General features: G+C 37.1%; 3 protein-coding genes across 16 annotated transcripts; 1 reads left to right on the forward strand and 2 right to left on the reverse strand.

The window, feature by feature from the left end:
• Window positions 1-670: 670 nt before the first annotated feature.
• RAB31 (RAB31, member RAS oncogene family) lies at window positions 671-28,824 on the reverse strand. The gene is made up of 7 exons (XM_034429458.3): window positions 28,413-28,824; window positions 20,414-20,493; window positions 17,054-17,135; window positions 12,929-13,000; window positions 10,474-10,580; window positions 5,623-5,732; window positions 671-5,002 (listed from the first exon to the last, which is right to left on the reverse strand). The coding sequence occupies exons 1-7, from the start codon at window positions 28,449-28,451 to the stop codon at window positions 4,905-4,907; spliced, it is 588 nt and encodes a 195-aa protein (XP_034285349.1). The 5' UTR covers window positions 28,452-28,824; the 3' UTR covers window positions 671-4,904.
• A 24,528-nt stretch (window positions 28,825-53,352) lies between these two features.
• Window positions 53,353-94,096, forward strand: PPP4R1 (protein phosphatase 4 regulatory subunit 1). Of its 14 annotated transcripts, none has more exons than XM_087891313.1 (20): window positions 53,353-53,887; window positions 54,397-54,441; window positions 64,826-64,961; window positions 65,674-65,780; window positions 71,702-71,844; window positions 74,357-74,503; window positions 77,018-77,125; window positions 78,181-78,246; window positions 78,867-79,025; window positions 80,194-80,321; window positions 81,095-81,597; window positions 84,288-84,463; window positions 84,609-84,707; window positions 86,120-86,305; window positions 87,173-87,334; window positions 87,626-87,726; window positions 90,929-91,049; window positions 91,139-91,273; window positions 91,819-91,960; window positions 93,878-94,096. In XM_087891313.1, the coding sequence occupies exons 1-20, from the start codon at window positions 53,881-53,883 to the stop codon at window positions 94,039-94,041; spliced, it is 2,835 nt and encodes a 944-aa protein (XP_087747439.1). In that variant the 5' UTR covers window positions 53,353-53,880; the 3' UTR covers window positions 94,042-94,096. The 14 variants fall into 14 exon arrangements, with proteins under 14 accessions (XP_087747439.1, XP_087747440.1, XP_087747446.1 ...); XM_087891314.1 differs by having other exon boundaries at window positions 81,098-81,597; XM_087891320.1 differs by having other exon boundaries at window positions 53,353-53,590.
• A 4,292-nt stretch (window positions 94,097-98,388) lies between these two features.
• On the reverse strand, window positions 98,389-126,000 carry RALBP1 (ralA binding protein 1). The gene is made up of 10 exons (XM_034429457.3): window positions 125,674-126,000; window positions 116,192-116,488; window positions 112,456-112,914; window positions 109,531-109,880; window positions 106,580-106,741; window positions 105,399-105,530; window positions 104,269-104,376; window positions 103,265-103,386; window positions 102,519-102,639; window positions 98,389-101,073 (listed from the first exon to the last, which is right to left on the reverse strand). The coding sequence occupies exons 2-10, from the start codon at window positions 116,433-116,435 to the stop codon at window positions 100,795-100,797; spliced, it is 1,977 nt and encodes a 658-aa protein (XP_034285348.1). The 5' UTR covers window positions 116,436-116,488; window positions 125,674-126,000; the 3' UTR covers window positions 98,389-100,794.
• Between the last annotated feature and the right edge of the window lie 8,550 nt (window positions 126,001-134,550).

The raw sequence follows: 134,550 nt of genomic DNA on the forward strand, positions 1-134,550 counted from the left end.
ACCCACTGCCTCCCACTCCCAAATTCTGCAGGCAGTCTACAAAGATTCTGCACTTGATAGCATCAAAGATGTCTAACAGGATTAAGAGGGATATCCTGCTCTGCCTGCATCATTCAACCCTAACAAAAATAATCAATCTGAGAGTAACCAATGACATTTGATAATAACAACCAAGCTTGGGTTTGATTGAAAGAGATCCAGGTTATCTGTTTCATTATGACTTCCTAATTGAAATCTCACTATCTTCTCCAGAATCTTCACCAAAATAAGGAAAGTTGAAAAAATGTTGTCTAACGCAGCCATATTTAGAGATGATCTCTTAGGGGAGGGGGTAAATTATTTCAAAGCTGACAGCACAATCCTCTCTCATAAAGAATATTAATTACTTTCCATTTCCATATATGCCTGCCTCTGTAGATGTTTTAAGTAGCCAGGCAGGAATGAGTTGAGCCATAAGTAGCAGAGCCCATATCATCTAGAACCCTATCTACATTTTCAGATTTTTTTGAGATCATCTAAGATGACTTCACAGTCGGTTATCTCAATTATTTTAAGATTATCCAAGTGATGTCTAACATATTATAATGAATAGGTTATGTTATCCATGAAGAATCTTGCAAGAACTGTTCTTCAGTTAACACTTAATTTTTGTTATCTATGAAAGACCATGTCACAGAAATTACAAACATTTATTAGTATTGTTTACTAGAGGTTAAATTAAAACATTGTTATAGGCTCAAATCTTGTTGGCAATTGTACAATTATTATATGGAGCAAACAATATTAATAGAGCAAACAATATTAATAGATTATAACATTCCATACATTAATGGGTCCAGCCCATTCAACATTTGATATAAACAATTCAAAGAGTACAATGCATTATATTTGTTTAGGTTTAAACAAATCTGATTTTTTAAAAGAAAAATATGTACTGGATAGAGTATATAGCTACATAAGAAGCAAAGTGCCCCGTGCACTGAAACATTATCAATTATACTATATAATGAAAGACTATAATTAAATAGTGTTGACCTGAATATGAATAAAAATAATCTCTGAATACTTAACAGAAAAAATAACTGAATTGTCTTGCTTGAGTAACATAATTCTGCCATTTCTAGAAAGATAAATTTTCATACCATCTTATACCATCTAGCACACAGGTATGCGACTTTATTTATGGGAAAGTAGGAATCAAACCTACTGGAAGTGCAACTTTATTTCATTTTACCAATTCTTCTGACTCCAAAAAGACCGTTTATGAGCCCTTTTGGAATCTGAAGAGGTAGGTTACAGGATACACACATAAGGATCTTATTTTCTCTATCTTCATTATTGTTTTGGAGGCAAGAATTGATTCTATAGAATTCTTTTACAGAAAACATTTCAGTGGAACACCGTAAAGCCAATCCCAAGCATTGACCCTAATAGTAGGGATTTACCTTACACACATTATTCCAATTCTGGTATGTGCAGTGGGTCATTTTCAAGAATTTTCTTCTGAATCTAATGGGTGGCCCTCAGAAATTGTAGATAGAAAAATGTTTGTTTGTGGCCCCATGTCTCTTTATTTTTTTATTTTTTTAAATTTAATTTATATGCTGCCCTTCTCCGGAGGCTCAGGGCGGTTTACAATGCATTAAGCAATAGCATTTTGCTTTGCTCACACAACACTCGTGATCAGCTGAAACATAATTTGCTAAATTAACCCATTTTCTTAGTTCATATTTTCAATTATAAATAAACCACATTCCCACAACATATTTTGGCCTACCATGTTATGCAAAGCCAGGTGTAATCTGAAGGTAAGGATTGTTTTGTGATGAGAATTTTTCTCCCAGTTAAGAGGGATATGAAAAATGTTCATTTCCCACTCAACTAAGAAGATTTGGATTTATTTTTATAGCAGGATTTGTTTTGCTTCACCTTAACTACAATACTAAATACGAAACTAGAAATCAAATTAATATAACCTGCCAACTTCATACATAAAATTTAAAATGGAAAGAAAACAAAGCTTCCTATCAATATTTTACAATGGCAATTTCAGAAGCTCTGCAGTTGAATGAATATATACTCCGGAAAATATCACATGGCATTGATTGGGCATACTACTACATAAATAGATGTAATATTGCCTTATTTTTTTTATCTATTCATTGAATTGCACTGCTTCTGAAGTTGTCACTGTAAAATATCGATACTAAGCTTTTTCTTTCCATTTTAACTTTTATGTATGAACTTGATTCTCAAATATTTATTTTCTTTTCTTATATGCCACCGCACTGTGTATAGAAGTAAATATTTGGCTGAAACTTTGCAAAGAATGAGCCCTAAATGATTTAATATACTATTTTTTCTAATTCTCTTCCACTAAAAATTATACTATTTATTCTTATGTCAATCTTCTTAGCAAAATTGGATATGAATTTTGGCAGAAAATTTCAACCCCAAAAACATTATTCACTAATTATTGTCAAAAAAAGATAATCACAACTTTCTTTTAAGCTATATTACGCAGTTATTCTAATTTGACTGTTTTCACTGTCACAAGAACAGAGGTTTAGCTAAAGGTCTGTATTGTATAATAGAAGAATGAGCATCTAAACTTCTTCACAGAAAATCTATTCTATTCGTTCAAAAAGAGTTTTCAAGGACTTTTTTTCTGTAGCCGCCCTGAAACATTTATGTTGAAAATTATGATTCAACATGAGCATCCTGCAGATGGTAAAAAAATTAGTGTCGCCTTTCATTTCTACATAGAAATACTTTGTGGCTTCACAACTTCTACAAAATAACATCTAAACATGCAATTCTGTAATAACAAGAAATATAAATATGCTATTTCAAGCAGGTAGTCAGACTAAATAGTAGTTGATATTCCTTCTATGATTCTACCCTGTAGATCAGTATCATATGCAGAACTAATTATGTACTATCAAGTCAGGATTGACTCTTAAAAGACCATACAGATAGACAAGATTGTGTTTCATTGCATAAGTTTGAACTTATGAACATGAAAAAATGCACCTATAGAATTTCCAAATTCTATATTTGTCACTTTTTACTATTATAAATTTTATGATGGCATCTTTATTAGTTTACTGCACATGTAGCAACTTCAACATATATACAATTTACAATAAAGGAAGCATGAAATAAAATATATCAGTACTGTAATGGAATGTGTAATAATCTTGGGGAAGATATGCTATTTAGGAAACAATCCAACAAGAAAGTCAGGAGCCCCCAGTGCTTAACAGTCAAAGAAACTTAGGAAAACCCGGCTTTAAAGGCTCAAGGAATAAACAATGGTGGCGAGAAGTTTGTACAATGATACCTCGGTGCTCAACAGCTTCAAAACTCGTTAAATTTGCTATGCAACACATTTTGACAAAAAAATGTTGTCCCAATATTCATTCTTTGTCTGGTACTTGATGAACTGCGATTGTGAAAAGGGGGGTAGCTGTGGAGAGCGGACAGGAAGTCAGCCAAACTGAGAAGGTCACTGACATAGGAAAAGGGACAAACAGGAAGTCCTTCCTGGCCAAAACAAAGAGTTGCATGATAAGTCATGTGGTTTGTTTGGCACTCATCATTTTTAGTACTTGTCATGCCTCTCCAAACCATTTAATAATGAGTATCAATATACCACTGTACTTTTAGACTTACAAGATTTTCTTATTGTAGTCTTACAATAAAGTAGAATTAGTTCATCTTGTCATCTGGAAATTGAGTCATGGCAACTGGATTTATTTCCTTGTTGGTTTGAGATGTTTTGCTGCTCATCCAAGCAGCTTTCTCAGTCTGAACAAGTCACTGGAATGTACTGATTCCTCTCACACCAACCTCAGGGTGTCCTCCCCAAATTGTGTGGTGATATGTTGATGAAGTTTCTCAGTCTGGAAACTGAGTCATGGCATCTAGTGTTTCTTATCTGGTGTATCTGGGAGGGCTGACAGTACTGAGGTCTTTCAATGAGTGATGGTTATTGTTGTTTGCATTAGCTTGGTATGGTATCAGCTTTACTCAATCTATTACAAAAAGGACTCAGATTAAAAAAAGGCTGTCTGTATTGTTTTCAACTTCCTTGCATCTGTATTGTTACTAAGTAAGAAACAGCCAGATCAACGATATAGATGCAGATAACTGCACTAAAGGTAAAGAACAAGAAAAAATACAAGTATAGAACTGATGTATTCAGACTGCCAGGTTGGTGTTAAGTTATTTCAAATTTGAATGAATTCAATAGAAAGTGTATCCTGGTCTTTTTTTGGCCTTTTATGAAATATCTGTTTTCATTTAACATGCAGTATTTAGTATATCCAAAACCTCTGCTTCTAACTTAAAAGTGTTTGCATTTCAATGATTTTGCTTTTCCAATGCAGAAGTAACAGTTTAACATTTACCTGAATTGTTGTCACTAGATTTTATCTGCACTGGATGCAGAAGTGTAAGTACCTCATTTATACCTTTAAAAATAATTCTAAAAAATCATAGAAGCCAAATCCAGTAAAATAAAATGTTCTTTGTTTGATTAAAATACTGTGTATTATAATTCTGTAAAATTATAAATAACGAGAAACATATTGAAAATACAAAAAAAAAATATTGTTAAAAAAATGTACTTATTGCTTCTTTAGAATAGTCAACGGTTTAAACAGATTATTCCAAATAATCTGAGTCATTGTTTCACTCAGTTTACTGCTTAAACGAATTGTCTACATAATTCTGCAGAACTCATTGGAAGGACATTTTTCTCCTACTAATCCCATCAATAAAGAATACTGATACTACTGTTTTTAGAGAGTGTACCATGTTGTTGGCTTTCTGAAGTCCGTGGTTCAATAAATAAATGATCTTGTTTTATTTTCAAGTGCATTAAACCAGTTCTGGTTTGTTTAACAGCATCTTCGTGTTGTCTGAGCAGTCTGCTTCCTGAGTTTGATTGTTCCACTGTTGCCATTTTCATGAGTTTCTAAAGGTGTAATCTGCCGGCCTTTAAAAGCAAAAAAACAAAATAAAATACATACAATTGTTAAAACCTTACACCTTATCTAAATGCTTAAAAATAGGGTTGTTTCCTTTTAAATCTTTAAACTAAAAAATAAACTTCCAGCTGGTAGTAGATTGAATTTGTGCTCAGGTACTTTGCTTGTTTGGGGACCTATTCCCTCATCTTTTGATTACTCTATTGCTTGTTTTTCTGCTAACTGGTCAGCAGAAAATTTCTTTTGTCTTTATTATTTTTAAATCCAGCTTCATTGTTTAAAATGATTGCTCTTCAGTGGTAAATAAATAAGAGATCGATAGGATACCCATCCAATCTCCAAAGTTTCAGGAATTAAGGATATATGCTATAATATTCTTTAAAATATTAATTCCTGAATTTATAACATAAGAAAAATAATTCATTCTGAATTAGTATAAGGTGAAATATTTTGAATAATACCTCTCTAGAAGTATATTTATATGATTCTCTGTGAAACAATTATCTCTTTCATTGTTGTCCTTTCATGAGAAATAAACTAGGGCTTTAGCAAAGCTGTGACCTAAATAAGAAAACTTTTTAAGTTGTACAAGCTTAAATATGCAAAAACAAATTCTAAGTTTACTTACTGATTGCTTGAAAGAGTTCTTCAATGTTAATTGCACTTTTGGCACTAGTCTCAACAACAATTGCACCTATAGATTCTGCATATTCTTTGGCATCTTTCATAGGTACCTCCCTAAAATAAAATTTTAGAAGTTTAAATTAAGTAGTTGTGCAACAGAATGTTTGGTTCAACTATAATATTCTTCATAATTTGAGCACAGTAAATATTCATTTCTTGTTTCTCATATGAGAAATATAATTACTTCTTGTTCTCCCCAAATCTAAATAATGGAAAGAGGCTGAATGAACAAAATTCTTTTGTTGTACATTGCAATACAACACAAAATCTGTGAGTGTTTTCTGACAGCATTAGGATCTGTCTACTTTTCTTTCTAAAGAAAATTGTGACTGTAACTCCCAGACATTCCAGCTATTGGGCTGACTGGCTGGCTTATTTATTTATTTATTATGCATTTGTTCCATAAGTGGCTCATATCCGAATAACAATAATATTCTTTAAGATGTATTTAAAAAATTCAATGAGAGTTCAGTTAATAATTTAATGAACATTTTAAAGAAAAATTCAAACCTATTTATACAGAATACAGAATAACAGAGTTGGAAGGGACCTTGGAGGTCTTCTAGTCCAACCCAGTGCCTAGGCAGGAAACCCTACACCACTTCAGACAAATGGTTATCCAACATCTTCTTAAAAACTTCCAGTGTTGGAGCATTCACAACTTCTGGAGGTAAATTGTTCCACTGATTAATTGTTCTAACTGTCAGGAAATTTCTCCTTAGTTCTAGGTTGCTTCTAACCTTGATTAGTTTCCACCCATTGCTTCTTGTCCTGCCCTCAGATGCTTTGGAGAATAGCTTGACTCACTCTTTTTTGTGGCAGCCCCTTTGTGGCAGATACAATTAATGGATCACTGAATAAAAAGGCTTTTATTTTCAATTATTTTTCTTTGCTCAGTTTTGAAATAACTCAATTCAGGTTTTAACTTTTTATAAATATTTTCCATATGCAGTGTTTTATAGATCTTCGTGTTAAAGAAATCAGATATGCTAATGCATTTTTGCAAAACAGGAATATGTAAAACATTCCTTACAGGAACTTTTCAAAGCCTGCAAATGCTGTTCTAGAATGATCCATATATAAAATCTATCTTGATATCCCCTTAAATAAAATTTAATATTTCATTTTGAGAGATTAAGAATTCCCCATGTTTCACATAAATCATAAAATTGGAAAATTTTAATATTTGATTATGTTTCACACTTTCCTTTTTCTTTTTATTGAGCTCTTTTAAGTTCAACCTACCACGTAGATAAACTATAGATCACATTTTTTCAAATTCCTTTGTATTTTCTACAAGAATACAACTGGTACTTGGTTCAGTAAACAAACTAGTGAAAAAGTCCTGTATATAATTTTTTTAAAAAATGTTTGGATTTTTATAAATTTAAAATTAATAGCTACCTTAATAAAAATAATAACTCATTTTATTTGAATCTGAAGCAAAACATTATTTGCCATACTACTGATGTCTCAAGTCTAATATCATTCCATCTAATATCATTCCATTATATTTCCGGATGCATAATTATAATTTTTTTAAAGTTTTAGCTTCATACACTCATTTTGATACTACTTTAAACATCTCCTTTATCAAAATAAACTACAGTAATCTTTCCCTTTTGTACTCTCCCACTTAAATTATTTTCTGAACTTTTATCTTTTAAATGCTTTAACTTCTTCCATTATTATGAGAACCAGGATAACGAAAGAAACTATCTACCCTACATGGACCTAACACTAAATCGAAATTGATCTAGGTTAATGTTTATTTTATTGAAGTATTGTGTAACTTATTGTGTGTAGTTTCATGAGTTGCAGAAGGCTGCTTCTGGTTTTGCATTCTCACTTTTGGTTAGAAGTCTTTCCTACTCTTCCTCTTCTTTTTACAACAGGTCTAAATATAGTCAAGCTAATCAAAACTTGAGAAATGGAACCTTTGCCCAAACATCAAAAATAAGATTATTTAAAGTCTTAGAATTCAGTATTATTGTTTTGGGCTTAAATTAACAGACATAATTTTAAAGAACTTAAAGCAATAAAAAATGTTAATGACTAATGAATACACAAAGGGCTTCACTGTGCCTGAACATCTAACGGCAGGAAATCATGTGGTTCCATCAAAGAAAAAAAAACAACCCAGAATTGTAACTATGTGATTTGTTCCCACCATTTGATTAGAGTTTGTAACCAAATAGCATGGCCTGCAACTCTTCAATTTCATAAAGCAAATGTATGAGAACATGCTATAACGTTTTTTATTCCTTTTCATTATTATTTCTAAATGTTTCTCTAAATATATTGACTAAGGTAAAATTTAAGTCAAATCCTGATCAACTATGAAGTAAAGGACTTCATATAGTTATTGTGATTAAGGTTAATAATAATAGTTATTGTGGTTAAAGTGTGGGACCAGAGCCTGGATAGCTCTGCAGACAAGGCACTGTAATTTAACACCAGCTGTCTGCAATTAAAGTAAGTTTGAATCTTGCCAGGCTCAAGGTTGACTCAGCCTTCCATCCTTTCTAAGGTAGGTAAATTGAGGACCCAGTTTGTGGGGGCAATAAGCTGACTTTGTATAAAATATACAAAAGTATGAAGGCTATTGCTTAATGCACTGTAAACCGCCCTGAGTCTCCAGAGAAGGGCAGCATATAAATCAAATTTTTTAAAAAAATGTTTAGCCCTCATTCTACTACACAGCTCAACTAGTAACACTGCTCCTTGCTCTTAGTCCAACAGAGGTTTGTTGGTATGAGTATAAAATTAGGGGAAATTCATTTTGCCATTTTGAGCAATAATTCATAAATGAAATAAAATGTATTACCAAATATGGAAATGTTTATTCCTAAAACCTAGATCTACACAATAAATCCTGATAATATACTGTAATTTACTGGTACGTTTTAACACAAAATATTTTCTGCTTTAATTTTTTGTTGGGTTTACTTAAGAGATTGTCCACCAATTATCCTAAAATTTACTCTTGCTTTTCAAAATGTATGGAAAGCTAGATGTAACTGATTGAAAGGTGGGAACCCTTTCTAGTGGTTATAATGAATTGGATTATTGATTATATTTACCTTCTTACTGTGTTTTGCATTTGAATTTTTAATAGTGGTTTTAGCACGAGTATTTGACTGTTTTATTTATACAGTATATATATGTTTTCTAATTGTTGTGACCACCCTGAGTCCCATATGTGAATGAATTAAATAATTAATAAATACCGTTACAGGACTGGTTGTTTTACAGTATATATGTTAATCAACTACTAAAATGTTGTCTTTTGCAGAAAATAATTCATTTTTAAAAAGTTGATTTCACTGTTTTTTGTATAATCTATCATCAGCCAGAGATTTAAAATGTTCCAGTGAAAGAGATGATTTGTTATTAAAAACAAAAATAGAAGTTTGTTCCAATAGAAAGTTTATACACAATAACAACAAATCTGTCTCAATGATTACATACTTACATTAAGTTGTTCCCCCAGAAGAAAGTTAACAAATACAAAAAAGAAAAAAAAACATTTGTAGTCATTTATATAATTAAGAATAGAGACCACATCCAGGCTAGAGTTTTTGTGTATTGTGACCAAGGCAAACAAACAGGCACATATACAATTTTGCATGGGAGTCTGACAGACAGAATATGCAAGACACCTCCAAGTACCATGGACAAAATTGGACACTCTGCAAGTAATACTGAAGGTATGTGCAATGTTGGTTTCCCTGCCAGGAGAAAACTCAAGCTATATGTAATGGAGGTGCAAATCTGTGTTTTTATTGGAGGAGTAGTTGAAAGAGCTTGAAGAAAAGCTCAGGTTTGTTTCTTCTCAGCAATGCCGAAGAAAACTATGAAGGCCATGAACATGGATTGGAGACAAATAACAGAAACTTAACTGTTGCCCTTTCTAGCAGTGTGAAAGGATGCAGTACATGGGCAACATAAAGCCATTGTTACAGGACTAAGTGACAATATACAGCAAGACAAAATTCTAATAATATAGAGGTGTGTTTTTCAAGTTTGACAGTGTTAAGATGAATGGACTTCAACTCTTCAGTATTTCCAAGCCAGCATGCTGGCTAGGGAATTCTAGCAGTTAAAACTCCACATGTCTTAAAGCTACCAAGTTTGAAAAACATTGGTATAAAGGAAGGCAGGGCACCATAGTAAGGTCATCCCCAAATGTTTTACTAAAGGCATCCCAGTTTTGAGGATTGAATTGTGAATAAATAAAACAATTTGGACAAAAAAGTAGACAAGGCTAGAACATGTTTAAACATGTTTAAGATGGAATAGTATACTACTACTGTGTTTCACCAAAAATAAGATCGTCTTATATTTTTTTGAACCCCGAAATAAGCGCTTGGCCTTATTTTCGAGGAGGTCTTATTATTTTGGGACATGCGGAGCATCTTACCTGATTTCCAGCTCTGTCTCCCTAACCCTAATCAGAGGAAATGGCGGGGACCGGCTGCTCAGGCGGTTAAATATTTTTGGGGAGGGCTTATTTTCCGGGGGGGCGGTATTTTAGCGCATGTGTTCAAAAGCCCAATTGGCCTTATTATTCGGGGAGGGCTTATTTTCAGAGAAACAGGGTACTGTTATTTTGAAACTGCAGACATGCTTATTTCTTAGATTAAATAAATTTCAATAAATAACATATTTGTTATTATTTGCATTGGTTTAATTTTTTTAATTTAAAAAACCATATAAAATGTATTTCTGTATTTGTCATATTGTAGAAAAAGCAATGGAAAACTGAAAAAAGTAAATATATCAGAATATATACCTAATATCAGAAAGGTCACACTTGTTTCCAGCAATAGCCATTACAATGTTTCCAGGAACATGTTCTTTTAATTCTTTTACCCATTTCTTCAGTGTATGAAATGAATCCTAAATTAAATACATAAGTCAAATACATTACTAAATTGAGGCATAATATTTGAAGACAATGTATAATGTATAAAATCCATAAAGGTACAAACAATCTAGAATACCAAGCAAAATGAGATATGTTTCTACTGGCTCAAGGTTGACTCAGCCTTCCATCCTTCCGAGGTTGGTAAAATGAGGACCCAGATTGTTGGGGGCAATATGCTGACTCTGTAAACCGCTTAGAGGGGGTTGTAAAAGCACTATGAAGCAGTATATGTCTAAGTGCTATAATGCCACAGCCAGCCAATAAAAGTTGTATAGAGATACTCCATGACTCATAACAATATATGTTCATAGAAAAATCTCTAAATCACATGCTTCCTCTCTCTATATATTCAGAAAACACATACAAGTATGTGAGAAACAAATAAAGAAAGCGCTTGTGTTTTCAATACATGCTTATTAATGAAAGACTTGTTCATCGTAAGTAATAATTAACATCTGCAAAAGGAACACCTGGAGCAATATACTATAGCTATATAATCCAGTTTTTAATTAGACAAAACTTTCACAAAAATATTCTAGGAATCAAAAATACATATTCAATTTTTCAGTATTTTGCAAAAGGTAGCAAATTATGGGATATAAATAAAAAGCAATGCTAGTGATAAATAGGAACACACACACACACACATTCTTAGTCTACTCAGCAGAATGAGAAAAATAGACCTCAAATACAATAAGGCTAACTTATCGTATTTTAAAGTAGGCAGTTCAATTTGTATTGCTGTCTATCAAAATCAGAGTTGATTTTAGTTGCAATACTAGATTATAACAGACTTTATCAAAGAATAATAATAAAGTTTCAAATACAGTGCAGAATGAATAAATAACAGAAAAATACAAAAATTTATGATTACAAATACAGTTAAGTATTTATAATAAACGTTATGACATTACATTGTGACATAACTCCAGTAAGACTTTTTCTAACAGTATACATTCAAAAATGTGGATTGTCTGGTCCTCTTAAGTTTGCAATACAATAAAGCAAAATGGCCATGGTAACCAATATAACCAATCACATCCATTAGCAAATCTTTAATACATTCAGTTTCAGAACCTGCAAATGCATCAATATCCAAACCCAGCATTTATTGTGTCATAAAACTGACAATGTGGATTGTAATATTTGCTATCTTTAACTGCAGGAAGACAGCAACTCTTCTATGAAACTTACCATTGAAATAGACAAAAAGCATGGCTTATACAGTTAAATTACTGTGCTGATTAATGACCTCAATGAAGTTAAATATGTTAATAGATGTCATGCTTTAATAGAGCACAGAGGAGAGTAGATAAGTACTGTAAAATTAATCTGTTTTTCCTAAAATGATAATACCATTTAAGCATTTCATATATTGCACCAAAGTAGCTATGTCAGTTATCATACCACTCAAGGAAAAGTCATGGAGGTTTTTTTTTCCTGTGCCTAGCAAGAGAAGAAATATATGTTTCAGTATATTTTTTAAATTTGTTTCTTTTCCAGTAATATGAAGGATAAGATTTTGTTAATTTGTTCTAGCTAAACCCTTCTCCTTGTCTATTCTTAAATGAATAGCAAAAGTGCCTTGAGAGAGATGTAGAAGTTTTATAAGAAAATTAATCGTTGGAACTATTTTCTCATTTCTACATTCACCCAGTGCAAAATGTGTGTACTGCAATTATGCTATGCTACCTCAACATGGCCATGTTGTGTGTTTGGTATGTGTTCTTTGGACAGTGAATGAAGCAGGCCAGGAGTCAGCTATGTCGCAGATTTCATACAATTCTGCCAAGCAATTTTTTTGGTAGTTACGGGCATTTGTTGATTTTCAGTAATAGAGAAACTCACAAAGATCAAAGTTCGCAAAGTGAAATTCCAAATTGAGAAGCAGGCTTCTAAACCTGCCTGAAATGAATTTGACTATTTTATGACGTGACACAGCAAAGTTCACACTGTATTTATTTGACAGATGGGAAAAAAACATCTGTTTACAGTCCTTGAAGCATTTCATAATATGTCAGCTAAAATTCAGCACAAATGTAAAAAATAGTGTCCCAAAGTATACTTAGTGTCATCTTTAAAACCCCTGAATCTCAAAAGATTGCCTACCCCTGTTTAAAAGATTAAAAGAAAATAATGTTATATTTTAATTATCTTGATTTAACAATGTCTAAAAATCTTATGAAAATATGATTTACTAACTTTTACGCTGGATTGCTCACTAAGCCTGCACAGTAGGATGCTGAGAGAAAAACACAATGACCAATTATTAAGTTGGATTTTTGAATAAATGTCAATAATGGGATAATAGTAAGCTCACCTGCTTAGTTATGTCATAAACTATAACAACTGCTGCTGATCCACGGTAGTACATAGGTGCCAGTGAATGAAACTATGAAACATAGAGCAAAGAGTTATATCTTGCATTTATGTAAATCAAAAAGGTACGGTAGTTTAAATTAATATCTCTTCTCTATCTTCCCTCCCAAATTTACTCATCTAACAGCTGTAAATGATTTACATCAAGTAACAAAATGGATTAAAATAAAATCATAGCACCCCAGAATATTTTCTCCTATGCAATGGGGTAGGTCATCCTCATTAATCCCAAATGCTTTCCTAAACTCTGATTTTCAAGACTCTTCTGAAGCTCCATAAGGAGGTTAACAGAACATCAGGGACAAAGAGTTCCACAGAAGGGGTCTACCACAGAGAAAACGCAACATGTTGATTCCTATAGGTGGCACTCAAGTGATGAGATCTTAACAAGTTTCTCTTCCAGCTTTTGCAGCATAGGCAGATCCAGCCCACAGCAGAAAGTCCTGAAAGTATTTGAACTCAGCCCATTCAGCTCTTTAAAGATGATAACACTGGTAGTCAATTCCTGAAGTAGAATCACATTTGTTGATCTAGATATGCCCACAGCTATTTGGCCTGTGATCTACCCTAGGAAAAAGAGAGAACTCTTCTTACTTTCCCTTCCTTCAAACAAATATTTTCAAGCTGAAGAGAGGATGTGTATTCAAACAAAAAGACAGAAAAGGAGTGAAAGAGATAAAGAGCTGCACCTGAATGTGCATCTCTCAAACCAGTACTTTTAAAGTTACCTGTTCCAGCCACATCCAATGGATTACAACCAATATCTCCTAGCCCTAATTTGAGACCCATCATCATTTTTAGGGAGAGTGCAATTCTTGCTAGACTTACTAGACTTAGTAGAACTTCTAATTTTCTTAACTCAAGGAAGCACAGCTTATTTTTCAAGCCATAGAGCCGTGATGGCGAACCTATGGCACGCGTGCAACAGGTGGCATGCGTAGCCATATCAGTGGGCACGCCAGCTCAGCTCTGGTGTGCATGCGTGCACCGGCCAGCTGATTTCCGGGCCTTCTGGGCCCACCAGAAGTAGGGAAACAGGCTGTTTTCTGCCTCCAGAGGGCCGGAGGGAGGGGGGAAGGCCCGTTTTTCTTTCTTACCTGACTCCAGATCCTCTCTATTTATCTGGGAAGGGTGAAAACAGCCTTTCCCACTCCCTCGGAGGCCCTCCAAAGGCCTGAAATGGCCCATTTCCCAACTCCCGGTGGGACTGGAAGTGATGTTTTTTTGCTGTCCCCAGCCTCCAGAGATTCCTAGAGAGGCTCCTAGAGACCCCTAAGGGGCTCCTAGAGACTCCTAAAGAGGCTCTGGAGGCTGGGGACAGCAAAAACGTCACTTCCTGTCCCACCGGGAGTTCGGAAATGGGCCATTTCAGGCCTTTGGAGAGCCTCCGAGGGAGTGAGAAAGGCTGTTTTCACCCTTCCCGGATAAATAGAGAGGATCTGGAGCCAGGAAAGAAAAACGGGCCTACCAGGCCATCGCGTGCCAGGAGCAGGGGGGTGGGGTGTTTACGCGTGCATGCGCAGGGCAGGGCACATAGAATTATCGGTGTGGGCACCCTCCCCCACCCCCCCTCTCCTGGCACACAATGGCAAAAATGTTAGCCATCACTGCCATAGAGCTTGCTAAATAATCAAGGATCCAAGAAAACATCAGAAAAAAACACCTGGCCATTCATATTCTCATTCTCTCTTTCTCTCTCACACACACACTCACAACACACAGAGATACATACTCTGTCAGGCATGGAAGATCAGGTCTACATGTGGAGGTCCAATTAAATTGATTTATTGCTACTCATGACTGTGCACAGAAATCTTCTCAACTAATAGTTAGCACCTGCTTGGAATTAGATAAGGGTCAATGGAATTCAAGGGAGGTTTGATTTAGTTCGGCTGTGTCTATGTAAAAATTCTAGGCTGATCCCTCTTTTAATACCACCTTCAGGTTCTGCCATTCCTACACACACACACACACACACACACACACGCACACACACAGAGCAAGCGAGAGAGAGAGAGAGAGAGAAAGCGAGAGAGAGAGGGAGAGCAGACTTTTCAGCTTATAAAAGAAGAGAGTTAATTTTCTGCAATGCAAGGAAAGCATTTGGGATTTAATCAATTGAAACAAAAAAAAATGTGAGAACTCATTAAAAACAATCTTTGTTTGACTTTCAGAAAATAGTATACTTCTTCACAATGATTATTCTACTAAGTTCTGACATTCTTTAATACAACTTAAAAAAAAATCTAAGACCTCTATAAAAATATTTTTTTTGCTTTCTTGGCATAGTATGCTATGTGGAAGAAGAAATAAAATATTTCCTTTTTCCCCCAAGATCAGGAAATCGCATATTTTCAGCAAAATATGATAATTAGATGGAGCAACAATAAGCTACTGGTAGAAATCAGTAATAACATATTGTGCTCAAGAAACTGTAATGGAAGGCTTAGCAAACAGGATGTCATTAAGTTAACTAAGAACTTTACTTGCCATTGTCAAATAAAATTATATTAGCAAGGGAAAAACGTATCTCAACCATGATACTAATTATGTACAGAGCAATGTACCAACTTGATCATACCATAACAATTTATACACACACATATAAACAAATTAGCATTGTTAAATTAGTTACATAATCCCTCTCTTAAACTAACTTTCAAAACTTTCAGACAACATGGTCAAGCCAACTAATAAGCTGAGCAGTTTTGTCCACAGGGCAAATGGGAAGGAATTAAAGGTTTGAATTAATAGCATGATGTTCTACAGTGGAATTATTGAGTTTGTCATCTGCACCTCTATAACTGTCTGGTTTGGTTCTGCAACCCAACAAGACAGACACAGACTTCAGAGGATAATTAGAACTGCAGAAAAAACAATTACTACCAACCTGCCTTCCACTGAGGACCTGTATAATGCACGAGTCAAAAAGAGGGCTGTGAAAATATTTGCAGACCCTTCGCATCCTGGACATAAACTGTTTCAACTCCTAGTCTCAAAACGATGCTATAGAGCACTGCACACCAGAACAACTAGACACAAGAACAGTTTTTTCCCGAATGCCATCACTGCTAAACAAATAATTCCCTCAACACTGTCAAACTATTTACTAAATCTAAAATTACTATTAATCTCATCGTTCCTATCACCCATCTCCTCCCACTTATGACTGTATGACTGTAACCTTGTTGCTGGTATCCTTAAGATTTATATTGACTGTTTCCTAATATGATTTGATTGCTTATTTGTTCCCTATAAATACCATTAAGTGTTGTACCTTATGATTCTTGACATATGTATCTTTTCTTTTATGTACACTGAGAGCGTATGCACCAAGACAAATTCCTTGTGTGTCCAATCACACTTGGCCAATAAAGAATTCTATTCTGTTCTGTTCTGTTCTGTTCTATGTAGCAAGAGATACAATGCAAGCTGCCCTTTCACACCATAATGAGATGGCTGGCTGATTGCAAGAGGCCAATCATTAGATCCTACTTCAGCCCACCAACAGACAGCAGAAGAGTCTGAACCAGTTTTTAAATAGATGAAAGTACATTGGATTTTAAAGATACCGGTAGAAGGAAATTCAAGTTTGTATGGCAGGTATAACTACTTCACCTCCTTTCCCTTGAGGCCAATTGTAGGAAATAAGAATATCATGTCAGTAATAGGGAGAGAGAAAGACATGGCAAGTAGCTCAGATTGGGCCATTAGATGAAGCCTAGAAGATCCTGAGAAAGTAGAAATTAGAAGATTCTAGTGGTTCTAGTGATTCTAGTGATAAAATTTTTATCTTTCCAGAAGCCTGGAACTAGAACCTGGCTGCATATTATTGTGATTCTGAAAGTGTCAATCTGTTGATAATTTAGTGTTCTGTTTGTTTAATCTCTACTATACAACTGTTTCTGTTGAAACAGAATTTAGATTACTGTGACATTTAAAACAATATAAACATACCATGCCTTCTTACCTTCAGTATCTATGTTACAGATGCTGGTTCTCTCTGCTTTATTAACAAATACAAAATATGGCATGCAACTTTCTTTAGATAAAGACTCATACTCACCCTCTCCTGACCTGCTGTGTCCCAGATTAGAAATTTATGAAGCTCATTCCCACAAGGGACTGTTTTAGTCATAAAAGAAGCTCTAAAATTTGCAAGAAGAGTTGCACATAAGCAGAGTTTACATTAAATTACTGTGCATGTATTTGCTAATTAAGAAAACAACATTTTCAGGAATCTAATCTTCACAAGGGAGAAAACAAATCATTTCTTCTTACTGTTTGAGAAATAGCAAACATTTTACAAATATTACAGGCAATCTAAAAGTTAAACATAATGATGCATAAGTTACTTTTTTCTAGAAAGAATTCACATTTGTAAAATTTGAGATTCTAGAAGGATTAACGAAGATGAATGACATAGTAGCCACTTAAACTACACTATCCTATCTTGTTAAAATGTGATGAGTTGCAAAATGAAATTGTTCTTTTAAGGCAATAGCGATAGCACTTCAACTTATATACCACTTCATAGTGCTTTTACAGCCCTCTCTAAGAAGTTTACAGAGTCAGCATATTGCTCCCAACAATCTGGGTCCTCATTTTACCGACCTCAGAAGGATGGCTTGAGCCAGTGATATTTGAACTGCCGAACAGCAGCTAGCAGTCAGCTGAAGTAGCCTGCAGTGCTGCACTCTAACCACTGCGCCACCTCAGCTCTTGCGGTCCTTGACCACAAGCAGATACATACCTATGAAATTTCAGCTGATCAGTCCTAAATATTATAATTTGATTTTAAAGAACATTCAGGTAGATGAGAGATTAAGTAAAACAGGAATCTTTATTCTAAGCTATATTTAATTCTAAATAAAAAAGAAAATAGTTTTTTTCCTGCATGCTAATGTTTGTTAATATTTCCTGCATAAATCATTACCATCATCTGGATAATTATTTCCCGCTTTCTCAATTAATTATACAAAATAATAAATGAGTTACTAAGGCCCAAATCAACAATTTACTATTCAGTAGCTGAATGTTGATTTTAAAACTGGAAGGAATTAGAAAAATATAATAATTTATGAATGTTTTATGGCTGAAAGAAAATAAAAATGTTATCTAAGAAACCTGAACATCTTTCATTCCCCCAGACATAACTGGAATGTGAGACCCTAATGGTATTTCAGAAGAAGCTTGGGGATTTTCAGAAGGATCAGTTTCAAGACCTTAATATCCATCTGGTATGGTATGACAAAGAAAAGTGATGTACCAGGAAAGGCAAGGTCAAGGAATAGACATGCAGAGATTCCAAGAATGCTATTTTGTTGTAGGGTGTATTAACAGAATCCTGAAAGCATATCCAAAACCTTCACTGTGCCTTTTAACAATAAAGTCAAGATGAGGCTGTTCTGAATCTGTTTCTCATGCTTTCTACTTTTCCAGAGCTGAACAACCCGTTTCTTTTTTATTCCTTCTTCTCAGTGCTGGAGCTAAATTCTTCTATAGCCCTCACCATAGGAAACTATTGCTGAACCTATAATTCTGGATAATTTTCATTCAACCTCCCTTTTTGGGGGGGGGGGGAATTGCTGAGAAAGTGGTCCGGCTGAAGCTTTAAATAATGATTATCTATTTCAGTCAGGGCACAGGCAGTATGATCATTGATATGATAAGAGCTAGGATGGGGGTGAATGACCATTCTAGTTCTCTTTAATTTTCAAGTACCATTGAACATGATATATTTCTGGACCAGCTACTTTCCCTTGGGTGCTTCCAATCAGTAATTGGGGCAGAGGTCAAACCCAACGCTTCTAGTTGTGGATACCTAAGATTCAATGTTCTTATCACTCCTGTTAAACATTGAAGTGGTAACTAAAGCATCATTAGGCAGACATCATTAGTAGGTTGATGATACTCAAATTAATATTTCAACTCCTGGTTGACCAGGTGATGCTGTTGAGTCTTGTCACAAAATCTGGAGGCTGCTAAGGTCTGGATGGGAAGGAACTGGCTTAACTCAACCCTGACAAATACAAGTAACTATAGCTTCATGATTTTTCCAGTACCAGATATTTCTATCTTTAGTTTTGAGTAAAGTTGTACTTTCCCTACAAAAGTGGTTTGTGATTTGGGAGTCCTTCTGAACTTACATATCCTGCTCAAAAGAATAGATAGTGCCTGTGGCTAGGTAGTTGTTTGTACATATTGTCCTAATGAGCTGAGTGCCCATTTCCTTTCGCTGGTAATTTCTTATCACAGTCATTAATGCCTTAGTCACTTGTGCATGGACTATTAAAATATGTCATGTATGGGAGTGCCCTTGAAGCCCACTTAGAAGCTACAGTTGGTCCAGAATTCAATGACATAAACCGTCATAGCCCTGCCTCAAAACACTGATGTAACATCTCTGCTATGTGAGCAGCACTGATTACCAATGAATTTCTGGATGCAATCCAAGGTGCTGATTATCTGTACAGTTCTTCATGGCACAGGGCCTCTCTTTCATTGTTTTTGCTCCTGCAATACTAAAAACAAGTTCTTTGAACTCAACATTTACTCTAAGCTCTGGTACATGCATTTGATGTAGTGTATATTTGTTCCTTTCCCATTATTTGTTTCAGGGACAGTGGTTGCTTTTGACAGTTGCCTAGATTCACTGTTGAGCCGGCCAGCCTTAGAAATGTGAAGTATAAATAAATAAATTTTAAATGAAAAGCACTTTTCAAAAACTATGGGTTTAAATCAGAGTAGTCAATGATTTATAGAAAAAAATCTACTATACATCCAAACCTTCTGGACAGCCATAAGAAGTCAGCTTCTGGCATAAAGAGCCAGTTCGATGTAGCGGTTAAGACACCAGGTTAGAAACTAGGAAACTATAAATTCTAATCCTGCTTTAGGCATGAAAGGCATCTGGGTAACTTTCAGCCCAACTCACATTACAGGGTTGTTGTTGTGGAGGAAATAGGATAAGGAAGGAATATTAGGTATAGTCACCACTTTGAGGTATTTATAAAAAATAAAGGCAGGATAAAAATATCTAAGAAATAAGTGTAATTGTAATAGGCAACATCAACCCTTCTGCCCACTTTTCAGAATTTTAAGACTGGGAATGGGAATAGAATATTCCTCTCATCTCTACCCTTAAAATATATATAATCTCCTACCCCAAAATAGGCCTAAATGGTTTGGGTAGTGGGAGTTGTGGAAGTTGTGGGAGCTCAACAAAAAATTGCAGAAAAAATCAAGTAGTTTGCAGTTGGCATTAATTGCAGAAGGTGGTAACATGTCCACTCAATATTCCATGTTAAAATAGGGATGGAACCCGTAATACAAATACAGCTATCTTGAATAATGAACTTTCCCTATTTTAAATTACGAAGGAATTCATCAGTGTTTATTTAACTTAACTGTACACGGTACTTACCCAATAGTAACGCTAATATTGTGGTCAAAATGATCCTGAACAAATCGACAAACTATACTTGATTTGCCAACTCCAGTATCCTAAAATTTAAGAAAGGAAGAATCAGCCCAATATTGTCCTGAACGCCCATCTGTTTTAAATGAAGAAACCCTTAGGTTTAGGGCAGGGGTCCCCAACCTCCAGTCTGTGGACCAGTACCGGGCCACAACATGCCAGAAACTGGGCCACACAAACAAGCAAACCCCTATCCATGAGAGGCAGACAGCACACGAAACCATGCCCACTCTGGTTCATGGAAAAATCTCTCTCCATTGAACCAGTCCCTGGTGCCCAAAAAGTTGGGGGCTACTGGTTTAGGGTATATTTACTTAAGAGGCTGTACTGTACTTCGTAAGAAAATGGCTGAAGGATATCAGAATATAGAAATGCTGCACCATTAGCTTCTCCAATAATAGAGGAACTCCCAAAACAGTAGTTGAAATTTTCATTAGGCCCGAAATAGGTGTGATGGGAAAAGTTAGAGAAGCACAACTTTCAATCTCAGAAAATAATACACCAGACTAGCATTTGACAGAGATCAGAGAAGGTATAAGAAACAAACTAACAAAAAAGAAACACTTCATCTGAAAGTCCTTGCCTGAATATAGGAAGCCAACAGATTCTGTTCTATCACAATATTCCCCTATTAGCATTATTGTTCTTCCCATTAATTCTGAATACCTACCTTCTCTGCAAACTAGCTTCAAACCTGTGTTAGAATACTGACTTTTGCAGAGATGATTACTGTATATTTCAAGGCTTAAGTAGTTGTATATTTAAATATATTTAAGAGAGCCAATTTGATGTAGTGTTTAAGGCACATTAGAAACTAAAAAAACATAAGTTCTAGTCTTGCCTTAGGCAGAAAAACCAATTGGTTACCTTGAGCCAGTCAATCTCTCTCAGCTCTAGGAAGAAAGTAATGGCAAACCACTTACAAAAATATTTCCAAGAAAACTGCAGGGGCTAGTCCAGGCTGTTGCCAGGAATCAAGATTGTTTCAAAAGTACACATGTACACACAGACAACTAATTTAACAGGTTCTAAACAATAATTCTGGCAAAATATTACTAAATTCACTATATTCTATTGCTATCTTATAAGCTGTTGAAATGATCTGTACATAATTTATTTTAAGATCTTTGGGATCCATACCAATGCATCCTGCATAGTCCATTCATGTATTTCGTTAATTGGAAGTACTGTAGATGTACTTGTCTGACTCTAGGCAAATCTTTAAAAAGTTTGGCAGATAGGCTGGATAAAATTCAAAAGGTCTGTGTGGAATAGGCAAAAGTCTATTTTATTCCTTCGCTAATAATCTATTCAATTCCTTAAAATTAAAGCCAATGATGTTACCTTGAACCATGGCTTTATGCTCATTTCTAAAGTAAAATACTCACTCTGTGGCATATGGATCAATCTATGTTTTTGCATGTTCCTTTCTTGTTGCTATTATTCACTTTTCAAACATAGGGTAGACAACATTTTATTTAGATGGGACAAAATGATGTAACAAAATCAAAATTCAAAAATGTTCATTAAAGTTTTGCAAGTTCACCTTTTCTCTTTCTGTAATCAACAATTTGTTTCATTAGATAAAATTAGTCTTGCTTCAGAATTTGGTAACAAGTAAAATGGCTAATACAATGGTGAAATCCAAATTTTTTTACTACCGGTTCTGTGAGCGTGGCTTGGTGGGAATGGCAGGGGAAGGATATTGCAAAATCTCCATTCCCACCCCACTCTCGGGCCAGCCAGAGGTGATATTTGCCAGTTCTCTGAACTGCTCAAAATTTCCACTACCGGTTCTCCAGAACCTGTCAGAACCTGCTGGATTTCACCCCTGGGCTAATATATTTATCCTAAAAGAAATTACTTATACATAGGTATCAAGGATATAAAATATTTATTTTATATTTATTGTTTATATTATATTATTTTATATTTATAAAATATTTATTTCCAGTTAAACATATTACGAATATTTTATGTGTAATTCAAACTGAAATGTAGTAAATACCACTTACATATTCTGTGCATAATTGTCAATATGGAACCTCTCTGCACCCAAGTAGTCACTTATCTTGCTACGAGAGAAAGCTTTAAACAAGAGAACTGCCTTTCTCCTACAGTGTCTGCCTGTTCTGCTTGTGTTGGGTCCCCTCAGTTAAACAATGCCATCAAGCAGAACCCAGGAAGAAAGCAGTCTTGATTCCTTCAGCTGCTCAAATATGTGACATGCGTGGACATATGTATGTAAAGTGCTAAGGAAACATGTTATGTATGTAAAATGGTAAAGAAGAACCAATAAATAAATGAGGAATTACATTTCTTCTTATTGCCATTCCAAAAAAGCATATGATTGGATATAGCAATTCTGCATTTTTTTCTATGCCTTTAACCACATTTCCAAGTTCCAAGTGCTCCTTACAGAAAATGTCTGAACACAGTTGTCAATAACTGCAACTTGCAAACTAACTATATTTTTGTTGCATTCAAGGACAATTCTAGAATAGCTATTGGAAATAAAACTTAAATGAGTGCTATTCATGATCTTTCTCTAAAAATGTAGAAAATCCTTACTGAAGGTTATCTTCGGGATAAAGGGAAGAGGACAAATGGTTTAAAATTACAGTTTTGCAGAGGTGGGGAACTATGGCCCCTTTATGACTTGTAAACTTCAACTCCCAGAATTCCAATTTTGGGAGTTGAAGTCCACAAGTCATAAAAGGGTCATAGTTCCCCACCTCTGCTTTATAGGATAGATTTTCAGGATATTTTAAATTGAAATATTTTCTTATTGCATCCTATGCATTAATTTCCTAATGATTTCAATTAGTATATTCATCTACAAAATCTACAGAATTTACAAAAGTATTTCGATTATATTATTTGATGCAAGGAAAAGTATATTTAAACTATTTTATGCAGTTTGAACAGTACATTCAAAGAAACAAAAGCTCTGTGTAGAGAAAAATATTTTTATTATAATATTTGAAACAATCTTGAGCAATAGGCAATAAAGCAGTAAAATATCATAAAACTGCCAAACTGAAAATTTTCTGCACAAAATGTTCTAGTCATCTCTGCCATTATCTGAGCAAAAACTCTTCAATAAATATTCTGCAAATCAGTCTATTTCCACTTGAACTTCTGATGTCTGATCAACTTATTAAATGGTTTGACGTTCAAGAGTTTTCCATGTTTTTCTTTGGAACCATGAACATCAAAAACAAGCCAGTAAACTTTTTTTTACTAAGGTACTCCTATTGTTGTTCAAACAATAAGCAACTGATGGATGGATTTCCATTGATGTCCTTCTGATTTCTTGGATGTATAGGAAGTCCTCGGTTAACCCTTCAAAGTTTTGTCAGACTTAAAAAAACTACTTATGACCTATTCTTGAAGTCATGAGTGCTGCATACCCCTGTGGATCATCTGATTGCATTTTGGGCACTAGGCAACTGGCTTACATTTATGATCAGTTGCATCCATTGGTTATGCTGGATTCATTTAACCACCATGGGATTTGTTTAGTGATTGTGTTGTGCTTTATGATCCTGTCAAAAATGGTCAACTTATGACCAAAAGAGGTGGGGGGAGAGTGAATGTTTTTACTATTTATATATTGTTTTTTTAAATTTTTTGTAAGCCACCCAGTCACTGAAAGTGAATGAGTGGCCATATAAATTCTCATAAATAAATAATCACAGTTGCAGTAAAAATAGTTTGGCCAGTAAAAACATTTATTTATATAGCATTAGCTATAAAATTATATACTTTATTGCTTTATTACTAGGAGCCCTCAACAACTCAGTTCTAACAGCTGTTCCTAAAAACTTGGTCTGGTTTAGAAAGATGTTAACACTTCTATTAAAAGTGACTACCTTCATGAAATGTAACATCAGTATACCATGATTAAAGTGTGCTTTCCTAGACTAAATTTTATTTAAATTTTAAAAAATGTGTACCCAGTAATTACTACTCCAAGCAAAAGTTTGTTTTCTGAAGAATTGTATAAGCTTAAGTATCCTGTCTTTTCTCAGTGTTAAAAAATACTTGTACATCTAACTTTACTATTACGGTGTAAAGTTTTTTCTAAGATATTAGCCTTTCAAAATACTAAAGTCATAATCCTATGCAGATTAATATGTAATATGTTCAGTAAAATTTAGGAAGATATTAATTTAATGAATTTCATTTCGTTTAAGAAAGATCAAAGCAGGCTATGTTCCTAAATAAAAGTACAGAACAAACTATCCTTGTTTTTTTTTTATGAAACACCATTTTTACAGGAAAAAAATTTGGATTTACATTCAGAAAATAATGTTCAGCACTCCATTCAGGGTGGATTTGATTTAAATCAAGTTGATTTAAATCATAATTTTTAAAGAGCAACTGTCATCTGTCCCGCAGCAACTCCTTCTCTGACCTGCTGTTGACTCACCGACAGTCCCAATATTGCAGAATATACAGCTTCATGCTACGTAACTAAGCTCTATTTCATGCTGAATAAACTAAATTATTAATATATCTTAAATAATAAACTATCTTTAGATAGATTTTTACTCCAAAAGCATTTTATTAAAATAAAATTGAGAAAAATAAAAAAAATCCGATTTAAATAAAAAAATCCAATTTTTTTAAAAAATCGATTTTTATCCACCCTGACTTCATTAGTATTTTTTTTTAAGATAATATTTTACACATACACACACCTTAGTATTTAAATAGAATTTATGGGGAATTATGGGGAACTCTTTTCCTCTAAATACTGTTAGGTATCTGGTTTAAATAACCAATACAAAAAAAGTTATGTGGAATGAAAATTCATCACAAGTTAATGAAGCTGGGTACAGATTTTCCATTAGTCTGGAGAAATGAGGCAGATCACCATCCCAAGCAAATGCATATTTGAATGTTTGTTGATTAAAGAGGGAAAAGTGCTGCTACTTTTCTCTACAACTATTGTCACACATTCTGTTGTATCAGTTGTGTAGAAATGCCATTATACCCAAAATCTAGTAAAAGGAGAAAAGCTATAAACAGTCAGATTAACATCAATACCTAGGAAGTTTCCAGATTATAAAGCATATTACCTATAAGCATCTTGAGGACAATAAAGTGATTACAAGAACTCAACACTGATTTATCTATTGTAGAACAATTTTTGAAGGCAAACCTTGTCTCATGTTCTTTGATCAAGCAACTTCCTTAACAGATTGTGGAAATTCTTTACTTATAATATACCTTGATTCCAGAAAAAAAATCTGACAAAGTATAGAAAGATACTGAGATAAGCAATTATTGAGTTCAATCCATTAAAAATTTAATGCTACATACTTGGCTTAAAAACTGAACTGAAAAAATACTCATCAATAGTTTCTTATCAGATTGGAAGAAGGCATTGATTGGAGTGCTAAAAAGTCAAATCCTAAACTCTCGTTTCTTTAACTTTTAAATAAATTACTTGAATGAAGAGGTGGGGGATGTGTTTATTAAATTTGCACTTGACACAAAGTATGTAAGATAGTAAATAATGTAATTAACAAATAAAATGAAAACATTGTTGATAGAAAATAGGCAGAACATAACAATGAAATTTAACAGAAACAAATGTTACAGGAATCAAAATGTTGGGTATAGATCAGGAAAATTACTTTGAAAGACATCTTAGAAATTGATTATAAATTAAGCATGAAGGACTAAAAACTAGCATCAAGGACTGAAAACTAGTTCCATGAAGAGAGATTGAAAGTCTTGGGCTTATATAGCCGTGAGATGTTAAGTCACAGATAGGTAACAAACCCAAGAAGCAAGACCCAAGCAGGTATAAAAAAATATAAACTTGGAAACAATAAAAGTCCCAAGTAGCAGGTCAATTAAAACACTTCCTTTTAAAGCCCCCATATCTTGTCTGCCTGTCTCATACCAAAGTGATTTCTTTATCTGCTTCTCACAGCCTGGCATACAGTAATACTTATTCATCTAAAGGAATTTTGCATAGACAGTAGCCAATATCTATTTTCTATCATTGCAGATAGTGCATTCTTGACATTAAATGCAGAGCAATAGTGACTCCAATTATTCAGAGAACTAGCAAGGTTCTTCTTCCCTGAATGTAGACAAATAAAGAGACAAGAAAGGCATGTTTTCATTTTGATTCCTACCCAGAAATGGGAATAGGACTCCCTAGTCAAAATTCCAATTCCAAGTATATGAATCTATGCCTACAAAAAATGAGTGGTAATCCTGATACGTACATGTAGCAGATGCCTCAATACAGTATATAAATATAAATGCCTCCACATCAATAGGCTAGTGAGTGCTTTAGCAGGCTACCCATCTCATCTAGTCCCCACTCTGTCTTCAACAGTAATTTTATAGTGATCTGCTGGGGTGCCTGTCATGAAAGGCTGGGCCACTTGACCTTGTTTGTTTTACAGATTCAATAGTGGAAGTATGAAATGTAATATATTTATTTGTATTTGAAAAAAACAAGACCATCAAAGAGAAAACAACTGGTATTTATTTTCCTGGATTATGTGGGAAGGGAGAAGAAATAGGAGAATCCACAAAGCAGAAGTTAACTTCAGTCTGAACAGAACATCTGGCTGTATGATAAGGGTACTCTAGAGAAGCATTTATACAGCAGTTGCTGCAACATTTTAAAACTGAATGCAATCTTAAGAAAATGGTTTAAGGAGTTGCAAACAGTATAACATTTTTGCAAACTTAAGGGCACCTTTTTTGCTGTAAATATGAAGTGCAGTTTATTCATAATAAATAGCTGTTTTTTCTTAATAATGGGAGCTAAATCTAGGCAGTGTAAACTAAACTATTAAATCACCATGACTGTACAAAATAGAGGAGGAAAAGAAAGGAAGAATTCCCTGATACTGGTCTATGTGAGTTTGCAAATTACCAGCTGGGAGGAATTCACCATAACACTGCAGAGATTTATTCTAAAAAGAGGATATGGTTAGCCACAGAATGAAACAGTTTTTGCTGAATTGCATCTCATGGTGAACTGCTTTTTGCACTGATGCAACTTCTGTCCACTTACAGCCAAAATCAGTTAAAGTGTGTAGCAATCTCTTCTGAACTCAAAATGTTATCTGCTAAATGCAAACCAGAAAAACACAGTATTTAGGACAAAACACAACATACTTAACTTGTAGAAGAGAGTGAAGGAAAGGAGAACGAGATTTCTATATTTTAATAGTTAAAAATAATACTTTTCAAGGGACATTTCCCAACAAGATAACATGCTAACCATTCGTACAAAAATTACATCTATCTGTGAATCTGATCATAATGCAGGTGTGTGAGTGTAGTTATCCTACTCTTAATAATTGGTTTAAAGAGTTAAAAGAAAAAATTATTCCATATGATCAGCTTGCCACATGAATTTCAGCTTCTGCAAGTTTTTATTTAATTTGCTATAAAGCAGCATTCAACATTGCCTGCCCACCGCATCGTTAAGGATTCAACGGGGTTCCATCATCTCTACCGGAATCAAAACATGTCTCCCAGGAGAATAGTTGTAAACGTTTTCCATCAGGTAAAAGGAGAACAGACAAAGTAGAATGTAACTGGAACAAATCTCGGACAAGGAGGAGGAGGAAAGTATGCCTGCTTAATCCTTATTTAGTCTAACTGCCTGAGCTGCCAAAATTCCCAGCAAGCAAATCGAAAAAGTAAAGTGAGCGTAAAGCCAGTCCGTATCCGAACTAGAATGTGCCAAAAGGAAGACAAAGAAAGCTGTTCTATAAATCGCAGGCTTGACAAGCTGCTTTGCAGCGCCCGTCCTTCCTCCGCTCGGCTTGCGCTCTGTCGGTCGTTTGTGCGGGACGGTGTTTGCTTAAAATCTTCACTTGCTACCCAGAATTCAGCGTCTCCTTCCCAGATCCCCCTCCCCCCACTCGTATTTCTCTTTCTTTCGGTTGCTACTCACTCCAAGCAGACAGACTTTCAGCTCTCGTATCGCCATCATCTGTTTGGAGCGAGGCGGCTTCGCACCCTTGAGAGGAGCGAATCCTCCGGTCTCTCTCGCTTGTTACCTAGTTCCAAAAACGGGCAAAAGCAGCAGCAGTTCCAGCTACTACTCAGCAGCCCCAGCCCTGTGTCGCTAGCGGTCACATGAGCACAACCCCGGCTTCGGCTCCTCCTCGCTTTCTTTTGCCGCTTTCCTCACCCAAATCCAAGGCTTACAAAATAGCTGCGCTTCAGCGTATTTCGGAAGACGCAGTTGCCATTCTTGGATCGGCGCGCTGGACTTGCGGCTGGCCCTTGAGCGTTTCCAGGTTGCGAAATGAACAGAAGCAACGCTGCGTTCCCGCCCATTTTCTCTCAGCGCGCGTCCCGCTGGCGGAGGGCTCAAATTTCCAAGTACAACAACAGCAGCAGACAACGCTTTGAAGGGGATGGGGAGGAAGAAAATGTCACGGATATGATAAGTGGACTGATTTCAAAGCTGCTGGATAAAATTAAAAGCAAAACAAGATACAGTACTTTTTTTTACACGGCGTCTTTGGATTGATATTGCTACTAGCCATTTACCTGGAAGCAGATTTCAAAGCTACAGTACACCCCTGTAAATAAAAACAAAAACACATTAAATCAGATTAAACCATCTAAGCAGCAATGTGTTTGACAGAATTTCCATTAAGGTTATAGCCAATAATGCAAGCATGTGCTAAGGAAAGCAAATTTAGAATTCTAAGGTTATCAAACAAAAGCTGGATTTCGTGACCTGTATAAATCAAGTCCATTTATTTTGCTCTAATACAATCTGAATGTTTTGCAAGCCTAATCCAGCAGGTTCAGAGAGATATCAAAGGGCGATATAATTAATTCTCTAGGATTACCAAATTATGGACTACTAAATCTCTTCTTGTACCTTCAAATAAATACCAACAGTATTTTCACACTTATTCACATTTTCACTCAGAACAGGCAGAGAAACTACAGCATCTGACCAAGCTTCCAAAATTACTCATTTTATTAGTTTTAAAATGCATCTTCTCCAAGAATTCAAGATGTCATGCATAGCACTCCCATCTCCAACATTTCCTATCATTCCAATAATCTTTTGGTACATTGATTTGAGAGACAGTAAATATCCCAAGAGAATGAGGTGGCTAGATGGAGTCACTGAAACAGTCGGCGTGAGTTTAAATGGACTCCAGAGGATGGTAGAGGACAGGAAGGCCTGGGGGAACATTGCCTATGGGGTTGCGATGGGTCAGACACTACTTCTCAACTAACAACAAAATATCCCAAAGTGACATTGTTAAACTGGGTAAATTAATTTAAACCTCTCCAGCAAAGTCCCAAAGGTGTTTTTCCAAAAGGCAACTGGACTTTCTTGGTTTTTTCTTTGAAAATGTTTCACTTCTCATCCAAGAAGTTTCTGGATGAGAAATGAAACATTTTTAAAGAAAAAACCAAGAAAGTCTAGTTGCCTTTTGGAAAAGCATCTTTGGGGCAACCATGACCTGAATTATTGAGAATCTCCATAGACATCTCTCCAGCAGAGGCTTTCTTCCAAGAATTGTCCAGTAAATGAGGTTTATGATTGTGATAGGCTACTAACATCCAGAGTGAACTGATAAACCATCTAGCAGGAAAATTCCTAGCAATTCCATAGAAGTACCTGTGTTTCTCTCAAACAATTCCTAGAAAAACAAAGAATTTGCTGTAAAACTTCTTGCCCATAATCTGGAATCCAGGCTTTTGAAAATTTTGTGAAATTCCTGAAACAGCAGGGTATCTATGAAAAAAATGTTTTTAAATTAGCAAAGCTGAATCTCTAGATATAAAATGAATTGCAAAAACAAACAAGGGAAAGTTCTGTGAAAAATATTGGCCCTCTTTTAGGTTTTCTGAATTTGTACATATTTTTGCTACTAAATCAGAACTTCAATATGAGTTCTACTGATATATAAAAAGAGTCAAGTTACAAATACTGTAGAATTGATGTTACATGCTTGAATAAAGTTTTGGATTTTTGGACATGTTAAAAGTTCATTAGAACAAAAATGGCTTGAGATAATGTTTTTGGACCCCTTGGAGAAGTAAAGGAAATGAAGGCACAGTTTTTCCCATTCCTTTGCTTTTATTTTTTTATAAGATAAAAATGGCAAAAAAGAGTTCAGTGCTTTTCAGTATTTTATCAACATTTTCCTTCAGTAGCTTGCTCATAAGTTTTAAAAATAAAAAAAAATTGAGGAATGGGTAGCCTAATTTCTAATATACCTAATCCTTTCAAAAGAATGTATTTATACTGGAAATAGATAGATGCTACATTTTAAAAAACCCTTTTCAATTGGGTTTTCTTCCAACTGCCAGGAATCATAATCAGAGGTCAAATTTATAAGGAAAGGCTATTTGACTTGTCTTGATCCAACAAAATACATTGCTGTACCAAACGGATTACGCCAAATAATTTTATACATCTGCCCTTCACAAGACACGTTTCTAAAGCCAAGTTTCCTCAAAATGTTGGATTTCAAGGTAGCTCATAATATGATAACATGGACTGCAGAATTTATTTTTTAAAAAAAGCTATCCAACAAGTGCCATCTAAAGTTTTGTAAATTCCAGGAGAAGACAAAAAAACCCCTTCCTGTAAAAATGGGTTCTTGACAATTGAGAGATCATAATTCACAATTTATTCTGGAGTTTTCATCTAATATTTTAACAGTTACTGAAATAATTGCATTTGTGCATTGCAGACTCACTCCTTTAACAATTAAGGCATCTATAAGATATAATTTGGATAATACAGTATATTGACTAAAGAAAATTGGTAAAAAAAAAACTATTATTTTGAGCAAGAGAAAAAAGTTTCAGTAAATCTACTAACTATATACTATGTTAAAGGAATTATAATGTTTCATATCACTATATCACACAGAATAAGGAACAAAGGTTAAGATAATCTTTGTGTACAAAAAGGATAAACATAGAATTAGTAATGAACAGTCTCTGAACCATTCTATTCCGGGAATTTTCATAACAGTCTGTATTTAAAGACCTGAGGTCAAGGAAACATTCCTAAGGGATTTCTCATTTTTTAGTATGTTTAAAACTTACGAAAAAAAACTAAGTCCTGTTATCCTAATTATAGGCCCTGCTGATTTTAATTTGGAAAACATCTTGAGTTTTAATTCTCTAAAAAATTAAAACATTTACTTTTAAGCTCAAAAAATAGCAACATTATTAAAACAAGTCAGAGCGTAATAAGAGTGATAGAGCAAACTACTGACTGCAAAATATCTGTGTTCAGTTCTTGATCTCCCTAGTATCCAGGAGTAAGGTTCTGAGAAATATACAACAGAAAAGATCAAAACTATACAGACTTTTTGTATGTGAATTGGAAAATGTAGGATTGAGGCATAGCAATAATTGTCCATTTAAGGCTGAGAAAGCACTGGGGATTTCCCCCCTCTCTGTAACACTTGATGCTTGCTTGTTAACTTGTGAGATTATAAGATTGTTTGACATTTCCTAGATAAACTAAGAATCAGGCCTTGTCATGTGATATTGATGGGACCCAGTTTTGGCAGTGATGGGATTTGTGATCCAAAATTGAACATAGAAAAAGGATTTGCTACTATCTTTTTCCAGTGGTACACTGGGCTAGAGGTAGAAAATATGTAGCTCCTTCTGGGATGTACAGTATTTTTGTGTTATTGGCTGGACTTACATTTATATTCTTGTTCTTTTTTTTTCTTCCGCTTATTTTTCTTCCTTTTTTATTTTTTATCTTTATTTTATTGTTGTTATATTGTGAGCAGTTTCGACTCAGATGGTAGCTAAATTGAATAAATTTAATTAAATATTAAATTAAAACTGAACTGACTGCATGCATATAGAATGATAAAATTATACTAAGAAGCATTTGGTAAATAAACTGTTTTGTGGTGACCAAAGAGAAATGCTGATACTACATGACTATGTCATGCCAGTATGTCTATGGGAAAAAGGAAAATATTAGAAGTCTGAAGTCAGAGAGCAAGATTGATGACTGGGAATGCTGGGAATTCTGGAACTATCTTTGGTTTAACAAGATCACATGTTGAATGCAGTGGGAGGATCTGAAAAACAAAGTTACTGTGGAAGATAACTACTATACTTTTCGGACTATAAGATGCACTCCCCCCCCAAAGTGGGTGAAAATTGTGGTGTGTCTTATACACCAAATGTTGCTGAAGCCCCGCCCACCCGGTGGCCCCACCCTTCAGCCATTTTCAGCCTCCACGCGTTGCATTTTCAGCTTTTGCACACCCTATTTTACACCTGTTCCAGGCTGCAGAGATCACTACAGCTCATCGCCGCCAATTGCCGCCTCTGCGTGTCACATTTTCGGCCTCCACACATCGTGTTTTCGGCCAGTTCCATGTGGCAGGGATCGACAGCGGCGATCCACGGCGCCTGGAACTGGCTGAAAATGCTATGCACGGAGGCCAAAAACGGGGTGTGTGGAGGCCAAAAACGTGATGAGTGGAGGCCAAAAATGCAATGTGCGGAGGCGGTGATTGGCAGCAATGTGCTGTGGCAATCCCCGTAGCCTGGAATGGGTATAAAATGGAGCATGCAAAGGCCAAAAACACAATGCGCTGAGGCCAAAACTGTGATGCGCGGAGGCGGCGATCAGCTCTGCCGATCCCTGCAGCCTGGAAGAGCTGATTGGTGGTATTCTGGGAGGCTGATCCCACTGGCAAACAGCTGTTCATGCTAAATCAGGCTGTGATAACGTGCTGAACCTAACCAGGGTGTTTGCTGTTTGCAGCAAGGATGCTAGCCAGATTAATACTGATGGATGCTGGTAGGGAGAGGCAGAATTTTTTTTCTTATTTTCCTCCTCCAAATGGGCATTGGTCTTACCTGTCATGCCCTTTCTTTCATGGGGGGGAACGGCAGTCAGACATGGGATAACTCTGTCTATTAGCCAATCAGGACCGAGTCTGCAAACTATTAGGCCCCGCCCCTCTTGCTGATCTTCAGTTTGTCGGCAAGGACCATAATGCAGACGGATGTGTCTCCATCTGGAAAAAGAAAGAGTTAGTGGAACCCACCCACCCTGACAATGTTCATATCGGCCCCCATTCAGGGAGGGGCTGACTGCCATTCCCCCCCCCATGAGAGAAAGAGAGTGACAGGTAAGACCAACGCCCATTCTCCTCCTTAGTGGAAATGGCAGTCAGACATGGGACATACCAAAGCTTGTTGTCCTGTTCGGGAGGGAAATACACTGGTGATGCCGATCCTATGAGGAGTGGATTCCCTGAAGCACTCATCTGCCGAAAGCAGCATCTGCCGACACGAAGGAATCCAAACGATAAGGCCGAATGAATGGTGTTGGGGTAGACCATGTTGCAGCTTTGCAGATCTCCTCCAATGAGGCCTGAGTTGCCCATGATGCTGACATGGCCGCACTCTGGGTGGAGTGAACTGTGATACGCTGCCGAACCAGTAAGGACTGGGACTCGTGGGCTGTAGAGGTCGAAGCTCTGATCCAGCAGCCCAAGGCCAGAGCCGTGACTTTGGAGCCCATGGAGCTAGGCTGGAAGTAAACGAATAAAGCTTCCTGTTCTGCGGAAGGAGGAGGTGCGTGAAATGTAAATTTTTAAAGCCCTTTGAACATCCAAGGTACGCCATATCCTCTCTAAGTGATGTACTGGAGATGGGCAAAAATTGGGCAAGACCAGTTCTTGGGTTCAATGAAAAATGGAATTAACTTTAGGAACGAAGGTGGGGTCTAGGTGGAGCATGACCTGTCCAAGTGAAAAACGCACAGATCTTGGTGAATCGAAAGGGCGGCCAGTTCTAAAATGCGGTGGGCAGAGGTGATTGCAACAAGAAATGCCACTTTGAAGGAAAGAAACCTGAGAGCCACGTCACGTAAAGGTTCAAAGGAAGCCTTGGTCAAGGCGGATAACACCTTGTTGAGGTCCCACGTGAGAAATCAGTGTATGACCGGAGGACGGAGATTGGAGGCCCCCTTGAGGAACTTATGTACAAACGGATCTCTGGCGACAGATGTCAACGAATCGCATGCCAAAATGGAGGAAATGGCTGCAATCTGCCATCATAGCGTGGAGGCAGAAATACCAGAATCGAAACCCCTCTGCAAAAAATCAATAATATGAGCAGTAGAAGCCAATGTGGGAGCCAGGTTCCTCTTCTTGCACCAGTTAGAGAAGGTGTGCCATGTGGCCTCGTAAATATGGTTAGTCGAGGTGCGCCGAGCGGCTTGTATGGTGCGGATGACTCTATATATTGGCCTTCGCTAGGAGATGCCGCTCAGTCTCCAGACGGTTAACTGTAACCACTGGGGTTCTGGATGAACTAGAGTCCCTTGAAGTAGGGAAATCCTGTCGCTAGGAATGCGCCAGGGGCGTGCTACTGATAGGGTGACCAAATCCGCAAAACAAGGCCGTTGAGGCCAATGCGGAGCCAGCAGGATCAACTCCGCTCTCTCCTCCAGAAGCTTCCTGATTACTCTGGCAATGAGTGGAAGGGGAGGGAAGGTGTACAAAAGGAGGCCTTGAGGCCAAGGGGCAAGTAGAGCATCCACCGCCTCTGCTCTGGGAGTTGGAAATCTGGAAAAAAAGCATGGTACCTGGTGATTGGTCTGAGAGGCAAAGAGGTCCATAGCTGGAAGGCTGAACCGGGAAGTCAGCTCCTTGAATAGAAGAGGATGAAGACTCCATTCTGCCTGGTCCACCAGATGCCAGCTGAGAGAGTCGGCTTGAATGTTCGACTTCCCTGAAATGTGGGATGCTTTCAAGGAGGCTAGATGCCATTCTGCCCAAAGACCCAGACGAAGAGCTTTCTGCATGAGGGCCTTTGAGCGAGTGCCACACAGCCTGTTCACATGAGCCTTGGCGGACATGTTGTCTGTCAGCACTAAGACATGCTAACCTCTGATCAGGTGGTGGAACTGTTGAAGGGCCAGATGAATGGCCTGCAGCTCTAACTAGTTAATGTTGAATGGTCTCTCTTGCTGTATCCATTGGCCCTGGGCCATATGGGGCCCCAGGTGGGCTCCCCACCCTGATAGACTGGCATCTGTAGTGAGAACTAAGTGGCGGGTTTCCCGAAACCGACTGCCCTTGGAGATTGCAGTTGAAGTCCACCAAAGTAGTGAGTCGACGACCATGGGGGGAAGAGGAACTCTTGTTAGAGATGTGCTCCTGCGCGCCCTTTGGAAGGGAAGAATGAACCACTGCAACTGTCTGCTATGAAGACGGGACCATGGAACAATGCCAAATGTAGATGCCATTTTACCCAAAAGGCGGGAAAGAGTGAATAGAGATGCCGAACGATCCCTGCAGCAGAGGAGGGCCAGCTCATGAAGGCTGGTTTGCTGGTCCAGTGAAAGGGAAACCTCAGATTTGATGGTATCTACTATAGCCCCCAAATGCTTAATGCTTAATGTAGAGGGGGTTAAGAGGCACTTGGACCAATTTATGAGGACCAATTTGGAGAGGATGAGGATATCATCCAAATAAAAGAGAATTTGAATGGGAATGGCATGGATGTGGGCAACGAGGGCAGCTGTGAGCTTAGTGAACACCCGCGGGGCCGAGGACAGCCCGAAGGGTAATGCCCTGTACTGATAATGGTGTCCAGCATAATAAAAGCGGAGAAATTTACGATGGGCAGGAAGGATGGGAATGTGAAGATAGGCTTCTGTCAGGTCAACTGACGAAAGGAAGACCCCCACCCTAATGTAGTCTAAAATTGTTTGAAGGGAGTGCATTTTGAACCGGCGGTAAATAATATACCGGTTCAGAGCCTTAAGATCTAGAATGGCTCTCCAGCCCCCCAAGGATTTAGGAACCAAAAATAGGTGAGAGTAGAAACTCTGTCTGTGCTGGCAACGTGGCACCAACTGAATGGCCTTGATTTCTAATAAATGATTGATCACCACGGCCATGTGACAGTGTTTGGATTGATTATGAGACAAGGGGCAAGGATCAAAAACCTTCGGGGTGGTGGTGGAGCGAAACTCCAGAGAGAGACCTGGTCTAATCGTGTTCTGCACCCAAGAATCAGACATAGTGGAGTCCCATCGACTGGAAAAAAAGGAGAGACATCCTCCAACATGGGAATCCTGGGGAATCCTATCTGGGCCTACGGAAGGGGCGACCCCTGCCGCCCCGGAAGGATTTCTTGGGAAAAAATTGAGAACCTTGCTGACGTGGCTGTCCTGGTGCTGAGCACCTCTGGCTGGGAAGGTTCGTTGCAGGCGTTGTTGGTAGAAACTGGTGTCTAAGGAACGAAAGGACTGGGAACGAAAATAACTGCTGACGAAAGTCGGTCCTCTGGGAGACGGAAGGTAAAACTTTTCATCGATCTCTGATCTCAACAAGAATAGGGTCAAGAGAAGAACCAAAGAGTTTCTCCCCTGAATAAGGAGATGAAGCCAAGCGCCATTTGTTTCTGGCGTCGGCTTGCCAGTGCCTAAGCCAGAGTAGCCTCCTAGATGTGACTGAAGAACCAGTGGATTTTGCAGCGAATCTGATGGCATTAAGAGTGGCATCCGCCGAGAATTCAACAGCTGCCAATATCTTATTGATATCCTGGTGTGCCCTTGAATCGGAAGGAGGGATTCTCTCCTGAAGCTGTTTCAACCACAAAATAGAAAATGAAAGAAATTGAGTATAGACTGGGGGAGGTTGAACTTGGGTGGGATAGTCAGCTGGGAAATGGATAAAGCTGAATTTTACATAAGATTTCAAAATGTGCATAAGAGAAAGGAGAAGACCTGGCAGATGTGATGATTAGATTGCTGGCTGAAGCTCTAGAAATCCCCAAAGAGAAGGTGTTAGAGGGGGTTGATGAGATTTATCGAGTTTACACCAAGTATGCTATACGCAATAAACTGCCAAGAGAGGTACACATAAGATTTACTAAAAAATCGATCAGAACGCAAATCTTACAAGTAGAAAGGGATAAAACCTTGAAATATAAAGAAAAAGAAGTTGTCTTGAGACAGATACCAAGGAAAATCAGAGAGTTGAGAAGAGAATATCAATTCTTGACCAAAATCTTGATTCAAAAAGAAATTAACTTTAGGTGGTTGACTCCAGAAGGGCTGGTGGTTACATGGCAATTTCAAAGATATAGGTTGAATACAATTGACAAAGCAAGAGCATTTTATGAGCAATTTTTTCAAGGAAAAGACACGGAAATCCAAGTTGAACCCCAATCGGCAGTCCCATTAAAACTTACTGAGGAAGAATTGATATGCCTTGAATCGACTGAAGGAGCAGTTGGCGGACACACTGAACCAAGAGAACAACGTGAGATAAGATCGACTAGAGCAATAAAACCTATATATAAAGTATGAAGATGGAAGAGAGGAAATTAAACGGACTCAATTCGGCCACCAAAAAAAAAACAGTATTTCACAAATTAGAGAAATTAAAAGCTGATATAATATGTCGACAAGAAGTACATATTAAAAAACAGCATGAATACCTATTGACACAACCAAAATTGGGGAAAAATTTTTCATCACTAGCCCAAAACAAAAAAGAGGAGTTGTAATATATATTAAAAAAACAATTTTAGCAGAATGTAAATACTCAGATTTGGACGGAAGAATTTTGATGGTGGAAATACTCAATAATAACAGAAAAATTCTTTTAATAGCAATTTATGCTCCAAATGAAAACCAAAGTGACTTTTATAGAAGACTACACAATAAAGTAACCGAAATGGATGACAACATATGTATGATGGGAGATTTTAATGGAATTGTGGAGGAAAATTGGGACTACAAAACGAATAAAGCAACAAAGCACAGCAGGAAAATATTGCCAAAGTCCTTTTTCAAGATGATGGAGGAAATGAATATGAAAGATATATGGAGAGAAAGAAATAAAGGAAAGAAACTATACATTTTATTCAGACAGACATTTATCGTGGTCTAGGTTAGACATGATATGGTCAACAATGGAATTGTTGTTGAATATAGAACATGTGGAAATAGAAACTAATTTATGGGCAGATCATAACCCGATGATGATAACTTGGAAAGGACAAAAAAGAAGAGCTAGATGGACTTTAAATAATACAATATTAAAAGAGCAAGAGTTTGTGCAGAAGATGGATAAAGAACTGGCTTTCTTCTTTAAGGAAAACAAGAAAGATGAGACATCTATACAAATCCACTGGGATACAATGAAGGCATTTGCTAGAGGATTAATTATAGATTATACAAGAAAAAAGAATGTAAAAAAAAAAGATTAACACTGAAAACACTGACTGACGATTATAAGAGACTTGAGAAGGAACTTCAGAATGATCCATATAAGAAGATTGTCAAAATTAAAATGAATACAGTAAAACATAAAATGGATCTATTGGTGAAGAAAGAATGGCTCAGAAGATAAGAAGTGCTAAACAAAATTACTTTGAAAATGCGAATAAACCAGGCAGATGGCTAGCATATAAATTGAAAAAGGAAAGAGAATCGAGGAACATAACACACCTTATTGATGAACAAGGGGAAAGCAGATTTGGACATAAAGAGATGGGAAAGATTATACATGAATTTTACAGAAAACTTTATAAAAAAGAGACAATAGAGGAGGAGGAGGTGTCCAAGTACTTACAAGATGCAAACTTACCTCAGATTAGTAAAGATATTGAGGAGATGTTGGAAAGAAACATACCGATGATGGAGTTAATAGAAGCAATTAAGAAACAAAAAAATGGCAAAGCACCAGGGCCTGATGGCCTACCAGCTGAATATTATAAAACATTACAAGAACCTTTGACTATCCCATTACGGGAGGTGATGAATGAAGTGATGATAAAGAAGGAAATACCCAAATCTTGGACAGAGGCATATATTACTTTGATTCATAAAGAAGATTCAGACCCACAACAAATCAAAAACTATAGACCTATATCTTTGTTAAATTCGGACTACAACATTTTTGCTTCAATATTGGCGGAGAGACTTAAGAGATACTTAAATAATTTCATACATTCGGATCAAAATGGAATTCTTCCAAAAAGACAAATTAGGGACAACATAAGAATAATCTTGGACACTTTAGAGTATTATGAAGCACACCCTGAAAAGCAGATGGCTTTGGTTTTTTTAGATGCGCAAAAAGCCTTTGACAACGTTAACTGGAAGTTTATGACCCTTCAAATGGAAAGAATGGGCTTTGGGAGGAAATTTGTACAGGCCATTGAAACTATCTACTCTAAACAAATGGCAAAAGTAATGATAAATGGAGAATTGACAGATGTGATTGAAATAGAAAAAGGCACGAGACAAGGATGTCCTTTACCCCCATTATTGTTCATATTGACATTAGAAGTTTTAAATAGACATGTCAGAGGAGAAAAAGAGATAAAGGGCATGAAGATTCGGAAGGAAGAATACAAGCTCCAAGCTTTTGCAGATGATTTGGTTTTTATTATTCTGGACTCACAGCTGTCTTTAGAAGAGCACTTGACAGCTGTGGCCGGGAGGGCATTTTATCAGGTTCGCCTAATTCGCCAGTTGCGTCCCTTTCTGGATCGGGACTCGTTAAATACGGTCACTCATGCCCTCGTCACTTCCCGTTAACAACAATAAGTAAATTAAATTAATTTAATGTACTTAATTTAGAATAGAATAGAAATTATTGGAGATTTTGGAAAAGTAGCTGGTTTGAAAATTAATAAGGATAAAATGAAAGTAATGACTAAAAATATGTTGAAAAAACAGAAAGAAGAGTTGATGGAGATTTCAAAAATGCAGATTACAAAATGAAATATTTGGGGATACATTTAACACCAAGATATAGTGCTTTGAAAGAAAACAATTATAACAATCTTAAACAACAGATAGGGCAAGATTTGTTAAAATGGGGCAATTTACAATTGTCTTTGATTGGTAGGATTTCAACCATTAAGATGAACGTCTTGCCTAGAATTTTGTATTTATTTCAGACAATTCCAATTAAGCTAGATAAAGAATTTTTTATTGACTTAGATAAAATGATAACGAGATATATATGGCAAAGGAAAAAGGCAAGAATAAAGTTAAAGCTATTACAAGATGCTAAATCAAGGGGTGGCTTCGGTCTGCCCAATTTTGAATGATACTATCAAGCTGCAAGTTTAATGTGGGTGAAAGAATGGATAACTCTGAGGAATACTAGACTATTAAATTTGGAGGGACATGATTTGTTGATGGGTTGGCATGCTTTCTTATGGTACAAAGAAACAAAAATACAAGGGTATTTCAGAAGACATCAAATACCTGAAGCTTTATGGCTGAATTGGGAGAAGGTTAAGAAACTTTATTACTTGAAAATACCTGCTTGGATATCTACAGTAGAGGCTTTTTCTTATCCCGTAATATTTAGAAAGGAACAAACTATTAGGTATAGTGAGCTATTGGATGAAAAGAGTGAACTCAACTTAAAACAGGAACTAGAGGAACAGGGATTTAAGATGGATTGGTTTTCATATATGCAAATATTTTCTAGGTATCAAGAAGATTGTAAGCAAGAAGGGTTTTACAGTGCTTTGACTAATTTGAATAAGATTTTAATGGGAGCAGACGATCATATTATTAAAAAGCTGTATGGGTTTTTGTTAGAGTTAAAACTGGAAGAAGAACAAGTTAAAGAATCGATGGTAGCATGGGGGAAAAATTTTGGTTATGGGATTGATTTAGAAAAATGGCAAAAATTGTGGTCTCATAACTATGAAATGACAGTGTCTACAGCATGTAAGGAAAATTTGTATAAAATGTTTTACAGGTGGCATTTGTCCCCATCGAGAATCACCAGAATGTTCCACAACAAATCGGAGAGGTGTTGGAAATGTCATCAGACCCCAGGATCCTATTACCACATGTGGTGGACATGCCTAGAAGCAAGGATATATTGGACTAAGATACACATGTGGTTGGAAAAAATGACCAAGAGACACACAGAGTTTAAACCAGAGACATTTTTATTAGGGATTTTACCAGAAATATATAACAAAGAACTGCAGTATTTAATTGTGAATCTTCTAACAGAATTGTATTTGCTAAAAATTGGAAAGTAGAAATGATACCTACAGATGAAGCAATTATTAGGAAAATGTTGGACTATGCTGAAATGAGTAAACTGACATTAGAAATAAGAGAGCAGGAAGAAAAACAATATTATTTGATATGGGATTTATTTTATCATTGGCTAGATAATAAAAAATGGTGATATATAAGTAAATGCTGAAATACTTTAAATGATGATACAACTGATATATTTTACATAAGAATAAGTTTTGGATATGTAGTGATATTGTTAAGCGAGGAGAAGGCACTAGGGATGCAAACCGACCGATGTACTGTCTGTATTTGATTGAATGAATGATGTTTGTATGTTCTTTTTTTTTTGTTTTAAAATAAAAAATGATTTGGCAAAAAAAAAAGAAAGAAAGAAAGAAAAGGGTCAAGAGAAGAACCAAAGAGTTTCTCCCCTGAATAAGGAAATGAAGCCAAGCACCATTTGTTTCTGGTGTCGGCTTGCCAGCGCCTAAGCCAGAGTAGCCTCCTAGATGTGACTGAAGAACCAATGGATTTTGCAGCGAATCTGGCGGCATTAAGAGTGGCATCCGCCGAGAATTCAACAGCTGCCAATATCTTATTGATATCCTGGTGCGCCCTTGAATCGGAAGGAGGGATTCTCTCCTGAAGCTGTTTCAACCACAAAATAGATGCCCTGTTAAAGAACGAGGCTGCTGAAATAGCTCTTACCATCCAAGCAGCAGCCTGATGTCCTTTGATTAGGGTTCTTTCTGCTCTCTTATCCTCTGGACGTAATGATTCCTCCGGAGGTCCTGCCAGGTGGGTAGTTGAAGAAAGAGCAACGACAGGACCATCCACTGAAGGAACCTATAGCAAGTCAGAAAATTCTACAGCCAAGTTATAAAGACGTTTGTCCTGGGCATTGGGGAGGGGACCCGAACCAGTAGACATCCACTGATGCCGCACCATGTCTGAAAACAATTTTGGAGCAGGCAAGGTTTCTGTACAAACAGTCTGTTCTGAGAAAAGAGAAGAGGATGGATCAACCTCAGCCGAGGCTGGTTCCTGCACTGCAGAAGAGGGCATCATCTTAGTCGAAAATAGAGCTTTAAATAACAAAGATCGAAAAAGTTGAAGTCTAAAAAGACCTATAAAAGAGGGTTGGTCTGGCTCAAGGCCTTCATTATCAGACCATTCCTGATCCAAGGGCATGTCTTCTGCAGCCAAGGAAATCTGACTGCCTGAATCAAGAGACTCTGGTCACACTGGTTGTCCCTCAGATTCGTCCAATTGATGGACGCAACTGACCTGATTCACCTACTCAGAAACATCTGAGGTAGATCTCTGTTGGAGGCTTTGTGTTATACCCTGGCGAATAGCCTCAGATATTAAGGAGGCTAAAGTAGGTGTGATTAGAGGGGGCTGTGGGTCAAATGAATTGCCAGATGAAGCCAAGGGGACTGCAGAAGGCCTAGGAATATCCTGACCTTCCTCTGAAATGGAAGAGGCTTGTGGAAGACCTTGAGCTGGCAAGGTGGCAAATAAAATGGCCGTTTCTGCTGAAGATGAGGAGGTTCGCTGTTCCAACCGATCAGGTGATAAGGAGGCCCTTGGAAGGGGCTGGGGAATCGCTGGGCGATCCAAGGCTAGAGAGGTGGAATCCTGAGCAGGAAGTATCTCTGATGTGGGAAGAGAGCTAGCCTGCTTCAAAACCTCCTCTTGTGCCTTTTGAATGGCACGTTCTAAAGCCCTGTGGCGCCGCTGTTCATTCTTCTTGGCTTGGGAGGACTTAACTTGAGGATGAGGAGCCTCCACCCTGGCCCGAGGTCCCCGGGTCACTATCATGGCGCTTTCTCCTCCCCTGGCTGCCGCCATGCAGCCCGATTTCGAAGCAGTGGTGTCCACCATTTTGAATCTGCTTCGCGCCCCAAATTTCTCCAATGCGGTTGGATCCCCAATCGCTACTTACTGCGCTGTCTAGAAAGACCCCTGGACAAACAGTAGAGGTATGGCAGGCAGTTTGTGTGAGGGGAATCCATCAAGAATTCACTTGTCACCTCCCGCAATTTGTGTGAGGGGAATCCACCAAGAATTCACTTGTCACCTCCCGCCTGGACTACTGTAATGCTCTCTACATGGGGCTCCCCTTGAGGAGCACCCGGAGGCTCCAACTGGTACAGAATGCGGCCACGCAGGGGATTATGGGAGCAATGGGGCGCTCCCATGTGACACCCCTCCTGCGCGAGCTGCTTTGGCTCCCCATGGTCTTGCGGGTGCGCTTCAAGGTGTTGGTTACCATCTTTAAAGCGCTCCATGGCTTAGGGCCTGGGTACTTACGGGACCGCCTTCTGCCACTGATAGCCTCCCACTGGCCAGTACGCTCCCCACAGAGAGGGACTCCTCAGGGTGTTGTCAGCCAGACAATGTCGGCTGGTGACCCCCCCAGGGGGAGGGCCTTCTCTGTGGCAGCACCTGTCCTCTGGAACGACCTACCCCCGGAGATACGTAGGATCCCAGATCTCCGTGCTTTTCCCCGTGCCCTTAAAACTTTTCTATTTCATCAAGCCGGGCTGGCTTAACCCCCGCCCCTTAGATATTTTTAATTGTTAATTGATTTTAGTTGGAGTGTTTTAAATTTATTGGGCTAAAATTTGTTTAATTCTTTTTTTAAAAAAATAAATAAATTTTGTATGTGATGTTTTTATTCTTGGCTGTTCACTGCCCTGAGTCCAATGGGAGACGGGCAGTATAAAAATCTAATAAAATAAAATAAATTAATAAGAAGGTCTGGATCGCTAGCCATCGGGCTGAAACTGTGATCAACTCTGGCACGGTACTCACGCTCTACGCGCCTCCTGCTGCTGAGCAATAGCTGTAAATGCAGCGTTAAACACCCGCTGATGAAAAACAATCTACCAATGTCCAGGAAGAAGTTGGGCCAGTGCGGGTCAGCGCCACGGAGCGGACTCGTGAGCGCTGCCGGTTGGACTGCCAGCCAGCAGTCCAAAGCCGCCACGTGGCCTTCAGAGGGATCAGACAGTTGTCCTTCACGCTGGAATAAGCTCTATCGATTTTGTTTGGGAGCAGAAAAAGCTGAGAAATCTCAAATGAGGCCTAAGACAAGCTCAGAAACGAGGAGACATGACTGTCCAAGCAGACAGAGTCGACAAACTGGAGATCAGCAAGAGGAGCGGGGCCTAATAGTTTGCAGACTCGGTCCTGATTGGCTAACGTCATCCCATGTCTGACTGCCGTTCCCACCAAGGAGGAGAAACTAATGTGTCTTATATTCTGGAGCGTCTTATACTCTGAAAAATACAGTATTAATTTTATACAGAAATAATGTTTCCTATATGGTACAGATACAAACCAAATACAGCTAGTCCTTGAGATACAACTTTAATGGAGCCTGCCCATTAGGGTCATAAGTCAAGACTGTTATAAAATGGATGAATCATTTTATGACATTTTTACTGTGCTTGTTAAGTAAATCAACTGGGTCATTACGTGAACAAACATTGGGTTTGCTATTTGCTTTGGTTCATTAAATGACCTTCATAATCGTTAAGTGAACTGAGACATTGGCATGGAGCCTCTGGAGAGAACCACTGCTGCCTGCCCATCAGCTGTTCTAGCAAGGCAAGGTAGGTCTCCACCTTCAAACCACAGCACCTCCAGGCAGGTGCTTGGACTTAAATTGGGTTGGCGGCTGAATTTCCCAGCGTGGAGCCTCCGGAGGGAACTGCTGCCACAGTTCAGTAGAATACAATGAATTGTTCTGCAAGCAATCTTAAACCATATGCAAAGGAACACACTACAGTAGAATACTAAGGAATTTTGCTGAATCTGCTTTCTGTAGACACTGGCTAGTATTTCTGCAAGCAATTCCAAGACAAACACAAACACAGTAAATGAAAAAAATGTTATTTTTAGAAAGTACTTACAAACAAGCATGGTACTACAATAAAAAAGAAAATTTTAAAGTATTAACAAAAGTAGCTACAGTATTCCAGGCCTCAAGGCAACAAAAGAAGCAACAAGAGATTCACTTTTCTAGTCCTCCACATGGCAACAGTGAGGTGGAAAGAAAGCACACTGGGTGCAAAGATCCCGATCTGGATTGGTCATGTGACCAGGGGAAAACACACACATGACCATATGGACCTTAGAAATCACCTGCTGTAACTGTGGGAGATTTCCAGTTCTCAAAGAGAGGTCACAGGACTAAAAATGCCTGCTGCTTCAGAATGGACTGAATTTAGGTCACATGACTTCTGAGGCTTCCTGTTGGTCACAATTTTGAACCCCTGTCATAAGTACACTTTTGAGGTGTATTCATAACTTCAAACAATCATTAACTGGCCTATATATCTCAAGAACTACGTGAACAGACTTCAAAGAAGTAATCTCTGGACTAATATAAAATAAACACAAAGACTTATTTTATAAATAAAGTAGCTTAAGTTTTATAGTCAGATAAATATTCTTATATAACAAATATTTAAAAAATCAGTCATATTCCTGACGATATTTGGCAATAATTAAGCAAACAAATATCAGATCTATAAAACACTGAAATAAAACACAAATTAATTCAATCCTATAAGATTTAGCAGAAATGTGTTGTGCCAGATGTCAACAATTAAGAAAACACAGCCATTCTGCTTCATAGATCCTTGCAACATATTTTCCAAAACACGTATGTTAGAGTACAAGATGAAAAGGCTATCACAACGTAGCCCTTTCTAGAGCAATCTTAGTGTACCTATTTCTTTGCTTAAAAACAACCAAAAGGAAAAATATGTGAAGAAATAAGAAGGATATTATCAAAATAGCAGGATTTTTGGGGACTTGGAGAATGAAATGTTTATGAGCAGAAGAAGTAGCAGTCTCTGAAGAGATATGGGTGGCAGGAAGACAAATTATGAAATGCATGCAACAATGTTATCATGCACATTTACATGTTTGTGTCAGAAATTGAAATACAAATGTATAACAGTGACATTTGTATAAAGCTGATACCCCGTCATCATTGCAGTTGTTGCAGATGGTGCTGTGAAGAAATATATTACCGGGATGTGAAAGACCCACATATGAATCTATAAGGATAACACAAGCTGTTGGAATTAGTATACACAGAATATATTAAGGAAATCTCAATAAATATATGAGTATCTCAAATCAATGTTTCTTATCAATAAGAAACTTTTGTCAGGAAGTTATTACTAGCCAGAACTACTGGGCATAGGTACACATTGGCAAATCAAAATTTGTCTCTGCATAAGACATTAATGATCACTAGAAAAAAGAAATAGAAATATAGAAATAGAATTATTGGCCACGTGTGATTGGAGACACACAAGGAATTTGCCTACGGTGCATAAACTCTCAGTGTACTGTACATACAAGCAACAAGTGATAATCATAATCATAAAATACAATTATCATAAATCATAGATACAACAGTCAATGGTTGTCATAGGTTACTAAAGCAATCAACATAAATCATGAGATACAATAACAAGTTATAGTCATAAGAATCTAAGGAAATACGTATGTATCTATTCCATACATAAAAAATATGGAATAGGTGCATGAGAAAAAGCACATAGACCTTTGAGGGAAAAAAAATTTGCTCAGTTGCTTCTTCTGACAGCCAAGAAACAATTCATTGTCATACTGGGATTGTGACACCTCCCTTAACAAGGGAGGTAAAGCAGCCAATCATTTGCCTTTGTTCTAGTATTATAGTTTTTGTTGCTCAAGGAAACAAAGCTAAGAGAGACAGGTTTGTCACTTATACTCATTTTATTTATTTCTACAAAATATTATATGGTGCTTAGACTCAAGGCTGTCCTTAATTAACCAACATTCATAATTTACAACTCCCCCACAAATTAATTAATCACACTTCCTAACTACATGGTTAGGAAGCTAACCATACTAAGTATATGGTAGCTTTTAGACTGCTAACATCGAAGATTCAGTGGAATAGATTTATCTCGAGTACCTTCTTGAAGGCTATGAGATTTAGGATATTTCACACCTCAAGAAATGTTCCAGAGTATGAAGGCAGTTATTAGAGAAGAAAGGTCATTGGATCATTATGCCTTTCACTCATATGGAGTGGGAATTCTCAGTAGATGGTCTCTGCATAAACGACAATTTTCTTTGCTCACAACCATTTTCTACCCCATTTCCTTGTTTTTCACATCAAGTATACTGTATAACAAATGGCTAATATTGCTTTGTACATAAACATTCTAAAAAGCAAGTCATCTGAATTTTTATACTGGTTACATTTCAGTGTGGACCTAAGCATGCTTAACAGTGTTGGACAGGGATCAAAATATTCTAAATTAATTCAGTAATTCATTTTTAAAATGTTTTCATGAACATAAACTGCAGATCTAATCACATCTACCCTACCTACCAGAGCACAGAGGCAAGGAATGCTGCAAATCCCTTCTCCCAAGAAGGTATATTATCTATTGGGACCAAGACAAAAGACCTTCTCGTTCCTCTGGTTCCTTCCCTTTGAAACATTATCCCCACAGAAAGTAAGATTGGCAACCTGTTTGACACTCTTTTCACAAGGCCCTGAAGACCTGATTTTGCCAACAGACCTGGGGAACCCAGAATGGGATGTGGCCCATCAAGTGGCTTATTTGACTGACTGATTATTGTCTTCAGGGAGGTGAGGGGTTATTACTTTTTATTGGGCTTTTTTTTTTTTTTGAGATTTTTATCTTTGTAAACTGCCCAGAGTCACAGAGAATGAATTAGGCAGCCATATAAATTTTCATTCATTCATTCAGTCATTCATTCATTCAGTCAGTCAGTTATTCCTAAATATATCCTTGAATTTGAAGCAGGAATTTGTAATGGAAATTTCTCTTTTTCCGTATTTTCCATTTGTAGCTAATTTTTTAAATAAAATTATATTAATTATAAAATTAGTATCCTGGGTGATCACTAAAATTTTTGGACCGCTAAATAGTATTTTATATTGAAATCTGTGGGTTATAATCTGTTACATGAACATAGAGAATTTATTTGTTATGGTGTTCAGCATATGAATTTTTTTTGTGTGTCATTTAGAAAATATGAACTACAATATTTGGCAATGCAAAGTGCAACATTCACCCTGTTGTGAATGTCTACACTGCCTGTGATTAAATGTACCTTCATATGAAAAGCTCTCTACTTCCTTAGAATTCATTATGTTATTGAAATTTTCTCCTATACAACTTAAAATTGTTTTTCTATATGGTAATTTAAACATTATTTCATATCCTGCATTTAGTAGAACAAACAATAGTTTATGGCATTTTTATGAGTAACAACTGTCAGGTACTTGATATGTACTGTCGTATCTAACACTTGATACTTTATGAGGGTCAAACATACCTAAATCCTTCAATTTCTCCTTCTAATTTTTATTTGTGTGTGGCACCATCTTTGTTAATCTTTTTCTGAACCTCATCTATACTTTTAAGTGTTAAGTCATTCTCATTTTAATCCACGTTTCTGAGAGATAGGATTCTTCATGAGCCAAAGAATCCAGACACATAGCTGTTTTTGTTTGTCACAGCAGTAAATCACCATAATTTTCCTCATCTTCTGACAGGGAGTACTTTCTTCTCCGCTTCTCCATTCCTTACAGTTCCAATTTTTTTCCTATCCAGTAAGATTTGTTGTATGTCTTCCTATTAAGTCTCATGGCCAATTTCTTCCAACAAAACCTGAAAGCAGAGTATATAAATCCATATATCACTAAAACTCTTACCATGACCTTTAACTGGGCAAAATAGTGAAGTAACTTTTGAACCAAGGTACTTCAAATGGGCTAGCCTACAGAAAGCTTCCAAAACCTGGGGATCATGATTACCAAGGAAATGAAAGTTGTGGCTGCTTCAGTGCTACTGGCTGCTACTGTGCTACCAGGTTGTTGCAATCACATTATCTTCATTTTCAACATTCTGAAAGTTTTCCAGTCAGTCTCACAATCCTTTACTCATTCCCCCATTTAGCAGCAGTCACTTTCCTGCATATTAGAAAGGGATGGGATGGGATGGGAAGGGAAGGGAAGGGGAGAGTTCCAAGATTCCAACAAGGAAACCCACTGGTGAAACCAAAAGTTGGAAGATGCTCCTGCTACACTGCTTTTTTGCCTGCCTTTGGAACTATCTCTAAAACAATGACCCAGTGGGGCACAGGGTGTCTAATACTTTCTAGATCTCTTGCCATGCACATATGTTCACACAACTTTCTTTCAAGCTTGTAAGTTCCCATTCTATGTTCTCTTCATAATCTTAAATATCAAAGTGTGGTCCTTCATTATTCTACTGCTTAATGAATCTTCTTGCAGTTCCTGCGTATTGTTTCCTCACTGTTAACAGAACCTTTGCTTCCACTTTTCTATTGGTAGCTTTCCATTGGACCCTTCCTTTCATTCTATGTCCACTTATTTTATAGAAATCAGTGACAAAGTGTTTGCTTCGCCCATTTACTTGTTCTCCACCCAGACTTTTCTTATCTTTTCTTATCTGAATATTGAGCCAGTTTGCAGCTGGTAGTCCTACTGCATTAAGCAAATGTGATTTTTAAAAAATACCATGGCTATTTAACAAGCCATAGTACAATAACCAGTTCACCCATAATTTTAATAAGCCCTCCAATGGTTTAGAGATTTGTGAAGAAGCTCTTGTTTTTTTTTCAGGGTGGTAGGGTATGAGGTTACAGATTTTAACTATTTAAATGGTAAAATGTTATTATTTATATTGTACTTTTTGTATTTATGTATTTATTTAAATACCGGTAAATGTATATGGCTGCCATACAACTCTTGGCGACTGTGAAAATAAAAAAAAATACAGTAAGAATATATTTCACAACCAACTGAAACACAAAGTGGCTAATGAACACAACATATGCCAGCAGTGTGGGCTTGTTTCCCCTGACTATCTCCATGCATGGAAAAACAACTTGGTCTTTAAGTCTTTCCAAAAGATGAGTGAAGTTGGGGTCAACCTAGTCTCAAGCAGTATGGCATTCCAACACACAAGGACAGCTTTGAAAAGACGCTTTAAATTGTTTTATCTATATTTGTATGCAATATTCTTGACATGGGAAGAATGTAAATAGGCAGGCAGGTTTTAATTAAATAAGGGCAGATGTACATAATTAATGTATTAATTATGATTTTTAATATGAGAGTGCTTTTGGACTTTCATGATATAGTTTTTGAAGTTTTATTATTTGCTCCATTTTACAATACTGCAATCTGGATAGTTGTTAATGATACCTATACTAAACTCAACCTCCCCACCCTTCTTCTCCGGGATAGGTACTGCAGATTATGTGCTACATAGAACAACTTTCAAATGGCCTATGGTAAGATGTAATGTAATGATACCATACCTGTATCTGACTATATCAGTTGAATCTGGAATTTCCTTCTTTTGTAAGAGGAACTGTAACCACAGTAGTTTTACAAGTAGGTTGAGGTAGCAAATGTAGAAGTCATTAATGCAGTGGTCATTAAATGAATCAATGTTTGCAATGAGACATTTTTGCTAAAAGCTGGAAATAAAGGCAGTTTTTGGCAAAAATATCATAAAATGTGATGTCATGATTGTAGGACGCTGCAAATGGTTGTAAATGTGGGCCAATTGCCAAGACCCTGAAATGAGGTCACATGACCACAGAGGGGGCCCAGCCTTTGGAATGTCAGAACTGAGAGGTAAGTACCTTTGGGGGGGTGTCCATTGTAACTTTAACTAGTTACTAAGTATTTTTTCCATATTATAGATTGTAATCCAATATTATTGTCTCTATATGATAGATTAGAAGCAGGTGAGACTATTAGCTGATTTTTAATATAAGCCTTACTTTATGTATTAGCTTCAAAATTTCATTTAAGTTTTACCCTTGATTTATCCTTGCAATTGGAGGACAAACGTTATCTCACTACTGATTTTCATTATACTATGCCCTTATAACATTGCCTTCATTCCATTTCCATGCTACAACTGAAGCAAATTTTAACTATTCCTATGTTAAAATAGTGCTCCTCCTTTTCTCCCAATGCACTTGTTGCCAATGGGAAAATGGCATATCTAGTACTTTTCATTGATTATGTAATATTGTGAGATGTAGGGTCTGCCCAACTCCTACTGACCAATTTAAATTTCTGAAGGCACATCCTCTTTGTTATGATCTCTAAGAATTATCCTCCATAGCCATCTTTGCATGGGCAAGGGGGTAAGCAGGTAGGCGGCTTCCGCGAAGGCATCTACCTAAGTGATGTCTGCCAGGCACTTTCTGATACATTAATAAGGCAATGCAGTTTTCTTATAAATATTGGTTTCATCTTTTTAAAAAGAACTGCACCTGTTTTTTAAATAAGGATTTCATGTTTATCATGTTGAAAAAGAACTATATCTATTTTTAAAAAGTAGTGCTTTTAAGAAAGGGCTAGTCCTATGCTGCAAAGTTTGATATAAACTAGAAGAGACAGGTTCTAACTGTTGTCTGTGGCTGGTTCTGCCATCACAGAGTAAATTATATCTTTTCTGCTGTATACATTTGGCTGTATTTTTTTAAACTTTGGACTAATTCCTGATACTGCTCTTTGCCAACAGTGGCCTGCCTTTGCAGCATTACCAGGTGAAACTTGTTCATTATCAATCGCTCTCTCCTGTTTACCCACCCACCCTCCCCCCATTCCATGCCTACAACTTTTTTGCCAGTTATTTGGACAGATTTAGCTCTTTCATAAGAATGCCAGACTTATAACCTGACACAGCATAGGCACTGAGGACATTGGGGTCTGCAACCTATTAATTAGACAACCTGATAGGTAGCTAAGCATGCTACACTAAGCACTTCCCTATACTAGTTCATATCACATTAGACAATGTGATTGGTGGCTGTTTTCCTGTTGGCAGATGATGCATGGTGGAGGACTCCACCAATCCTTTTCTTTAAAGTGTTGTGCATTAAAACAGTAAGTATAGCAATAGTTATCAGCTCATTATTGTGATAGAATGGAGCTAGCAACCGAAGCAGCAAATTTTATGCCAGCAGGCTTTTCTGCAGAAAAGAAAGAAAAATAGCACATTAATGTGGCCATATGACATTTTAATGCTATAATCCTATGAGATTTCAATCAGGGAACTCCTATCTGACAATATTTCTGACCACTAGGCTATTTTTCCATCAAATTATTGTATCTTCAATCTCAGTGTACTTGTATATGAGCCTAAGGATTCTTATTATTGTGTCTTTCCTTCACATAGTAGTTTGCATTCCAAACCATAGTTTCAGATTAATTTTTTGTACAATTTCTTATACTGCCAAGAGATAAGATAAAGCATGAATTTGCTGCATTGTGACACCAATTCTGAAAGGTAGTTCTTCATAGAATGACATCATAATGGTTTAATCTATTGCTGTGCCAGACATCAATAGCTCCATTTGCCATCTTATAAACCAAAGGGGTCACCTACAGTTAAAATAGTGAGTTCAATTTTATCATTCCAGTTTATAGTTAGTTAAATGTAATGCAGAATATCCTACATAGGAAAATTGTGCTACATAATAAAAAGCTTCTAAGGTAACCTAGATAGGGGTTAAAAGCATCCATCAAGAAAAAGATGAAGTCAGTGACAACGCGAACAATGCCAAGAGAACATTCGCTCACAAGGGGTGGGAAACGAGTGTCTGATCCAAGAAAAAGAAGTGTGTAAAGGACACCTAACTAACAATCTTCAATTATGAAACGGTGCCACTGCCCACCAGGGCCAGAGAAACCAACATCTCAAATTTCATGTCTTTCAACCAATTTGAAGGGAGAGCGGGGGGGTGGGGGGTGGAGGGAGGGCAAAGTCGGGTCCGAGTCAAGTGAAGCCATTCTCAGGACAAGAGCTGGACCCTGGGAGGGGCACGCCAATTTGTCATGTGGCTTTTTTTTCGAGCGGGCTAAAGCCATTCATTCCGCATTACCGATTCCGGCTGGGCCTGTCCGGCCGGGATAAACCGCTCTTACAGGGCTGCGCCCGGCTCAGGCGGCTCTCGAGGCTGCGGTGAGTCAGTCGGAGGAGAGGTGAAAAGCAGAGCTGCTCAGCTTGTCTGAGGCAGGCTCGCCCGCCTGCTTGCCTGCCTTCCCTCCCTGGCGGAGGCGGGGGCAACCGTTTGTGTCCGACTCAGACCCCTCCCTCTCTGGCTCGCTCGGTGTGAGACTCTCCCGGGGACGCCCGGAAACGCGCCTGGGCCCAAAGGCCTCAAGCCATCCGTCTTTTCCCTCAGCCCTCGCTTCTTGGTGCCCTTGCGGTTAAATGTAGCCCCTGGAACAGGCGGGGAGGTTTGCAGGAACATGGCGGGTAGGTAGCACCTCCCTTCCACCCCAATTCCCCCCACCCCATCGTCCCGTTGCGAGAGCCCCCTCCTCGGAACAAATAAGTCCCAAAAGGAAAGGCAGCGGCGCCTTAGAGAGAGAGAGAGACACCCCCAGGCAACTCCCCGATTTGGGTGGGGTATCTGGGGCCTCTCTGCCCGAGTTGCACGGGGTGTGCGCCTGTGCAACTATGGTGAAAAAGTGTGGGGTGTGTTTTTTCCCCCTCTTCTTTTGAAAAAAAGATGTGCGGCTCGCTCGCGTTTCTCAGTCACAGTGAGGTAGGAAGGGCTTGTGGGATTTGTTGGCAGAGGGAGGCGTCCCCCTTCCGTCTCTCTTCCCTCGGAGTGTGAATGTGAGGAGGGGGCGAGGTGTGGGGTCGGGTGCCAAAAGGAGCCCGTAATGAGGCTGGGGTGGGTTGGTGGGGGAGGGCGCCGCGCGGAGTCCCTCGGCGAGAATTCACGTTGTCTTTTGTTTTGTCTTAATCCGCCTGCCCAGATCTGTCGCTGCTCCAGGAGGACGTTCAGGAGGAGATAGACGGATGTGAGTATCCCCAGCCGCCGCCGCCGCCGCCTTCCCCCTTTGCACATGGAAGGCCCTCCCAGCCCTGCTGCTAACTGGGGAGAGCCGGGGGCGGGCCCCACTTCCTTCTCACCCGGAAACTCTGGGTGCCCCCCGAGTCTTGAGAGAAATGGGGAGAGGGAACCCGTCTCTTTTCAAGCGCGGTTGGTGCCTTGGATGAAATACGGGAGGGGCAGAGGAGTATTTTGTTGACCTCTTTTAATTTTGTTTCCGTGAATGGAGGGTTTGAAATCGTGAGGGCGGCCCAAGTTGCATTGTGGGAGGAAGTAGCCAAGCTCAGCTGTCCCTCATTTGAGGGCATTTAGACGTACTGCATGGCTTGCAAAATTATCTGTGGGTGCCTTTACTTCCTTGGCAGGCCCTGAGCTGAAAATGGGGAATGCTATGAATTTGATGGGTTGGTTGGGTTTAATAGCATGGTTGCTAGTCTTTTGATGAATGTGATGTAGGTCATGTGGTGCTTCTGAGCTTCCACTTTACTACTCCTGCCTTTGAAGGGAGTTGTTCATTTCTTGCCACTGAAATTGGTTTAAGGTGGAAATACAGGAATTGATTTTCTTTCTGGTTATAATGTTTATATGTTTAATTCATCCCTCAACTGAGGGATGTATTCGTTTTTGGGCTAGTTGATGCAGTGAAGAACAGTTTACTTTCTATAAAAAATTTTTAAAAATACGGTAGTGTCTTTGACCTTGAGTAATATTGAGGTAAATAGTTTTCTGGATAGAATAACTGCTTCTACAGTGCAAACAGAAATAATTCTTTATGTACTCCAAATCTACTCTGGAGAGATATGGAAAACTTAGTAAAAGATCTGGGGTGGTGCAAAGCAGGCGCTGTATAGAAAAGGGGGCTGTCCAGCAGTTCAAATAAATATTTATTTGCATTGGGTTATATTTTGCTTCAGTTTTAGAAAAAATGCAAGTTAATTTCTATTTTAAATAAATGGTGATGGGTTTGCAGTTGGGTGGGTGTAGAAGGGATTTCCTTCTGAGACTTGCTGCCAATTGGAAGGACTAATTAATTCAAGAAATGTATTTACTTAAAAACAGGTGTAAGTGTTTGAAATAGGTTGCATTTGTACTGTCTGTAATTTGGCATATTCTGTTAATTCCTGGAAAAGTGTATCTTTTAAAAAGAAGCAAATATGCTAACAGTCCATGAAACTTTGTAGCCTTTCCCAACCTATTTATTTTCATGATATGTTTGGCAGGAGTTCACATAATTCTGAGCCAGTACTCAGGATGATGGGGAATTTTGGGAGTTACAGTACAATTCATCTGAAGGTTATTATTTATTATCGATCAGGTTTGGAATATCTGTGAATTATGCCTCAGAGACTTGAATTTTTTAAAGTCAATTTGTGGATTCAGCATTTCGATATCGTAATATAGAAACTTTTAAAAAGGCTGCCATGCAGGAGGTCTTGTCCATTTGAACAGTATCAGATTCATTTTGACTGGCTAATGAAATATGAAATCGCAGAAGACAAAACAACAAGATAGCTCTATAGTATTGGTTGTTCAGCCAGTACTCATTATATTGCCCTCAACTAGCCTTTATTTGTTTTCTGGACAAGTCTAGATATTTATTTCAAAAAGTAGAAATTGTAGAAACTTAACATTTTCCACTCCTGTAAGATTAGTTATAAGGAATGCAAAGAATTCTTGGATGTGAAATATAAAATATAGTGATTAGCTGTGCAGAACATCAATTTATTTTTTTAAAGAATTTTTTATTTGTTTTAATGATTGACAGGTACAGGGCTTGGCAAGCATAGATTGAGTATATTGGCCTCCGTAGGCACTAATGAAAATCCTTGATATAATGGAAAAGTGAACTAACAATGAAAAAATCAGAAGTGATTGTATTTGAATTATATATATCACCAATAAAGATGTAAAACAGTTTGATACTGTTTATTATAACATCTTTTTTTGAGTGACTCAAATGCCATCTGCCTGGAGACATACATTGTGTGTAATTATTTCCTGGCCATTAACTTTTAGATTGAATTACTGTGTATCAGAGTTTATCTTGCAAAGTTTCTAATTTGTAAGGGCAATTTTAGGGGAAAGTAAAATTGTTTTCTAATTGTAAACAATGTTCCAGCATTCATCTTGTACAGCTGAATTCACATTAATATTCACAGGGTTGTTTTCTCTCTTCCTTTGCTAACGCATGAAAGTGGCATTTGTCGTATGAGCTTTCATGCCTTTACTTTCTTGATTATTAGAGTTACAGTGGGAAAATTTTATCAAAGAGGAGTATCTTTTAATGAGTGCTTGACGTGTTTGAAATCTATATTAGCTTCATTTCCTGTAAAAGTCATCTTTGTGCCAAAGTTCTTCAACTGAGAACACATTATTTCTTGTTCTTACATGTTTTATTTTGAACGTTGTACCCTGTGTGTTCCTTGAGTAGTGCAGCTGTCTTGGCCCTCTATACAGAGGCTATAGAAATGTTCATCAAAATATTTTATCTGTACTTAGAGATTTATGGATAAAGGTAGAATCTTTACCTGGCCATAAGTGAGGCACTGATAATGCCAGTAAATTGAATTGCATGTTATAAATTGATCTCCTAGTAGAGTCTGGTTGGTGGGTATTTTAGCCTAGAATTCAAATTGCAATATGCAATTTTTTGTGTTCCTAGGTGTGGCATTTCATGCCTTAGGAAAGAAGGAGGCTAAGTTCTTTACTTTTTCATTTGAGAGTTTGTACTCTAAAATTATTTTACGCAAAAACAGTGGCCCAATTTCTAATCTCTAAATAGTGTCTAATTAGACTTGGGGTTGTATTCCAGTTAATCATTTTTGAAAACACTATCTTTCCACCTATCAGGATTAACAAGGGTATTTTGGTTTTTGTTAACCTTTTCTTAGTTTCGTTCGCTCTGCCAGTAATTTTCAAACAAATTAGAAAACAGCAATTCTAAGGAAACTGCTGCCATATGGCCTTTTACCAGAGTTTGTATTATACATGGTCTATGAGAGGGCTAAAGAGATTCTTAGGTAACATTTTGGATGCAGAGTATTTAATTTAGGCAAAATATACAAAAAATTTAAATCCTGAAAGCTGATCTCTGTTGGGGACCAGTATGCTACTTTACCATTTTAACTATGTCAAAATATTAGAAAGCATTTTACAAGGCATTCTTTTTAATGAATACATTTGCCCTTGTAGTTCTGGAACCATTGGAATATTAAAATGATAGGTCAGTGTTGGCGAACCTTTTTGGCACTGAGTGCCGAAACGGGAGCGTGCACAGGGGAGCACCAGAAACTGGAAGAGCAGTTCCCTGTTTTGCATGCGCGGGAATGCCAGAAACCGGAAGAGCAGTTCCCCAGCATGCATATGCACACCGGGAAGCTGAGCTTCCATTTTCCGGCGTGCATATGCACCCCGGTCACCTGGTCTTCTAGTTTCTGACACACATGTGCGTGTGAAGACCAGCTGGCACGCTAGAAACCAGAAGCTCAGCTTCCCGGCATACATATGCATGCCAGGGAGTTGCTTTTCTGGTTTCCAGCGCTCCCGCGTGTGCAAAGACCAGCAGCGGAACCCAGAAGAGTAACTGGTGGTGGCTGGTGTTCCACTTCCGGCACACGTGCTATAGGTTCGCCTTCACAGTGATAGATCATGTTTTCCATTATTACACTTTTTACAGAGACAAAGTACATTAGTCTTATTAACTTTTGTGGTCATTAGATAATTTTAAGTTTATTTGTCAGATAAACAGCTAAATAGGATTTACAACATACCTAATTTTGTATAGTAGTTATAAAGACAAGAAGGAGACCCACTATTATTTGTAAATAAATTACACATATTATGTACTATTGTGTAGTTTGCATACTGACAATTATATTCTTCTTGAACCATTGTTGTTGAGTTGTATGTATACAATGTATACAATTAATTCATTATTTAGGAACACAATGAAAAAAAATGCTAAATTCCTATAGCTGAACTTGAATACTTGAATTTCAAGGTTAATATAATTGCCATTTTGAATGTAATAGTATATTGTTCTGTGATACAAATATTGCACTCAATTACCAATACTCAAATGCTAAAAACATAGCTAGCCTTTGAAAGAATTAAATACTTTTTATATAAATAAACTTTTCTAACTAATTTGTTTATTATAATCCTTGGTTAGCATTTTCCCATTATTCCTACAATCTTGTGGACTATTAAATTGATTCTTCTTTAATATATATAGAATGAATTAATTGCACAAGGTTTTTTCATTCTTATTTATGCAAATACCAATGCTACATTTTGAATGACTTCCCATTTTAAAAGTTCAGTCTAGTTCAGGAATATATCTCCAGCAATCCTAACCTATATTTTTTGAGAAAGAACTATGTCACAATGGAACATATGCAAAGATGAATATAGATAAGACCTTCAGAGACACTGCAGCAAGATAATAAAATCTTAGCATTTTATGTATGGGTTTTCCCAAAACTGAAATTAGAAACCTTGTAATGTAGTAAAAAAAAAACTGGCTTATTTCATGTTTTCATTATAAAAATATTGAGTACTATTTAACATAGTGCTGTGAAAATGGGAGAAATTTCCAGTACTTTAAATGAATTTGCATCATGTTCATCATATCTGTTTAATAATCTATAATAAATTAATATGTTATACTGTCTCATATAAATATCTCAAAAGCTGTTTCTGTATTCAAAGCATTAAACTGAACTGAGCTAAATTGAACTGAGAGATTTGAACAGAAAGTGGTTTAAACATATTTAAATAAAAAATATTAAATATAATACTGAAATAATACTGAAAAATAATTAGCTAAGTAAAATATGCTTGAATTGCTGTATTCATGTTTACAGTTAACTGAAAAATCCCTTGAAAAAATTACTTAGCAACTTTTTTAAAGTTTCAATCATATTAGTATCATCTTTCAAAACAATTATCTTTGTATGAAATGATCATTTTTCTTAAATGAAATATTTTATTAATTTATGTGTTCTCTTTTGCTTCAAAGTAGACTTAAATATTTTATGAATCTTTATAAATATAGACGTGGATGACTGTTAGCAATTTATGATAATGCAAAAAAGAGGCCTAATCTTGCATCAGGGTCCCCATTGTGATGTATCTACCATTAAGTCAGTAACAAAAAACTGATTTACATCTATACTATAGAGCTGAAGTACAAATAAGAAAGCATGTGGAGACAACTGGAATACCTATCTCTGTGAAAAGAGTTAATATTGGGAATTTCATCTTCCCATTGTTCATTCAAAAAAAATGCAATAATGGAAATGCTTTTTTTTACTTGTTACAAGCATTCCTCTTGCAAGAAGACTGTATTAGGAGAAACCTTGTTAGATTGGTAGTGTAATCAAAATGGCTGAAGTGGATTCCACTGATGGCATATACACGAAAGAATCAGAATCAACCACCTTTTTGGAAATAGAGGGTATTTTGTAAGACTTCTCTGTAACTGGATTTTCAAAAATGTTTAAAATATCTGTAAAGTGATTAAATGCTTTAGTTTTAGTTTTACTGTACAGCATTTCATGGCTCGGTATTTTTATAGAAAGTTATGTACAGAAACAAATACAAATTTACACTTGATAAAAGGTGTAGAACAATGTGAATTATGCAGAAGCTGATGCCAAATTTTCTCATATATTCTCTGTAAATAAATCTTAAAACAGTCTATAGATCTCAAAGAATCAGGTAAAACGTGGCGTCATGTTTATGGCCTCATGTTTAAATAAAATGATGCACCATTGATTGACATAAGTTAATTTCCATTAATGTGAGTCTTAACTTAAGGCATGTTAGTTTACACACAGCATTTATATCTGAAAAGACCTTTTTTTAAACATTAGCTCAAAATGACTGAAGTGAAAATATTGATTTAAATGAAATGAGGACTTACAAAATTGAAAATATAAATTTAAACAAACTCAAAAGTTTTTATTTAGGTTTTGTTTTATTAATATTATTGGAAATACTTTAAAATTACAGAAGCTAGCAGACCTGATAAATCTGATATGATCTGGAAAAAGCTAAGCAGAATGGGACCCACTTAGTGCATCAGCATAAGAATACCAAAATCCACATCTTTGTAGACTAGCTTGGGAAGAAGGCAATTGCAAATGGTTTCCTAAAGAAATAGCCCAGAAGGGACAATGGCAACCATTTCAGTATTGTTGCCAAAAAAAAGCATAGTTTCACCAGGAATCAATTTAACTTGAAGACCTAACTTAAAAAAAATAATACCTGTTTTGAAATATTGTGACTTAATAATGTACACTAAGTGTATATTCATTAGTTTTTAAGAAACAAAAAAAATCTAAGCTGGAAAATTTCAAAAAGGAAAACATTTCTAGTATTGCAAATTTTCTCTCATTAATGGGATGATTCTGTGAAGCATTAGACATTAGCTTAAAAAGCAAAAAAGAGATTGTGAAGCGCTGCAAAGAATTTCCAAAGCTCTCAACATCTGTCCCAGAGAGCAACTGGAAGCCCCACTGTGCAAATATGCTTGCTTAGCATTTTAAAATAATACACGGCAAAATAAATAATCCTAATACTCTATCCTATCATTAGATTTTGCGAGAAACCTGCTTAGTGAAACCATTGGCATAATGTGTAACTAATGTAAAACAAATTCAGTTTTTGGAAAAAGATTGAAAGTAAACAGTATCCTTACTTTTTAACAATTGTGTGGATGCACTTGGAATGCTCTGTGCAATGCTGTTCCTCTCTTTTGCCAAATTATATTGTACAGTAGGGACCATTGTGAAAGAATTCCATAAAGTGATCCAATACTGGAAGTGCTTCTCTATGAACTTAGGTTGCAATGGCAAACTTCCGTTGGAATGATATCAGAATTGTTTAAAACTCATTGCTATGATGTATTCTTTGCCAGAGTTGCTGGGTCACCTAATGCAGCAAAACATAAACACACACACACACAAATTGTCCATTGGCAAGAAGAACTGGTAGTATGCAATAGCACGCTGCTAATTAACTTGTAGTTCAGAATTCTGGCTCATCATTGCAAGTGAAGGTTGCAGTGTTTGGACTTTTTAGGTTAGAACACTGAAGTGAGCATATATGATAGTTACACAGTTATAGACAATTTTTTCTCTTACTGTAATTCTAGAAACTAGAATTCTAGAAAGGTTACTGAATGGTAGGGTGTTCATAATTGTCAAGAAGAAATAATGTTCACAAAGGATATATTTAACCTGTGGAATTGCTTTCCTAAAGATGTGATGTCAGCCATTTGTTTATGCTTCAAAAGTGATTGGAAATACTTATAGAGAAATACTCTGCTCAAAAAAATAAAGGGAACACAAGCAGAAGACATCCGAGATCTGAATGAATGAAATAGCCTTATTAAATACTTTGTTCGTTACATACAGTAGTTTTGTGTTCCCTTTAGTTGTTTGAGCAGTGTATAAACTACTGTATGTAAAGAACAAAGTATTTAATAAGGCTATTTCATTCATTCAGATCTCGGATGTCTTCTGCTTGTGTTCCCTTTATTTTTTTGAGCAGTATATATGAATTGATAAATTGATGTGGTAGAAATGAGAACCTCAGCTGTTTACTCCATTTGCATAAACTAGTTTTAGATATATTTCTTTTTCCTTTCATATCATGATTTTGCTTACTATTTCTTTCTTTTTATTGCTTTCAGAGAGGAGACTACAAAGGCACATCTATAGTATATGGAGATAAGGCTATCAGTGCATGTATACAATATTAGAGATAGCAGGCCTTTCATTACCCGATTCCAGAGAATAGGAAGAGTGCTGATATACCTACAGACTCCTCTCATATCTGTTAACCACTGTGGGAAACATAATGCAGGACCTAAGAAGTCTTTGATTGATATAGTAGGACACTTCTTTCTAGTTGTCTGCATAGCTGCATAACTATTGAATGGGACGGTTTACAAATGTAAACTTGTAATTATTTGTAATTAATTATTTTCCCTTCTTAGCCTATAGGATACATATTTAAATAGCATAGATATCTAATGTGCTTGATTCAGTTTGTCTTCAATAGATTTTGTGAATAGTACTGCTGATTTCTGCAAGAGGTGAATTGAATTCTTTAGTATGAGTGACTTAGACTAAACGTTGCCTTAAACTAAGGACAGTCTGGTTTTATACATTTTTCTAGCTTAACTATCTGATACTGTCATTTTCTTTACCACTTAAGATGGTGAGGACTTTGATTTACTCTACCTCTGTAACTTAGTTCTCTTCCTTCCCTCCCATTGCATTTTTCTGTTTGGTATATCCTTGAATATCTTACTGCTGCTTGAAACTCAAATAATGTTTTCTCAAGACAGAAATAACTATTTACTTTTCCTCCTGTGGTGAAGATGTTGCTAATCATCCTGTTCTAATCTCTCATTATTTTTGCTTGTCACATTCAATCAATTTGCAAGTTAAACCTTTACACAGTAGTGTACAAATGCCTTTGATCTCTCAGCTAAAATTCTGATTCATGCTCTGATAATCTAATACTCTTACTGTTTCTGCCAGATTCCCTTATAACTCTACAATGTCTGCTCACTTACTCAAAATTTGCCTTCCCCCCTAAATAATTCAGATTCTGCGGTGCTCTGCAACTGTGTTCCTCATGCATTTCACCCTGCTTTATTTTTCTTTAATTTCTGCATTGCACTATACTCACTTCATAAACTACTGTGTCTTCAAACTACTGTGTTAAACATCAAGACCAGTCACTTGAATCCTATTCAACTGGCTGTTAAGTCTCCTAGTACAGTTTTGCACTGAATATCTTATTAGTTTTTCTAATTTTCTGACAAGGCTGCCAACTTTATTCTTGATCCTTATTCTTGGTCAAACATTTCATGCTTGGTTCCAAATATACTTATACTGTGCCTCCTTTTAAGCATGTTTTATTTAATAAATCTGACTAGGTTTATTTGGTTTTGACTTTGTAGAGTATGTGAAACCTATTGCAGTATGTAGATGCAATACACTACAGAGTTGATGTTTCATTTTTATATAATTAGAATACTATAAATGTAATATGACATTTAACCTCAACCATTTTCCAGATGGATAATAACATTTAAATAAGCCTCACATTATAATTTAAATAAGCCACTTGGGGTCTTCTTTTAACATTAAAAGTTTAATCCAGCTGATATTGGCAATTTGGATTTTTTAAAAAATAAGATTTTTTTATTGTTCAGTTAAATGAATTCTGAGAAATATTGATGCAAAGATCTTTAAAAACTACTTTGTTTTATTAACTGCTTATAATTCATGTGATTTTATTACTTTTATTATTTTGTTCCTCGAGATATCCAATCCTTGAAAAAAACATAATGCTTAAAATAAATCTAAGAACTGGATCAAGTTAATTATTACAACTGATTTCGCATGGAAATTTGGTGTTGTATATTTTATAAGCAATACATTTTGACAGCAGATTTACTGATAGACTTTCTCATAAAGTATGGAAAATGTGAGCTCTGAATGTTTTGGAATTTTTAGCCATGTTTGAAAGGAAGTTTAAAAATACAGGTATATTGTCTTTGTTTTACCCATTTTTTATAGAATACTGAGTATGACTGGTATGTCTACAGCACTGAATCAGTTATGTAAAGCATGGAGCATCACAGTAGTTGATCCTTTCATAGATTTCCTCAGATTTTTTTCATGTATAAAGGAAGTCATGCTTTTTAAAAAAATTGTTTGCATATAAGCAGTGCTTTGGCTTAAATATGAAGCCGAGATTCTACCCTTTGGAATCTTCAGTCATTCTAGTGGGTGAATACACATATTATGATTATAGATTTTTTATTCAGTATGACATGAATTGTAAACAAAAACTGTCATTTGACTTTAGTCCTTTGTAAGTAGCTTTAATTTACCATTTCCATACAAAAAGATTATATGATTTCTATAAATTTTAAAGTTTAGAAATTTGAGATATTGGAGATCTTTTTTTAGAATGAAGTGCAATATTTACATGGAAGGAAAATTAATCTGAATGTCATAATTCCTTGTCCAAAAGAAAAAAAATTCTCTGCCAGTGCCTCCATTGTTCTTAGTATGTTTAAAACAGACCTTTCTATTTAAGAAGACATTTATTTGATGAAATAATTTAAAATATTTTCCCCATCAAACGCAGTTAAGTGTAAATTTCAAAAAGTCATTGCATCATTGCCCAAAAGCCTCTTTTGAAAGAGAAACCATTGTGAAAGATTCAGTTTTGAGAAATATTATTGCATAAGGCTTTAAGTATCCATCTGTTTTAAATCATAGAAATGTGATGATAAGAAATATTTCTGATGTCTCTGATAGTTGGTGTGGATGACTACATCTCAGAATCTGATGCGATTATTGTGTCTTCAGCCCTGGACTTTGTCTCACAAGATGAAATGTTGACGCCTTTGGGAAGATTGGACAAGTACGCTGCAAGCGAGAATATTTTTAATAGGTATGGTATATAGCCTAAGGAACAGAGTAAATATTTTATTGTGCCAGTGTGTGTGTGTGTGTGTGTGTGTGAGTGTGTGAGTGATGTGTGTGTATGAGAGAGAAAGAGAGAGAGAATTTAATTTTTATATCATTTTGAAATTAAATGTATACCCAAATCTACCTTTTTTCTATTTTGTGGATTACATGCCCTTTTTCAGGGATTTTATGATATTTTATATAAAATTATAATAGTAAGAATCTTTTACTATGATTACAGAAAAACTAAACAATAGTAGCTCAAATACTTTTAAAAATATGGTTAAACAAGGGGAACTGCAATGTTCATAGCTATTTACAAAGATAAGTCTAGGATACTGAAATATATGTATGAATAAAAATGATCTTAATTATTCAATGTATTCTCAGTTGCAGTTCTATACACTTGTACGGAATGTTTGTAGCAGTACAATAGTGCTGCATTAGGGAACAAAATTACTTACTGCTTAAATTCAGATTTGTAGTGAAGGTCTAAACAGAATAGGAAATATGTACTAATTTAAATTCTACAAAGAAGGCCAGGATAAAAGTGAGATTGCAGATCACCCAGAGATATTAAGTAGTTGGCAATCTATAAATGTTTGTTTTTTTTTTTAAAAAACGGGATAGATAAAGTTCTTGCAATGTAATAATATGCAGTAAAATTACAATATACTTCTTTTTTCATGTTATAGGCAAATGGTGGCTCGAAGTTTATTGGATACTTTGAAAGAAGTGAGTGATGATGAGAAAGATTGTATTGCTGTATTGGAAAGAGTCAGCAGGCTAGCAGATGATTCAGGTATGTAATATGAACAATTTTTATAGGCCAGTATGATATGAGAAAGGACTTGGTAATTCAGAAAGTAATAAAACTTTAAGAAATGATGGAATTGTCTAATTAATCAGGAAGCCTTTCAGGGAATGGAAGTCTTTCTAAGAGCCTTTCTGGTTAAATGTAGGATAGAAATGCTCAAATAAAATCAAATTCAGAATGTTGTTAGCTGTCATGAAAAAAAAACAATTGGACATTAAATTAGAAGGAATCCATACGGGGTGTTCATCTATTTGGGAACAAAGAGTTCAGATCCTGAATTGGTTGATTTTCTACAGAAATAATAGCTAACGTCTTCTAGTAAAAAAGAGCTTTTGAAGAAGAAATATTGTATGCGAGAGACAGTTTTATGAAAATATGTTAGTGATTCCTTTTTTATTATGACAAAGGTATTGTCTATATATCAGATCCATCCTTTGGCTTGCATGTGTGGGAGTGCTATTGTTTCTAGACATTGTGTTATAGTCTCTGCTCTGAGTCCTGAGAGAATGAGAGATCCTATGAGTGTTCCTCAGATTTGTTGGTATATTTATCCGTCAAACTACAAGTAGGTAGTGAGGCAGATGGGTCCATAATTCTGGATATTTCAATCTTAATGTATTTAGAGAAGACATGTTCAATCTTAGGTATTTGGAGTGCACATATATAACAATGAACAAAGGAATAAAACCCACAAGGGAAGAAAAAAGGAACATACTATCCTTCCTCGATATCCTCATTAGCAGAGGAAACAACAAATTAGAAACCCAAGTCTGTTGACAAAGATCCCACATTAACCAAGTGCTCCATTACAAAAGTAACAACCCAACCTCCCACAACAGGAGCTGTGTAAGAGCATTATTCAGATGAGTACAAATGCACTGTAGCAACCCAGAACACCAGAAAAAGGAAACAGACTGCCTGTACAATATCTTCCAACAAAATAGATGGCCAGGCAAGTTTATCAAAAAATGCCTGACTGCTTAACTCACTACAGCAAAACTAACACAAGTTATGAAAAGGCTAACAGTAGATATGGTACCCCCAAAACATATCAGAAACAACCAATAGACTATTACAACCACGCAACATCACCATAGCACACAAACAAAAGTCCTCCAAAACATCTTTAGGAAACCAAAATATGGCCAAAGGGAAAATAAAACAGAAGTTATCTATAACATACAATGTAAAAAATGTACAGATTTGCAGAGCACGCCCATGAACACCAACTAGAAGTAAAAAGACACAATGAAAACTTGATTTCACAACACATGGACCTACTTGACCATAATTTCAACTGGGAAGGAAAGTGTGAACATCCTAGACCAGTGGTGGCGAACCTATGGCACGTGTGCTAGAGGTGGCAGTCAGAGCCCTCTCTGAGCATGCAAACCGTCGCCCAAGCTCAGCTCCACTGCACATGCGCACGTGCCTTCAGATCTCGGCCACGTATGCGCATGGGCGGGGTGCATGCGGGGACATGCCTGCATGTGCGGGGCACATGCAGGGTGTGCATGCATGCACAATGGGTGGGGCGCATGCGGGGTCATGTGCAGTGGGTGGGGCGCATGCATGGGGTGCTCGTGCATGTGTGGGTGCATGTGCGGGGCCTGCACGCACATTGCCTTTTGGGGGTTCGCACATGTGTATGCATTCGCACACACATGCGCACACTTTGGGCACTCAGTCCGAAAAAGGTTAGCCATCACTGTCCTAGACCAAGTTAAACCAAACACGAAGGAATTCAGTGAAAACTTGGCATTCATGCAAATCAATCATCAGTAGACACATAAGGACAAACTATATTTTAGCACCATTCAAAGAGATAATAAAAATTCTAACAAAAAGACCAGAATGCATCCTTTTCAGCAGCCAACTAATCAAGCAGAAAATTAACACCAGGCCAATAAAGCAGAAAATTTATCAAGGAACTACCAAGTAGAAAACCACCTCCACCAACAGTGGCAAGGCAAGCTCTTGTATATAAACAGGAATAAAGCCTATATTCATCAGCAATTGTGCTATTACCTAGTCAGATATTGAAATGTCTGCAAGTAAACAACCAAGGATTCTACAGAATTAATAATATAATAATACAGTGGCATTGGTTATGATTTTTCGTTGAAATAATTGCATGCTCGCTATAATACCCCTAACCAGGATATCAGTTATTCACTTTTAATGGATGATTTCTATTCATTATCATGATAATAGATACTGTAACTGTCATTAAAGAGAAATTGACCTGGTATTGCCAAGAGGAAATGAATATCTCTGTAGAAAGACTGTAAGATTATGGCTTTTTGATCTCTTGCAAAGAGCCCTCTGCTTCCCTTCTAAAATATATAACGAATATCAAGTCCATTGTATCCTCTTCCTGTAAAACATTTTACAGTATTTGATTGCCTTTATCAATTACAATATGGATTTCAAGATTAATTCTAATGCAGAACTTAACTGGGCATTTTGGGGATGTGTAAGGAGCAAAGATAACTTTATTACCATATTTTTGGAGTATAAGGCACACCTTTTTCCCCCCTAAAAGAGGGTGAAAATTGGGTGCATTTTATACACTGAATGTAGCCCCGCCCAGCCTCTGAAACAGAGGTTTCCGAAGCTTAAAAAAGCCACTTAAAGGGAGGTTTCAGAGGCTGAAAAAAACAAGGCGCAGAGCTCACAACCAATAAACCTGTTGCTAAAGTTCACCTCTGAGAACAGCTGATTGGGGGTATTCCGGGAGGCCATCCATCCGCCAATCAGCTTTTTCTTATTTTCCTCCGCCAAAACTAAGATGCGTCTTATACTCCGGTGCATCTTATACTCCGAAAAATACGGTAATTTTCCTAGGCCTTTTGGCAGTGTTTGATGTAGTATCAAGTGTGTATCCTATATTAAGGTAGGTCACCATGTATAACAATGGAAGGGTGATTCCAGAAGAAATATGATAGGAATCATGATAGGAAAGTTATACTTGACACTGAGGCACTTGTACTTTAGCAACCAGTAAGATTTTTTGTGGAATGGGCATTGATATTAAGTTGAGTAACTTAATATTTTTATTCAGAGTGAGTTTACTGTTATGATACAGATCTATTTCTTTTTTTTATGAGTGGAATGAGGCAGTGGACATGCTGAATTAATGTTGGAAATTTGTAAAGAATTAGATGAAGGTTAATAAATTAAAATTAAATCTAGATAAGTCAAATATGCTTTTGTTGGAGGTTGTTTTGGCGGTAAGATTCAACTTGTCCTCACTGTACTTTGCAGATTTTGCAGTTTGGGGTGGTTTGTTGTGGATGATAAAGAAGTCTCTATGCCATGGAATTCTTTCCCCCAGATGCATTAATTTCAACTTTGCTGAACAGAGATAGCCTGTGCATTGTTTTCCAGGTTGGATTAATTGTGGTGCATTGAGTGTAGCTAGCTTTAAATACAGAATTTTTTGGTGTATAAGACACACTTTCCCCCCCAAGAAAGGTGGGTGGAAATGTCTGTGCGTCTTATACAGCAAATGTTGCCGAAATGTTACCGCCCTGAGTCTTCAGAGAGGGGCGGCATATAATTGAATTAATTAAATTAAATTAATTAAACCCTGCCCATCTGCTGCCCCCCACCCTTCGGCCTCTGCCTCCCAGTAATTTACCTTCTTGCAGCAAACAGCCTGGTCAGCTTCAGCACAGCCTGATTTGGCATAAGCTGATTGGTGGTTGGATCGGCCTCCCGGAATACCACTTATCAGGCTATGGGGATTGCCGCCGCCCATCGCTGCCTGGAAATGCCTGAAAATGTTGGTGTTGAAGGCTGTATTAAAAATGTTTACTCTTGATGGATATACACTGCTCAAAAAAATAAAGAGAACACAAAAATAAGACATCCTAGATCTGAATGAATGAAATATTCGTAGTAAATACTTTGTTCATTACATAGTTGAATGTGCTGACAACAAAATCACACAAAAATTATCAATGGAAATCTAATTTATCAACCCATGGAGGTCTGGATGTGAAGTTACACTCAAAGTGGAAAAAAACACTACAGGCCGATCCACCTTTGATGTAGTGTCCTTAAAACAAGTCAAAATGAGGCATAGTAGTGTGTGTGGCCTCCACGTGCCTGTATGACCTCCCTACAACGCCTGGGCATGCTCCTGATGAGGTGGCGGATGGTCTCCTGAGGGATCTCCTCCCACACCTGGACTAAAGCATCCCCCAACTCCTGGACAGTCTGTGGTGCAAAGTGGCGTTGGTGGATGGAGCTAGACATGATGTCCCAGATGTGCTCAATTGGATTCAAGTCTGGGGAACGGGCGGGCCAGTCCATAGCATCAATGCCTTCGTCTTGCAGGAACTGCTGACACACTCCAGCCATAATGAGGTCTAGCAGTGTTGTGCATTAGGAGGAACCCAGGGCCAACTGCACCAGCATATGGTTTCACAAGGGGTCTGAGGATCTCATCTCAGTACCTAATGGCAGTCAGGCTACCTCTGGTGAGCACATGGAGGGCTGTGCAGCCCCCAAAGAAATGCCACCCCACCCCATTACTGACCCACTGCCAAAACGGTCATGCTGGAGGATGTTGCAGGCAGCAGAACGTTCTCCACGGCGTCTCCAGACCCTGTCACGTCTGTCACATGTGCTCAGTGTGAACCTGCTTTCATCTGTGAAGAGCACAGGGTGCCAGTGGCAAAGTTGCCAATCTTGGTGTTCTCTGGCAAATGCCAAACGTCCTGCACAGTGTTGGGCTGTAAGCACAACCCCCACCTGTGGACGTCGGGCCCTCATACCACCCTCATGGAGTCTGTTTCTGACTGTTTGAGCAGCCACATGCACATTTGTGGCCCGCTGGAGGTCATTTTGCAGGGCTTTGGCAGTGCTCCTCCTGTCCCTCCTTGCACAAAGGCGGAGGTAGCGGTCCTGATGCTGGGTTGTTGCCCTCCTATGGCCTCCTCCATGTCTCCTGATGTACTGGCCTGTCTCCTGGTAGCGCCTCCATGCTCTGGACACTACGCTGACAGACACAGCAACCCTTCTTGCCACAGCTCGCATTGATGTGCCATCCTGGATGAGCTGCACTATCTGAGCCACTTGTGTGGGTTGTAGACTCCGTTTCATGCTACCACTATAGTGACAGCACCATCAGCATTCAAAAGTGACCAAACCATCAGCCAGAAAGCATAGGAACTGAGAAATGGTCTGTGGTCACCACCTGCAGAACCACCCCTTTATTGGGGATGTCTTGCTAACTGCCTATGCTTTCCACCTGTTGTCTATTCCATTTGCACAACAGCATGTGAAATTGATTGTCAATCAGTGTTGCTACCTAAGTGGACAGTTTGATTTCACAGAAGTGTGATTGACTTGGAGTTACATTGTGTTGTTTAAGTGTTCCCTTTATTTTTTTGAGCATTGTATATTCAATACTTTTTTTTGACATGATATTTAGTGTTTGTTTAATTTCAATATATTTTGGAATATTACTAGACTTATGAAATATTTCTGAATATTTTCCTTATAAAGGTTTGAATAATAATCTTAGTTTCATCCCGAATACTTCAAAACTGCCTCCTCTATATAGAGAGCTTTCTGCCCCAGGCTTCCTATCTTTTAATTTAGGTCTACCAAAGGATCAGTAGAGATCTTGTGTAGCTTGTAGATATGGGAATAATTGGCTATATTTGGTTTATCAAAACCCTTTATCAGTGGCTTGAGTTTTAAAGAAGGAAAAATATGTTATTTTTAAAATAAGGCAATAATACTTTTTTAGGACATTCATTAATTGTCAAGTATAAATCAAAATATAACCCCTTTACTAGCAATGTACTGTAAGTAATAGTAATTCACATTCAAATGAACATAAACATGGAACTTACAAATGATTATTTCCTTCTTTGTGCTTTTATCGATAGAGCCAACAGTAAGAGCTGAGTTAATGGAACAGGTGCCTCATATTGCTATGTTTTGTCAAGAAAACAGGCCGTCAATCCCTTATGCCTTTTCAAAATATTTATTGCCCATTGTGGTGAGGTATCTAGCAGACCAGAATAATCAGGTAACATTTCTTTAAACTTGTTGAACTCATGTAAATACTTTACCCGTTTGGAATTAAATAATTTGTATGATGTCTTTTGCATCATCCCTAGTTTCATATTTTTTTGTAGTTTTTTAAAGTGTAAACATGGTACGTCCTTACCCTACCTTATCTTGTCTTACCTTATCTGAAAAGCTTATACTTTGAAATCTAGGTAAGGGATTGCTTAAAGACAAATCAGGTGAAAAATGACTTAGCTACTGAGTTAATTAAATTTCTCATTGATGTATTATCTACAACTCAACAGTCCATTATTTTCCACCGCTATTTCATTGTTTCAACCAGAATTTGCAGATCTTTGTATGCTGTATACATTTTTACAGATACCTTTTTTCTTTCAAAAAAGTAAGACCTAGGAGTTTTAGAATTACAATTCCTACCCTGTTTTTATTATCGGGATGAATACGACATCCCCTGATAATAAGGACAATTGGGCTTTTGAGCATATGGCAATAAGGCCAAGCGCTTATTTCAGGGTTCAAAAAAATATAAGACAGGGTCTTATTTTCGGGGAAACACGGTACTACCCAAGCTACTTTTATTAAGGATGAATTTTCAAAACTCAGTGACAAAGTACCAGTATTGCCAGGGTATTTAAAAGCAAAATAAGTGTATTAATCAATTGTTATATGTCATAACAATTTGGGAAGCAGTTCTTCCCAAAGTGTTAAATTTTGCAGCTGTGCCCTTCTGATGATATCACATGATCCTTTCTGTATCTGAGGCTGCAGAAAGAAAGTGAGGACTCGGGCAAAGAAAACTTTTGGCTACTACCTTGGACATTACACATTATAAAATATGTTTATATTTACATTTTATATTTGGGCGTATGTGGACAATGTAAGGTTTGTGTAGAATATGTACATGCTACTGAATTTCTGCCACCAGATCTTTAAAAAAAAATTGGGATGCTGAACCTGCCCCTAAATTATTCAGAGAATGAAGGAATATGGTCCAGAATTTTATTTTAGAAAGAAAGAGAAAAACATGAGTAACACAGGAAAAGAGCAAAGTTTTTCTTCTAAAAGAATAGGAAATCTGAGAGGTGAAAGACTGGGGAGCACAGGGGAATATATTTATGTGAGTAGCATAGAGGAAATATGATTTTTTATTCAAAATGTTTTTGTGTAGGAGAAAATAAGGAGACAAAAACTCATAACCTACACATTGCTGGCATAGCAACTCTGCTGTTCCATGCAACCCTTAATAATTTCTGTAGCCTGTTCTGGAAGATTAATGTTGGCTTTATCTTTACATAGGAGCTAACACAGCTTTATAAAATTAATTTCTAATTAAGAAAGATTTCGTTATTTGTGAGCCAGTGTTTTATCTTGTTATTTTGAGTGCTTTTGTAGTTTTCCTTTTTTTCTGTTCTGAAGATCAGAAGGATTCTGGTAGCAGTTTTTCAGACTAGCAAATGTTGCTAAAAAGCAACATTTCATGAACTACGACTCATTTCATCAGGTGAATGAAATGTCTAACAAATGTAGTATTTAGAAGAATAGGGAAAGGGGAAAGAGGAGAAATTAAGGGTGGTTATGCAGTGCAAGTTATATGTGAGAGATTACACGTATTTTATCAATTATATGTTTGAGGTGTGAAAAACCCCTTGCCTTTGTTGAGATCTTCTGGAATGGCCTGAAAATGTTTGATGTACAGAGTAGAGTTCAGCAATTTCTCCCCTTTCTGCATTGGTAAAATATTTTGTTCCAAAACAACAACTTTGAAACATTGTAGTGCAATGTTCTGGGAGATTAAAATGCTCTGATGTTACTGTGCTGAGTTTTGAATCCAGAGTTGTGTCCAGTTATTGTGCAGTTTGGCCAATCGAAAGTTTGTGAATAAATCTACATATTTGAAGAATGGAAATTAATATTTCCAGATAAGAATTCAGAACCATTTGGATTCCATAGCAGAGTGAAACTGCTAAAAAACTGTGTGAAAAGGTTATTTGACTATTCATTTCCTTTAATGCTTTGTAGTGCATAACAAATATTTCATCATTGCAGTAATACAATTAAGGCCAATTATTAGAATCTTTATCACACAGATGATTCATTGCTCAGAAATATATTGCAGAATCCATAAATATAATACAGATAGTCTTTGACTTACAGCCATTTGTTTAGTGACTGAAGTTATGACGACACCAAAAAAAAAAAAAAAAGACTGATGACCATCTTTCACACTTAACAACCATTGCAGCATCCACATGGTCATATGAAAATAATTCAGACACTTGTAAACTGGCATGTATGTATGACAGTTGCAGTGTCCCAGCATCATGTGATCAGCTTTTGCAAACTTTTGATAAGCAAAGTGAGTGGGGAAGCCAGATTCACTCAACAATTATGGCAAGAAAGGTCGTAAAATGGGACAAAACTCACTTATCTGTCTTGCTTAGCAATGTAAATTTTGCAGAGATTGAGACAAATTGAATTGTCCTTTTCCTGCTTTTTATGTTTTTACATAGGTGAGAAAAACAAGTCAAGCAGCATTACTTGTTCTGTTGGAACAAGAACTTATTGAACGATATGATGTGGAGACCAAAGTATGTCCCGTTTTAGTAGAACTGACTGCTCCAGATAGCAATGATGATGTGAAGACAGAGGCAGTGGCAGTAAGTAAGAAAATGATGTTCCAGGAATTGGTGTTTGACTGATTATCTGAATATACAGTATATCACAGCAACAGAGGTGTTTTCATTGATAGAATAAATATTATGTGACAGCTTTTTAACCCTTTTACACAATACAGCCATACATCACTTTTGATTCAGGGACAAAAAGCTGGCTTGGACCAAAACTGCTCTATAGTCTCAGAAAAAGACACAGGCTTTCAATATTTGTTATTTAGATTTATACAGTACTTTATCAAAATTTAAAAGACTATCAGTTGATCTAGTATTTCAATAATACAGTTAAATATCTATGGTAAAAAAAAATAGAAAAGCAATCCAATTTAGATTATCATATAGGGATCAGTCAGCCTCATCCTGGGGTGGGCTTTAAAAATTTTAGCAAGGGGTTCTCTGCCTGATTGCTGGATGGAAATGGCCATGGTGCATGTAGTCAGCCTCCTGCACCATGGCGTGGGGGGTCATTTTTGCCCTCCCTGGGCTCCGGAGGCTTTTGTTGAGCCTCCGGGAGGGCAAAAATGGCTTCCCCAGGCTCCGGAGGCCTCTGGAGGCCAGAAACAGGCCCATTTTTGGCCTTCCTGAACTTCCGGTAGGCCCGTTTTTCACCCTCACCGAGCCTCCACGCGCACCCTGCACTTAACCTGCATCCAAAATGGGCCGCATGGGGACTCCTGGGGTGGGCGGGGCGGGACGGGCAGGGCCAGCCAGGAATGGAATTTGGGGGTTCTCCAAACTGCACAGAATCTTAGCTAGAGGTTCTCCCAAACCACTGTGAACCCCCAGCAGCCTACCCCTGGTCTCATGGTGTCAGCTCATTTTCCCAAAGACAGTGGAGAAGTAGGGGCAGATCAAATGTTGAGAGAAACACTTCCATAGGAAAAGCACATCTCTGAGCCTCTCCTCTCCTTCACAAAAGTAAGGAGGTCAGAAGTATTTTTCCTGGGATATCTAAATTGGGTATGTTGAAATTAGGAGGGAAAATGTTCATGCAAGTACACCATGTCAAGCCATGTAGATCTTAAAGATGAAAAACAGTTCTTTGTATTGCACTCAGAAATAAATAGGAACCCAATGCAAAACCTAAAGCCACAGGTTTAATATGTTTATGTTGCAGGTATTATCTAGTAATTGGGACACTGCATTCTGGACAAGTAAAAGCTTCCAAGTAGTTTTCAAAGGCAGCCCAGTATAAAGCAGATTGCTTCCAGGCGATCTTCCCTAGCAGTTTCATGTAAATGTTAAAAAAAAGCATCCCATGCCCAGATCTGAATTGTGCCAGAAAAGAGTTGGGATAATGCATTCCTCTATATTTGTACACCAACCAAAATCTCAGTCATCTGTAATCAATAATCTCCTCTAGAAAGAGAGGGGATGCTAGAGTTAAAACGATAGTTATCAAATACTTACAAATTCATGGAGGTCTCTTAAGAAATGGGCAAATTCTTTCAAGCCTTTTTCAAGATTGCTGATTATAGTCCACTTGAAGCAAGGCATTGACCTTCTCCCAGATGTCATGCTCCCTCCAAGCTTCCAAAGGAGTCAGGAGGGACAAGGAACACACACACAGTTGGCTGAGGAGGACTTGTCCATTTCGTCAGGTTTCACAGACCAGAAAGAGTTCCAGATAACATGTCAAAATATTGCCCCAGTCACCATAACAAACTACCCATAAAGTGTCCAGATTTTGGTGAATCTGGATGATTTACCAACAAGGTTCTGTACCAATTTGTCATAGCAGCCTGACATAAAATTTGTCCCGATACGGTAACTTGCCACTTTAAACAGGATAACATGAGAGGAAAAATCATAATATTATAATCATAACATTATTTCCGTCATCCCTATTTTATAAGCTCAGCTCTTAGATCATACCCATATTCAGTCAAATTCACTTTTCATTTTTCTCATTTTTCTTTCTTGATGTTTCTAGCCACACAGCCTTTATATTTTAACTGACCTTTATTTGGATTAAAAAAAAAAACCCAGCATAGTGTAATTTTTAATTGAGGGGACTTTGTTTACATGGGTATAACTTCCTGTGTGTTTTCCCAAGCCATGTGATTTGTGTATTTATAATAGTGCTGGGCAGTTCCCATCATACCCATTATTGGCTCTGATGACATCGGATGAGGAGATTGGAATTTATTATGACACATTGCTCACACATCCTTGAACCAAAAATCAGACATCTAGTATCAAATCTATATTTCTCTGAACTGTTTATATGTACTGCTGCTTGTGGACATGCAGTAAAGGGCTGTATTAAACTGACCAAAAGTTCTTCATTTAGTCAATGTCACAGTTCATTCGTATGTGTCTTCTATTAACTTTATATTGAAAAATAATTTTATTTCAATTTTTGTTGCTAATAATTCAATGTCTATGAATGCAGACAAATACACATATACACATGTATATGTATAGGATGCAGAGGCATAGGTTTATAAATTTAAAGAAGTTAAATAGATGCATAACTAAAATTTTCTTTATGTTTAGATAATGTGCAAAATGGCCTCCATGGTTGGAAAGGACATCACAGAGAGACTCATTCTTCCTAGATTTTGTGAAATGTGCTGTGATTGTAGAATGTTTCATGTACGGAAGGTATGCTTTCTTCCTTTATAAATCTATGCTGCTTTTTATTAAAAAAGCACTTCAGTATTAACTAATGTCTAAGAGCTAGACATTATGGCTCTCTATTTGTAGTCTGCTATAAGATAAAATGTTACAGTTGAAATTCTGAAAGCTGGTGGTCACAGTTTATACAAGATACTAGCAAAACTAGACTCAAGATTCCTCAGAGAAGAAAAACTACCTGCATGGAAAAAATGCTAAAATGATTCTTATACATTTTAGGGGCCCAACATGATTTAAAGAACTATCACCCAAAAAGCTTTCTTTCAGTCATCTACAAGATTTTCACCCAGATAATAGCAAAAAGAATATTGAGAATTTGAGGAGTTGGTCTACATATAAAAAGAGCAAGCTAGGAAAGATCATCATAGAGCATGGATGTCAAACTTGTGGCATCATGATGCTATCATGTGACAAATCGTGACATTTTTCCCCGTCGCAGAGCTGGGGTGGGTGTGGCCTGCACGTAACACATCCAGCCCACAGGCCGCCAGTTTGACACCTCTGCCATAGAGAATAGTATTCTGTGGATATTTATTTCCAGAATTTTGGTTTCAGAGAGCTGAGAAAAATTAGAAAGGTCATAAAAATAGCCTAATTTAGATAAATTTCTTATGCATAAATGCTTGATTTACTTGATGGTATGCTTGATGGTACTTGAAGGCAAAATATCTATTATTCAGATTAAACTGTGAGGAATATTAGCCCGAATATGGTAGTTAGCAGAACGTGGAAGAAGATTTACTTTTAGATCATCCCATTGAGCACCTATGAATGGTAAATTGGAGTTCCTGAAGCACCAGAGAGAGAGAGATGAGAACTGCAGTGAATAATTTTTCATCAAATAAAATACTTGCTGTTAATTAAAAAGTACTAAGTAGTAAAAGTGGTAAAAGTACTAAGTATGACTTCAAAAACAATTGAACTATCGTCCTGCTTTTGTGAATTATCTTCGAATCCCTAAACGATTACTTTATTTGGTTCATTCATCGCCAATTCTAATTAAAATACTTATTTTTGTCCAGGTGTGTGCAGCCAATTTCGGAGATATTTGTAGTGTAGTTGGACAGCAAGCCACTGAAGAAATGCTGGTGAGTTTCATACATCAATGTTCTATCTTTATTTAATTTTTAATTGCAAAATTGTGCTGAATTTCAACATAGGCATTTAAGTAATTTTATTGGAGCTTGAATAAAAATGGATAGGATAGAGTTAATTTTTGATAATCATTTCTTCAGGAGTACAGTTTGTTGTCAATAGATACTGCGTTATTGCATTTCATACTTGGAAAAAGACTGTTATGGTTTTTTTTTCATTTCTATAAGGTTCAAGCACATTTTTTGCATATTTCAAATAGCACTAAATGTGATTTTATTGAATTATTTGATTACTTTTGTCTTTGAATGCATTCCTATAATCCTTGGTTTCACTGATTTGCTACTGTAAAAAAATATTTCCTTCTGAAATTATTCTACTTGTGAAAAGGTGGAATTATTCTATTTTATGTTTCCAAAGCTAATATTGGCCATTGTTAAAGAATGTAAAGTAAAATAGTTCCAGAAATAGTAAATAAAGCCTCATTCCATACTTTTATAATCTTACCCAGATCCTACATTAGAAAGTTTCTCTTAAATGTTTTGAAGTCCATAAGGAGTGGAAGAAGATCCAAATTAAATCATTTGTATTGATAATCATATTTTATATTTTCCAGTTACCCAGATTTTTCCAGCTTTGTTCAGATAATGTGTGGGGTGTGCGGAAGGCTTGTGCTGAATGCTTTATGGCTGTTTCATGTGCCACATCACAGGAAGTCCGTCGAACAAAATTGTCAACACTTTTTATTAATCTTATCAGTGACCCTTCACGATGGGCAAGTTCAATTATTAAATTTACCTTCTATCTCTTTAAATTCTCAATTTCTTTGTTCACTTATTCTGAGAACAAATCATATGATTGAAAGTACAGTTAACATGAGGGTGGGCCATGTATAAAGAAAAGTGTTCAATCCTCTATCCTCTACTCTTTGGAACCAATGGTTTGCACTGTAGACAGTGGATATGTTTAAAATGTAGATTAGGAGGAGGGTTTGGAGAATATCTCATTGTTTATTTCCACTGTGCTATTTGAGAAGTGTTCTCAGAATTAAAGGCCTTTGGAATAGTATGAAAAAAATGTTGGAGTTTTGTAAAAAAAATGAAAAAAAAAATCACAATGTTTTCCTGCTGGAAACTTCACTGAATCCTGGTGCAAATTCAAAGAAACATCTATCCTCAGATCTCCCATCTGAATGCAACCCATTGATTATATCTGTTCAGTAGATCATTATGATTGTGAAGGCTGGGAATATATTTAATACGGGGTGAGATTTTTCAATTCTGTCGCTACTACAGATAGTCCTCAGTTTATGTCCATTTGTTCAGTGACCGTTCATATTTATGGCAGTACTGAAAAAATGGGATGCATGACTAGTCATTGAAATTCCACCATTGGAACTGCACTACCACCATGTAATATCACCATGATCACATGATTGCCATTGGCAATCTTTTGCAAGTTTTCCTCCCAGCTTCCCACAAGCAGAGTCAATGGAGAAGCTGGCAGGGAAAGTTGCAAATCATTTCAGTAAATTGCTTCTGTTGGTTTTTCTCCCGCCCACAACATCTCTGCTTAATTCTGTATATATGATATCTGAGATTACTACTGATACTATCCATGCTTTCATTTTACAGTAAAAACCTTTAAACTCTAAAATAACTGGATTTCTAGATAGTTTACTTTTACTGCTTTTTAGTACTAATCACCATAGAGATTAAAAACTGTTTTTATCCTTCATGAAATAAAATTTGTTCCATAAGTAACCTTATCAAAATAAATGTAATAAAGACTTTTTCAGATAGTTCAAGTAGCACATTGCCATATCTGATTTCTGAACATTCCCAGATGCAAAAATTCCCTGCTACATAATTTTGCGACCGTATCACCTTCCTAATCATGCCCAATAAAATAGCTATAGTTTTCTCTGGAATACGTTCTTCCAGGTTCGCCAAGCTGCCTTTCAATCCCTGGGGCCTTTTATATCAACATTTGCAAATCCATCCAGCAGTGGTCAATTTTTTAGAGAAGAAGAATGTAAGAAGACTGAAAGTCAGAATTTTATAGAACACAGGTATGGATAATAAAATTCAATGAAAATAATGTTGAAATAAAATGTTCACACATTTTCATATTTGCTTATCTTTCTTTAGAAGTGAATCTCTCACATTCTGAGAGATGATGACAACACATGTTCCATTTTTTTCCTAATATTTTGAAAGATGATTCTTTCTTTGTGCCAAATTTCTGTTTATTGTAGAAAATCTTTAATGGTTTTTGAGGCTTCCATCTGTGAATGAGTCAGTGAGCTTATGTGTTGTTATACAGATCAGAGTGAGTAATTTTTGAAGGAAATATGCCAGAAGTTGAGATCAGTTTCCTGTGTACTACAGTTTGTCTGCTGTTCTTTGTACTTTGGTCTGGTTTTTACCCCTTTTTGTTTGTTTGTTTTTATTATTCCTGTTCAGGCATCCTACCAATCCTCATTTCCTTTCCCCCTTTCTTATCACAAGTTGCTGTTCGACCAACTCTATTCTAGCTAAATTTGTGTGTGTGTGTGTGTGTGTATTAGCAATAGCACTTAGACTTTTATACTGATTAACAGTGCTTAACAGCCCTCTCTAAGTGGTTTAGAGTCAGCATATTGCCCCCAACAATTCGGGTCCTCATTTTACCCATCTCGGAAGGATGGATGGCTGAATCAACCTCGAGCCTGGTGAGATTTGAATTGCCAAATTGCAGGCAGCCAGCAGTCAGCAGAAGTAGCCTGAAGTACTGCACTCTAACCACTGCGCCACCGTGGCTCTTATACTAGATGAGCTAATATTAACATCTATTTTCATCCAGCAGTGAAAACAATAAGGATTCAGAAGATGTATCCACACATGATGTACAAAGCCAGACAGAGTTGTCTTTAGACACTGAGGAATGCGATTTTGAAGCCACCCCTGAAAATGACAAAGCAGAAAGTAACTTGGTTCATTTCCAGGATGAGGCATTGCTACATAGTACTTTGTCTTTAGAACCATGCAAAGAACCTTCAGATGAGAATGAACCCAGTTTTGATCATTGTACGTTAGCAGTGCTACCAGAGCCTACATTGCATTCACAGGAAAACTCACTTGTTGAGCAAGAACTGTATAACTCATTCCATTTCTGGAGGACTCCACTTCCTAAAATAGATATTGATTTAGAGCTTCAGGAAAATGCAGAAAAGGATGATTTAGCAAATCAAAAAGGACAACAGGAGGTTATGGCATGTGCATCTTCAAACATCATGGCTACAAGAAAGGAGCTGGAGGAAATGATAGAAAATTTGGAGCCTCATATGGATGATCCAGATGTTAAAGGTAGTTATATCTTGTATTGTATACACTGAGCTTTGAATTAGATTTTTTATAATGTTTATTAAAGTTTACAAATAGAAAGATAAAAAACTAAAACTAAGAATATAACAATAAAATATAAATGCAAAGAAAAAGTAATAAAGGAAAAAATAAAGGAAATAAAGGAAAATAGATATACAAGAAATAACTGATTTTCCTGCTCCTGTTACTTTTTAAAAAAAACTCATAAATAAAAATATTTAAATGATTAATATTAGGATTATAATAGGAAACATTTGAAATATATTATTTAATGCATAAATTTTACCTTTGGTAACTATTTCATAAAAGTTTAAAATAATGCTTTAGTTGTGTCAAGATCTACCAACTTTCTCTGTGGAGCAGTACCAAGGAAGCAGAGAAAAAGGAAATAAACAGTTTGGGAAAGCAGGAAATTGCTAATTTGAGAAAAGCCCAGGAAGGATGTTGAATTGCAATATTTTAGTAATATGAGAAAAAAAAGACAAAACTCTAAATAGTAATAAAATTAATGAAATGAAGTAATAAAAGAGCTGGTTAGAAAGACTTAGTGCAATAGGAAAAATAGATTCAATAAGGGTCCAAAAGTTTCCATTATTAATTAGTTTTACTAATTATTGTCCAAATTGCTTTTCTTTTACCTTGGTCCAATACTTAAATTGCTTATGCTGAAGCTAGCATGATTTTGCCAATATCACCCACATTTTATATGGCAGGAATACAAAGAAAGGGTAGCTACAGAAGATGTCAGCACAAAATAGGTCACATAAGGGTACAACTGAGACCCATCCAAAGGCAATTGTTAGATAAATACTGTCATTCAGGAAGCAACGGTTTAGTCACACCTGAAAACTGAAGATGGGATTAGTGCAAGATGAACTGGAGAAAAACTTGATAATGCTGATCAGAAGCAGAAATCAGTCTAATTTTCCTCCCACACCCTCCATTGATGGCGAGCTCCGGTAGGACTCGACACTAATAAAGTTAAGAGTTACAAAGTTAGTCCAGACGTCAAACATGAGAATAAAGTTACAAATCTAGAAATAATAAAAACAAATTCTCCCATTTGATATGAATATGCCTTTAAAGTATGGTGCTAGAATAGTAGAATCCTTTTATTTTTAAGGTAGCATGGAAATTGTTCCTTCAGTGTAGTTTATATTAAAAAGCTAGTTTTTTCCAGACTATTGAGCAAATAACCGTTATAATGTGCAATGACTGAGACATCAGCAAAGTGGAAGTAATACTTATATTTTCTCTCACAAAAAGGCAACTTTTAGCAAACATTCTCTGCTTTCTATTTCTCTTATTCTGCGGAGTATAATACTTCTGACTACCTGAAGGTTCCTTTTATAAAATTGATAAAGTAATATTTGGAAAAATCATTAAACATTCAATGTTCTCTTTAACTGTTCGTATTGTTTATTTGTGGGAAATAATATATATTTATCTGTTCAGACTGCATAACTTATTCCATTGCTGAACAAAGTCCAACAATTAAAAATTAATTTAATTTTTTGTTCATATAATTTTTATTAAAGAAATGTTTAAAAGAATAAAAAGTATAAAAATTTTGAAAGAAAAAGAAAGGAAAGTAATAAGAGAAAAAAATACAAAGAAAAATAGGGGAGGGAAGGAAAGAAGGAATGAAGGAAAAGGAAAAAGCATAGTTATAAAAATCAGCTTCTGGTCTTTTTGATAATGGTTACAGCTACATTTATATTTTACCACGTCTGTCTAAGGTTTCCTTCTTTCCTTAGTCTAGCCTTTAAACAGCAATTAATTCCTAATACCTGAGAAATTCTAGCTGTATATTGAACAGCTAGAATTTTTTCTTTTCAAAAGAAATCAGAAGCTAGCCTGAGATCATCAGTTAGCTGACCTTTTTCTCAGTGCGTAAATAGCCAGAATTAACCATTTATTTATTTATTTATTAAATTTATATGCCGCCCCTTTCCGGAGATTCAGGGCGGCTGTGCTGCTTTCCCTGTGCTGCTTTCATCTGGAGTGAAAATAACAACTACTAGTACAATTAAATTAGGCTCTGAGAACCTCTAGTGCCTGTAGTTTGATCTTTTGGTTTGCACCATTAAACAGCTACTATATTAAGAAGGCTCTCCAATAATTTTCATATTCTTGAAGTAGAATTTACACACATATATATAATAACATGCTTTATCTTTGAGTCAGATATGTGGTAAGACGATTGCTGTATAATAATTTTGAAGTTAGACTTTTAACCATAAAAAACTTTAGAAAGCCAGAAAAAAAGGCTTTATAAAATTTTAAAAATAATACTGGACTCCCTTTCAGTCTTTTTCTTTGTTTTGTATTTTCAAAAAAAGGTGAGGATCCTACTCATTGGTTCTTAACAATTTTCAAACTTGGTTCTTGACTAAATACACTGATTGGAACTTAGGTTGCATTTATGAATTTTTTGGTGTATGGATTAACTTGGTTTCACAGAGGTCAGAGAAAACTGGAAAGAATGCCTAATTTAGCTACAAAGATATGAATGAATCTGCCCAAAGTTACCAATGGAGATCTCTATTTGCCCTTGCCCCTGTATCTTCAGAATGTATGTGGGAAGTGATGCTGAATTACTAATCTGTGTGTATTATTGCTGTGTAGAGAACCTTTCTTGATATATCACAGTATTTCTCCTTTCTGCACAGCCCAAGTGGAAGTACTCTCTGCTGCTCTCCGAGCTTCCAGTCTAGATCCTCAAGAGGAGCCTGCAGCAAGCATGGGCAAGTTCTCAAACTGTCAAAACGAAGCGTGCATCAAAGACCAACTAAACTGTTCATTCATCCAGGCCGGCACAGTGCCTTTAATCAATGATGCTGTTGAGGTAAAGAAAAGAAAACATAATGGATGAATTTCTAAATCAGTATAGCACATTCTATATAGTGATCCTGTGCTGTGTAAATATGCCTAGGATGTTGCTGTACACAGTCTTTCTAAAAAAAATGTTCTTTTTTCCCCCACACTTTCAGGACATTGTAGAATCCACTCTTCGTTATATTCACAGTGACTCAGACATGAACACTAATAGTTGTTTCAGCCCTGAAGAAGAAAAAAAATCTAAAATTCAGGTATATTTTAAATGTTTCTCTCAGGTTAATAGAGAAGCTATACCTTCATAAAAACTAAATACATATCATTCATCTCTAGTCTATAACTAGATAACCCTTAACCTGTTGGGTCATTATTTTAGAGATATTTTCTTATCTAAAGAGAAAAATGAATGTCTAAGGGCAAAAAAGTACTAGGAATAGGAACAACTTCTGATTCTCTAGTGACTTAACTGCAGCTGACCACCCTCCAGCAGCCAGTGGTGGAATCAGTCAACGTAGCCTCCAGAGGGGTAGGGTACAACCGATCTACTGAACCTCCAGGCGGTGGCGTAGCAGTGCGGCAATATTGAAGCAATCATAAATTCACCAAATTTCAATCCCATGGGAGTCCTGGGTTATGGATGCATTCTGTAAATTAACCATTGGAGGACTCTTGAATCAAAAACTGTTGCTCTATGATACTATTTTGGCTTATTAAAGATTACATACAGAAGAGTTTTAGTGGTATATAGATATTTATAGGTATTTATCAGCTCTAATTTTTATTCTCCTGTTAGTGAGCCTTAACACAGTATTGGAATTTGAATGTTCCAGCTCTGTGTGAGCCCTTAGAGAACAAAAAAATGAATATGCAAGGTCAAGCTGTTTTCTTTTTCTCCTCCTTGTTTTATTTACACTTGGAGAAAACAAAGGTATGATTGCTCTAATCCTGTTCTTACAATCATCAGTTTTTATTTTCCAATTTTAATCTTTACTGTTCCCTCCTAACTCAAACTGAGATAGACTGGTTTCCCTCTTGGCTTTTTGACAACCTCATGATTTAGAAGGAAGTTACATACTCTTAATTTTGGCAGCTGTAGTATAACACTTCCATGAATCTGTTTTTCTTTAAATATATTTAAACAGAATGGGAGCAGCATGCATATAGCCTTTTTTTCATCTTTTTGCCTCAAATCCCGTATTTTTGTTCATTTCTAAGATGCTGCTTTTTAATCTTGGGACAACAGTATGAAGTAGACATTAATAAATTTGGATAAGAGTTTCAATTTATACATATTTTTTAATCTGTATTTTGTATAATTAGACATATGGCATTCTCATTGAATATAATCCTAAATATTCACAGTTTTAGCATAAAATCAGAAATCAAGTGTTTAAAATTGACTGTGCAACTTCAAATAGAAGGTTGGAGAGAAATCATTAAAGGTATGAGAATTTTCCCTCAGCTCTTTAATCCAAACAGATCATCTTGGACAGGATACTTTAGTCCTGTTGGATTTGCTTACTCATAATTTCATTTGGGTATGCAGCCATAAATGGTCTGACATGTGTTGTACCGTTCAAGATACAGCCAGGCATTCTCCTTTTCCGGTTTTGCAGAGGGATTTACCTCTTTCAGATGACTTCTAAATTCTGTTTTTCTGTTTTAGGACGTTGTACCTCAAGCCTTGCTAGACCAGTATTTATCCATGACTGATCCCTCTCGAGCTCAGACTGTTGATACCGAGATTGCCAAACACTGTGCCTATAGCATTCCAGGGGTGGCACTTACCCTAGGTAGACAGAACTGGCACTGCCTGAAAGATACCTATGAGACTCTAGCTTCTGATATGCAGGTAATGGAAAATCAACATTGTACTTGGATGGTATAGAAATTCATTATGCTATTTTAAGATTAATTTGCCTCATTGAAGTAATAAAAAACAAATGTTGCATTATTTATTGTGCTTCTTGGATTTTTTCATGAGAAAAGTGTTTTAGGAAAAGTGAGAAAGTTAATTTGTAGATTATAGCTCTAGATAGTCAAATAACTAATGGAATTTTATTTCACTCTACAATATACTTATATTACAATTTGTTTGCTTGTTGAGATGTAACTTCTATAAAATATCATTTTTCCTGCTTAATTGTTGTTTAAGAAATAAATATGGTTATGTAATAAAGAGGGGAAAGCAGGAATTAGAAAAATAGTTTACTTCCTGCTCAGTAATTGTTACAAAACTGCTCTAATATTTCTAAATAAATAATGTAACATTATTAGCAAAAGAGGAATTGTTTTACTGCAAATTTGCAGGCAAAAGAGAGAGAGAGAGAGAGAGAGAGAGAGAGAGAGAGAGAGAGAGAGAGAGAGAGAGAGAGATTTTACAACCAGTCCTATATTTTGCTTTGAAGTATAGGGAGGCTAAAATACATATCAGGCATCTAATCTGGTAAAAAAGAAGGTTTCTGGTATAAAAATGCTTTGTTTAATGTTCCTGGGTTGGCAGGAATGCAAAATAATTTTTAAACAAATCAGGAGAAAGACAAATGAGCATAACTTGTTTTCTCCTGAAAATGTTTCTCCTATTTGCCACTGTTGTTTTTTCTAACTTTCTTCTGATAAAATTCAAACATATCTTTCCTTGTTTTGCTTTAATATTGTACTTGCAATGAAATAAACTGGAGTCATTTTGTATAATTGATAATTGCTTGGGTCCTTTCAGTGGAAAGTTCGAAGAACGTTAGCTTTCTCCATACATGAACTTGCAGTCATTCTTGGAGATCAGCTCACTGCAGGTGATCTGGTTCCAGTCTTTAATGGCTTCTTAAAAGATCTCGATGAAGTTAGGATTGGTGTGCTTAAGCATCTACATGATTTTTTGAAGGTACATTCTTCTTTTTTATATATATATATATACATATTCAAAAATAAATTAGTATTTTTCCTTCTTTCCTATATTGTTCTGTGTTTTAACTTGTAAATTTTATTTATGAAATTATTATATTTGTAATTTAATTTCTGATGTAATTTTATATTGCATAGTGCTGTCTTATAACAATTTCAAAAGTGCCTTTTAAGACAACTTCACTTTTTATACAGTGATTTTACTCTGATTCTCTTAGCAATTATTATTTTCTATGTGATTCTTAAAGTGTTTCATAATTATTTATTCCAGCTTCTTCATCCTGATAAAAGGCGGGAGTATCTTTACCAACTTCAGGAATTCTTGGTTACAGACAATAGCAGGAACTGGCGTTTTCGAGCAGAGCTTGCTGAGTAAGTTTTTGTGATAATTAGATATGTCAGCAACATGTGTAAGGGCATGTTGCTGGCCTCTTAACATGTGAACCAAGATCAGTCTTGTTTTTCTCTTAATAATCTGTATTCTAAGCCAAAATGCAAACCAAGGAACTCATGTTGGAAATGGCTTGTGTTTGATTGGATGTTTCTTCTTAACTCATCCAATGTGCTGCTTAGACACCCTCCTGCTTTCGTTGCAGACCATCCAGGAAGGTTTTGTGTACTCTTAGCAATAACATCTTGGCAATAAACATCATCAAGATCCTTGCAAGGACCTAGGCAAGAAGGAAATGAATTGAAAAGTCTTACTGCATAATTTCCATTGCTTGGAAATAGATCTTAGTTTGTTGCAGTTATTGATATTGATATTGATAACAATATCAATATCAATATCAAATTGAGGAAATAATAGATACAACTCAAGGTAAACCGTTTCAAACTCGATTGCAGAAAATATGACTTCAGTAACAGAGTGGTCAATGCCTGGAATGCACTACCTGACTCTGTAGTTTCTTCCCCAAACACCCAAAACTTTAATCTTAAACTGTCTACGGTTGACCTCACCCCATTCCTAAGAGGTCTTAAGGGGCGTGCATAAGTGCACCAGCGTGCCTACCGTCCCTGTCCTAATCCTTTTTATTTACTCTTTTCATGTATTCAAATTATGTTTACACTTTTACCTGTTATCTTATATATGCTTGACAAATAAACTTATGATTATGATTATATTATCCCTACCCTGTTATGTTTTGTATTTTTAAGCAAAGTATTTAAGAAAATTTACAATAAGAACAAAATTGTTCAGCTTCTTAAACTGATTATTAAAATAGTCATAACTATAATGTTTCAAAATGAACATAGTTAAAATTTTGAGAAAATAGAAAACCGGCTCCTTAAATTTTCTCTTACCAGATGATAAATTAATAGCTATGACCCATCCATGGTTACTCATAAGTAGGTCCTTATGGGTTCAGAAGAATTTATTCTCAATAGAGTTTTAATTCAGAGAGGTTTATTACTAAACTAATATACTTGGCATTATAGTCCACAAGTATTTTAGTTCTAAGAGCAGAAACATCTTTCTGCTGTCTCAAAAAAAAAACATTCCTTGCTAAGTCTGGAAGAAGCTACAAAGTTAGTGGGTGACCTGTAGATGTTAAAGAATGCTCCAGAATCAGCAGTGTCAACAAAGCAGATGGTTCCTGCTATTTTATGGTTTCCTTCAGAAAGGTTATATTAGATCAGGACTTAGTTCTATGCTGGGAGAGACCACAGTTCTTTGTGATACATCATCATTTTCAGTGAGTGCCAGAAATGATGGCAAAAAATGCTAGCATGGAAAATATGAAGAACAGCCATTTAATGTTAACATGTCCTATAAATGATAGGTCCTCTGTGAGTTGATCAGCAATAAATCCAACAATTGTTGAGTCAGTAAATACATTTGATATTTTCAGACCATGTCATGAGTGCTAAACAAAATGACTGGAAATGCCATTCACAAACTGGCTTCTAAAACTGGTCATAAAACCAACCATGGCTAGTCATAAAACACCAATTTACCACCAAGCAAGCAAGGTTGTTGCAATACTTTCTATTCTACCCAGGATACTTCTTTATGTATTCCTGTGACTTCATCTTTTGGTGGAGAAGGGAACATTTGCAAACAAAACATTTGGCTATAACTATTTTTTATTTTCTCAGCATGCCTGTAAGACTGATGGAGAATCCAAAGGCATCTTGAAAAATGAAAATTTTTCTGAAAGCTAGTGTCCTGCTTGGTAGCAAGCCAGCTTTTTTTATTTTTGTTGAAACGTCTCTTATTGCATTGGCAGGCTGCCAGCCATTGGCCTTGTTTAAGTTAATGAATTCCCTTTTAGGGAAACCTGCACAAATAAATCACCCATCTGGCCAGTTTGACACTATTGCTCACAACTTTGTCAACAGAATTGCTCAGATTAACCTCAGTCTGAACTCTTTATGGGAGGTGCTTGAAGCAATGACTGGCATAACATCCTGCAATGGTCTGGTCTGTAGACTCTGTTCAAATGACCAGTATACTGTTGAACATGTTCTCCATCATGTATAGACTGGCTCTGTGCCCATCTAGATGTTTTATTTATTTGTTTGTTTGTTTATTCATTCATTCATTCATTCATTCATTCATTCATTCATTCATTCATTCATTTATTAGTTCAATTTATATGCCGCCCTTCTCCGAAGACTCAGGGCTGCTTACAATGCACTTATAGCAATAGCCTTCATTCTTTTGTATATACCTGCTTATTAGGGCTTTTGGCCCCCCATAAGCTGTGTTTCTACAAAGTCAGTTTATTGCCCCCACAATCCGGGTCCTCAATTTACCTACCTCGGAAGGATGGAAGGCTGAGTCAACCTTGAGCCTGGTGAGATTTGAACTCGCACTAATTGCAGGCAGCTGGCAGCTAAGTGCTACATAACAGCACTTAGTCCGCTGCACCACCAAGGCTCTTGGGGGGCAGGTAGGAATGTGACGGTTTGCACTCATGGTAAACCTGCTTTGCCTACCACTAAATTTCCAAATGTAATTGAAAGTGCCTCTCAGACTCTATATGGCTTGATACAAGACAATTTAAGCATTGCAACTAGAACCAACTCATTCTGTGTTTTCAAGTAGAGGAAACCATTAGGGAATTTGCATTTCCATAAAATAAATGATGGAAACCAAGCAACAATATTTTTCTGTGATGGCTCTGATATTATGAAACAGCATATTAGTATAGGTCATAATAGTAATAGTAACGGCGGGAATAGGAGTAGGTGTAGTAGATTCTTACAGAAACTCCGCATATATCTTTAGGCATATTGCTGCCCCCATGCACTGTATTTGGCAAATCATACCATCATTCTCTGGTTTTATCTCTCTAGAGATCAATTCAACTCCAGAGATTAACAATCAGCACTCTAAAATTATTGCCCCAATAATTAGTTTTGAGAGAAAGCCCCTGTAACAGTCTTATTTCAGTAGGGGTTTGAATAATAGTGATCTTCAAAGGTTTGTTATATTTTAAGACAGTTGCAAATAAATAATAAATTAGCATATGGTCAGCTCATTAACTTTCATTAATTGTAATAAAATAATTATTGTGATTTTTGAAAATAATTATGACCTCTTGTTTTATTTTTTCTATTCCTGTAGGCAGCTGATTTTGCTTCTTGATCTGTATAGTCCCAGAGACATATATGATTATCTGCGACCTATTGCCCTCAACCTTTGTGCAGACAAGGTTTCTTCTGTTCGATGGATTTCCTACAAGCTGGTATAAGTTAAAAAGCAGTCCTTGAACACAACAGTTTAATGCACCAACTATTTTAGCGATTGATTTACGTAATGGACCATGTTTTCTAGGTTAGTGAAATGGTAAAGAAGCTGTACAATGCTCCAACACCAACATTTGTGATTGATCTTATGAATGAACTGATTGAAAGATTCTGCAGATGTCCAAAGTGGTCTGGTCGACAAGCATTTGTCTTTATTTGCCAGGTAAGAATTATTCTTCTACCTCTTCATAATCACTATTGTCTGAGGCTCCTCCATTTTCAGTACTGAATTATTTTGCATTTTAAAATGCAACGCATGAAAAATGGCAAATGTTGATCATTTTCTCAATCTAATTTAATTAGTTATTAATCCAATTAATTCTTTAGTAATTAATTTAATTACATCAATTTAATTACCAAAGTTTAGCATAATTTATTTAGCAGATTATATGATCACAGGCATTTGTGGCCTATTTCAAATACGTAGTTGAACAAGCCAGGATTTAGTGTGATTTAGTGTAATTGTTACATATTTCATTATCCAAAAGAAGAATTTAACTGACTGACTGATTGGATTTATGACAAGATGAGAAAGAAGAGGCTGAATAGGAGAAGAACATCAAAGCCAGAAAGAAAAGAAAAAAAAAAGCCCAAATCTGACATAGATTCTTGTTCCATGCTACTTTAAGCTTTTATTGCTCACCTCACTGTCTACCATTGAACATTGGTTTAATGAAGCAGGTGTTTTTAGATATCATTCTTTTTCAGACTATTATAGAAGACGACTGCCTGCCAATGGATCACTTTGCTGAGTATCTACTACCCCATTTGCTACACTTGGCCTCAGACAGAGTTCCAAACGTTAGAGTCCTGCTTGCAAAGACCTTAAGACAAACACTTCTAGAAAAAGGTTGGTGGTACTAAACTTATCAAATTGCCTTGCTGTCTTTCCTGTTATCTTGAAAGTAATTTCCTATGTGCTTATTATCTAGAAGGGAATGACAAGGACCACTGAGTAATCCTTTGTTTTAAACTGGATTGTAATTTTTGAACTAAATTAGAATGTGGAGAGTATTTTAGCCAAAATTTAGGGGGTTTTAAAGTTTTCTAAGAGTCAGGTTTGAACAAGGGAGAAACGGAGATATTATTATAGGTAGGTAGAAAGTACTCAGGAAGTACAGAATTTGCCTCTCCTAATTCTAACCAGTTTTCTCTCCAGGTAATATTTAATTAAATCAGTTCAAGATCAAGGCTGTCTGAAGTCTCAGATGTAAAAACTCTTCCTATAATGCAGGGGTGGGATCCAAGAGAATTCCAATAATTCTTGGAGAGGCTTAAAACATTGTTTTTTAAAAAAAAGTCTCCCCACAACACAAACCAAATGGGTGAAAAGGTTTATCTCTGTTCTTTATGATGTTACAGGTAGTCCTCAATTTTTGACCATAATGGATCTAGGAATTACAGTCGTAAGTCATGCTAGTCATTTAGTGAGTCATCAGATGGCCATGCCCAATTTTACTACCTTTTTTGCAGTGGTCATTAAGTGAATGCAGCAGTCATTAGGCGAATGCAGCAATCATTAAGTAAATGCGGATCCTATAGTTAAACCACTCAGGCAACAACAAGATGAGCTAATTCTACTGTGTTGTAAGGTTACATTCACAGAATTTCGCAAGTCTAAATGTACAGCTCTCCTGCTGTTCTTTTTAACTGCCTGATCAGTTAGGGTGGGTCCTTCCTAAGTTTCTTCCTCTCACTATTAAACCACTGGAGATTCCTCCCTTTTTTCTGTTTCCTGGGCAACATATCTTCCCCTCTTCCCTCAAGGCCATTCTCACACACCATTATACATACCCACTTTAGCTTTCAAAACAAAACAAAATAAAAAGAGCAGCTCCTAATATCAAAATAGTTGCCCATTCCTGCTTTAGTGACTAAATAGATTGTGATTCCCTTATAGTTGAAGATATTTGGCATGTACTCATGAACAAATCTGCAATCCTGAACATATGTATGGGGAGTAAGTCCACTGGACAGGATTGGAATATATTTGATAAGATTACATTTTACATTCTATTCCTTCCAAACTATATATATTATAGTGAAAGAAAGATCTCTTGCTTTCAAAAATGTTCTCCTTTTTATACAGCATGAGAAATAAGAGGCACCTGATAAATGATTTTTGAAAAGATTAGTAACTGGGAGGAAAAATAAAAGACAGACTGAATATAGAAAACAATGGAGAAAAATATTTATGGGATTAAGAATGTGAATAGAAAATGAGTTGGAAAGAAAATACTGCACAATAAAGAGATTTTATTGGCAAAAGCTGATAGCTTAGAAAAGACTTAGGAAGGTAATATAATAAGGAAGAGACAGAAGCGTAATTTGGGAGAAAGGACCTGTAAACATGGAAGGACATTGGGAAATGGAGGAGAGAAAAAAAAAAGGTAAAAAATTCATCCTGAATTTTGCAGGGTAAAAAGGACACATCAAGTAGAATCAATGATTTTTAATTAAAAATGCAAAGTAGGCTAGGTTTACAGTAAGGAAGTGGTCCAGAAGCCAGAATGAGATTACTGATTGAAGAAGTAGATCCACCATTGTTTATTATCTGGATTGAGGCAAAGGAAGATAGGAACACTAAATGAGGGAAAAAGAAAACAATCTCTTGGCTCCTGTGGACTTTAAATTATATTTCATTTCTGCCACACCCTGGTTTTGATGACCAATATTTGCTATTTCCTGCATGCGGATTGGAGCATGATTAATAATAATTCATTCCCTTCCCATTTCCTTTGTTCCCCCCCCCCCCCCCCCAATACAGAATATTTTCTGATGTGTGTTAATTCCCATCAAGAGGCTGTAGAACAGACAATCGTGGCCCTCCAGATGGATAATGACAATGATGTCAAGTATTTTGCAAGCATCCACCCGGCCAGTACCAAAATTTCTGATGATGCTATGAGCACAGCCTCTTCAACTTACTAAAAGTAGTTCCTGAATGTTGGTATAATTTTAATAAAAGAGAACAAACATTACAAAATTGTAGGCAATCGTCAAGTGCTCCTAACATGGATTACTGAAACCTCTTTTCCACAGAGGAGAGAATATCTTGCCAGACTTAACTTCAGTTGGATGTTATCTAAATCTGAGATCAAGAATTTTGGAGTCAAGGAAAACCCGTTATGTGTTGAATCTTGACTCTAGAAAAACTTTGCTCAGAGGATTGTATTTGTCACCAGAGCCTTAAATCTTCTGTCTTCCTGAATATGTGAAACTTGAATTGTCTGAGCATTTTCAGTGTAGAAAGGGAGTGATTTCCAGAGACTGTCATTTGTTTTCTGTCAAAGAGTTACCTTAGCAAACTCTTTCTTTCTTAGGAACCAATAGCTGGCCGATTTATACCGAGAAGCAAAGAAGCTGTCTCCAGTATTAGCTATTAAAGTTTTTAATCTTTGAAAAGACTTAAATTTGTGTGCAGCTGGGCACATCCTTAAGTGCGAATAGTTTTGATGTGTAAATGAGGGAAAAGTAGAAGTTTGGTGTTTTGTTTTTCTCACCTTAAGGATTCAGTGCCAACATTAAACCACAATCTGATTTTAACCCTTAAAACACAGCATATTGCTGTGTCTGTAAGCAGAAATCTATGCTGAGTACCTGTGTCCTGATATTTGATTTTTTTTCATGCTGGTCATGACCTGAAGGAAATCTAATAGCACATGTACTTCAAGTCAGGTATTTTAAACTTGATCATGATCGGTTCTGAGGTGCAACTTTTTCTTCATATACTGTACATATCTTGGACCACTCGTGGGAGTGCTGCAGTCTTTAATCATGCTATTTCAAACTGTTGTGATAACATGTTCTTTCCTTCTCAGAATAAAAAATTTATTAATAAGAATGAACTTTCCTTTTCTTAATGCCATGTAATCCCTTGAAACTAAGAACTGTTTTTTATAAAAACTTGTCCCTGTTCGGTTATTCAAATGTGCATAAAAATGCAGGTTTAAATTAGCATGATTATGTCAGTGTGTTTTGATTCCCATGTTTTCCTAAAAAATAGTTGAATATCCTGATTCTACTGGAGAAAACATCTGTACAACTAGTATTTATATATTTTCATAGCCTCAAATTGAAACGAAGATATTTTAGGGAGGAAAAAATATGACTTAGCCTGTTTTTTGAACCTTGATTATATGCAAGTATCTGTTTTTAGGATTGCAGTAGATTTATAAATGCCAAAGTGCTTAAGAACCCTGGTGGTGCAATGGTTAGAATGCAGTATTACAAGCTAACTCTGTCCACAGTCTGGAGTTCAATCTGATGGGGGTCATAGTTGACTCAGCCTTCCATCCTTCCAAGGTCGGCAAAATGAGGATCCAGATTGTTGGGGGCAATATGCTGACATTGTAAACTGCCCAGAGTGTGCTGTAAAGCAATATGAGATGGTATATGAGTCTAAGTCCATGATGGCTAACCTATGGCACGCATGCCAAAGGTGGCACGCAGAGCCAGCTGGTCTTTGGGTTTCCGGGGCTCCGGCGCATGCATCCGCGCGCACCCACATAGCCCAGTTTGGGCACTCAGTGCCAAAAAGGTTCACCATCACTGGTCTAAGTGCTATTGCTACTGCTGTGTGAATACCTCAGCATAGTAAGACACTGGGATGGGAATTCATAAAAATACCTTCCTGTGAATTCTTTAAATTTTGTTAATAGTAGGCATTTGTTCTCATTTCTGGGAAAATATTTGAATTTATCAACATATTATATGTTAGATATAAACATTAGGGTTTTGCATGCCTGTTTTTAGTTAATGATATAATAGACTTTTCACTCAATGTACTAGATACAGTAGGGTAGGTCTTCACACCAATTCTTCAAGAAAGCTGAGCAAGGACTAGGGGAAAATGGCTTTTGGGAACTTGTCACTTGTTGTTCTTGATAAAATCACTTCTCCAAAATGCTTTGAAGGGGCATTCACTGGGGAAGCCACATTCTCTGTGGATGCTCAGGTGAGGGTTTTTTTTGTGGGGGGGGGGGAAGGGAAGTTTCTACTTCGCCTACTGTGGTCTCTAGCTTAATTCTGTTGATGGGAGAGGCAGTAACATAGGGCGGAAATATAAATAGTTGGTATTATGCTATCTGAAAAGTTGATGTTTGGCTTTCCGCACATGCGCTGCTATACAACTGAAGAGAACACACTCAAATTGCAAACTGGCCATTCAGGTATACTGCGGTTTAGTTTAATTACGGCTTGGCAAAGCAGTTGGGGTATTCCTAAGGTGCTAGTGTGAATGAAATCTCTGTTTGATACCTTGAAGAAGCCATGCTTCCAAGGGACAGGACAGCTGGCCTCAGCTGTCTATAGGGGGATGCATAGGCCATGCTTCCTCTGGGACCGCCAGTGAAGTAAAGAGCATGTGCAGAGACAGCTATTAAAACTGCTGATCAAGATTGGCAAGGAGCCTGCCTCTTATTTCAGAGAGGGCTTTATGAAAAAGCTGTGTTGGAATACGTTGTACAGCCCTTTTCCTAACATGATATTTGTTGTTTTCTCAAGCGAAATCAAAATGGACAGAAAAAAATTTCTGCTTAGGCATTATCAATCCATATTTCATCAGCTTATTAACAGAGGGCTTTCCCCCCTAAATGTGAGCCAGCCTACATCAAAATGCCAGTTAAACTGTTGAGTTCCTAGAGAACAGGTCTAACTTCCCTTTATTGCTCCAGCTGTGACCCCAAACGTTCCCACTTTCACTACAAGTCCTGGAGCAAAGCTCTCACACGTACCTTCAGAACCCTCTGGCTGCAAGTAGTCCAGTAAGCCAGGGTAGCCAAACAGCAACCAGGGTCAGCAATCTAATAAGCCAGGTTAATCAAACGGCAACCAGGGCCAGCAGCCCAATAAACCAGGTTAGTTAAACAGTAACCAGAACAAGAAGATCAGCGAAGCAGGCAAACTGGCAAGCCCCACTAGACAGAGAACAGCAATTTCCAGGCTTTGGCAAGTGCACACGAGGCTCCACAGATTCAACGCTTGTTCCCGACAAATGCCCCTTCCACTGGCACCTCCTTACATCTCAGTCCCCAGGTGTGCCTTGTGAAAGGGGGCAGGACACTCAATCTGCGTTGATCTCGCTGTCTCTTTCCTCCTTGCTCTTGGATCAGGAGGGGGTAGCCCTTGCTTTTTTGAGCTCTCCCTGTTTGCAGGCCTAATTCAGAAAAGCCTTGCCTGGACTGACTGCCCTTCCCGTTTTCTCCAAGGCCAACGGCCTCTCCATCTGTCAGTTCTTGTTCCAGCTTATCTCACCCCTTCCCCGCAGATTCAGACTCCGAAGGGGGCATGACAAACTCCATTTTTTTCACTATATTGTGAGAATATAGTCCATTTATATCCTTTATTGCATTTATCATAACATTTGACTCATAAGAACCTAGTCTTCAGGAATCCTTGTTTACTTTCAAAAGTGCCCTGAAAGTGCAAACGAATACTTTCTACTAAATCATTTCATCCACATCCTTAAAACATTTTAGCAAAATAATTCCTCTGCAGAAATCACGAATCTTCTGAAACAGGTTTCCTTTTATGTAATTTACAATTTTGACTGGCATTTTTTAATCAATGCATCCAAACCAAGCATTTTAACCTATCTTATAGTTTTGAAATTGCTATTTCTCCCTGCTATGACTCCTTTTTTTTGAAGAGTTAGAAGAACACGAGTTTCATACAGTTCCATAGGATCTGACCTTATGACCATATGTATTTTTTTAACCCCCCCAAAAAAATATGTAAACAAAAGTTGTTTGCAAGTTTCACAGCTGCTTCTCAAATTAGAACAGAAGGACCATCAGCAAGAGTGGGTATGTGGAAATTGTAAGCAAGCTTATTCTGCTTTCAGACAACATAAACCAGTGTAGGGTCACAGAAGCAAGCAGCAAGGCACTTGATTTTGCAGCATAGATAGGTAAACTTTGTATCTACTAATCTACAGAAAATTCATAAATGAAAGAAGTGGGGATGAATACAAATTTAGGTCTCATTGCCGAGCTGCTTTCTCTTCATTAGGGTAGATAAAAATATTTGGAATTCAGAACAGTTTGAGCATTCAATGAATTAAGTTCAAATCATGAACTTTCCAGAAATGCTTCACACTCAAAACTTTCAATTTGCCAATAATCTGCATCCTAAAAGGATTTCTTTTCAACTGCCTTCCCTCATTAGTTAACCATTTTCTGCTATAGAGTGATTCTGATTCTTGATTAGATTGAAGAATCATACAGTACAATCCAGAAATGTGAGACAGAAGGAACCACAATTAGTAATCTGCTGTCCTTTTGGTTTTTCTGTAGAATTGCATTTATTTATTACAAACATTTTTCATAGGTTCAGTTGGTTATTACCACATCAGGGCTTTGAATGTGGATCAGAGAATTTATTTGTGAATCTTAACATTTTTAATTCAATAAAACCATTAGCACGTGGCTGTTAAATTTATTTTCTTGATTAACATATTCTTGACAAACAAAAATTAGCAAATATCAAAATATTTGATGAACATTGATTATAAAAGTTTGACAATTTAATAGAAATTAGTATGAATTCAAAAGAAAAAGGTTTAAATACTGTCAGAAATATAAAATGTATGTAACAGGCCAAAAAAAAAAAAAAAATCTACCTACAACTGTCATTTAACCAACCTCCATAAATTTTCTTTAAGGTTTAAAAAAAGTCGTTCTTTAGAATGTGCATCTCAATATCATTTGTACAAACATTAAATCATGGCCAATGATTCACAACAGTGCAATAGGCAAAACAAAAACAAAAAACCCACCCATCACATAAAAAATAAATATAGACAGAAACTAAATAAGCTACAAGCACCCTATAAAGTTCAATTAACATCAACCACTTCAAATTGAATTGGGATTTTAAATGATATGGCTCTGAAAAGCCACAATTTATTGTAAGAATTCACTGCTGGCAATGGTAACTAATTAAGCATAAGGCAGATGAACATTTCCATCACAAATTTATGGGTATATATTACCAGCTTTTTTATTTATTGGAATCGCCCTCTTAAGCACACAAAGGATCACAAATACACTCCCCCTATTGCCTTTTAGAAAATGCCAGGAAGGGCTTGGAGATGGTCCTTCCCTCCATTGCATTGTGCTTGAGAGGACCACCAAAGTACTTACAACACACTTTCAAACGTGTACCAAAAACTGGTACAAGTTCTAGAACAATTATGAAGCCCTTACTGAATGTAATACTTCTTTCAAACTCACTAAAATGGCCAAGATTCTTTCTTATCATTCACCCCAGTTCCAAGATCCTGATGGAGAGGCTTGCACACTTGTGTTACACAAAGTGCTCTCAATCCACCAAAGAAAGAGTGCAACAAAAATCACCTTCAACTCCTTTTCTTAAATCATGGGACCTTGATAATCAACAACATTCACTAATTTCTTTAAATTATCAAAAGAAAGAAAGGTCAGCATTATGAGGTTTGCTATAAAACCTGCAAAATGCTTCCATCCTCTGATTAATTGGCAACCCTAGGAATCTGTTCTACATATAACTGTATTGACAGGGTTCAAAATTCATAGTGAATTTATGGATATGTGCTTATCAATCTTTTCATTTTAATTTCACATGAACTTTCATAAAGCTTTAAAAAGTCAGATGAAAACATGTTACTAAAGTTTTGAAGATTCCACCGTTTCGGGCACATCTATTTTGTAAAGCTCCTTTGTTACTGAAAGGCACAAGTAAGAGTGAATAAAAACAATTATGAGGAACGAGAGCAAAAAAATTACGAAGCAAATAAATGAATGGGATATGGATTGGATCTCCCCATTCTTAACCAACAGCCACTTTTCATACAATTCCTTTACCCCCACACAGAAAAGCATGGACCATTGTGGAACATACTTGCAAACATCTATTTTGCTGTGTCGTGTGTGGCTTCTCTATAAACACTTAACAAACAACTGCACTGACTAGTGACGTATCAGCCTTGTAAATAGTCATAAAAGCCATTTCGATGCTAAGAGGAAGTTCCTTTCAAGACCAGAATGGAAATGCTTCTTACCAAACTTCCTTTTAAATTAGACTACCTGCAAATGGCATAGAGAGGGGTTGTGCAGTGTTCTCCCTTCCTCTGCTAACCTGTTGGTTTCGGTGCTTGTCAGAGAGAAACATGGTCATCTGCATGTGTGGCCAGAAAGATAACCAAATGGAGAGATTTGGGGGAGGGGGATACGCAACCTTCTCTACCTGAAATTTCTGGTGGTCAAGAATTACCAGACATATTGCTATATGCCCAGCAGAGTACGTACTTTTTCCTACATCCGTGCAATGAAATATCTCGTATGAAGTAGCCCTTGGACAGATAATGCATGAGAGAATTTGAAAGTCTGCTTCAGAGTGAGTATGTAATTATTCTAAAATGCACCATCATCCCCTCAATTCCCAAAGATCAGCCAAAGCTAATGTCTGAAAGGCTGAGTAACTAGAGAGCTGCCCCCTCCTGCCATCTCTCTCTCTCTCTCTTTCTCTGCTTTATCTTTCCAAGTAACCTGAGCCTGATAGGCAGAAGCCACACATAGGACGGGGACAAAATACCCCCAGAATGTAAAAGAGAAAATATTTACAGAATGTACAGGCCATAGATTTACAGTAAGTTGCACAGTCCTGGCTTTGCACAGGGAAGAATCCAAATGCTCAGAAATCCAATTAAATTGGAGTTTCTTTTCTGTCCTTGCTTGGAGATGGCTTTACTGACTCCTGGATTGCCTTTGGCTGCTCTTTCATAGCTTTTGTCTCTGGGACACTGTCTCTTGGCAGGGGCAGCTGCTGCTGCATCGGGCCCCCTCGTTTCTCAAGCTCTTCCTCTTCCTGCACCTGCTGCTCCGTTTTGGCTCTCTGCATCTGCAAGAGGCGAAGCTGTACTCGCAGTTCAATGATGGCCTCGCGCTCCTCGTGAATCGCTTGGTTCAGATGGTTATTCTTAACCTTGATCCAGCAAAAGGGGAAAAAGGGTCACTTGAGCTTTATACACAGCCAGCTACTGATGGAACTAATGAATCATTAATAAGGTATTCCTCACTGCAGCTCTCTCTTGGAAGGGAGACAAGCGGGGTCTCATCAGGCAGAACAAAACAAGAAAGGAGGCACTTGGAAAATCCAGCCCTAGCAGAAATGAGCAATTTACAATGGCAGATTCAAAGGCAACATAAAATACGTGCCTCCTTCCCCCAGCCTTCCTCATAGGTCTTGGGAACTGTTAAATTATTTATTCATATATATTCATTTTTGAAATGTGCTTAAAAAGAAATTTTTATTTGTACTTTTATTGGGGGATTTATCACTCAACATAGGTGAAGACAGATGTGATTAATAGGATATGAAGTGGTTTCCCAGTACACCTCACGCCTTAGCCATTAAGTCACAAGCTTTCACTGTCACATCCATGTCAACCCAAGAGGGGTTAACTCTGAAGAGATGTAAAGGCACATTGCAAACTACAGACGTCTAGTTAAATAGTTCTCCCTTAGCTTTCTTTCCTGCTATAAATAAGGAGGCAATAATGTTGATCAGTTTTTCAGGCTGTGGTAAAGATTGTTGAAAAAAATGAAGCATTCTACAAAGTAGTGTCATTGCTTTTGCGTATTATATATTTCTATGTATTGCTTTTGCTGCCAATTTGAAGAAGTTAAATTGCAGAGTTTATTTCTAGGCAGCCGTTCAGGTTTTCTGTGACACAGAAAATTCTAAGAATCAAAGAAAATAATTATTTTGGTTACATGTTTTAACTAAACAGGAAACCTCTGTCTGAACAATATTATGTATTTCACCTAAATGGAAGCGTTTATTAAAAAGCAGAGAAGCAACATGAAATGCCTTTATTGGAAAGACAGGAAAACTTTTTCAATGAGAAGGTTAACCAGGAAACCCACAGAAATCTGATGAAACTTCCTGCATGGGTAACATGGATCAGTGTTGGCACACTTCCACAATGTCCTTTTTTAAAAAAAAAAAACCTTCCATGAAAGAAAAGGACAGCATGGAAAACAGGCTGGTACAAATTTAAAAAGATTACCATATTCATTCAATGATTTTTGTTTTATTACATTTCATTGCTCCAATATTATTGATTTTAAAATGAGAATTTCAAAACCAGAAGTATTGCAGAAGCCAATCTTAGTCTTAATAAATGTGGAAATTTGCCACAAAACTCATCTAAACCAACCCAGTGACAAAGTGGAAAGCTGCTCTTGCAGCATCTGGTAGATTACTTCTAACAAAAGAGGATCTGCTACTTTCTAAGCTATGCTATTCCATAAATTAAATAACTTTTAATATTACAAAAATTTCTTTTTTGTCATATGTTGCATCATATTTTCCCATGCCTGAATAAAGAACTTGGTGAATATCTACTGCACAGAAAGCCATCTCACCTCTAGTTCTTCATTCTGCCGTTGCAAATCTTCTAAGATTATCTGTAACTCTTCTTCATCTTCACTCTCACTCTCACTCTCAGAAGAATATTCTTCAGTTTCACTGCGACCCTGCTGGCGACTAGATGTGCAAGTGTAAATTTTGTAACATCTATCACTTTTGGCTTGGTTTGCTATACATTCTTCAAGCACATTCATGCACACACAATGAATATACTCCAAAACACAATTCAATGAATTTAAATGCTCATGAAGAATAATTACAACGTAGCATAAAAGTTTATCCATTGTAACTGTTCTGGTGAAACAATGTTTAAAATATTATTTAAATTCAGTAAGTTTAGCACCATAGAATTTTGGCTGGAAAGGACTATGGAGATCACCTAGTCTGAGCCCTGGTTTCTTTCAGGATCCATAATATGCCACTGTAATAACTTTCACCAACTGGAAATCCTGCAGATATTATTGGTGCTTCTATGACACAAAAGGACCTTGGCCTCAGACTTGCAATCCCAATATATGTGAAAGGTGCCAAGATGGAAAAGTTTATGCTGCAACGTTCCCTAAAAAATAACTTTCCAGGTTCAGTTTTAGTCCGTTTCAAGAAAGGAAAATCCACCACTTCCTTAGGCAGTCACTATCAGCCAGAGCCTACTCTGTAAGGAACTTTCTTCTAATGTTTAACTGGAATTAGCTGACTTGCAATTTCCACCCAACAGTTAATCCTCAAGCAGAAGCTGAGTTACCTTTGAATTTCTGCTATTTCTGCTCGGAGACGATCTATTTCCTCTTTTTCAGATGCAATTTGTCGACGTAAAAACTGTTCCATTGTTAGCAGTTCTTCCTGTTCTGTCAAAATCTCATTCTCCTATCAAATGTAATCAAATTATATGAGCAATTTTACTGAAATGATAAACCAATCTTGATTCAAGACATTATTATTTTTTCTTGGCTATGGTCATAAAACCTAGCTTCTTATGTAGCTAAGTAGAAAATGTGCAAAAAAGAAGACTGGGTTGCTCTGGGGAGGGATGAAGGAAAATACAATACCCACTGTACATATAATGCCCTCATATGCTTCTCAATATATCTTTCTAGACTGAGACATTTATTGCAGATTGTACAAAAATAACTCCTTTTTTCTACTTGTTACACCCTGCATGAAACCATAATAGTGCTGGTGCTCTAAATATCTCTTGGCAGCTCTCAGTCTATGAAAAGTTGAAGCACATAAAAATCTTAAATTAGGAAGTTTCACGTATTATATCTGGAAAAAAATGGGAAGGAATTGTGGCTGGTTGCCACAGCATTTCAGGGATTGGGTTTGGAAAGCAGGAAGAATAGGAGGTTAAGGAAAACAGAAACATAGAAGGGCTTGCTGCAGGGTGGTGAAGAACTAGCAGAGATGGTAACATGCTATTTAATAAGGAGTTCAATCAGTGCAACCAATTTGTTATTTCAAAAGATCTTGAAATTCTGAATTGACAATTGTCCAGATTTACATACAAGAATCAGCTTTTTCAGTTATGAGTCAGTGGTGAAACACATATGTTGCTGCTATTTTCAGCTCTGATTTATTCTTGATAGCTATCTATCATTCACTCAGAGACACGCAGACACAGAGACACACACACACACACACACAATGTCTGTAAGAAGATTTTATCTCTCAATCAATTCTCCCCAATTTACTTTCACAGTATGTAGGTTAAATATTAAGAATAAAAATACTTTAAATAACAGATACTACCTGAGCCAGCAAAATATTTATAACTTCTTCGTTTTCATTCATTTCTTCTTTGGAAACATCCTCCTTTGAAAGACTAGCAATTTCTCGCGCAATTTTTGTTTCACATTCCTGTATTGAAAAAAAAATCTTGACTAATAACTCAATTCAAAGGATCATATATTAACATGCAAGAATATTTAAACTGCAGCTTCTGCAGTGTTTTTACCTACAATATTGGGAAACTACGTACGTTATCTCAAGCTTCCTAAAGCAGCATTTGCAGATCAAATTAATCATTCATTTTTATAAGGCAGATGGTGGTCGAATGAGAATGGGTGTTTTGACTTTCCAAAAATTGATAGACCATAAATTTTTCTTGGTGTATCAGCAGCAGATTTAGCAATTATAAAACATTCCTACACGCTGGAACGTAATTTAAGTAAGCAGTTAGGCAATGCCTGATAAAATACAAGGTAAATGTAGTATAAGGTAGTTATAGTCATAGATCAAAACAATGAAACTCTGAAAATGAAATTACATCCAGAAACCTAAAGCTTACTTATAGGAAAAACAGTCAATGGTGCAGTAGATCTATTCTAAACAGAAACTAAACTGAAAAAAAAATTAGTATCAACAGATGATGTGAACATTACAGGAGAATCACTTAAATCCTGGCATAGAAGACCTTCCTTTTTCAGCAAGCCGGGCTGGCTTAATGCTTTTTAAATGTTTTTAATGTTTTGTTACTGTTTTTTAACTTTGGGGCCAAATTTATATATATCTTTTTAAATTGTTTTTAATATTTGTATCTATGTTTTTTACTTTGGCTGTACACCGCCCTGAGTCCTTCGGGAGAAGGGCGGTCTATAAATTTGATAATAAATAAATAAATAAATAAATAAAGTGCCTTTTCAATTTTTTATCCAATGGCATCAAAGCACCGTGAAACCAAGAATCTAAGAAAAGAATAAGTGGGTTTAGAACTATCAAAAGCCCCATAATTCTGCACTGCACTCAAGAAAAAAAAAATGAAAGGGAAACTTAATGGTTCTATTTATCTTGCCAAGGTCTGATATTTTAACTATACTGATGTAAACTAGACAGTCAACATTCCATCCACACGATTTTATAAGAGAAAAGCACAAACTTACTTGTCTTTTAGCTTCTCTTAGCTTCCTTTTCAGAGCTGTCAAAATCCTCTGCACTTCCCATAATCTTTCTTCTTTGGATAAATCTTTAATCCCTACCTGAAGATCTCGGTGCAAACAATTCAAAAGAAACTCCTAATTTTAAAAAACAAGCACATTGTTAAATATGCAGATAGTCCTTATTTAGCTACCATTATTGTGACAGCAACCTGGTTGCTAACACACATGACTATGATTGTGCTTAGAATTTTACATCAGCTTTCCTTTTCCCCCACTCCCTTTGGAATGTTCACTATGGCGCTGGTGATTGCAAGAAGGGAATTAAAGCTTTATTTACATTAATTGGACAGAAAGTATTATAAGTAGGCAATAAAATCAAAAGGAGTGTACTAGCTCCTAGCACACTCAAGGGCTGTTAAATAGCCAGTTCTAGCACATTCTTTCCAATGGTATTCTAATTGTGTGCCTGCTTACTCTCTTATAATCCTTTTCTGTCCATCATTCCGCTATGCAAGGAGAGGGGGGAAAAAGCAATAAATAAATAAATAAATATGGGTCAGGCACAGGATGTGTACTAACCAATTGTAATGGTAACGTGATTGTGAAAGTTGTAAAAATACATGCCTGGATCATGAAGTTATTTTTTAGCACTATTGAAACTATGAACAGCCACTGTACAAGGCAGTTGGTAAGTGAGTTCTAACTATTTTTCCAGAAATGGAATATGTCAATTTAAGTTAGCAAGTCAAATTTCCTGAAGATCAATTTCTGTCTATTACTGGAGGTACTGAATTAGTTCATATATATCATATTTCAATTAGACCCAAATCTGAAAATTATGCCATTTGTTGCAAATTTGACCTCAATCTACAAAAGAATACAACTTTGGCTGAAAAAATCAAGGTACTATACGAACAAGAGAGAATTCAATCTTAAATGAGGACAGTATGTAAGAGAAAATTATATATTCAAGCCTTAATTTAAAATGTCCAGGCTACCTAAATTATAAGTGTAAGCTCTTCTCTTACATCTAAAAGCTGGAAGTTTTTTTCTTCTTCACCATCATACAATAAATGTAGCACTTTGCTTAATTAAAAAGGAGTATAAATCAGTGATAAAAAGATTGGAAATAATTCCTTCAATCAAATTTTTCAGAAAGTTCTAATCATTCAAAGATGACCAACCTGTCTTCGGATCTCTTCTTTAATGCTTTCCTGTGTTTCTGGCAATGCTGGCATGGTTGCCACGTTAGACCAACGAAGAGGCTTTGTTACTGGCTTGAGGACCACATTTCCAAAGAATTCTTGTACGTGAGTGAAAAACACGTAAAGGACACGGTTGCTGATCTGAGAAGACACAGTACCACTTTAGAAGTATTGTCATTCATTGTGTAGACACTTGCAAAATAATAAAACATTCCTTCCTAAACACATCTAAAGCATTATGTTTTCAAGTTGTCAAGGTTGGGAGACATTGGTTAGATTATTAAAGCAACTGGATTTTTTGCAAGGCTTTTAGAGCTGCTTAGAAAGCTGTCCTAAACCAGAGCCCTATGGCGACAGTCCCAGTAGAAATGGCTGTGTATGCATGCATCTATGCCCCAAAACAACAGGAGACAACTGCTGAAGCTGTGTGAGCCTTACAAAAAACTTGACCTATCAGTGTAAACAACATGCAATAGTTTCTTCTAAATACACCTGTCCTTAGCACATATTGCCCCATTTTGTAATGGAAAATGACGTGAAATGTCCATGCAAAGTTTATGATATGACCAAAGATGGGACTGAATGATTGTCTTCTGCACAGCAGCCCTTATTAATTTGAAGCCGCAATCTATTCAACATTCCTGCTTTGTTGGATATGTGGTCCTGAATATGAGTTGAGAAAAACTGTGCTATAGTCTTCTTAGAGTGCCATGCAAACACCATACCAATCTCAAAAAACAGAATAACAGAGTTGGAAGGGACTTTGGAGGTCGTCTTATCCAACCACCTGCTCAACCAGGAGACCCTATACTTCTTCTAGCCTTCCAAACAGGATTTCTGTTTCTACTTTTGCTTCTTTGTAGCTTACCATGCCACCCAAATTCAGAAAAACACCACTTAACATTAACTATGATTAATCTGACTGAACCAGGTTCAAATGATTGTTTGTAAATCTGGATTCAAACTAAATCTGGTTAAGACCAATCACATGTTTCAAGTTAGCAAACTGATCTTAGTCACTGCAAAATCTTCTGTTTACATTTTAATCCAATGTAACCTTCTTTAAAAAGTCTAGAAGTATTATATTATGTATTTATAAATTAACATGGCAGTTGCTTTAAATACTTTAAAGTATTTTAGCCCTTTCCCCACCATAAAATATTCCAATGATCCTCAGCTATGTTCTATTACTACTCAGGAATCTTAAAATGTAACAAAATTGCTATAAGGATGCTAAAAACTTCTACTGTGTGGTATTTAACTATTAACCACTTTTTAATGTTGCTATATTTAATATCTGGAAAAATTCCAAATTCCAAAAGGGCCTGAATTCAATTTCATAATACTGAAACTCTAGTTAAATAACCAAAGTGAAAAGTATATGAACACATTGCATTCATTTAAGGTGACTCTATTAAAAACAAAGATGGAGTAGGGTGTAAGTGCCGAGTAAAGTTATTAACAATTTAACTAATCCTTACACGTAGACCTCACCAGTAATGAGTCATATCAAAGAAATACAATACCTAGAGTCTATCCTGATCTAATTATAAGTTAAATTATTGGGCATAATGGAACATATTTGAACAAAATCAGTGAACTATCACTTTCAAATTACTTCATTTTTTTTGTCATAATTTTTAAAATATTGACAGTAATTGCATAAAACAGCTATTTCACTTAGAACAGGGGCATCAAACTCAAGGCCAGGGGCTGGATCCGGCCCATGCGATGCTTAGATCTGGCCCGTGGGGCCACCCTGGAAATAGCAAAGGCCTGGCCCGCGGTGCCTCTGTCAGTGAAAATGGAGCTCGGGAGGGCCACATGCCACCCTCAAGCTCCATTTTCACTGGTAGAGAGTTGCAGGAGGCCATCGCAACCGGAAATGGAGATCGGGAGTCCGTTTTCACTGGTAGCGCGCTCAGGCCACCAAAGGCACCCCTGACATATGTGACATCAAGCTGGCCACTCCCACCCCGGCCCCCCAAGGTCAAATACAACCCTGATGCAGCTCTCAATGAAATTGAGTTTGACACCCCGACTTAGAAGATACTGTAGAGCTTTTATTGATTGCTCTGGTAGTAATATTTACTACTTTTTAGTAGTAAAAAGTAGTAAAACTACAAGTAGGCTTTTATTCCTGCAACTGCCACTCAGAGACAAGAACCAAGGGCTTGTGACTATTTTAATATTTTAATGTTTAAGTTTTATAACTTTAATATAGTTTTTGTATGTTGTTTTAACTTGTGATTGGGAATGGTTATAAGATGGGTAGCTATATAAATGTTTTAGCTAAATAATAAATTTAACATAAGAATAGGAACTGTTTAGCTGCAATCCTACAGTAAAACATCAACACATATACCTGCATTATATTGTAGATATTCCTTCTGTTGATTCAGAGTTCCTCTTTAATTCAAATATTTTGAATTATCTGAATCTCTGGCATGTTCGATTTCAGGGATATGTTTGAACATTGTGACCATAATTGTTACCAATTGTTATATAAAATAAGATTTTAAAAAGAGAAAGTAGTTACCTAACTAATACTTCCAACCAAACTTGCTGCAAGATACTAATCACAGTGATCCTGATATCAAAGTTGTCTTAAAATATTAAAAAATATGCTGTATCTATAAAATAAAGGCCATATTAAATTCTAAGAACTCGAGAACTGAAAGCACAAAACTAAATCCAGGTTTGTTAAGCAGCAGTCCTCTAGAGATTTGAAGTCCCTGCAAGAGTATCTCTTGCCTAGCTCACTTGGTAAGTTCCATTTGAAGCATGCACTCTAAGTATATTTCTGTTTTGGACAGTAGCACACCTTTTCTCTACAGGGGAAAGATACATAACCACATGCATTATAATAAGGTGACTTCCAGAAATATATTTGAAACGAGTTTTAAATAACAGCTGGCTAGCACACATACCTGGACAGTTGGACTGAGCACTATAGAAATATTTTGGATATTCATTTTTGTTTCTAGCTCCTTTGCAATGACATGGTCCATATGCACTATCAGCCAGGAAATCAAGAGAAAGTTACATTCTGGTAGCTCTTTCAGGAGGCGCTGGCATTCCTGCCGTTTCTCAGACTCCAGGCTCTTCCCACAAGCATCTTCAAAACGAGGCATCAGCTCTTTGGTAAGCAGGTTTTCAGGAAGTTCACGCAGGTATTGTTTCAACAAGCTAGCTACTGTGTTGGGCTCATAGTCCTCTAGGTTAGGGGATTCTTCTTGGTCATATGCTGCTTTTAACTCATCCACCTTTGATTTAATTCCTTAAAAATATTTAGAATGATTTTTAAATCCTTTGAGAATAAAAAAGAATTATAGTTCAATATTTTTCTGTCATCTTAATGAACAGTATCACTTGTTACATTTCACTTTTCATCTGAGAAGTCCAAAGAATTCACATGGTGTATCCTCTAATGTTCTCACAGTAACAATCTATGAGACAGGCTAATGCATGGATGTCAAACTTGTGGTGTCACATTGCCATCACATGACGTTTTTCCCATTTGCAGAGCTGGGGTAGGCGTGGCCTGCACGTGACGCATCCGGCCAGTTTGACACCCCTGAGCTAAGAGAATGACTGATCCACAATCTCTTCCTAAGAAAAATGGTTAGATGGGAATTTGAACCTATCTATTTCAGCAGCAATTCTATTCATAAAAGATAGCACAAAATTGGTGATGCCCTTTGAATGGCCAAAAAACCCTAAATCCTACCAAAATTCAGAGAAACACTCTGTAATATAACTTTGCTTACAGGATTCTATCTTTAGCTGCTATTTAAAGCTCTTCTAGTTCTCTTGAACAATACTCAATATTGGTTTTCCATCCTATCTTCCTTCTGGAAAGTAACAAATTCCTGGGCCCAAATCATGTATAACAATGATACACAAGAACTGTGAGTGAGGGCAAATTAAAACAATTGCCATGGAAGAAAGATCTGGCCATCTCTCATTAACAAAAAAAGGCAGGAGGAAAATAGAGAGAGACAGGATGATAATTGGTTGGAATTTCAGAATTCTCTCCATTCCTTTAAATTAGAAACCATGCCTAAAAATATTCTTTGCATGTATCAGTTGTCAAAAAAGACAGTCTCTTCCTCTATGACCCGTCTAATAATACTGGAGGCTAGCAGAGAGGAAAGGAACAGATCCTTCTAATCCTTTTTAAAGGTTCTAGACCAGGAGTGTCAAACTTGCGGCCCGCGGGTGCAGGCCCCGCCCCCACCGTTTAGCGAAGGGGAAAAAAGTCCAGATATGTCACGTGACGCCGCTGTGACAGTGCGAGTTTGACACCTCTGTTCTAGGCTTTTAGCAGTCTATTAACTTTTATGATCTTAACTGAAAGATTATTATAATAAAACAAATTGGCTTCCTTATGTCATTTGAATTTCTGCTCATGTACTTCTGGCTTCTTATATGAATTTTTCTTCAAGCCTAGATACAGAACAACACTTAGTTATTACTGAGAGAAGCATGCTTTCTGCTATGCTCAGGCAGCATATAAACTACTATCCTAAAAGACCAACCATTATCCCAGCCAGTGCTATCATTTTTCTAAGCACTAGATATACATTGTCCCACTCAGTGATAGTGACATTCATATTCTGTGTATATAAGATACTATGCTTGCAAAGTATTTATTTTCACTGAAGTTTTGTCTTTATTCTCTGCTTCTGCATTACATGAATGTTGCTTGCATCATTCATCTCACAAGTGGCATTGGCAATTTAAAAAAAACCTATACAACTAAATAACTCACTCAAACCACTGTTAATTTTAAGTGAGTCAAAGTTATACAAGTACTGTGAATGCTAATTATCTTGGCCTTACTACCAGGATGTTTTCTTCAAATCTTAGCTAAAAATGTTTAACTGCTGTTTGGCACTTTCTCTGGTTTGAGGACACCTACTAATGAAAAGGAATTCCATCAATACCGAAACATAGGAAGAAGACACAAATTAATGAACTGTTCTCTGCCTGCTTAAGTTCTTGACAAATCGTTACTTATTAGCACCATACCTTCATGCCCTGTATAAATCAAAATATTTGTTTATTTAGTCAATTTATATGGCTGCACATCTCAATAAATAAATGACTTTGGGCAGCTAACAGTCTTAAAAGAAAAAAAAAACACATCTATAACAAGTAAATATTACACAGCAACACAGCAAAATCATAACAACTATGAGCATAACCAGGAAATTGGCTCCTTCACATACTTGGGGTCCCAGGAAAACAGCCTCAAGATCCTAGCAGACATAGGATACAAAACTTATTTAAAAATATAAGAAACCTCCTATATATATTTACTCTATTGGCCTTTATTGTGCTTTGCATGGAACTTTTTGCATGGAAGACACACACACTATAAATGAGCTACAGTTCCTCTTCATGAACTGTACATTGCTATACTAACTCTGAAGTAATTAAACCAACACCATCCTATTGACATTCAGAACAAAATGACCAATGTAGTTGCAAAGTGCCCAGTGCCAATTTAAAAATCCAAACTGCGCTTATCAAAAGTTTGGAAATCAAAAGCAACCCTGGCAATGAATTTTTTAACATCATCTGTAGAACAGTAGGTTAACCAAACTTAACTTTCAAAACACTTCTATTAAATAAGCCACTTATACTTTTTAAAATATATAAATATGTTTGTGAATGCGCTCAATCACAATTAAGTCAGAACTAATAATAAATTTGAAGAAAGTGAAAAAACACTTTTTCATTTAGGGAAGCCCCCTAATGACAGAAATATTATGGAATTTAAAAAACCATGAAGCAGCAACATCTCATCGGGCTCATCAAGAAATCTACCTTCAGGTGAGCCACTGTACCTGACACTCTGTAGATGCCTTCGCATTTCATGCCATATTTTTCTACATAATCTATACATTCCCGGAACACTGCTGGTAGACGGATGCCATCATACAACATGGTCCTTTCTGCTGCATCACTCAAAGGGACTCCAAACACAGGCCGGTGCCTAGGAACATCCACTGGTGGCATTTCTACCTCTTGAACTGTTTTTTTCTTTTTCTTCTTCTCTTTCCATTGTTTGACAACATCTGCTGCTGTCAAGTCTTTTGATTTCTTCTCTTTATGCTTCTCTTCCTTGTGCTTATCATCTTTATGCTTTTCATCTTTGGGTTTTTCTTTTATCTTAAAGTCTTTTTCCTTCTTTTTGGAGAAACTTGGCTTCTTAAAAACATGAATCCCTTTAGAGCGTTTTAGCTTAGAAGGACTTTCAGCTTCATCTCCTGAACTATCTTCCTGAAAAGCTGCATAACCTTCCGCTGTTGGGGGTGGGGGGGGAGAGGAAGAGCAGAAATAAAACCAGATGTTTAAGCTTTGTGGAAGAAAAAAAGCTAGTGCCCAACTCTAATGTGCTATTATTCAAAACACACACTTTGTTCTGCAGAACTAAACAAGTCAAATATTAGGAGTTTTGCACATTTTCCTTTCTGAGCAAAATCAGTCCATTTCTTGATTATTTATTGACGAGTACCCAGAGTTTTGTCACTATGTGCAATCTGAATTTATTATAAATAGCAATGCAATTGTTTGATAATTCTGAAAATATCCCACTTGAATCTAATGGTATTAGGTTAGAACTGTAACTTCATCACAGAATAAAATCTTGTATCAAAATGAATCCAAAACTGATGTACAGAGTAATGGCCAGTATAAATGACATATAATCTCCTCAGTTTAACATCTTAAAAAGATAATGCCAAAGATAATGCTGTTATTTTCAGTTCTTAGTTGATTTAAAAAATCAAGGAATGGGGAAAATAGTTTTTAAAAAATCTCTGCACCCCTGCACTACTATAATTGCCATGATCCTAAATCGTACTTTACAAGCACATTTAAAAACAGTCGTTGAAAATTGCGAAGAATATAATTCCAATTTAACTCTTTCAATCACTTATTTTTTTTCTTTCTTTTTCAAATATTAAACCAGGTATTCTAAAATATATATTAAAGTGCTTAGGCCCATTCTCTAAAAAGAAAGAAAACTTACTACCGTGTTTCCCCGAAAATAAGACATGTCCGGATAATAAGCCCAATCGGGCTGTTCAGCGCATGCGATAATATAAGCCACCCCCACAAAATAAGCCCCCCACCAACTACTTACACGCATGCGCAGCTGGTCCCGCCATTTCCTCTGGTTGCTTGCTGCGCAACCAAAATGAGTTGAGGAGGTGAGGCTGGAGGGAGGGAAGGGGATGATATGCCCTCCCCTCCCTGTTCTTTGCGCCAGCCTAACACGTCCCACCCCACCAGAATGGCAACAGCAGCCTGGCTGCTTCCCTTCCCCGCCCTCTCTTTATCAAGAGGGTTGGCAGGTGGAATCCAGTGTGTATCCAGGGAAACACACTGTAAAAGAAAACCTTATGGCAAGTTTGAGAAGTTTGATTGAACTTGCGAGGAGGTTTTCTTTTACAGCGTGTTTCCCTGGACACAACGGTGAGGAACGCGACTGAGCTGGAAAGATAAGACGCGCATCCCATTTCTCACCTGCCCTACCTGCCACCCCCAAATTGCATCCCTAAAGGGGGCAGGTGGCTAAGCGAGGGGCAGGAGCCCTGTCATGCCCAGCGAGGGGGGGGAGAAGAGACGGCAAAGGGAGCCATGTCTCGCTCCACATGTCTCACTTCTCCCCCGCCCCACCTGGCCCCTCTCGATAATGTGATGGCGGGGAAGGGAAGCAGCTGTTGCCATTGGGGTGGGCTGGCATGTGTTGGGCGCGAAGAACAGGGAGGGGAGGCGACGGCAGCGATGGGACATTCAGTCCCACGCTCGCTGCCTACTGCATCCCCAAAATAATAAGACCCCCCGATAATAAGGCCAAGCCCTTATGGGGGGCGGTGTCAAAAGAAAATAAGACCCTGTCTTTTTTCGGGGAAACATGGTATTCAGTTGGCAAAGCGATCCCAAGCATCCTGTCTCTTTATAAACTACTCTTGCTCAAGTGGATTATACAAACTGCACATGTGATTCCAATTCCACAGCCATAAAACAAATTTAGCTCTTACCAAACTGAATTACCAAAATCTTTACAGCCTTTGAAATATATGCATAGGAGTCTAATAACCTATACCTCCTCTATAACTAACCCTGCCTAGCCTCTAGGTAGGAATAGGAAAATCAGTTTTAAACAAATAAACACATACACCTGCAATTAATTGCAACACAAATGCTACGATATAAAAGAATGCTTCCCAAACTTTTTCCTTTGTTACCCCAAACCACTTATCAGAAAGCCCTTTTACGCAATGTAGGTAAAACATTTTACATCAATTTAAATGTCTCTGTTATGATTGGGTTTCTGTGGTTACCTAAAGAAACACCATTTTAACCCAATTTTCAGTATTTTACACAGGGTTGGGAAGCACTGATACAAGGAAAAGGCTGAATGGGATTAAAGTTTTCAGGCTGCAAAATTTGATAATAATTAGTATACTAGTGAAATTTACAATACAATTGATGTGCAGTGGAACCTCAATTTACTGTACTAACCATGGAGAATGGGATCCATTATTCCCGACTGACATTAAATCAGATAGCAATGTCAATGTAGTGGTTTATGTTATCTGAATGATTATATCATTGCACAAATGACTTAGATCATCAGGATAAGTTGGTCTCTTGTACGTGAAATGTGTTGTACCAAAGTACTACATTATTGTTTTGCTATACTCCTAAACCTTGAATAAAAACTATGTTTTTAGAGAACTAGAGTGCAAGATGCAACTAGATGAAAATAAAAATTATAATTTTTAAACACATACAGTACATATTTTCAAACTGTTGTGCCAGAATCCTATCAATGTTCTACAATTTATTAGTAACTACAATAGATTCTAGTTACAAAGTGTGAGCCCAAAAGTGGCAATAACAATAACAAAGTACAACCTTAGGATGCAATACTGATTAAATTTCTGTAGAAGTAAGCTTTATTAGTTAAAAAAAAAGCTATATACAATTGTTCTCTACAATCTCAAGTTCTATATATTTCTTAAATGACATAATCAGAAAACAGATTAAAATTCATTTAAGGATTAAAAAATCTTTTTCAGTGTTTCAATATTCGAAGTTGTTTTCGTAGTTCAGAAAATGCTAACAATGGACTGCTAATTAATAAAAATGATATTTCGCTATAGCCATTTTAAATTATCAGAACATTTGGTTCTTTGACATATATATATAAAACTAGCCATTAGCATACAAAGGAATGAAAGGTATTACTTTGAGAGGACCTTGTATTACTATTCCCACGTGGAAATACTTTTCACTTAAAAGCTATGAAAACTTTTCCATTTTACAGACGTTTAGAGACTGACAACTGAAAAGCCAGGGCTTGGCCTGGTTACAAAAGTTCCTCAAAATATATGTTATGAATTTCTTCATGCTTAAAGAACAGCTGGTTATTTTAAAACATGGATATCATTAACATTCAAAGTGAAGTAATAAATAAAGGATAAAGAACAGTTGACAAAGAAACTGGGTCATGAAAAAAAGACAATCAATGCACGCTGATAGCATACAGTTTTTCTTAAAGTGACCTACTTCTTTTCTCCTTTTTCTTAAATTTCCCTTTCTTCTTCCCATGTTCTTTCTCATCATCAGACACAATATCAGGAGGCTCGTGGAGGCTGTCATGAGGTGGGGAAGGCTCGTTCGTGCGATATAAACCAGGGAATTTGGTTGGGCTGATTTCTTCAGAGCTTGGGGTCCTGGCCAGACTTCCACCATGCTCTACCCTGCGGTGTTCGCTGGGACTGCTGGTGGGGGGCAGGAAGCACTCTGTCATTCTTACTCTCTGGCACCACAGCAGAATAGTATCCTGTTACCTGTCCATTACTCCTGCAACAAAAACACAAGCTGAAACCCTCCAAATATTCTCAGGGACAAAAAGATGTTTTCAAGACACATTTATAATGTGGGTTATAAGATGCCCATCCCTTTGTCAAAAATGAACAGGAATTCCACTACTTTTTCCCCTATTATTTTTTATTAAATATATCAGGAAGACTTATCTGGGAAAACAACTTATAGCCATCACCTCATAACTTTAATTACCTCCTGGCAAATTCTCAAGATTAATTAATCCATGGAAATTCTGAGTTTACGTAATACAGTAAACCTAATCAACAGCTTTAATCAAAAGAAAAGTATAAAGGCATTCCTGATGAAACTGGCAGGATAAATATGTTGAGCTTGTTTGTACTGTACTTACCATTATCCAAATATACCCTTTCACTTCCCAAGCATTTTATTTTTTTCAAGACAATCCCCTTGTATTAATTTTGAAATTAAAGACTTCTTAACACAAAGCTATTCTTTAGGCTAATAATAAGATACAGCATTAGGGATGGAATAATTTAGTTTAGTTTACTTTATTGTCACTGCACCACATACAACGAAATTAAATGCCAACTTCAGTGTACATCATACATAAGAATAAGAAAATTATAAAAATAAAACAAAAACATATATCCATCACATTCTATACAATTGAATTGAAAACCCCTGACATGGCATTAATATTACACTATACAGTAGAATTCAATATAGTTACTGCCCTGGGATAGAAGCTGTTTTTCAGCCTGTTTGTCCTTGTTTTTATTGTCCTGTACCGTCTGCCAGTTGGTAATAGTTCAAAAAAAGGGTGCCCAGGATGAGATGGATCTTTAAGAATGTTTTAAACTTTCTTCAGGCAGCAGAAGCTATAAAGCTCTTCCAAAGAGGGGAGAGGGCAACCAATGATCCTCTGAGCAATGATGTTAACCCCTTGGAGCGCTGTCCTATCTGCCACTGTGCAATTAGCAAACCATACACAGGTGCAGAAGTTAAAATACTCTCTATAGTGCAGCAGTAGAAAGTCACCAGCAATTTTTCATTCAGTTGTTGTTTCCTGAGAAGTCTCAGGCAGTATAATCTCTGCTGGGCCCTTTTGACCAGTGCTGCAATGTGAGCCCCCCAGGTCAGGTCCACTTTTATGATAACACCCAAAAGCTTAAAACTGGCTGCTGGCTCCACTTGGTCTCCATTGATAACCAAGGGCTGGATGTCTGATCTATTCCTTCTGTAGTATAATTCTGTAGAACTGTAGTTTTCTTGGCAGTTCTTCCTTCCTTATATTGCTTTGATGCACTAGAAACTTTTCCCAATCCTTTGTAACAGTTTGTCAGAAGGAATGGGCAGCTGCAAGAGACAACATGAAGACCTGCCTACCTTATCCCTATTCTGATTTAAGCTACTGGTAAAATCCCAGGAACAAATGCTAATATGAAGAGTAACATTTCAACACTCTGTGTCTCCTTTCTCTACTGAGATTCTTTGGAAAGATAAGGAGCAGAGGTGCTTCCAAAGTGTTTTTTCATTCCTTAGCTGGAATCTGAATTGGATGAATATTTGTGTACAGAAATTTAAATAAATACAATAAAGAAATGAAATTCAACATCCCCAAACAGAACTGATGCCAGATATTTAAAAACATCACAAATACATTGCAGTATTCACCAAATATATTAGGCAGCAACTGCTTCTAAAAGCAGATCTATAACATCTACCTGAGAAAACATATTCTCAATGTACATGTCATTTATTTTTACCCCTTTATTATTTTTATGAATGTCAAGGTGGCAATCATACCTAATGTTTCTTCTTCCTCCTATTTTCCTCATAACAAACTTGTGAGGTAGGTTGGGCTGAGTGTGTGTGACTGGCCCAAGGTCACCCAGCTGGCTTTCATGCCTAAGGTGGGACTAGTACTTACAGTCTCCTGGTTTCTACCTGATGCCTTAACCACTAGACCAGGGCTGTCAAACTCCCGCCTGCAGGCCGGATGTATCATGTGCTGGCCACGCCCATGCCCGGTTTAGTGAAGGGGAAAAAAGTCCCAATACATAATGTGACGCCGCTGTGACGTTTGACGCCCCTGCACTAGACAAAACTGGCTCTACTATGTGTGTCAATACTTCACTGGTACTTTAAAAAATATTTTGAATGTAGATTATTTGCCTTTAGCAAATCTGCAAAGTAGAATGTCAACTCGCAAAGCTTTCCTGACCTGCTCCCAAGTTGACATAGGCAGGGGGATGGGAAATCACGCCTCGCAGCTGCACCGAGGAATTCACACCTCAGTCAAAACAAAACACATCCTAGCTGGCCGAAGTCAAGGCCATCTCCACGGAGACCCGCAACAGCCGGAGAGAGTGATTTCTATGCAGGGTGGATAAAAATCAATGATTTTTTTAAAAAAATAAAAAAAAATCAGATTTTTTTTATTTAAATCAGATTTTTTTGATTTAAATCGAATTTAATTTAATAAAAAACTTTTGGGGTAAAAATCTATCGTAAGATAGTTTTCTATTTAAGATACATAAATAATTTAGTTTATTCAGCATGAAATGGACCTTAGTTATGTAGCATGAGGCTGTATATTCTGCAACACTGGGACTATCGGTGAGTCAACAGTGGGTCAAAGGAGTAGCAGAGATGACAGTTGCTCTTTAAAAATTATGATTTAATTCAAGTTGATTTAAATCAAGCCTTTTTACTAGTGATTTAAATCATGATTTAAATTGTGATTTAAATCAACTCAATTTAAATCAAATCCACCCTGCTTCTATGACCCGTGAAATTGCTTCATTGGGAATGTGACTGGTTACACATCTTGGGGGGAGGGGGCAACAGGGTTAGAGGCAAGACGCAAACTGGGTGAAGTCAGAGCTGGCTTCACTTAGGTCGTGCCGACATGGCACTCCTAATAAACTGGATTTTCTTGCAAAATGGCTTGAGGCTCCTGATTTTATTAGGGCATTGGTTGGAACCCTGACATCAAATGCTTATATCAGATAAATGGCTCCTACACAATGGCATGACAGCAAATTAATAATGGTGCACAACAGGCTGCCAAAATCTTGACCAGTTTTATCTTCCTGGTTTCCCCATTTTGAAGGTGGGATTTAAACATATAAAATAAAAATTGGAAATTCAGAATAACTACTGCAACTGGCAGAAGACACAACATCATCTGTCTATTTAGAAACATCTTTCAAAATGTCTGCTAAAGTTTTAAAAAATAATCTCAGTAGATATTCAAGATATTTTTTCACCATCTTTTCCAAGGGAGTTGCAAGACTTTCCTAGGTTCCAATGCATCCTTTCCCTTCATGTTAATTTTAAGGTGGGATGGAAATTCATGAAGCAATACTGTATACTACACAATTATAATGTAGACCTTGAATTTTCCATTCATTTACTTCAATTGCAGACTATAGGGTTTATTTTAAGGCAAACCATGACTTAGATAGGAAACTTTTGTTTTGATTACAATTAATTTACATCCATAACAAGCCAGTCTGAAAATAAAGTACATTTTTCAACTGAAAGAATAAAATGTCTCAAGTGTACACTATGTGCTGGTAGAACAAGTTTTCATTTCAAAAACCAGTATCGTGGGATAAAGATGATCAGGCAATTCATTGTTCCCACATGAATCACAATCACACTACAATTACTATTAGTGAAAGGATTTGTAATGATGCAAGTTTCACAGGCAAAGCAAATACTAAACCGCATATGATGCAAGAGGTTTCTCTGTACTCCCCTTACTGTCAGGGCTAGTGATAGCTTGTTAGAGAAATTCTAACAAGTGTGTGAAATAAATGTATTAATCTTTCTCTCCATTGGCGATACTATTCTAAAGATCTGTGTGGCTATTTTAAAATGAAATAAAGGTAAACAGGAGCACAAATAAAAATTCTCCTATATTTTATGCAGTCTAAAAGGTGTCTGCATTTCCAATCTGGTCAAGTTGAATAGGTTGCTAGTCCCTCTATGACTTCTAAGACAGATACACTGCCATAACATGTCTTTCTCATTACTAAACCTCAGCTGGACAATCCAAGAATCTAAGACTAAAACAGAGATTTTCAACACCTTTCCTACTTTCTCTTTAAGATCTGGATAATAATATGTTCCCCCAGTATTGTAACATATGGAGAAGAGTCTCAGGCTGGGGTGAAAAATACTAAGATCAACTCCAGCTGAATAAAAGTCAGAGGTCAATGAATATCACATGCAGCAGTCACCTTCAATTTCATGACCCAAATATCACCACGACATAAGAGTTTATTTTTGCAGCGTTGCTTTTTGTGGAGCTTTTTCCTCTGATAAAACACTCAAAACTTACCATGGTATATTTATTTAAAAGACTTATATTACTGCCCATCTTATGAAAAAACTCTAGATGGCTCATAACAACAATAATAAACGAAAGGCCAAATAAAGATCTGGAATCTAAAACAACATTTTCAGATCCATCTAATATAAACCCCAGAGTCCAACATTTATCTTATTCCAACACTCGGAAGGAAAGCCAGCTCTTTATGGCTTTCCAGAAAGCTAAACTAATTCTATTCCTGTTGTTCAGGGGAGGGAGTGTTATAGAAATGGCACTCTTCCTAGGTCCCACTGGATGGCAACACTTAAAAGAGTTGAATCTGTAGCATGCTCACCTTCTAGTCTGGTGGGGAACCAGCAGATGCCCCTCAGAGAGAGGCAGTCCAGTGGTGGGTTGGTATCGGTTCTCCCCGGATCGGGTGAACTGTTACTGGTGGTGGTGGGAGGCTCCGCCCACTCACCCAGACGCTTCTGCACATGCGCGTCGCACAAGTGTGCCCACAAGCAAACCGGTAGCGATGGGATTTGCAACCCACTACTGAGGCAGTCCCACAGATAACCTGGCCCTGTACCATGCAGGGCTTTAAAAGTGACACCAGGACCTTAAACTGCACCTGGAAGGAAACTGGGGATAGTGCAGTTTGTGCAACAGCTGTGTGACATGGGCAAACAAGGAGTACTCACCAACCTGCATACTGCCACATTTTGAACCAGATGTAACTTCTGGGTGGTGTCTAAGGACACCACACTGCAGCAGTCCAACTAAGAAGTGACAGAGGCATAAGTGACACAGGCAATGCTAGGAATGGGCTTAAATCCATGAGGACTTCCAAACTGTGCATCAGCTGTCTGGGTAAGTGGTACCTTTTGAGAAGCAGAGATAACACAACACCAACATTGGGAAGGTTAAAACGCTAAGCGTTTAGCGTTTTAGTCCATCTTTAGGACTGAGTTAGAGTTTCTCCTGGCACTGGCTCTGCAATGATATAGCATCAGCAGACTGGATAGGGATGGAGAAGTATAATTGGGTATCATCAGCCTATTGATGACAATACTGCATCCCATGTCATCAAATGCTGCTCACCAAGCAGTTTCATGTACAGTAGATTTTTAAAAAGAATGGTGAAAGACCAAAGCCCTAAGGAATCCCAGACAAAGGCGCCTAGGAGCCTTCTTCCCCCCATACCAAACTGAACTGGCCACAAAGGAAGGAGCTGAACCATTGCAAAGCAACGCCTTCCAACCCCTGAAGCTGGTCCAGAATGATACCACTGTCACTGGTTGGAATTGACAAAAATCTGTTGATTTTTGGAAAAGGACACATATTAATGCCTACTGCAAGATGGCTACTAATTTGGATAGGTTTAAAAGAGTAATAAATAAACCTATAGGATAAAGGTCTATGAAGTGCTATTCTTAAGACATCTAGGTAGATGAACAATTCAATACAAGGCATTTATCTATGACAGAGGATATCAAAGGACCCATCCAGCCACAGTTCAATATTTCTAAGGCCTCAATCCTATATAAAGGGTGGCACATAGATATCAACCACAATAAAATCTAAAAGTGGACTGTGCAAATATCTGGAGAGGGAAGCATGTATTACTTTATTTGGTAGACAAGATGTATATTATGACTGCCAAGTTCCTGTTCCTGCCCTTTTCCTGTCCAACTGGCTAAAATGAAGTTCCATGTAACAGTTTCAAGAAGAAAGGAAATAATCAGGGCAATTTTGGCCAATACTCAGCAAATGAATTCTAAACAAACAAAAATGTTTGCAATTTTTCTTTGCATTTTATTTTTAAAATCATGCTCCAATATCTCTTCCAACAGCAGTTATCGCTCTAACTGCAACACACAACACAAAAATAGGATGAGAATTTAAACATACAACTTTCACATCTGCTTTAGCATGAAAATAGTTTTAATGATAACCAAAAATATATGTAAAACTGAACATAGATGAATTTCTCCTCAAAAGGGTGTAATAAGATAAAATTAGACTGTTCTTTATCACAGTTAATACCATGAAAAATTTTATAAGGAAAGGGAATAGTCTGTGTGTGTGCGTGCGTGTGTGTGTGTGTGCGCGCACACAAAAAATAATCTGCTTGATTCTGTTGTGAGATCCCCCCTCCTCCTGCAAATCATAATTGCTCAGGTTCCACAGAGTGAGCATATAATAAGTAGCAGCAGCTTTTCTAAAGTTTAACCTGGTTAATACATTACCAAGGTTTCCAGGTTGCTCTAGCTTTATGGTTGGATTTCTTTCTTAAAGCTATAATGATATCTGAATTTCAGTCAAGAAAGAACATTTCTATACTAATACTGTTTAAATCAAGTTTCTTCATTTGCATATCAGTATGCATTGTACAAACATTCTAAGTTAAAATAACAATATAGCTAAAATAGTAGCAATAGTAGTATGAGTTCCAGTGTTGTGGAATTCTAGTACTGTGGAGTTTTACATGTATTATGCTGCTAATATTTAGCATAGGCAATCTAGAATACCCCAAAAAATTGCAAGATTACGCAATTTAATGAAAACCCAAATACCATGATAATACAGGAAACAATACAATTATTAGATTAAAAACTATAAACAATACGGCTACAGCAGGGCACTTCCCAACTATATTAATTCAATTTGTATCTTATTATTCCAAATGGATTTAAACTTAACAGATGAAATCTAAAGAGCACAATCAAAATGTCATAAACAAAATGGTAATATTTACAATTACAGCATCAAATGAAGATAATTTTTTTAAAAGGAATTATTTATCTATCAAAAAACCATGGACCAAGATATGTTTTTCTAGCCTATCTGTGAAGAGAGAGATCTGGGAGGAGGACGGCAGTGTCTTTAATAATCATTGAAAAGATTCTAGTTACATCAGAACAGAAAGTGGGCCTCTAAAACAAATAACAAGCTTCAGATAGGATTACAGAAGAGATTACTAATATTAAAATACCCTTGTTCTAGACTACTTAGAGTTTTAAACTAAGCTAAACAGACACATGAGTTTAGCAACTGAACATATGGCAAGCTATTTTTTTTTCAATTTATGTTGTTGACAATTTTCAAGAGTGTTTTGCAGTAATCTAACCTGGATAGAGTTAGAAAGCAAATAATTGAAACCAAGCTCATCTTCTTTACAATAGCCAGCACTTGATGAATCAGCCTAAATTATTACAAACAAACAAACAAACAAAAACAATATCGAGGCCACACCTGCCTACCTAACTAGGGAAAGCACAAGATTATCAGTTGAATATTAGCAATTGATCATAATAAAGGATACAGAATAGTAAAGATATTTTGTTTGCTCAAATAAATGGCAAATGAGACAAGACAGATATTCTATCATTCAGTCACACCTATTCTTTATCTGCTGCTATGATAACTATACAATGGGAAGATGGCCCAATATATCAGAGTATATCAAAGGAACCAAAGATAACAGATGATATGCATACTTATATACCATAAATGAGGGAAAGGCTGCGAAGTAGTAAAAGGTTTAAGTAAAATGCAGGTAGGACAGAGAAAGGAATAAGAAAGGAATAGAGAACAAAGTATTTCCATCATAACATGAAATTTCAGTCTAAGTAGCACATATTACCAGCATTGCTTTACCTGCTAATGTCTTCCCTATTAATTTCTCTCACACTAGCCAGAGGACCTCTTCTGCATAACAAGCACAAATAATAGCTTTGGCAGAATCATTTACATTATTTATTTCAATCTCACACTCCATGACAGATTAAAAAAAAAGAGTAGGACAAATTGCATTGTGGAGGGATACGTTTTGGAACTAGTGATTGTAGGCCACAAACAAATACATACATATGTGTGAACCTTGATATCCACACATTCAAATACAGTTTGCATTGCACATTTCCACCAATTCTTGATAACAGCAACTGCTGTCACAATGAGTGCAAATGCATACTCATAAATCAGTTTAAGAATATTCCTTTTGTTTAGAACACATAATTATCTTAAATGTGGCATATGGAAGATCTTAACAGTGGCATGCATAATTACAAAACATGTACTTTTAAATATAAATGAAGTTGTTACTGGGATTCTCCCAACAGTCCCTCTTCAGACATACTCTGCTTGCATTGCCTGTTTTTCCCCCCCCACAGAAATTAACCAGAAGCAGTAAACAGACTAAGCAAGTAGTTGTTTTAGATTACACTCCAACAAGCCTTACTGTTGCTCAGGGCTGAGGAGTACATGTCAACCACCTGATGACCATGAATTAATTACCAGGCACCAGACTTTCCCTGCCTATTATTTTTCACTTTAATTAGGATGGCAAGTCTCAAAATGTAGACCTAGCAAAGGATTCTGGAAGTTACAGTCCCCAGGTATCTGGAGGCAACCTGGCCCTTCTAACCAGAGCCACAAAAAGTCTCGTCCACAAATTCATCGTCCAAGTCTGGTGCCTTTGAGCAATGGGGGCAGAGAAATCCGAGGGAGCAGTGATAAATGGCAGGCAGACTGCAGAGCGTTCATTCCAAGTTTGACTCCCAAATAGAAATGCATCCTGAAAGCATTGAATGTGGCACATAAAAAGCCCAGGGCAGTTGCGTTGCATCTGTGGAGTCACCCCACCAGTCAAACATCTGAGCAAGCGGGGTGCGCGGGAAATGACAGCGCAAGTTCCCAACCAGAACTCAGGGCGCTGTACTGAGCCGAGTACGCATGCGCATTCCAGAGCACGCGTCAGCTACTGCCCATCCCCATCGTGGTCACCGAGGGGCGGCCTCCCCTAGTCGGGAATGGAACTTCGGTTGAAGAGAACCCGGAATATGGGAAGGCCATGCATCCTCTTCACACTGACCTGAGGAATGGGGAGAAGTATCCTGCCGCTCGCACGACGGCTGTGCTAACTTCACCTCGTACCCGGCATCATTCAGACCCCGCTCTGCACTCCAACCCGCCGTTGTCTTGCTTGCAAGGTCGGGTGTATAGGAAACAGAAAGAGGCGCATGCGCGGTCACCCTTTTCCCCGTCTTTCTCGTTCTGTTTCTTCCAGCCTTTCGGCTACCTTGGTTAGAGGCCGGAATTAAGCGCGCAAGCGCATGACGTACAAGGCGGGGCCATCATAGTGACTGAGCGACCGAACTTCTCTGGAGGATCAAAGAAGGCAGGCGGAAGAGTTGCGCCTGCGCGCTCACTCTCCCTGCTACGGTTTATGGAATCGGCCAGAACCTGACTCACACCCTCCTCCTTATGGTGCATTTCGGGAAATGTAGTCTCTTCTAAGTCCAAGCAAAAGGGACGAGGGAATTTTGAATTGGGATTACTTGTGTGCTTGAACTACATTTGGAAATTGAGGCTGGTTTGAGGATGGCGAGAATGCATTCAGGATACAGGCCCACATCTTCAACGCATTTATCTAGCTGTGTTGTGTTTCCTAATTGGGCCTTATTCCTGATTGAAGGTGCATTTAGACAGGTATTTTTCAATCTCGCTAACTTTAAAATATGTAACTTCAATTCCCAGAATTCCCCACCCAACATGCTGGGTTGAGAATTCTGGGAGTTGAAGTCCACACATCTTAAAGTGACCAAGATTGAAAAATTCTGAGTTAAGCTATCCGGATGGCCAAATCCTTCTTGCGACCAGTGCTTAAACTGTACCCATATCCTACCTGTAGTAACATTTCACTCCAAAAAGAACAAGGTGACCGGGGCTTTTATTCAGAAGTAACATACTAGATTACTGGCAACACGATAGGCTTGGCCGAATACAGCAAAATTAAGAAACTCTCAGACCGTTGGTGGCAGTGCTGTTCAAGAGGATAGAAAGAGAAGGCTCTTCAGCAGGGGTGAAATCCAGTAGGTTCTGACAGGTTCTGGAGAACCGGTAGTGGAAATTTTGAGTAGTTCGGAGAACCGGCAAATACCACCTCTGACTGGCTCCAGAGTGAGGTGGGAATGGAGATTTTGCAATATCCTTCCCCATGGGGATTTTGCAGTATCCTTCCTGTGGAGTGGGGTGGGAATGGAGATTTTGCAATATCCTTCCCTCAGGAGTAGGGTGGGAATGGAGATTTTGCAGTATCCTTCCCCTGCCACACCCACTAAGCCACGCCTGCCACACCACACCACGCCCACCAAGCCACGCCCATAGAATCAGTAGTAAAAAAATTTGGATTTCACCACTGGTCATTAGCCATCTCTGTCTCTTCATTTCTTGAATGAAAACCAGTTAATCTGCAAGAAAACCCTACATTCATCTGCCTAAGGCCATCAAAAACATATTTATTATTTATTTATTTATTTATTTATTATTTAAATTTCTATACCGCCCTTCTCCAGAATAGGACTCAGGGCGGTGAACAGCCAGAATAAAAAACAACATAAGTCTGTTTCTTTTTATTAATTTCTATCCACTATTTATAAGGGTTGGAATGGTCAGCCTGTAGTTCTCCAAATATGGGTAGTCTGTGACTTAAAACCATTCATTTCGTGACTGAGGTTAGCATGGCACTGAAAAAAGTGACTAGGACCAGTTCTCACACATAACAACTATCGTAGAATCATCAGTCATGTGATCAAAATTTGTGAGCTTGGCAATCAGCATGTATTTACATCATCCCAGGGTCACATGACCACAAACTTTTCAGCCAGCTTCTGACAAAGTCAGTGGGGAAAGCCAGATCAAAAAGGTTGTAAAATCAGGCATAAGCCACTTAACAACTGCCTTGCTTTGCAACACAAATTCTCATCCCAATTGTGGTTGTAAATTAAGGACTTACATTGCAGAATACAGTCCCAGTCAGCATGGCCGAGGAGATGCTAATAGCTGCAGCTTAGCTGTTTGGGAAAAACTATGGGTTTTCTTTGCTTTATGGAGTCAATCATCCAATGTTATCTATAAAATAGATTAGAGATCATCAGCCTACAATAGTGGTCCCCAACCTTTTGGGCACCAAGGACCATGGAGAGAGATTTTTCGGTGGACCAGATGGGGCTTGGTTTCGTGTGCTGCCTGCATGCTGTGGATGGGGCTTTGCTTGTTTGCGCGGCCTGGTTTCTGGCATGGGGACCCCTGGCCTAGAATATCCACTAAATGTCATAGCCCCAGGGAATATTAACCCAGATGTCTGTAATCGTAGACCAGTATTTAATAATTAAACCCAAATGGCTTTTTTCTTCTTTGTTCCTCAGTCCTACCAAACTACTTTATTCCTTAGCTCATGCTTCACATATTGCTTTACCTTCCTTCCCTCATATTGTAGGAACCACAATCTTTTTTATGTTCAGTTGGTTCCTGTATTTTTGCAATTTAGGAAAAGACGTTACCATTTAAGTAATGTCAGTTGGGCTGAACTCAGTTATTTTTTTATTTGATGTTTTTTACACAATTTACATAGTAATGATTCATTTTTAACATAGTTTGCTACAAGTTGTTTCCATGATGCTTATCTCTTCTATAAACAACTAAAATCCACTATTCCTTGTAAAACAACAATTCATTATTTTGGCTCGATTCTATCAGATACTTTTTCAAGTATCAAGTAGATGTATTACTTTTCCAAGCAATTTGTCTTTTACAGTGAGGACACTGGAATGTAATTCAGACTAAAGTCGTGTGGCTAGGTGATAGTAAACAAAAGTAAGATAAATTAAGATTGATGATATGCAAATACCAATTGGCCACATACTAGACCAGATCAGCTAGATGTATCTTAATATCCCATAGTCACATGGTAACCATGAGGAGGCAAAGAAGCACCAGCCAAACTATGAAGACAGGTCTTAAAAAGTCAGCTATGTGGGAAGAACAAGATCTATACCATCAATACAGCTTGCATTTATTTGAGGTCTGTTTTTTCTTTGCTCTTGACCACTTTTTGGTTAAAAAAAAAATCCAATTTTCTTGGAAAAAGATCAACAGCTGCTTAGTTCATTCCCCTCTTCCCCCACTCCCAAGCATGAGAATACAATTCAGTTAGAAATGTAATTCACATGCCTGGCATTCAAGCATAATCCTTGAACTTTTGAGTACTTTATTTATATGGCAGATTGCCAAATGCTTTGTCTAATCATTTCAGTTACAATTTTATTCAATCCTTACAGAATGAGTTCTTTGTTGTAATTACACTGGTGATAAAACAAGTTTATTCTGGGAATTTGTATGTTCTACTCAGTTTGGTGTTTATAAGTGGCTTCATATTTGCAGTGCGCTATATAATCACATACTTCCATTTCACTTGCTGTGTTTGAAGGTAACAGAAATTTAATGCCAACAAGTCCAGTTGCCTCCTGAAAAAGCACCTTTGGGACAACCATGTCCTGGATGACTGAGAATCTCTACAGATTTTTAATGCCAACAGTTTCAAATTGATAAGGAAAGCAGTAAGTAACTTTTTAGGGTTTTTTTTATTATACAGTACTCCCTTTTTATGATCCTGTAATCCCTTAATTCAGGATAGAGTCGGGCGACTGGATGGAGCTGAGTATTCACTGGCCAGCTGCCCCTCCTGATGCCACATGGAGTTCACAGCAGATATATTTTTCTTTGCGCCGTAGCAGAGAAACATGTATTGCTATCTAGGAATGAACTCTCAACCTTTGGAGTGGGAGACAAGCTTCTTCACCACTAGGCCACCATGCCACTCTCTATTTTTTAAATTATGTCTATAGGAAAAAAAAGCCCCAGAAATGTGTACAGTATTTATTCAACAAAACTAGACTTACATATCCCACTAAATACATTAACATTAATTTTTTTAATATTAATAGAAATATTAATATTTTTGTCGCTTTATTTAACAAAAACATAAAGTCAGTCCAAAATTCTGAATAGTCCTCCCAATGAGACTCCTGGAAATAAAATGTTTGTTTGGGTGTTTAGGTGATTTCTTCCAATTTTAATTATCAGTGAATGGGAGTCCTGCCAGATTTGTTAGAATTTAGTAGTAGTTTTTTAAAACTGGCAAACATGCAATGAGACACCTCTCATTATGACCTAAGGAAAACAGGCAAGAACATGTTGATCTGACTTGATTTCTTTTGAAATTGAATATGCTGCCATCGGTCTTTTTCCCTTTCAGGTGTTCTGTAATTTGGATTTAAAATCACCCTCCCTCTCTATTTCCTGGTTATTGCTAAACATTCTGTGAATGTTCTAGCTTCATATTGCTACATTCCTGGCCAATGTTTGCAAATTAATTATGGGAAAGGGTTTCAGGAAAAGCAATCAGTTAATGATGAATCATTAGTTAATTCACTGTTCACATATTCATATTTATAAATACTTTGATCCTTTTAGTCTTTTGTTGTTTAGGTTGTGATTAATATTCAACTCATCCCAAACAAAACTGTGTTGTTCTGAATTTGTGGATATCGTAGTTCTGGGGAACTTCCATCTTTGATTCTAGATGGAGTGGCACAGCCCCAGACAGACTTACTGCATCTTCTGGGGCTTAGGGCTCCTGCTTGAAAAGCAGATAGCAGCTCTGGCTACCAGGCCCTTTGCACAGCTGAAGGTATGCCTATTCTTAGAATGGGGGCCCTGCTCATGATCACTCCTGTCCTTGTGACCTTCAGGTTGGACTACAGCAATATGTTTTATGTGGGGCTGCCTATGAAGTGTATTCGGAAGCTTCAATTGGAGTAAAATATGACAGCATGGGCAGATATTGGTGCCAATTATTCATCACATGTGACATGACTGCTCCATGAGCTGCATTGGCTTCTGGTGTGCTCCTGGGTGCAATTCAAGCTGCTGGTTTTCACCACCAGATTACTTATAGGACTGTTTCTTCATAATTATTTTTACCTGTCCTATACGATTGAGCAGAAAGAGCATGCTCCGGATACCATCAGTAGGTAATATTGGTTGGCGGAGCCCAGAAAGACAACCATTTTTGCTCTGGCACCCACTCTGTGGAACATCATTCAATCTGAGATTAGATTAGCCCCAGTCCTGTTGGCCTTCCGTGAGGACCAAAACTTGGCTTTTTCTCCAGCCTGGCCCTCTGGGTATGGGTTAGATCATATCTCATAGTTTTATTGACTAGGATTAGATCATATCCCATATCATTCATATCTTATCCTCAAGTCTGAAGCCAGGCAGGTAAGAGAAGAAATGCAACTGAATGAATGTTTACCAGTCAGTTTCAGTGTTGGCTGTTTTCCCATTTTGCACTGAGATCTTCCTTAGTTTGGCTGCCAATTTTGCTTCTTTCATTTGGGAGTTGCAACTGTGGGGCGGCGCCTAACTCTGTAGCTTTTCATCTTCCTCTCTTGCTCCAAGGAAGGAATTCTGGGCACACAGTTCATTGACAGAGGAGGCAAAATCCAATGCTGTTTTAGTGGCATTATTGGTTTTGGTAACCAATAAATTTCTAGTGGGGAGATAGTAGGCTCCTTTTTCAGCTTGCCATGTTCATTGGTGGATAATCAGCAGTCACTCTTAATGTTTTCTAAGTAATCAGAATGTTTCGAAATTAATTATTGAACAGTCATCTCTGGAAAGCTGGATTAAAGCCCTGCACCCTCACTATTATACTGGATGTCACTGAGGTCCAGGTAGTAGCCCTTCCTTAGAACATACTGTATCTATAGAATCGGACTTTGTCTCATGCTCCAGAGGATGATGCTGTAACCTTTTTGGAATGCTTTTCAGAAGCCACAGAAATTCTGTACTAAGACTTTCCCCAATTTAATTTCATCTTCCTGTATTTAACATTACAAACATCCTTAGCTAGTTATTTTTATTAACTCTTTTGATTATGTACAAGGGTGGAATGTTTTGACTTGGAATAATTCTGCCATTTATTATGTCTAACATAACTAGAGCCAGCGCATTGCTTTTTAAACTTTGCTGGGTTTCTTCCACACTAGATGTCATTCTGAATAGCTGTGCTCTGTTTACAGAATATGTAAATCATGTTAAAATAAAATAATAGTTGCCTGTATTTTGTCTGTAATTTTCCATGTCTTTTAAAAGTACAGAAATTCCTAACTCTCTGATAAAGCTTTTAAGTACACAGTAACCCCGTTTACTGACAGAAAGATGTGCATGTACCTATACACACGACTATACACACTACCCCTTATCTCAATATTGTAAATATAAACACGAATATACATATACTGAGCTTAAATAAAAGGCCATTCAATCAATGGCCTTTTGCATTGCATTGCATCGTAATCAATGCAAATTTAGAAAAATGAGATTAAAATGGTTTGATTGATTTAAAAACTAAACAGCACCATTTGGTTGAGATGGACACACTTTAAAAGGAATTTGCTTGATAGGTAGTTATTTTTAATTTTTTAAAAAGTAAAATTTGAATTGTTTTTTGAAAATTGATTTTAATGGGATAGCTGGACAATTACTTTCCCACTGTCACCAACAGAGTCATTGACTGATATGGGCAGCTATAGAAAGTGAATGAATAAATAAATAAACTAATACAGGTAGTCCTCGACTTAGAACAGTTCATTTAGTGACTGTTCAAAGTTACAACGGCATTGAAAAAAGATAACTTATGACTGTTTTTCACACTTCTGACCGTTGCACCATCACCATGGTCACATGATCAAAATTTGGATGCTTGGCAAGTGCTTTGTATTTACAATGGTTGTGCTCTCCTGGGGTCATGTGATCCCATTTTGCAATTTTCTGACCAGCAAAGTCAGTGGGGAAGCCAGATTCATTTAACAACCATGTTACTAATTTAACAAATGCAATGATTCATTTAACAACTGTGGCAAGAAAAGTCATAAAATGGGGCAAACTCAAATGTTCAAACTCAAAACAAATGTTTTATTTAGCAACATAAATTTTGGGCTCAAGTGTGGTCATAACTCAAGGACTATCTGTAAACTGGGCTTTTAACCTAATAAAAAATAGATAAAGTAGCATTCGGGTTGCCTGGAAGCTCGCCTTCTCTGGAATGAGGTTCTTCCATAGACCCGGGTGGCCTCTTCCCTGCTGTTTAGAAGGGCCTTTGGCAAGGGACAAATAAAGCCCTTCACTAAGTTCCCATCTACGTTGTTCTTCCTGCAATCTTTTATTCATTTTTACTTGTTATTAATTGAATTTCTTTGTTTTAGTTGTTATGTGCTACCCAAAGTTGTTGGGAATGGGCAGCGTATAAATTTGATAAATAAATGCAGTAGGCATCCATTGCAGGAAGATCTAAATACTGAAAAATGCCAAGTAGCAGTTGAAATTTCAGAGCTTAGTAACTATTCAAAATTATTCTTGGAAATGAAGGATCACAAGCAGATGGTCCTGAATATACCTATCAGATCAAATGAGACTTATTAGGTCAAAATCAGTACTTAATAAACTGATTAGTAACTATGGCAGGGACCACAGCATGCTCACTGCACCCAATGACAGTTAAGAAGCATGCCATTGCATTTTGTGCCAAACTTCTGAATGGTCTTCAAAAGTATCACATAACAGTGTGCCCTGTGAATGTTGCAAGATTCTCCTACTTCGGGTAGGGTCTGGTTACAACCAGCATACCAGCCAGAGCTTGGCAAAAGCTCTCCTAGTTATAATTTCCACCTGACCTCCAGCAGTACAGAAGTTATGAGATAAGGAGAAGAACCAGAAGTGAAGGAACTGTCCCTTAGGTTAAGTCTCAATGAATGAAGAGCAAATTGGTCTTTCTGGGGATCAATTTCAGCCTGTTCCCTGCCCCCAATCAGATCCTTATAATCAAAGCACAAAAGATTTTCTTGGAGGGTTCATCTGAATAGGAGAACGGAACACATTACATTAAAGCACAATTTGCTTTATTGACTACTGGAGTCAAACACAGGCCTAAGGAAGGGTGGAGTTACAATCAATCTTTATAAACTTATGCAAATTATCGATGGGATTGTATATATCAGCAAGGTAATTTGATACAAGTAGTCCTCAACTTACAACCATTCGTTTAGCGATCATTCCAAATTACATCACTGAAAAAAGTGACTGACTACTACAGTAGTACTCACACAACTATCACAGCATCCCAACGGCCACGTGACCAAAATTCAGGTGTTTAGCAACTGGTGTGTATTTATGATGGTTGCAGTGTCCTAGATATCATTCTATCATATCATTATCAGGTTCTGATAAGCAGTCAGTGGGGGAAGCTGGATTTGCTTAATGATCACATGATTCACTTAACAACAGAGGCAAAAAAAAGTTGTAAAATTGGGCACAAATCACTTAATAGCAGCTTTGCTTAGCAATGGAAATTCTGGTCCTAACGGTGGTCGTAAGTCAATGACTGCCTACCTATATAACACAACATATGTGCCTAGTGAGGTCAGTGAAACATTAGGGTGTAATTAAAAGCTAATAGGGCAGAACCATAAAGACAATGGGGTTTTGAAATAATAAAGAGGCATTATTCTATGAACATAGTTTCTTTCCAGGGAGTTTATTTTGCTTTCTCAGAGCACTGATCACCATCTATAACTTCCTACCACCTTTTCATTTTTTCTAGCTTATCAGCATTCCTTGGTTTTCTAAATGTTTAATGGCTGCCATTATTAAATTCCTTGAGAAAGTGTATTTCCCAAGGAGGTATATGGGATAGGGATTATGGAGTTTTAGCCCGAGTCCCCAAATTCTCCTTCAGTCTCAACTTCATCACTGATGCAGCCTGAGATGGTAACATAAAGTTGGTGTCCCAAAAATATTGATTATGCTTTACTCCAAATCAGAAGATGACTTCTCTCAACAACTTCAT

This window comes from Pantherophis guttatus, chromosome 3 (assembly GCF_059756535.1).
Source record: "Pantherophis guttatus breed Tessera chromosome 3, ASM5975653v1, whole genome shotgun sequence".
In the NCBI taxonomy this organism is placed as follows: domain Eukaryota; kingdom Metazoa; phylum Chordata; class Lepidosauria; order Squamata; family Colubridae; genus Pantherophis; species Pantherophis guttatus.

Excerpts from the sequence above, each read along its gene's own strand:
- RAB31 (XM_034429458.3), bottom strand. The coding sequence starts at position 28,451 with ATGATGGCGATACGAGAGCTGAAAGTCTGTCTGCTTGGA. Across the intron at positions 20,494-28,412 it reads TGAAAGTCTGTCTGCTTGGA|GATACTGGAGTTGGCAAATC; the intron begins GTGAGTAGCAAC and ends CTTAAATTTTAG. Across the intron at positions 5,733-10,473 it reads TGTGACCTTTCTGATATTAG|GGAGGTACCTATGAAAGATG; the intron begins GTATATATTCTG and ends ATTTTATTTTAG.
- PPP4R1 (XM_034429455.3), top strand. The coding sequence starts at position 59,859 with ATGGCTGAAGTGGATTCCACTGATGGCATATACACGAAAGAATCAGAA. Across the intron at positions 71,845-74,356 it reads TAGCAGACCAGAATAATCAG|GTGAGAAAAACAAGTCAAGC; the intron begins GTAACATTTCTT and ends GTTTTTACATAG. Across the intron at positions 84,708-86,119 it reads AAAAAAAATCTAAAATTCAG|GACGTTGTACCTCAAGCCTT; the intron begins GTATATTTTAAA and ends TTTCTGTTTTAG.
- RALBP1 (XM_034429457.3), bottom strand. The coding sequence starts at position 116,435 with ATGACAGAGTGCTTCCTGCCCCCCACCAGCAGTCCCAGCGAACACCGC. Across the intron at positions 109,881-112,455 it reads AGGCATCTACAGAGTGTCAG|GAATTAAATCAAAGGTGGAT; the intron begins GTACAGTGGCTC and ends AATATTTTTAAG. Across the intron at positions 106,742-109,530 it reads TGCTCAGTCCAACTGTCCAG|ATCAGCAACCGTGTCCTTTA; the intron begins GTATGTGTGCTA and ends GTGTCTTCTCAG.